Genomic DNA, 117,860 nt, shown 5'->3' with positions numbered 1-117,860 from the left:
TTTCATCCAAAGAATTTTTTGCGCGAAACCACTGATAATTTCTCACATTTCTGGTTGCATCTTGTCGACTACATTTTCAGTGGTTCGACTGGATTCTCTAACGTCCAACGTTTACTTCCCAAGGCAGGCTATAATAATAATATAATAAGTGAATTTTGATATGATAAATTATAAGTTTCAAGTAGCTCAAAATATGCGGTGATTTTTCACTTTTTTTGTTTTTTTTTTTTGCTGGTGGTGTTGAGTTGAGTGTGGTTTTCCATACGAGTTACGAAAGAATGTCGCGCTTTCGTTTTGTGGAGAAAATGCAATACACCGTCAGGGAAAAAATTATTAAAAATCAACGAGGCTTTTGAGCCACCTCAAGTTTGCTCTTAAAAAAAAACATAAATAATTGGCGTGTACATTTCTGTTAGGTGTTTGACCGAGCTCATCCTCCTATTTGTACTTTATTGCACATTTAATAAAACTGCGTATCCAAATTTTTTTCCAAAAACTATGAAAAAACAGGTTAAACGTTTGTTGAATATTATTTGAATTTTTATAATTTTTGTACAAAATTTCAGATGTAGATTTACATGTTTTTTGTAGTAGAATGAACTATAATTCCATGAAAAAACTATTTAATTTACTAAGAAATAAAAAAATTATCAAAACTTGCCAACAAGTCCCCTTGCTATAGTTACAAAACGCACTGTATAAGTATATGTTTGTGTGCTGTTACTAAAACAAAAATCTAAATTAACAATAAAAATTAAAACCATGCGTTTTGGTTATATTGATTTTATTTAAAAAAACGTAACGTCGAAAACAACGAAGACTCAAACAAAGCATTTGAATTGCCAATTTCACGCGCCAACGGTCAATCGATTAATAGATCAAGAGTGATAGTGCGATTGGCAACGCTACTCACGTTGCCACTTAATGAGGTGAATTAACTCATTTAGCCCATATGAATGTAAACATACAAAATGACCAGACTGTTATACAAAAGTAGTATTACGTAAACGTGGCTGAAATTTTGTTAAAATTGGCATTTCACGCCAATCTGCAAACCATCGCACATATACACACACACACACACATACAGTTTTTGCACAAAAGTTTGAATTTGTAATTGACTTCATGAAGCAGAAAAACGACGCAATGCGGGGGATTAAGCAACTAATTAAATTACAGTTATCGAATGCGCGATATGTAAATTAAATGGCGAGTGAAAAGCCAACATGCGGAGCGGAGATATAAAGAGAATGCATAAGAAATTTCCAATATATCTATTTATGAATACTTCATATAAAGCAACAACTTCAGTTAATTATGTTATTATGTTGTTAATTATTAAAACAGTCAACGGCATCAACAATTTTTGTTTCTATGCCTCAATGCTTCTGGATGCCATTTGTGATCATTAGGCCAGCAATTTACTACAGCGATCTAAGGAAAAGGTGATTTTCAAATGTAAACTTTGCGAGTGTATCTCTTCGGAAAATTATTTTTGCCCTTTGATGGCGTCCGCGGTATCTTTCTAAGGGTTATTTGAGTGGGTGCAACTGGTGAAATTGTAAAGAAGAGCGGAGAGCTTAATACTCCGACCGTCAATAGAAAAATGAGAGAGTTCTACCAAAACATTGGGTGTTATTAGCCGCGGGTCGATTATTTGAGCGATGCCATATTTAATGATCCAAGTAATTTGGACATGGGTTTTAATTTTTCTCGTTCGGGCAAACGTAAAAGACGTCGAGTGCAAAGAGTTAATAGTTTTGAGATTTACTCAATGTTGGAAATTTTGGTATGGACTTTTTTCGGTTCTTCTTAACATTTTTATAAATTATTTTTATATTTTTGCTAAAATATTAAACTAAAATGTTCTTTAAAAATATTTTATTTTTTTTGTTCAAAAATTATTGGGATATTTGTTTTTGTTATTCGTGAAAATTGTTTTAAACACGTTTTATTATTTTGTTAATAATATTTTGAAAAGCGCTTTCTTTCGCAATATTGGAACATTTGCTTTTTTTAATTTTAGAATTTTGTTTGTTTCAAGTAAAATAAAGAAATTCGATTAAAAAATTAAAAACAGAAAATAAAACTTTTAATTAAAAAAATAAAATAGTGTATATTTAAAAATTAAAAAAACAAAACAAAAAAATACAAAAAAAAACAAACAAAAAATAAAACAAAAGCAAAAAATTTAAAATTTTAAATAAAAATTAAAAATGAAAAAAGTTAAAAAAAAAGGTAAGAAGAATCGAAGATAACAAAAACGTAAAAAAGTTAATTAAAAATGATAGTTAAAAAAAAATAAAAATAATATTAATAAAAAAACTAATAAAAATATGAAAAGATAAAAAATAATTAATTAAAAAACAACAACAGAAAATAACAAATTAAATGAATTTAAAAAAATTAAAAATTAAAAAAAAATTTAAATGGAAAAAAACAAAAAATTAAAAAAAAATAAAAAATTAAAAAAAAAAATAACAAACACGCAAAAAACGTTAATTGAAAATAATATTCAAAAAAAAAAAAAAATAATAATATTTATAAAAAAACTAATAAAAATATGAAAAGACAAAAAATAATTAATTATAAAACAACAAAAAAATAGTAAATTAAATTAACTAAAAAAAATTAAAAGTTAAAAAAAAAATAAAAATGAAAACAATAAAAAGGAAAAAAAAATTAAAAATTAAAAAACAAATCTAAAAATTAAAAAAAAAATTAGAAGTAAACAAATTTATTGAAAAACTATAGTTAAAAGAAAACTAATAAAAAAAACTAATAAAAATATGAAAAGAAATAGTCCGGGAGCCAGCGGTCATTTTGACCTAAACCACAAGTATAGTCAAGAATTTAACGGTATAAAAACGCAGTCCAAAATCGAAAAAGTAAAAAGAAATAAAAAAAGTAAAAAGAATAAAGAAAGAACAAAAACAAAATTATAAAATTTTTTTAAAAATTAAAAATTATTATTTTTTTAATTAGAAATGAAAAATAAAAAATAAAAACAAATTTTTAAAAATAAAAATTAATATTGAAATTAAAAAAAATTTATTAAAATAAAATTTAAAAAAGATTAAAAAGCAATTTTAATAAAAGAATCTATAAAAATGTTAAGAGGAATCGAGGTTAATTAAAAAAAAAATTAATTAAAAATTGTAAATTAAAAAAAACATGAAAAAATTAAGAATTAAAAAAAAAATTAAATAAACTAATGAAAAAACAAATTTTTAAAACAAAAATTTAAAAAATGGTAAAAAGGATAAAAAAAATTTAAATTTTTAATTAATAATAATAAAAAAAAATTAAAAAAAAAATGTAAAGACAAAAAATAAAAATATAAATTATAAATGAAAAAGGATTAAAAAACAGTTTTAGAAAAAAAATTTATAAAAATGGTAAGAAAAACGAATAGGCATTTACCAATTCAAGTAATTTTGAGAGGCCGAAAAGAGCGCCACAGTACTAGCTGTAAATACTTACATATGTTTGTACAAATTTATATGTATACCTACTTACCTACGATTGCCGCCAAAGGGATAGTTTTCAAAGAAAAGGCTGACGGTCTCCCAAAACGTGGATTCCCAGTCTGTAGGTATAGAAGAACTTCTGCGATACATCCATTGTAATCCGTTACCGTAAACCGTTTACAAAATAAAATTTAAAAAAATTTACTCTAGTTTTTATAAATTTTATTTATTGTTGTATGTAAGAAAAAGCTTGAGCCGTGAGCAAAAAATCTAAATTAAAGTAATTTTTTAATCGTTTAAAATTTGCACTTATTTCACTGAAATTTCGTGAGCCTGCATAGCTTACTGTATACTGGATACCCGAAAATTTTCTACATTTTTAGAGTAAAATGTTTAAAATTTAAATGTATTTTTGTCGAATTTTTCAAAATTTTGTGTAAATTTTGAAAGTTTCATTTGTACGGTTTTGGTAAAAGCATGACAAACAAAAACAAAAAAACAAAAAATAACCAAAATAGTTCCACAATCTCTATCTAGGGAAATTTATGTAACTCTGAGTTACTTCTGGTTGTTGATAAAACTAAAAACCACACACCAGTGGCAACTTTTCGAGTAAATCCACAGAGGACAGGTAAAAAACTGTTTAAAATTAAGCCGATTTCGGTTATAGAGTCAAAATGGCCTTTTGTAATGTAATATGATTACTCTTAATTGTATTTCTAATAAGGTTTTTTTTTTTTTATTGAAACGTATTTAATAATTAGTCATTTACATTTCATATCATTACCCCTAGTCTTAGAAACTAACAAGTAATATTTTTTTAACGATAAATCTAGAAATTCAAACTATATGTTGTTAACCACTAAGTCCTGAGGGTTTTTCCTTTTTAGACGTCTTGTGTACAGCTCTTCCATCATTTAAAATAGAAGATTTAGCAGCCGTATTGGATGTTTCGCTGCCATGATGGTTATTGCGTCAGACACAGTTGATATTTTAAGGTCCCTGTGTAGGTCGATATTTTTCACATACCAGGGTGCATTAACAATATTTCTTAAAATTTTATTTTGTATGCGTTGAACTACACCCCCAAAGTTGGACGCCATATGGCCAAACCGGCTTTAACATTTAGTTATAAATAAGCAGTTTGTTGCTTATTGAAAGTTAGGAATGTTTTCCAATAAGCCATATCATTTTTTGGTATTCTATATTTACATCTTTTGCTTTTATTTTTATGTGTTCTTTCCATTTCAGCTTTGTGTCAAGTGTCATTCCCATATATTTTGCAGTGTTTGCATATGGTACTAATTTGCCGGAAATTTCTAGAGGTGTATAGTTAACGTTTTTGTTTGTAAAATTTATATGTGTTGATTTGCTTTCATTGAGTTTAATTAATCTCCATTTGTTGGACCACTCAACAATTGCATTTACCGATAATTGCAGTTTAACGGTTGATTCTGTTTCATCTTTACCAGTTGCTAAAATACAGGTATCAACTGCAAATGTAGCTAGTGTGCAGTTTGCTGGTATGGGTTTATCCGCTGTATACAACAAGCACAAAGTTGGACCGGTACTCCGGCACACATTTTTTTCATTGAAGAATATTCTGGAACAATTTTCACTCTGTAGTAACGATTATTAATATATGACTTCATCGTCATCATCTTGGTAAATTATGGTGGAAGCAAGGCCTTTAATTTGTTAATTAATCCTTCGTGCCAAACTTTATCGATCGCCTGTGCGCCATCTAAGAATATGGCTGCGCAGACTTTCTTCTTCTCTAGCGCTTCTTCTATAACATATGCAATCCGGTGAACTTGATCTATGGTTGAGTGCTTTTCACGAAAACCAAACTGATGTGAGGGGATAAGTTCCTTCAAAAATATAATATGTTTTAGTTTTGTCAAAAACAATTTTTCAAAAAGCTTTCCCATTATGGGTAACAATGAAATAGGTCTGTACGAGCTTAATTCAGTAGTATCTTTTCCGGGCTTAGGAATCATTATTATCTCTGATACTTTCCATTGTGAAGGGAAGTACTTTAGTTTTAAACAAGCGTTCATTATACGTAGCAATTTTCTTAATAAATAAGTAATAAAAAAATGTATATAAAAGATTCATAAAATAAAAATTATTGAATTTACAAACAAATTCACCTTTCTATTTGATCAAAGACATAGTATGCAGATTTCTAGCCTAATATCCATTTCTTGAGATAAATTGACCGAACGTAGATAAAAAATACCCAAATGCCCTAGTTTTTGTAATCCTCCGAAAGTTTTAAGTTAATATGGCATCTTTCCGCGCCACCAAACGAAAATTCGAGTTCGAAAAAGCCCAGCAGCCGGTGTGTGAGCTCAATGAAAAAGCTTTTAAACAACACAGAGAACAAGCTGCTCTCTTCACACAACTCTCAACAAATTGCAATAGTTGTCACACAAAAAAATGTAGAGCAAAAATATAAACATTTACATACGTATGTACATAGTTGTTTGGAGCTGATGAGCGATTTTTGCCTTACACTTATCACTTAGTATATTGCAGCCGGGTGGGTATTCCGCGTTCTTCGAATGATAGCGAACTGGCTACAATAAGAAACACGTCATCCATATGCGAGCGAGCAATTGCGGCTGACTAAACAATTCCACTAACTTTGCCATTGCTGGCATTGAGAAATAACCTCGAATGAACAGGCGCGCAGTCATTTCTGGCATAAAAAATAATTCAATGGAATTTGTTGTTAATCACAAATTTTATGGAATATATAGACTAGGCGGGAGATCAATACCTAGCGGAGGTATAGAAGCGTTTAGAAAGTACATACATACATACATACATACATATTCACCTACATTGGTGTATGTAGCAGAGATAACCTGCAGCGTCATTGTTTGGCGCGCATGGTGGGCTTTCGCATACCGGTTCATGTTCCCAGATTATAACCAAACGGGCAATCAAGGGCTTAGTAAAACACTAACAACGGCCTAAAGTGGTCTCTCACACGCATAACTTCAATTGTGTACATATGTACATATGTATGTAGAATGGTAAGGTGCGAGCACATGTTGGCCGCGTGTTGACCGTATTCACATGGTTTGATGCGAACGGAAATCTAATCAAAGCAGGAAAGAATTCAAAGGTAGACTTTCCACTTCTGGCGCTATGCGCTTGCCTATAAATACATACATATGTACATACGTAGTAAACTTTATGCGTATCTGAGCGCAGTCAAGAACTATGAATGGCGTGCGCACGCCAATCGTATGGGGACTTTTATGAGACTACATACATATGTATATCAAAGTTCATTAAAGAGCGAGTGAGGCAGAGGGTGAGAAGTAGAGAGGCAGGCGTGTGGTGATTGTCTCTTGTATTGCTGCTAGTATTTGTCATCATTAGCGCCAGTTGGTGGGGCATTTTGTATTGAGCTAGAAATGGTGAGCACACACTTACATATACATACTTACACATATACACGTGCAAATGGTTGTATATTTGTTTGCACACTAAGATTGGCGTCTGAGGTCTACGCCTGCTGCAAAATGCTTTGGGAATTCCGACTAGTTGTGTTTTGTGTAAAGTTAGGGAATTTACAATAACAATAAGCACGGGAATTTGCTTGTAAAAATATACGAACTTGCGAGGTGAGCAATATTGTTATGATTTTTGTTTGTACTCTTGTTTTTAGCGTGCGCCAAGCCTTCGAGTTGTGTTTTTTTTTTTGGAATTCTGAGCAGCATAAAAATAAGACGAATGAACGATTATAAACATAAAATTAGTTCATAGATGACAACAAATCAATGATCAACAAATTCATATAGAATGAAACGAGTGTACGAGAAAATTTTAAAACTTGGTTTTGGGAAGACATACTCGTACATGGGCTTAAGACTTTATAAAATGTGTACTTTACTGCATTTTGTTTAGTCCTGCCATCTAGATCTGTACCGTTACATTTTTTGTTATCGATATTTTTTTCATTGATTTATGTGGGCTAAAAAAATGTATTGCGTTAAGTGGTTACATGGGTTTCGTCGTGTAAAAAAGGCCTATTTTCAATATTTTTTTTCTATGTAAAAATTATTTATTTAATTCAAACTTTTTTCTGTCTTATAGATACATATTTAAAGATCAATTTCTGAAATTTTCAAAAAAAAAAAAATTAAAACTCCTCCATTGTGACGTCATTTCCGGTGACCCCTCGAAAAAAAGGTGCGTCCGCGTTGTCAGCATAACTCCTGACAGGCTCATAAAAAATGAAAAAACAAAAATAAGTGCTTTAGTTAAGACCATAAACTCGTGCTTGAACGAAGGAAAGAAAAAAAAAGTAAAAATTGGAATTTTGGCAGACATTTTTGCAAAACAATGAAAATTTCGTTCAAATTTGCTTGACATTTTTTTTTTTTTTTTAATAGTTGTAATTGAAAAAAAAAAAACAAAATCCTTCGTTCAAGCATGAGTAAATTGTATTTCGAACACCTGTGTAAAATTTCATCAAGATCGGTTGAGTAGTTCTCGAGAACATTTGACAACCGACTTTGAAAACACAGTTCGTTTTTCTCGGAACTGTTAAAAGTTTTGAATAACAATAAAAATGGCTTGGAGCGCACACATTCCAAAGGCTGTATCTCCGAATTTATTATTATTATAATTTAGGATAATATTCCTGAGATGTTGTAGAAATTAATAAGCAAAAAAAAAAAAAAAAAAATCGATTTTTTGAACCAACGAAACCCATGTAACCCCTTAAGTTTATTCCAGTGCTTCAAACTCTTATAAGACTTATTAATCGCTTGACTTATGTATCGAGTCACGATTGTGTGTGCCACTTTCGATGAAAGCTATTCTCGTGCGTAAAACAATCTCCTATTAGATACGAGGTTCTCACTTTTGGACAGAACAAGACATTTACTGGAGTAATATGTACTTACGCACCAAATGGGCACTTTTCCGGCCTCAGTAAATAAACCCACAAATAAAGGTAATCACTCTTACGCCTCTCTACCCCCCTCTAGTTCCGGTGGCTATTATTATCACAGAATATTTGTTTATTCCTCAATATATACATATTTGCTACCTTACAAGGGCCAATGCTTTCACAATCCTCGAAGCATTTCTTATATGTATGTGCACAAGCATTTTATGGTATGGACTTCAGCTCTTCAGCGGCGCTGTCTTTATCTCTTCAAATGTGACACAAAACAAAACACAGGCAGAAGTCACTATGTTGTTTTTGGGTAAATGAGACTTTGATTAACTCTCCCCCAAAGATATTGCATATATATGTGTGTATGAGTGTACATATGATTAAAATTGTAATTAAGAACTTCCCAGTTTAAGTTGATTCAGATGTTTATATTTGCAATGAATTATATGTAACAAAAAATTTACATATCCACAATGTACGAATGTTTATCGGATTTATAGAATTTGCAGTGAAAAAACTGTAATATTTTCCCGGTAAAACCAATTTAGCCGGTAGAGAATGTAGCGATGCGATTAGGGTAAAGAGTTAGGCAAGTTTAGAAGAATTTTACACATGCGGTGATCAGGGTTGTATACAATTGAAAGAGAGCGGACACAAAGAGAGAAAATATGTGAAACTTTCTCAGCTTAACGAGAGAATTTTTAAATTAAAAATGCATAGTAGCGCCGACAAGTGCTAAACAAAATATTCGAATTTTCGAACAACGTGCAAACGGACGGAGAGAAAGAGAGCTAGCTCTCTTGGCTGGGCACAATGTACAAAACGGAGTAGAGTAGAAAAAAAGTATGGAATCACTGATATTTTTAATTTGTTAAGAAAAAATGAAATAAAATAAAATATTTTGGATTTTAATTTTTTAAACTCGTGCAAGCCTCATAAAATCTGCTAGGTTTGTCATAGATATTTTTTGCGTCTTACTACTACAGATATTGGCTGAAATTCGTAGTAAAAACCGGTTTGCCTATGCGCAACACTTTTCCACACTACTGCACGCTCGCAAGCGTTTACGCTCTGGGAGCAGCATGTCGGAAGCAGCGCGAGCGCCACTCCAATAGAGTGGAGCAATCTCTGTACGCCTGCCGCCCAACTGATGGGGCGCTCTAATACCTTATTTTGTTTGTTTTTTGTTTTGTTGATTTTGAATGCCAAATCGCAGCCGCTGCAGCACTACTTGAACGTTTGCTGTACATATGAACGATTTTAGTTCAGCACGATTAGCCAAAGTGTTAACATTTACGCGCGGTGACAAGTAACTTGACTGGCATGCGGTGTTAATAGAGGAACGCTACATATCTGTAAAAAATATATTTGTGTATAAAATTGTGAAGTGACAACAACAACAAAAAATACGTGAAGTGTTAAATCAGTACTTTTTACCGTTAAAAAATTTAAGCTAAATAAGTGTGAAGCAGAAAATCATTTCGAAAAAATTGTTGTTTTTGAAAAGTGTTTGAATGTGCGCAACTGAAGAGTAAAATAAGAAAAATTTACTAAATTAGTACGTTCGCGTAAATTTTTGCATGCTTATAGCTAATCAAAACTTGTTGACAATCAAGTACACAAATCAATTATAAATAAATAGCAACAAACGAGCGAACCAGCAAGTGGTTATTTAGTAACGAGCAAAAAATAAATAAAAATATAAAGTAAAAATAAAAAGCTAAAAAGTTTAAATTAAAAAAAAAAACACAAATTTTTTTCACAGATGACAACAAATAAATAAATAAAAAGCTAAACGACCAAAACAAAAACAAAATAAGTGAAAATACTTTGTCAACGTGACAAATAATACTTACACATGCGTACATATGTGCATACCTACATACATACATACATACATGTGGATTGACGACGTGTGGGTGTGAAAATTCCGCGAGCTTGAAAATCGTATAGAAAAATATGCAGGAAAACAAAACGTGAAATTTTCTAAAGCACACAAAATAACAAATAACAAAATCATTAAAACAAGTAGAAGACGAAGACGAAGACGAAGAAGAAGAAAAGAACGCGCTGTCAGACCGTTAAATGTCGCGACATTTGTGACACTATAAATAATAATTTGACGTGAAGCGGGGAGAAAAATATAAAATATTTATATGTTGATATATTTTCTACAAACTTCGAACATCCACAACAACATTCGCAACAAAGTGTGAACAGCGCCTTAGTTTGAAAAATTTTCATTTCTATCAAATAAGGAAGGAGCAGCGCAAAACAATAAAAAAAATAGAAGCCAGCAAACTGAAACGTAAAAAATTACTAAACAAAAAGATACTAATAAAAACTCTACGTCAAATGTGCTATCAAATGATTTCCCGTTGAAGCGCATGGAAATTCGTGACATTTATTTGAAAAATGCATTTGAACATTTGACACGTCCAGCCAAATGTAAATGAACAAACGTGCGCGCCCATGTACCCGTAGCAGCTACATAACTGTTCGTCTAGAAGTTAGTGAAAAACCAATTTAGTGATTTGTACTTATTAAGCAGTGGAAAAGCAAAAACAAAAATCAGCTAAACATTCGCAGTCTAGAGCGTCCGAGTGTAAAGTGAATTGGCACTACAACAACAAGCAAGGCAGTCAAAAAGTCGAAACCCAAATAAAGTCGCAAGTCGAGCAGAAAATTTGGGGCAGCGGTGTTGAAGCTACACCGCACAAAGAAAAGCCGTGTTTGCGAGCATTGTGAACATGGAGTTGTATGTCCCGACTACGAATAGCCAAATGACCACCCACCTACGACAATCGACGTGGATAATTTACGATAATTTGACGCTGTACAAACACAATAGAAACTTTGTAAAAGCAAAAGCACACGTGACTCAAGCATCAAGCACAACAACAAGCAGACAAACGGTATAAGAGTAACACTCCAATCCATATAAGATAAAAGATCGAAAGCGAGTGAATAGTTTGAGATACAAAGCAAATTTCCAAACAAAGCAAATACAAATAAGTAAAGAACAAAAAAAAAAAAAAAAACGCGCGCGTTATAAAATCAACAGGCACAGCACACAAGAGCTATTCTACAGCAAAAAAACAAAAAACAAAGCAAGCTGCAGTCATACCCTGTAAAACATTGAAACGTGTTCAACAGCAGGAACAACCAAACATTTCAGGGTACGAGTGTCTACTGCGAGCAAGCGCATGCAACACGTAAGGATACGAAGGTAAAGTGCTGCTCAACAAAATTGCAAGAGAAAGCAACACCAACAAGAAGACAATAAAGAGAAGCCAATCAAACAAAGCAACGTACATATAAAAGCAGGCGCAACAAGAAGTCTTATAAGCAGTTACTTCAAGTAGGGCGGCGTACATCTGGCGTCTGTGTAACTTCATTATAGCTGCTGCTCACACGCGCACATCGAAATCAACCATCAACAACGATTAGGAAGAGCGCCAGTGAGTGAGTGTGAGAGCGTTACTGCATTCAAGGACCTGGCACATTGCAAAGGATATTGAACCTACGCTTGCCAACTGTATATACTGGCGTGTGTGGTGTTTGTATTAGTGCACGCAACACCACGTGTTTCAAGCGCCAAAGTATATAGCAGAACAGACGCTGAAGCAAACCAAGGGCGCAGCGTCGCACATCGATTTATTCGTTGTGCATGCCTGGCGGTGGTTCAATCGCGCAACATTGCCGTTTATGTGCATGAACTTGTATCCTGTCCTGTCCTATTCAAGCTCAATTGTTAACGCGTGTGTGTAGAGTGTAAAAAGCATAGTGTAGCAAGTAAGCTTGTTTTTTGTAGGCAAGCACAGGACTTTTTCAATTTTCATTTGCCAAATAAGCGAGTGAACGTGCGCGCGAAAGGTATCTATTGCGCTTTTCGCTACGAACACAGTGCAGTGCAGTGCAGTGCTGAGGAATTATTTCCTTTTATTTGAAGTTTGCGTGAAATATTTTTTTGTTTGTTTAATTATAATTGATAATTGTCAATCAGAAATGGATTACTTCGATAGCATGTTGGAGCAGATGCAGATGATGGATTATAAGGTGCTCAGCCTGTTGGCTGTACCAATTTTGGCTGTGGTGGTGTTGGCGGTAGTGCTGCTGCGGATAACGAGAAAAAGTGAGTGTGCAGCAAAATGTTATGTGTGTGTTTGTAGGTACATATATTGTATATTGTAGGTATATTGTGTATACATATACTTGTAGTATAATGAAATAGAACGGATTTGAGCAAGGCCCCACTAACGTAAAACTATGAAAAACTAAAGGAAAAGTAGTGATTTTTTATGACTTTAGTAAAATTATAAAAACAAACTTCGGAATCCGAGAAAAAATTAATATCAATTTTTTCATGTGTAACAAGTAACAAAAAAAACAAAAAAAACAATTGACAATTCAAAAAAGTTCTGTTTCGAATTTTTGTTTTGTGCCTTGTAAACATTTTATTTACAATTGTGAAAAACTAAGAAAAGCTTCAACTTTTTTTTTTTTTTTTTAATTTTTAAAAATGCTCGGAAAGGTTTTTCTGCTATTTGTAAAAATTTTATTTACAATTTTCAAAAACTAAAAAAAAATTTCTTGAACTTCTTTTTATAACTTCAGTAAAAACTTCAATTAACATCTTGATCATCTGAACAAAAAATTGTTGCACTTTTTTCTGAACTTCGTCAAAATTTTATTTACACTTTTAAAAGCCTGAACAGAACATTCTTGTGATTTTTCTTATGATTTAAAAGAAAAAGTTTAGCAAATTTTTTTTAAAATACTTGGAAATTTTTTCAGTAGTTCGTGTAAATTTTATGTACAATTTTAAAAGCTTAAAAAAACCTTGAAAGGGCGAGAAAAGAATTTATAAAAATTAATATAAATTTATAAAACTGAGAATATAAGTTTTTTTTCCTAATATAAATTTCTTTTTTTCATGTCTTAAGTAAAATCAAAAAATATTTGAAAATTCAATTGGAATTTTGTTTTTTTGTGCTGTGTAAAAATTTTATTTACAATTTTGAAAAACTAGCAAAACAAGACTTTAATTTTTTCCTATGACTTTAGTGAAAAGTCTACCAAATTTTTAAAAATGCTTTGAAACCTTTTCTGTACAAACAAAAAAAAAGCTTGAACTTCTTTCTATAAAAACTTCAATCAACATCTTGAAAAAAACAACAAAAAAATGTTTGCACTTTTTTCTGTATATCATAAATAAATTTTATTTAAAATTTTAAAAGCCTATTGATTCTTTTTTATGATTGAAAAAAAAAAACAAAATGATTTTGATATGATTTAGAAAATTTTTGAAAAATGCTTGAATATTTTTTCTGTACTTCGTAAAGTTTTTATTTACAATTTTAAAAGTCTAATTAGAACATTTTTGTAATTCTTTTTTATGGCTTACAAGAAAAAGTTTAGCAAAATTTTTGAAAATGATTTGACATTTTCTCTGGGCTTTGTAAAAAATTTATTTACAATTTTAAAAGCTTAAACAATTTTGTAAAAGCGAGAAAAAAATTTATATTAATTTTTTCATGTGTTAAGCAAAAAAAAAAAAAATATTGAAAATTCAAAGAAATATAGCTTCGAATGTTATTTTTTGTGCTGTGTGAAAATTTTATTTACAATTTAAAAAAACTAAAAAAAAAAAAATATTTCATAATTTTTTAAATTTTAATTGTTTTTTTATACTTTAATAAAAATAGTTTAATTTTTTTAAAACTTTAGTAAAAAGTTAAGAACTTTTTGTGTGCTTTGAGAGAATTTTATTTACAATTTAAACAAACTAAAAAAAATATTTCATAATCTTTTAAATTTAAATTTTAATTTTTATTAAAAATACTTTAATTTTTTTAACGACCTTAGCAAAAAAGTTTAGAAATTTTTTCTGTGCTTTGTAGGAACTTTATTTACAATTTTAAATCATCGCAGTTTTTTATGACTTTAGTCAAAATTTTTAAAAATGCTTAGACATTTTTTGTGTTCTTCATATACATTTTTTTTACAGCTTTAAATGTCTAAACAGAACATTCTTGTTTGTTTTTGTGATTTTAAATAAAAAAATGCGTAAAATTTTTAAAAACGCTTGGACAATTTTTCAGTGCTTCATAAAAATTTTAATTCTTTTTTTATATTTTATTTTAAAAGCCTAAACAAAACATTCTTGTGTTTTTTTTAGTTTAACAACATTTTTGAAATGCGAAATTAAAACTGGAAGTTTTTTTGTGCTGTGTAGAAATTCTCTTATAATTTTGAAGAGCCAAACGTTTCTGCAGATTTTTTCTTAAGACTTTAATAAAAATTTGAATTAAAACCTTGAAAGTCTCGACAAAATTGCTTACATTTTTCATTGTGCTGTGTAAAAAGTTTAATGACAATTTTGAAAACCCAAGCAAACGAATTTTTGAAATTTTTTTCCGTGCATAGTAAACAAATGAGGAATAATAATTCAAGCTTGAGTAGCGTACGAGAATTATGACGTAAGAGCGTAAACAAAGAATATTATGTAAATAGAATTATCGTATTTCTCGTTATTTTTATTTGTGACAGACAAGAGTTATAAATAAACTACAAATATTTTGGTGAGAGTTCTTGAAAAGTTATATATGCGAAATAAATATTTTTTTTTTTTTATTTTTTGTTTTTATTTCATTCAAAACAACTTTGCTACTTTGTCTTTGGCAAAATGTTGGCACGCTTCGTATTATTACACTATGTGACAAATATTTTTTTTTTTTATTGTTCATCTGTTGAAATGTCTCCTCACTAGTTCGAATCCGCTAATGAATTAACCTGACCTAGTTTGTGGTACAAATCAAAGGCTGCTTAACTTGATGCTAAATTTAATTTCTCACCAATCAGAGGTCTCTGAAACTTTTTCTAAAAACGAGTTTAAAACCAGTTATTAGTTGGTCACATCAACACAAAGTTTTCAGTGAGGTGCTTTGCTAAGGCGCTAACAGGGTGATTCAAGGGCTATGCAGATCTTTGACAGCGATTCATTGTGATATGAAAATTGCTTGACAGCCTTTAATTTATACTGGTTGCAATTGTAAAACGCTTCTAAAAAAAGTGTAAGACGAGTTAACAAAAAAAACTGTGATAAAGAATGAACACGAAAAAAACTTAGTAAAACTAACTGTAAATACAATACAAAATAGATATTCATATTCCTAGTGTTTCTTGTCATTATTAATGCGGCGAATTAACTTTTTTTTAACTTCTACGCATTCTTCAAAATGTATTCGATTAATTGTGAGCTTGCGGCGAAAATTCTGCGCCAAAGCTAAAACTTTAAATTGCCCGAAAAGAACGGCAACTTATGTAGTAAAAAGTTTAATGAAACCTTGTCGGTGGAACGAAGGCCTGGCGGCGGAAGAAAAAAAGGATTTGTGTCGGAAGCAAAAGCTAAAGAATGGTGCCATTATTTCGAAAAAAGCCGACCTTTCACCTCGAGATGCTGCCAAACAGGCCCATATTACGGAAAGATTCGTCCACGAATTGTGCAAAAGTGAAGGTTTAGGATCATGCAAAAAGCTTTTGCAACCCAATCGAAATGATAGGCCAAATAAGTGCGCAAAAATTATACAATCAAGACATCCATAAATATGGCTGTGTGATTAGTCATAACGCTGAAACATACGTCAAAGCAGGCTTTAATTAGATTCAGGACACTGCGTTTTAAACTGCAACGAAGAGAGAAAGTGTCCCAGGTGTCTTTAAGCTAAAAATGTTCGAGAAGTGCCCTAAAAAATGTTTGGTTTGCCAAGCGATCTGCCAGTGTGCTATGAAAAGCGAAACGTTCATTACCATGGGCACTATAAATCAAGAAATTTTGAAGTGAAACTTCTTTGGCGTCGATGGACGAGCGAGAATGGAGAGCAAAATTTCAAGGCCATGCAACGTTTTGGGCATTTTTGTGCCGCGAGAGAGAAAAAAGATATAACGTAGAGGAAAAGGTGAGAGAGAGAGCTATACCTTATATATCCCTTAGATACACTTTAGGCTATTTTTCCTGAGTTTTTCCTTGTGATTGCTAATTTCTAGTGAGAAATAACACTGCCTACTTTTTAATAAGGAGTGTTTGTAAGAACGTTTGCTGCCATTCATAGAACAACATAAAGACTCAGAGTTCTGCTCTGACCCGATTTAGCATAGTGCTCTTATAGCCGTCTTGCTATGAACTGATATGAAAACGGCGGGATAAATATTGTTCAAAAGGACCACAAGACACCAAACTCATCACAATCTCGCTCCATTGGAAAATATTGGTCAATTGCTAAACAAAAAATTGAAAAAAGAAATTAGAAATGAGCAGCAGTTTAAAATGAATTGGCAGAGAACAGCAGTTGCCGTAACAAAAATCGAAATCCAACGCCTAATGAGAGGAGCCAAATCTAAATTGCGCAATTTTGTTTATAAATAACAAAGAGAAATTATATGAGTTTTTTGTTTAATAAAAAGAAAATCAAATAGAAATTTCTTTGGTCTTATATACATAAATTTTATGTTCTAACGATTTTCGACCGACCAATACTTTTCGTGTTCTTTCTTTATCTGATTTTGTTTATTTTTCCTGACAATTTGTACCGCAGGCTTTGGTAAACTTAGTCATGGGCGATACTCAGTTGAACAAAGAAATGCATTTCGCGCAGAGCGTTGATGTACATTTTCACAAACTAAATAAATCCACCTGCCATTCAAGAAAAAAAAAACTGTGCACCCACAGCGAGTCACCGTTTGCTGTGGCTGGCAGAGTCACCATGGTTGGTTGGTTGGTTTAAGTGGTGATTCTTCCAGAATCCAACTAGCGCTTCCGCACCTTCTTGTTGCCACATTCTCGATCACCGGACCATACTTCTGCGAAAACGATGCCAGTAATGGTGTTACGGTAAACGGTGATCGGTGAATGATGATAACGGCCTAGCCTATGTATAGGGTACTTTGGCTTATATACTTGGAATTCTCGTTAGAATTTGTTTTTATTACTAAAACGTAATTGAAGTGTCTTCTATTCCATGCAAAGTGTCTTTGGATGAAAAAAATGAACAACTTTTGAAAATTTATTTTATTGCCTTAAGAAAAGGTAGACCACTGTGTACTGTAGTTGTCTGAAATATTAACCTTCCTACATACACACATGCAAATATGTCTAAATATAAATAAACTTCAGTAGCAACATAACAAATTTACAAAAATATCAAAATTTATAATTTTTATGATTTCATGCTTTATGCCAGAACAACATTATGACAGCACCAACACTTCAAATAAGTGTTTGTTTTGTAAATAACTGTAATCACGCGTCATATACTTTGATTACATACAGCTTAAATAGCTACTTGCGTCACTTCACACGAGTCGTAGTCTGCCAGCATTAAACATTTTAAGAGTTATTTGCTTGATTATTGCCACTTAATTCGAGTTAAATACAGAGTTTATTATCTAGAAAGAAGGATACGTTTGGCTGACGTCTGTCACATGGTACTTGACATTCTAAAAGGGCGATCAATAGCAATTTAGTATGCAGCCTTTTAATTACTACGCTCATGCGTAGTGCACTGACTAATTTCGCAAGTACTGGCTGGTACGTGCCGGCTTTGATGCGCACTGGGAATATCAATCAACTGTCGCTGCTTGACAGGCAATAGCAGACTTTCCAGTGCATGGATTTATGTGTTCATTATCTCTCCCTCAGAAGGCAACACCTCGCAATAATCTGTAAACATTTCTTTCCGCTTTATCTTATAGGATTATTATTACTGTGAGGGTAATACCTGTTACGGTGCAGGTAGAAAATGTTTTGTGCTGACTCTCAAAATGAGATCAATTAAAAAACGTATGCTATGAGCCGAATAAACACACTGGAGAGGGTAGTATTCCAAAAACCTTTAGCATCACTTTAATCTAAGGCTGCTTGGAACACTTAGGCTTTTGTTTTTAGCACCTCTGAGTGAGTCTTGTTCGATGGTTTGGATGGAAGTGATAGCCGTTCACCAAGTTGTACGCATTTCTCACTTACGAGTAATCCATTTATTCAGCAAGTTTCAACTTAAGATAACATGCAGTGGTTTGTCAGATAAACAGTAAGAGATGCAGGTCTTGTTGCTGTTGTTGCTACTGTTGTTATTGCTGTTGGTATTGTTGTAGCATAAACATTCCCCATATATACTTATAAAAGGTTTTCGAAGGATTCACGAATTCCATCTTTGAGGTGTTGAATCGATCCTGGGCTGTTCGCGTAGATCTCTTTCACCTGGCCCCAATGAAAAAAGTCACAAGGTGTTAAATCAGAAGATCTCGGTGACCAATTGTGATCACCTCATCGAGTGATAACACGGTCCGGAAACTTTTCCCGAAAAAGGTCAATGGTTTCGTTGCTTGTGTGGCACGTAGCGCCGTCTTGTTGAAAATAAGCGTTGTCAAGATCAATACCATTCAATTCCGGCCATACAAAATCGTTAATCATGTCTCGATAGCGCAATCCATTCACCTGTAACACCTGTTATTGGAAAACCCTTTATATGCGTAATAGGGGTCGTTTCGGTAACGTAGAACTGACTGCTGTGGGAGCAGAGTTGTTGGGGTATCCTTGTCAAAAAAAAATGTATAAAAAAGTCAATTAATTTTTCTAGTAACTTCAAACTTGCGTTTTGTTATACTATAATTTAATAAACTATAAAACTGCTGCCACATTTTTTTTTTAATTCTTCTTATATTGGAATTTTCATGGAATTGTTTGTGTAATGTTTCTAATTTTCGTATAAAGTTTGGAATTTAAATTTACATGGATTTTGACAATGAGCCGCACTTTTATAACAAACTAATGAACAGTAAAAAAAATAGTCAAAACTGGTTAAAAAGTTAATGTGCTATCGCTTGTCTCGGACTGCACATTTACATAAAGACATACAAAATAAACAGGCTTGCTCCAAGTTGAGTAGGAAAAGTATTTGAAAATTGTAGCTTTTATTTCCCAAGCACATTTAGTTATGCTCCAACATGTGCCAAAACTCCATTACTCCCTTAACGATAACAAAACAAAACAAAAAAAAAAAAAACAATTAAAACAGATTAGGAGTAAAATGTGAATTGTTTGAGAAATAAATGTGAAAATAGTAAAAAGCTGCTTGACTACTTTAATGAGGTAAATGTGCGCTGAATAAAATGTCTATGGGAACCGAATTGTACTTAGTACAAAATATTGTATGTACCCATATACGAGTATGTGAATCTATGAAAGCAGAAGTAAATAAATGGCTTTACGTAGTTGATTTTGCGAGCGCGTGTGTCAACATAGACAGACTTTTTTAAGCTCAATGAATAATGGGAGTACAATTTTAGAACTTTATTAATACCCTAGCAACTATCACTGTGCAAAGTTTACATGCATACCTCCATATCACTGTGCGGGGGGTTCCCAGTAAAAATCTACTCAATTGATATAGCAGCCAGGAGGCTGGTGAACATAATGCATTGCCTCTTAAGAATGAACTGACTCTTAAGAATGGGCACACAATGACAGTTGTAAATACAATGAGTTTAGCGTGTATACGCAGATTTTATAACCAACTTTGCTTACATTTTTCTTTTTAATTTTTTTTTTTTAATTCAATTATGTAAACAAATTATAAAAAAAAATTAAAGACAAAAAAAAAATATAAAAAATATGTAAAAAAAGAAGAAAAAAAAAAATGGAAAAAAATTGTAAAAAATATAAAAAAAGAAAAAAAAAATATTAAAAAAGAAAAAAAAAAATTAACAAAAATATTAAAAAAATATATAAAAGAAGGAAAAAAAAATTTAAAAAAATATATAAAAAAGGAAAAAAAATATAAAAAGAGAAAAAAAAATTATAAAAAAATATTAAAAAAGAAAAAAAATTAACAAAAATATTAAAAAAAGAAAAAAATATAAAAAAAGAAAAAAAAAATCATAAAAAAATATTAAAAAAGAAAAAAAATTGAAAAAAAAATTTAAAAAAGAAAAAAAAAAATTATTAAATTTTCTTTTGTACCCTTTTTTTCTTTGTTTACCTTTTTTTGAAATTTTTTGGAATATATTTATATTTTATTTTAATTGATTTTTTTTTTATTTTTTTAAATGTTTTTCGTATATATATTTTATTTTTTTTTTTTATTTGTTTTTTATAAGTTTTGTATACAATTAAAAAAGAAATTTTTTTAATATGTATTTTAAATTATATACAAAAATTAAAAATAAAAATTCTATGCGAAAAAAATTTTAAAGAATAAAAAAGTATAAACAAATTAAAACGAATTGAAAAAAAATAAATAAAAAAATTTAAAAAATATATATAAAAAGTTTAAGAAAAATAAGTACAAAATAAATTAAAAATAAAAAATAAAAAAATGTATTGTATAAAAAGTATAAAAAATGAAAAAAAATTTCAAAAGAAAAAACAAAAAAATTAAAAAAAAAAAAAAAAAAAATATTAAAACAAATTAAAAAAGAAATTGAAAAAATTGAAAACAAAAAATGAAAAAAAAAAATATTATTGAACAAATTAAAAAAGAAATTGAAAAAAATTAAAAACAAAAAATGAAAAAAAAAATATTATGGAACAAATTTCACTAGATTCCTACATTTTGCGAAATGCCCAACACGATAAGTTCATTATGACTGCATAATTTTATGTATATGTATGTATGTACGCAGTTGTAGAGATATTTACGAAAGGGAGCTTATTCAACAATTTTGGTTGCAATTCGAAGCATGCACCTTTCATTGCTATCGGAGTACTTCTCCGCGAAGCTAGGAAGGATCGAAATGATTCAAGAACATTTTTTATTCGACTAGGCACAACTTTTCTGGGCATCACAATCGGTCTTTGTGGCTATAAGAACTTCACTCTTTAAGAGCAGCCGAATCTAGTCTAATACAAGGTGGCGCAAAATTAATCACCCTAGCGGAAGATTTGTAATTTTTGCAAATGGCGTCGTATGTTAATCATATTTGACATTTGTAAACTAGACAACTGTAGTATACAAAAGGACAAGCAATAGCGCGCGTAAAGGTTAAAATAAAGATTTCCATCACTCAAAAAAGGTTATTCAAAAACAAAATGGATGATTAATTTTGCGCCATCTGGCTTATCAGTATCCTAAATATTACGCGAATTTCTAATTTAAGAATATCTAAGTGCTTTGTTGATTTTGTTTTTTAATTGTCAAGTATTAAATTGTGAAATTACTTTGATGACCTCAGTGAAATTTTTTGACTTTCAATGAAAGACTAAAAATACATAAAACAATTTCGAATCAAACTATCTATCAATCGAAATTTTTCAAGTAATCTGCGCAATCTACTTTAGGCAAATGATTTCCGTAACTATAATATTCAATGAACAATAGTATGGGTTAGAGGACAAATTCGGAAGGGGAGATGTGGGTGCGGAGGTTAACTAATCGCAAACATGTGCGACTGAAGTACGTCGTAGAACTAATAAGAAAACGTGTGTGGCATTGCTTTGGATTGTTCGCTTTATCTAAAAACGTCCGTACATATGTTTTTTATTCCTTAATTGTTGCTGGCTGAGTGTGCCCACGCTTTTTACCGGCAGGTAGCAAATTGTAAGCAGCACGATTTGCGTATGTGGTGGTGTATGCATGTGTTAGTACTTACTGGTATCAGTTTTTTGTATCTACGCATTTTTATTTCCATGCTACCCACTGTATAATTCGTAGTAAAACATTTTCCACTTATCTGCCATGTTAGCGACGAGTTAACAAGATTGTTTGACTGAAAATTTAAGTAGTTAGTAGCTGCGACATTAAAAAACAAAAAGAAGAAAAATATGACGGTGTAAACGTGTCTGGGCTGTGTTTATGTGTGTTTTTGTATTTGTGAATAAAAAGCTGTGATGAAAAGTTTCGTGTCTATTTGAGTTTGAACTAAAAGATATGGTTGTTCTACCAAGCCAAAAGTGTTATTCCTGGCCGTTTTCATGGCATTTAGAAGCCAAAAAGCAAATCAGTGCTGTTGGAAGCCTCTTTCTTCTGCTTCGTATCTGGGATCGATACCTTGAACGCTAGTCTCACTTCGGAAAAAAGAGGCAGCCAATGATGCCAATGCCATAAAATCATAATATACAGCTTCTGAATGCAATAATTTTTTAGCGGTCCCCTGATGATGCTGATAAAAAAAAATTTGTTCAAAAGTATTTTAATAGGCGTTAATTTCTTTTTTGTTGCAAAAATATGTGCTGACCTTCACTTACATGTCTTGCTTGGATTTAGACATCTTTAGTAGATATTTTCTAATTAATGTCGTGATCCCATCAAACTCGATTCTAATCTCATTTTAATCATTTTTTTTATCTCGGCTGTATCTCCATGGAAACTAAGCATTGAATTTTATTTTTAATTTAAAATAAAAAGGAATACTTCAATTTCCTCTCTAGCACCTTAAATTCGGGTTAAAAAAAAAAAAAAAAATTCTATGTTTGCTTGCTTTTATCTTATTTGGCTCAGCTGACTTTTGGCTACGTTGTCTTTCGACATGGCTTTATTTGTTTGTCTTCTAATTTGTTTGCTAACAAATATTTTTCAAGAAGATGCACTTATGCGCTTTACTTCTTTATTGTTGGTTTTTGCATGTTGGAGCTTTTTAATTTTTTCATTGTTAGCTTTTCATTAGTTACCCAAATAATTTGGGCCAATATTTTTAGCTTGAAAGAATTTTTTCATAAACTCTTTTATTTCGCTTTTAGTATATTATTAATATGAATATGAGTATGAGTGTGAGTATGAGTATGAGTAGGAATATGAGTATGAATAAAATTTTGTATATGTATACAAATATTAATATAAACAGAAATGAAAATGAATATTTATATGAGTATAAGTATAAGTATGAGTATGAGTATGAGTATAAGTGTGAGTATGAGTATGAATATGGATACTAATATTAAGGCAAACAGACATTAAAATGAAAATGGAAGTAAATTCGAATATGAGTGTGAGTATGAGTATGAGTATAATTAGGAATATAGGTATGAGTATGAGTATAAATATGAGTATGAACAAAATTTTGTATATGAATACTAATATTAAGACAGACATTAAAATGAAAGTAAATTTGAATATGAGTGTGAGTATGAGCATGAGTATAAGAAGGAATATAAGTATGAGTATGAGTATGAAGAAAATTTTGTATATGAATACTAATATTAAGACAAACAGACACTAAAATGGAAATGAAAGTAAATTCGAATATGAGTGTGAGCATGAGTACCTATAAGTAGGAATATAAGATGAGTATGAGTATAAGTGTGAGTATGAGTATGAATATGAATACTAATATTAAGACAAACAGACATTAAAATGAAAATGAAAGTAAATTTGAATATGAGTGTGAGTATGAGCATGAGTATAAGAAGGAATATAAGTATGAGTATGAGTATAAATATGAGTATGAGCAAAATTTTGTATATGAATACTAATATTAATATAAACAGAAATGAAAATGAATGTTTATATGAGGATGAGTGTGAGTATGAGTATGAGTATAAGTATAAGTAAGAGTATGAATTTGAATACTAATATTAAGACAAACAGACATAAAAATGAAACTAAATTCGAATATGATTATGAGTATAAGTAGGAATATAAGTATGAGCATGCGTATATATATGAGTATGAAGAAAATTTTGTATATGAATACTAATATTAAGACAAACAGACATGGAAATGAAAATGAATTTGAATATGAGTATGGGTATGAGTACGAATATGAGTAAAGATTATTTATTATTAGGGAGTAGAAATATAATTTTATAAAGAATGATTATAAAAAATAAAATGAACATGAAGAAGCTCATTAAAAGTAGATAACAATTTTTGTTTTCGTCCGTTTAAATGAATCGCAATTGCTTACCACTTATGTCTCTGCAATTCTCAACAGACTTATGAAATCTTTCACTCACAAAAAACTAAATCTCGCGCACTCACCCTTGCGCTGTCTGTTTGTTATGACTTACAACTGCACATATACCTAAACATGCCTTAAGGTTTCCAGCAGCATGTGCCACAGCTGCAACTGCAGCGCCACCACCCTCACTTGCCATACATTTCATATAAAAACTCTAGCGAGCCTCAATCCTCAATTACTAAGCTCCTTAACTCAGGCAGACGCGCAAATTGATCTCTCCTTTATTCTTTTATTATTTTATTTAAATATGCACATGTCTAGGAAAGTTCACATAATTACGCTTGCAACGTATAGAAGTTGTTACAAGCGATAGTTACCTACTTTCATTACGTTTGGCTCACTTCATTTACGTCGTTTCAACTCTCCTCGACAAAGCCTTGATTACAAGCAAATAAATAAAAATAAAATAAAACATACTCAAAGGTATAAATATAATTGACATATGTACTGCTGAAACTACATTCGTATATACATACATATAAGCTGCACATGCAAATATGCGTTGCAACAACAAAAACTAAACGCGACCACTAAACAAATACGTGTAGATATGCAAAATGATGCTACTATGGCAGTGTGGATTTTATTGCACCAAATGTACATACATATTTGAAATGCATATATACACACATACATGCATACATTTGTTAAGCATGTGTGTGTGTGCACAAGTATGTCGGCGAAAGCATGGCATTTCAGCAGGGAGCCGGGAGTCACTTAGTGACTGAAATGCAAGCAAATGAAGTCCGATTAGTAAGTACAAGACAAGGCAGGCAGGCAGGCATTTGCATGCAAAAAAACATGTGTAGACATACATACATATGTACATATATCCATACATAAGTACACATGTTCATAATAAATTTCAGTGCAGGCACGCATGAAGCGACTGAGCACAGTATGTACAATAGTAAAAATTGGCAAACAATGATTAAGGCAATTAAAGTTTTAGTGCAACTGTACTAAGATGATGAAGGAGGAGAGCAATGAAAAAAGCAGAAAAATGTTGAGTATTTGTAAAATTTATTTCAATTTATTTAGTGGTTGCTGCAACTCACCGTGCAAGACTATGTTCACTGCCAATGCCAGTCAAGAGTCAACAGTCAAAAGTAGAAATAGTCCTAAATTTGGGCCTCTTGCTGGGTTTTTTTTTCAAAATTGTACTCATCCTACCACACAAACATTTGCTTGTGTATGCTTTCCATGTGGTTACATGTAAGCGTTAAGTCAGACGCGTGCAATATCGCATGTGGACTTTCTTATATGTACGTATTTCATTTTATTCAGAGCGTAGGTGTACCTATGGGCGTGTGAGTGAAGGTGATTGTAAAAATACTGTCTGGAAGCTCGAAAATCTGAACTGCTTGCCGTAATGCAGTCATTTCCTCTTTACATTTACTGGCTTCCCAATGCGTTATTCAATCGTGCACCTGCTCACGTTGTAGCTACTCGGGCTCACTTCCTTTTATTTAGTATTAATTGCTTCAAGTATTTTTGTTTTTGTATTCGCATTCGCATTTTATATGCCTCCCGCAAAGTTTCCTTTATTTTATTTTGGAAATCGTACACAATGTGCTCACCACATTTCCGTATTCATGCATATGTATGTGAAACACACACACATCCACATATATCATATCTTCTCAGCAACTCTTCACATACAGTCGGCGGCGAGGTTAACTCATGCCCAGCAGGGAAAACCTTGACTAGTGATACAAATTCTGGTTCAGAACTAGTACGATTCCAAAGTAAATCACTTTCCAAAGAAAAAAAAAACGGTAATAAATTGAAATTTAAGCCAAGAGAGGAAATGCGCGAAATTTGTTTTACGTTACCAAAATTACGCTATTGCTTAGCTTGAGATGGGAAAAAATGCTTAATATTAGGGTTTGGCTTTTATATTTTACTAGAGGTATTGCCAGATCAAAATAAGTTTTAATCACATTGGTACCAGTTTTACAAAAAAAAAAAGAAAAAGTTCCCAATAGACATACATTTCAGCCTTCTGACAGCTGCAAGAAATCATACAGAAGAAGTGAACGTGCAACCTGGCAAATTTAATAAAAGATATAACTGTGAATAATGAAAATATATGAATACATGCAACAATCACATTTTAATGAAAAAAATTAACATTTTTCCTTCTGCTGCATTGTGCGCTTTTTTAAATTATTTTTTAAATTATAACTAAAGTTTTTGGTAAATAAATTAATTATATTCTGAAACGTAAATCATATTTTATTTGTTACCAGCTGTACCCGGCGCGCGTTCCTACGCCAACAACTAAAATAAATTTAAGCAAAATAACGTTAAAGACAAATCAGTACACAAATATTCAATTCATTCTAAACCATTTTATTGATTTTATTTATTTCGATGAAATGTGACATTACAAAGTTTAGTTTCAATTCGATGTTTATTGAAGTGCTGTGGGATACACAATATTTCTTGTATTTGCAAATGTATTTGATTGACTTCACTGAATTACAATACTCGACATTAATGTGGGCTTTGAAGGTCTTTGAAAGCAATGGTGAATATGGCACAATCCAACGATTATCTACTTCAATATCAATGTTTCGTACTTTCAGAACGACGGATTTGCCACCATCCTCAACTGATCGTCGACAATATAGTGGATATCTGCCATTGCCAGTGATGGTATCAGAAACCAATTTTCTTGGGTATCGTTTCGTGCATTTTTGGTGACGACGTCGAATAAGTCTGAATCAATGTGCTTATCTGGTATTTCTGCTGAAATGATTAACTGATTAAATGATTAACCAAACCAAAATATGTGTATGTGGCAATCCTCTTTTCTGCCAGTCAATGGAATACATCCAGCAGCATGTCTCTCCAAAAACATGATGAAATTGAAATCCATCAAACATTTAAATTTTTGTTTAAATGCGCGTGCGGTAATGTCATGGCGGTCCGAAGATGATTGTCTATCTATGAACATGTCATATTCGCTTCCTCTGTGTAAAAATACATGGTCACACTAATTTTTATGACAATCGGTTGAACGGGGTCGAAGTTGCTACTCTGCAGCGCCAGCTGGTGGCGAGTGGCATCAATGAGCATATTCTACAAACCTTGTCCGTGGAAAAATACATACATATACCAATTTTTATAATAATCGGTCCAGTAGTTTTTGAGTTCATCAATGATATACACACAAACATTCAATTTTATAGATTTAGAATTTATTAAAAAAAAAGAAGAAAATATATGTGCAACGTGATTACCACGTTTAGCTAGACTTTCCCCGAGTACTTTCCAGGAGCCCATTCACAATGGTATCTTTTGTTTTATTTTACAACACTAGCCGTCTTCGATTCGCCATGCGTTAGCGAATGGCATAAATAAACATTGGCAGCACAGAAAAAGAGCTGTCAAAAATGATGCTCGGAAACACTTATGAGTAGGAGTAAGATCGCGTACATACAAAAAGCAAAAAACATGCGTTGCTTCAACTCATTAGTGCCGATTTACACACAGTGACATCTGGAAGGGAGACACTGGAAATACGCTTGTGATGTTTCATTTGCGGTCATAGGGGCAAAATTGTTTCCGGCTACATTCGTTGCTTTTAACGTTTACTTCTTCAGCATCTTCTGGTTCGGATATATTATACAACCCAATAACAGTTTCTTAAATATTTCATTGAAGAAGGCAAACTGTATTGGTTAAATAATAAATAATTTTTGTTTTTTTACATATATATGTAAATATATAAATGTTTGTAGTTGCGTAAAAAAATAATGAATAAAAAAATCCTTTTTATATAAATCACTAGCAAACCCGGCCCGCTTCGCTGGGCACACTAAAAGAGAATAGATATGGTTTAGAACAGAAAAGATATGGTTTTCATATTATTTATTTCTTTATTCTTTATTCAAGCGCTTTGGCATAAGCAATATTTTTTGTTTTTCTATTTGTTTTTGAGTAAATATAAAATATAAATTGAAAATCAGGAAAAAAGATTGTTTTTAAATTTCAAATCAACGCAAATGAATAACTAAGAAACAATCGTCTTTTTTCCTGATCATCCACGAATTTTTCGTTTCAATTTATATGTTTTATTAAGCATTGGAGCTTTTTTAACCATTATCCATTTCTATTTTTCAAAAAAAAAAAAACGAAACAATTTTTTTTTCCATGAACACATAATTTCATTTGAACATTCGGATTTCACATTAAATTCTCAAATTTCGTAAGAAATTATTAACTGATCCAAAATCCACTCCAAAAAAATTCATAAAAAAAATTCACAAACAATTTTTACACTTTGCACTTACGTCTTCTCCTTATGGCATCCAAATCAGAAAGAAATATTGACACATTGTAACTCACACTGTCAATTTGACAGTTCAGTTCCGCCCCAAGCGTTAAAAAAGTAAACGACATTATGGCTGGTTCAAAAGAACGCTGTACCCGTTACCAGTGTTCCGAATTACAACCAAGCTTTACGAAACCCATTTTCAATACTTACTTAACAATGTGTGTAAGTTTGGTTTAATTCGGTGCAAAGACACGACGGGTCTACGTTTTGGCATATATTTCGAGGCCCCAGTCACGGAGCGGCATGAAAAATACTCTGTACTAAAGCATTCACCAACAGCTTCCATTTGATATCCATATAGTACAAACACATTCTAGGGCCTACGTTTTGGTCTCTATCTCGAGACCCTAGTCACGGAGCGGCACGAAAAATACTCTGAACTAAAGCATTCACCAACAGCTTCCATTTGATACACATATTGTACATACACATCCGAAGGTTACCCGGGTCCACGTTATGACCTATATCTCGAACTCTATCCACCAATAGGTATCAAAACTATACGGAAACCATCATCAATACCTTCTTAACAATGTGTGTAAGTTTGGTTTAATTCGGTGCAAAGACACGGCCGGTTAGCGAACACACACAAAAAGTTGACTTTATTTTATATATAAGATTAACTTGAGTATCTAAAAATAGAAAAAAAAATAGAATTCAACATAAACATTTCCCATAAGTTTTTTAAACCACGCCTACTTCAATAGCAAAAATCATCCTGCATTTCCCCAACTGATGCTTATCATCGTTGATTTCTTCTATTTGATTGTTAATCAAAAAACCTACGCCGAACTCAGAACTTTCTGCCACAAAAGGAGAAAGCGAATGTCGAAAATTGTCAAAAATTGTTTTGCAGCCAACTTCAAGTTTGACAGTACCAATAAGAAGCACAAAGTGTGTTGTCAGTACGGGAGACAAAATCCCCTCGCTCTCCCCGTCCATTCTTCTCCCATGAGCAAAATGTTTCCCTGTGTAAATGGGCACTTGCTTGTGATGTTCGTGCGCTGAAACACCCTTTGTGTTCTCGTTCTTCTCAGTTTTATTGTTGACTCTAGAGCCAAACATTAAACAATTGCAAGTAGCAGAGTTGCCATGTGTGAACATGACGGGAAACAGCAAATGAGAATTCGCAAAGTGGAAGCAACAAAATGTGCTGTGTAAACGCGGTCTAATGCAACTTGCCTAGTATTGAATTGAATGCAGTGAGTTATACCAGTTTTAGTGAGTTATATCAGTTTTAGTGATTTGTATTAGTTTTGTGAGGTATAACCATATCCACTCGTGCCGAATCTTGCTTGACAACTTTGTTATTGCTTTCACATGCCACTTTTTCTTTTGTCAATCGATCAAAGCCCAAACAAAACAAGCAGAGAAATGGCGAATCGAAAGCGGCTACTTTTAAACAGGTCGCATATAATTTAGCGCTTTCAACTCAAACCGGTTATATCAACTCAAGTAGGTTATTTTATGTCGTAACTTTCCATGTGATTCGCTAAATTGATTAGCTTATTTTTATAGATATCTTTTTGTATGTATGCATCATTGCATTTTAACAAAAAAATATATAAATACTAAAGGTATATTCGACCAAGAGCAAATTGGCCTCGAATGGAGTGTTTGTACCGAATGCACCTGCAGCTTGGAAAAGGTCGGAAAAAAGTACAATGATACCTACCTTTTCATACCCGACAGACATTGCCTAGCCTATCTGTTATACTCGTACAAATATAAGGGCGCTTACACCCTTTTTGTGGGTGTTTGGCGGAGCTGCTCCTCCCTTATTTCTAGCGTGCGTCTTGATGTTGCTCTACAAATGAAGGCACCTACAATTTTAAGCCGACTCCGAATGGCAGATATATTTTTTCATGAGGAGCTTTTCATGGTATAAGGAGCGCTCTACACTATCTCTGTTACGAGTATATGTTGTGCAAAACTCAGCAGCTTTTCCTATGTGGAAAAGGGATGGGAATGCAAATTTGCCAAATTCATTACCTAGTGGATTTCCTGCTGGGCCGCTTTCCACACACATTCGGGTAGCTAATAATTTCGCTGTCAAAGGGGCTGGTGCGCACCAACTGCATATGCAGCTCATATGTCAAGTAAAGCCAAACATTTATCATATCATGCCAACCGCTAGCCAAAGAGAAAATAAATGATGCCACAAAAACAAAAAAAGGAAAAAAAAAATAATAATAAAATAAAAAGGAAAATACTCGTATAAAGGAAAAGATATCATAAATGAAAAGCAACGATGAGCTTAAACAACTCCACCGTTTGACCACAAAAATATCCACCATGTAAATATGTATGTATTTATGTACGTTAGATAAGAAACGTTATGTGCACGGAAAAAAATATGGAAACAATGAAAGAAAGCGTTTTCGCTTCACTGCTGTGCACGGTTTGTTTGTTTGTTTGTTTTACGAATCAACTTTTTTCGTATATAAGTAAAGTTTTTTCTCCTCTTTTTATTTTGTTCCATTTACAGTCTACGCTCGTAAGCCAAAACTACTCATATGCAAGAAATTCAGTGTAACTTCTTTTGTTTTCCGTTGCTGTGCTTTCCTTTGCTTCGCTTAACTTGAGAAATTAATATTTTTTGTTTTATTGGCGTTTTGCTTGTTGCTGGCTCATCGGTGGGATCGCATGATTCTGACGACTTTTGGCTACACATGAAACCCCAATATTTAAGCGCCTTGTGCCTTGCTAGCGCTACCTGCTTGATTTGTAGTGCCGCCATAAACGGCACGCTGCTTCTCGACCAACTTTTCTCTGTATATTTCCATGTTCAATGCTATTTTGCTTTTTTGCTGTCCAATAAATTTTTGCTTTAAATTTGCTTCTCTTTTTTGTTGTTTTTAAATACATATGTATATACGTCAATGTGTATTTCCGTTGCTTTATAGTGAAATATTTTTTGTGTTTGTGTTTTTGTTTTTGTTCGAGTGCAAATATCAAAAGTTTACTTATGTATAAAATCTTATCTGCTAGCGGTGTCGTATTGGTTTTTGATTATTCATATTTTTGCGTTGTTGTTGGTAGTGCTTGTTTGTTTTATAATATATTCACACTCAATACTTGGACCTTTCTCAACAAGAAAGAAAGTGTGTGACGTTTGTTTTCTGTTATTCCGTTTTTTTTTTCGTTTTGGTAATCATTTTTTCATAACCTTTCAAGTTTATTTATTCTTTTATTAAATTTTTGTTTGCTCTTTAATTCGGTATTACGTTAAGATCTGTTGATTTTGAGACCCTTCCGTATCAGTTGATTATGTAAAGTTAATCTGATGATCATGACTTGTCTACTTTTATTTTTAAATTTGCATGTCTTTTATAGTTTTGTACTTTTGTTTGCTTTTTTTCGTGTTTCTGTTTTGATTTTTTTGTTTGTTTTATTTCGTATTTTTTTTCTTTTACTTGGTTTTTTTGCTTTGCTATGCGGTGAAAACAGAGGTGACATTAAGTAGGACACTTGGTGAAAGGCTGTGATGATATAACAGTATGAATTATTTATGCCGTGATTTTTAATAAAGAAGATCGGCTATTTTCGTTCATGATCAAACTTTCTAAAAGCCGTTTTACGACTTTAAAGTTGTGAAAAATTTGGATTCTAAAACGCATAGATGAGAAAAAAATATAAGAATAATACGGAAAGCTATGGTAAAAAGCGCCATGTTCTTCTAGATTAATATTTTCATTAGATAATCGCATTTAAAAGGCCTGCACGACTTTTCATGGATCATTCAGAGGCAATAAATCCTGTCCATGTTCAAACGTGCACGCTGCTTCAGTTTGCGCGGTCCTCAAGCCACCGCGCGACCGATCAGCCGATGGCAGCAATGCCACCGTCGAGCGCATCAAGTTACAAAACAGCCAATACCTCGGAAATGCAGTAAAAGTACAAAATTCTATTTTCAGATTATTGAAGGCAAGCGTTTTCCGCACAATTATCCGTAAGTCCGATTGTTTAACAGCGTGAAGAAAACATAAAAAAATGCAACTGATTACAAAAAGCTATTATTTATTTATCTATTTGTCACAATAAAAAGAGTTATTAACACTTGAAAAATAGTACAGACAATACTTGAACGGTATGCAAAATTTCACGCCATTATCTATTGTAGTTTCGGAGTAATTAATTTTTTAATTTAATCTTGCTTAAAACTTTGATTGTTAATAACTATTGTTAAAATTGGAATTTGCGCGAAATATTTATAGAACAGCGTTAACATGACTTTGACTACACAATGAGACATCTTGCCCTAAAATCCGTGACTTAGTGAAATTTTCGAGGATCACTTGACATGGCTTTACTCAGTAGTTTTTATATACAGAATCACTTTAGCAAAAGCAAAATGCATGCGAATGTTGTTGTTGCTCAAGTGCTATCACCTTGAATGCATTTGCGTTTTTTTCGTATAGATTTACGTGCTCGATACTTTGCCAAAGAAATACCTCCAAACATAAGTTATCTCTAATTGGCGACCCTTACCTTACTTAACCGGGAATGCCTAAAAAACGCAATTAAATTTTATTATGTATACATTCTTGTTTTTCATTCGTATTATCAAATGCCTCTGTGTGGTAAGTTGCAAATATCTGCTGTGTTTCTGCCATTAGTGTTGCCTTGTTGCCATCACATAATGCCCAGCATTGTTTTAGCGCATCTTCGTTGTTTCTCTTAGCCAACATTGAATATTTTACATAACCAAATCCTCACCAGTAGTGGCGCAATGCCGGTTTTTGTGGTTTGAACAGCACTTGCAGATGTCTTCACATAGTTTTTGCCAATTTCTCGCACATCATGGCATATGAAATAAATTCGTTCCTCTCTTTCATTTTATACTCGTTCACAATCGTTTGGTTTAAGTATCGTTTTGGCATATAAAAATGGTTACAGACCACATTTTTTCCAGTTGGTTGCTCTTTTGGCAAAATTTCTTTCGTTCAACAACTCTTTTTCAAGTTAATTTTCCCCTTTTGTTTGTTGTTTGAAGTGAAGACGACTCGACTGCATTGACATTTCAAGTCGTACAGCACAGCACAACACAGCACGTCTTTTTGGCTGCATATGGCATACGTGCACGGTTTGAGTTTTTCGAATTTTACGTTATTTACTATTCATTATTGTTGTACTTTTTTTTTTTGATATAGCAACAAGAAAAGAGCCTAAATGAAATGGTAACTTTCACTTCTTCTCAACCAGTTTGTTGCTGCTGCTGCTACAAACACAGCGACAGCTGCAGACTTTTTACAAAAGAAGCTACGAGTTTATGTGGCCCGTATTTCTTGCTCAAGCAGTAAGTTTATTTATTACTTGTGTTGGCGGCTATAAAATTTATTTCCAACCGCTGCTATTTTCCTTTACATATGACTCATTTCGAATTTTTTGTTTTGTTTTCGGTATCATTCAACTTTTGTGAACAGCAAATAAAATTGCAATTTACAGGTAGAAAAAATATATTAATTGCCTCGAAAGCATACGATCGATCGATGAATGACAGCATAAGCGAATAACTGTTGTCTCCAGCAGTGCTGTCATCGTGAATATTCGCCAACTGGTCATGCTTAAATTCGGCAACAGTGACAGCTGTGCTATGCTTTGCTGTTGGCGCGTCATCATTGGCGCACTCATCACTGGCTTTTTTGTCTTATTCGTAAATTTGGGCGACACAGCAAGTTTTGAGTTGCTGATGGAATGGCCTCATTTGTTTTTATTTACCAAGCCATTTATTTATTTGTCCAAATTTGAAACCTACGCCAGCGACGCTTGAATATGAGAAATGACTTAATATGTAATTTGTTGCTAAGAACTGTGTGCGCGAGTGTATAAGGCCAACGGCGTTTCTCGGCCATTAATGGTCACGTTAGAGCAGCTTTTTGTGGAAAACTCAGAAGGTAACTGGCAGAGTTGTACTAAGAGGTAGGCACTGAAAAGCAAAGTAAAGGTGCTGAACCAATGAAGGCTTGCTTTACAGGCTTTGCGTGCTTTGCGATGCTTTGGTTTTCTTTGAAAGCTTCTATGACTAAAACGTGGTTTTGATCCAGAATTATCAGCTACGAAATACAGAAATATGCAGGCTTTGTTGAAACTAATGCAAAGTATAAGTAACTGATTAATAAAGAGTGGTTAAGTGTGAAGGGCCGGTGTTGATTTTGAATAAAATACAATTTTTTTTAGGAAATTTTTGTCATTTCTCTTTATTATGATAATATTGGTATGGCTCAATTACGTGTGGAACAAAATATCGGCCAAATGGCCGTCGCGGCCTTGGCGGCACACCTCCATCCGATGGTCCAAATTATCTCATTTAGCTCTTGAATTGTTGCTGGCGGATCGACGTGCACCTTTTCTCTCAAATAACCCCAAAGAAAGAAGTCCAACGGTGTCGTTGACGTTTAGGTGTGGTTCACATTCAACATCGGCTCTTGCAATTTAACCTCACTTTATAAACTAGACGACTGTGGTTGTCAGCCTTGGAATCCAACACAGAATATCTCTTGCCAACAAGCGCTACTTTTGACTAAACAGGCAATTAAGTAGTAAAGTCCTCTCGCGGCGAACAAAACTAACACTCTATAAGGCATTCATTATGCGCCCGTATGGCGCAGAAACTTGGACGATGACAATATCCGATGAAGCGTCGCTTGGAGTGTTTGAGAGAAAGATGCTGCTCAAGGTTCTTGGACCTTTGCACGATAGCAACGACGAGTAGCCGATGAGTAGGTAGGATGGGCTCTGTGGCCAACTTCTTTGTCCCGGAGCCCGTTCTGCCCCTTCCTTCTGCAGCCAAAACAGCCACGGTTAGCAAACGGGTTGCTTCAACCCACAAGCGCGCTTGGCAAGCTTAGACGAGCTGTAGATGGACAAAACTGATGTTGTCCGTCATGTCCGACCGACTATCGCAGATCCTTCTGTCATAAAGCAGAAAGGATTGTAGGCAGCTGGTTGGACTGATGACGGGCACATGGAAAGGTAGGCATCTCAGATTGTCGCGCCAATCAAGAAGAAAAACCGGATCACCGGCATCTTGCGCTAAAAAATACTTAAAAACCCTAATTAGGGCTTGTTCGCTGGGGCGTTTTTTATAGTGAAACTCGTAGTTTATTTAATACAATTTTAATTTCATAATACTTCTTGCCTTGCACGCTCCAAACATGTTTCTCTTTGCCATCTTATAGGATTCCTTCCAGCGTATTGGCGTTCTGTTGCGTTCAGTCGAAGCATTCAAGTGTCTTTCTCAAGGCATTAAAAAATAGTTTATCATATCGATAGTAATAAAAATGTGTTCGCAAGTAATTTAAAAATACCAACTTATCACCAAATTCTCAAAAGGTGCTTTCAATTCGCCACTTCTCTGCTCGCTTGACAAAAAATTTACATGTGAAAGCATTAACAAAGTTATCGAGTAAGATTCGTCGTAACATCTGAAGCTATGCTAAGAGTTCGATAAAGCGTTGCCCGAAAACTTTGACGTGCCTTTGCCTTCAAACGAGTGAATCAATGCTATTATTTGGTCAACTTTCGTACAATCTATTAAAGGTAATGGCGCTAGACCAACTGCAACATTTTGTATATTAGGAGGTTACGACAAAAGAAAATAGATTAGTGTAAAATAGAATAGTTATCAGTCATTTCATTTTGTGTTGGCATCCTAAGGTACAAGGCAATAGAAGAAAAGAAAGCAAATCAGTTGGTCTACTGCTATCTCCTTTAATAGATTCACCCCATTTCGGTCACTTCCTTGCAACATTATTTCTGCGTCCATTCTTCTTTTTTTGCTATGAACTATCAATTCTCTCATTTCTTACCTTTGTCGACAACCACATTTTCTTTCATCATTTTTGCAAAGTTTACCCCGTTTGCTACACAAACATGGACACCATCAGTATCTGCCGCTTTATAATCATCGCTTTTGCGCGCCAATTCGCCGGAAATTAATAATTTAATACGCGCTTTTTTGTGTTGCTAAGCGTTTCTGCGCAGAAAATCTGCTGTTTTCATGAAATCCGCGAAACCTCTTCTTGAGCTGCCCTTTTGTATTTTTTATTTTTTTTTTTTGAATTTTTTTTTTGTTCAAAGAATCTTCAGTTCCACTTGCGGTCATATGCTTGACGTGACTCACGTATTACCAAATTTCATTCAGTCTTTCAATAATTCCCCTTCGTGAATTCCTTCAACTCTAATGTGATGATGTGCTCACTGTGGCATGCGAATTATGGTAAACTGGTTTCGTTGTCATGCTCCGCTTTATTTATAAGGCTGGTAAGTTATTGACTTGCTTCTGAGGTTTATATTTGCTATGTGGGCGCTGAAATTATACCGTATCGAGCAGTGTTACCGCTGAAAATTGTCAGAAGGTAGAGGAAAAAGGGCTAAGGCGAATAAAAAATATACTGTAGCATTCTTTAAAACACAAAAACCGTTGGAAAAAAATTAATGAGGCAATTTTGTATAGCTTTAACACGAAAATACAGTTGAGGATTTTTAACAAAGCATAGTAAGAATATATAAGTAATATTTTGAATAGAAAAAGGACTAATAGTCTCATAAAGTTGTGGTCAAGAAAGTTGCGTGAATCTACCTGGCACTCAAAAAGAGCCCAATTACGCCAAAAGTAAAAAAAACAAAACGATTGTGAGCTCAAAAAAAAAAAGAAGCAAATTTGTATTATGACACCATTGGGAATGTCCGATTGCATTGCTTTGCTGACAAATGGATCGTGCGCATGCGGAAATATCTTGAAATGCAGTTGTTTTCAAACTGTTGGCGCGCATGCGCAAATATCCTGACATAAGTTGTTTTCAAACTGTTGTTTACTTGGAGTGCCACTGTAATGCTGCATTTGCTAAACAAAGGACGGGAATCCCAACAAACATGAAGTTTAGGAATGATTAGAAAATTCGAAAAAAAAACAAAAATCGAATTCAAATATGTGACCAAGGTAGGGGTTTAGAAGAGGATTAGATAAACTATCGAGTATTATTGCATTCTTTACAAAAAGGAGTCTTAGTAGTCGAGTATGATTTTCACTTAAAGTAATTACTCGTTGCATTTGGCACCTTAATCCCATGTCGATGGGTAGGCGCATATTTCCACTATATAACGCCGATAGAAAATTAGAAAAAATTCATAAGGCATATTCTAAGCTTTAAGTAAACATATCCGTTGTTTTCATGAGAAAAATGTGTACAAAATATTTTCAGCAATGCATTTTTTTATAAAATAGTAAAAACCATGACTTTTAAGGTGTCTGCATATCAATGCCCGCAACTGTATGAAATGTCGATGCATACATACACATACATACATACATACATACATACATACATACATATGTATGTATTTCGAGATCGGAACTAAAAACTAAAAAATAAGCCACTAGCAACTTGACAGGACATAAACATCGAGAAATATTTCAAAACTAATTTCTAAAAATACCTAAACACTACTGAACACGCATACATACATACATACATATATAGTTGTAGCAATGAATGTTTGTTTTTATGTTGCGTATAAATTCATAATCAAATGTTTAATGTTAGTTCGTGGAAATTTTTTAAATGATCTCCATTGATAAACAACAGCCTGGCACATTGGCTGAGCACAACAATGCGTGTGAGTCTATTAAAAATCGTACAATTCCCTTGATTTTCAAATAATCAAATAGTTGGCTCGGCTCGTCTATGTTTGTGATTTTATTGAGTTTAAAAAATTTTTGGTGAAAAACAAATTTATACTTTATAAACAAAATTGTAGATGCTATTCGCCTAAATAACGCAATCGAAACATATGAATCACTTGGTGATTTTTTCCTTTTTTCCAACTCGTCTCTTTAAGAGTTCATCATATAATCGAATACCGAATACCAAACAGTGCCACTCGAAATTTCGCTAACGTCACTTTCTTCGTTAACATTGTCAATCACGTCTAACATGATTTACCAGCTTACGATTTCATTCAGCATAGCGCCCGCCTCCTCACTTCATCTTTTCTTTAATTCAAACATGTTGCTGTAGTCTTCTTCATCAATTTTTAGATGATTAAGATTTTCGAAAAAAAAACAAAAAAAAAAACAAAAATGCGACGTACCAGTTCGTACCTGGCGTCTACGACAAATCGAACAAATTTCTTCAAGTTTTTGTTTCATTGCATTTTTCTCTGATTTTTATGTGTTTATATTTTTTGTTATTATCTATGGCACACACAGGCATACAAACACAAATAGCCGACCGGTTACCATTCGGCTGCTGTGAGTTGAATGAAATGCTTTTATTGCTGTGTTATTTTTTTCTATTGATTTTGAGTTTTGTGTTGGCCGAATTAGAATTTTCGGAGGAACGTAAAAAATTCTTGTCATATTATTGTTTTTAATGTTAAGATTTTTGTTTTGCTGTCGTTTTTTTTCATATTATGCAAATTTATTTATTTTTTTCGTTACGGTTCTTGTTTGTTATTGTCTTCATTGTAGCGACCTTTGTATTTTACTGACGTTTGGTGACGTTATTCGGTTCTCACTATATTTTCAGTTTTTTATTTTTATCTTTTTATTTTTTTTAGAAATTTTTTTTTAAGAACCACTATAGTGTAATAATAGAAGTGTGTCAGGTAGCAAGGGCGTTCCCTTTCAGTACGCAGTTAAACAGTAATTTTTTTTTCGTTCTGCCTCATTTTTTTAGTATATTTTTAAAAATTAAAATAAGAAAAGAGCCGTAAGCCCTGGCAGCTAGTGCTCCTTTTTTATTGTAAAATAATAATTTATTGTTATTTTCCTTATATTAAATAAATAAATAAATAAAATAAGAAAACGTCAACGTTCATTAAACTGGCTGGCACATTTTTTATTATTGCACTATGAGAAACACCTCAATCTGCAAAGAAAAAACACATACAGCCAGCGTCAACAGAAAGTGTAAACCACATTTTTTTTCCTTGTTCACTCCTCTCGGGAGCATAGGGCCTCGATAAAACTTGTCTTGCGTTGGTTTCGTTAATCTATTTGATTTCTGACAGGGTAGGTGATTAACCTGCCGCTGTCAGTCCACCTGTCGTTGCTTGGGATCAACACATTCTTACTGCTTGGACCGCCATCTGTGTGTCACATTTTTCTGGCAAAAGGATCGCACAGATGGTTGGGGACTTCGCTAAAGTGGTGTGTCTGCGCTATTACCGCGACTGCCCGCTTCCTCTTGCTGGCGCCACTGACGCAATGTGTAACTTTGTGTTTTTCTTTATTTTTGCTTGTTTTAGCAGCCACAATGCAAATAATGAGCTGACTATTGTGCCGGAGGAGTAAAGATGGAAAGGATAGGTTTTTTGGGTTTGAGGAATGAGATTTAAAAATTTTTTATTTATTAGAAACAAGGAACGTAGGTGAATTTGGAAAAGTGCGTGGACCGTGCTTTACGTGGAATTCGAACCCACAACCTCTGGGATGGCAGGCTAGTACACTTATGCTAGACTACCGAGGCCGCTTATTTTGTGCTTAACTGGATGAAAAAAACCTTCACTTTTGATAGCTCTAAGAAAATGAATTTTTACCAATCAAGTTGAGTCCGATTTCGGTACTCTTTTGCTAATCTCATACGATTCCTTTACATGTTTGTAATCAAAAGTGCTTCGCTGGTGCTTCTTTGAAGGTTCAAGCTAGGCTAGTTCTACGTACTAACTGCGGTGCTTCATAATTCGTGTAAACAAGTTTTCTATGAATCTACCTCCTATTGTTGTCAGCTGTTTTCAAACGATTACTTAAATTAGTGCACTCTGTTAAACGACTTTCCCTGGAACTGGTGCATTGGTTAGCCCCTAAACCTTTTCTTCTTTTTATTCTTAGAATGGCTTGTGCTTCTGGAATTTTTTAAATATGTACCTGTTACAAAATAAGTATCAAGAGCGAGCAGGTATTTATATGCAAGTAAAATAAGTGTTTTCCCACTGATTCTTATTTTATTGCTTGCAGCTGTGTCTACGCACATCTAAATATGTACATACATACAAAATTTTTCTATATAATAAATTAATTAAAAGAATATCGAATGAATGAAAGGCATTTCTTTGTCAAGTAGAAATAAAATTTCCGTATTTTACGCATTCATGCAACGTCGCTGTCGTGAGGGTCACCTTATGACAAATGTTGGCAAAATGCGTAGAAAATTCGAAATATTATCACTAAAAACAAAATAAGAACCAATATAAATGAATTTGAGATTGGCTATTAAAATATATATATGCAGCATACATACATACGAGTGTACAAAAAAAATATTTTATTTAGCGCCATGTCCTATGAGTGAATTGAGCTCGAGCATTACGCTGCTTGCAAGCAGTGAATCATTTTTATGGGAAGCTGTCGTAATACTCGCATACTCAGAGGTTTGCCATTGCCCGCCTAACAGCCTAACAGCTTCTTCAATTGATTATTGTATCATGTGTATGGTGGACATCGCATCCAGAATCAATAGAAGCGTAGTCACGCACTTATCTGCTTGTCCATGACAGCCTACGAGTGTGACATATTTTTTATTTAAAACAGATGAAAAAAAAAATACTAGAAAAAAATGCTACAGTTGATTTATGTGCAAACGAGCAAAAATTCACAGAAGACCAACCGCAAATGATTTGTGTGGGACAAAATGACTTCTCAAAAAAAAAAAATAGCACACCAAAACAAACGGCGCAAGGAAGTGTATACGTCAAAAATTAAAAGTAAATACATTTTTAAATTTATGTGCGCAACATTTTAATTTAATTGGTATGCGATTCGTGGTTACATTAAAGTCATATTCTCGTAGGATGTGCAAATTGGCATGCATGCAAATGTCACGCGCGGAAATATATAGAAAAGGTTATAAATTTTATTTAATTACCATTAAATACTTTGTTATAAAGTGGCATGATTTTCCAAACAGTTTTAGTGTCGTACATTTTACCTAATAATATTTTGAAAGCAGCTGTTTTTTTTAAATGTCTATGAAACTTTCAACTAAACGCTCGAAGGCTTTGTTATTGTATGGAGAGCTTTCAGCGTTGGCTGCTACGAACTGAAATACATTTTATGCTTCAATGCAGCTGGCCTTAAGCACAAGATGGCGCAAAATTAAGCACCCTATGGGAAGATTTATAATTTCTGCCAGTAGCGTTTTACGTCAATAATATTTGACACTTGTAAACAGACAGGTGGAATATAGAAACAGAGCGCGCAATTGAGCGCGTAAGGCTCCGAATAAAGAATTTCATCACTCAAAGTCATGTGTTTCTTCTTCTACTTCTTCTTTATCTTTTATTATAGGCTTCTTGTTTTCTTCACGCGATATAAATTACATTTCATTATAAATAAAAAAATATAAAAAATTGGCGCGTTCACTTCTGTTAAGTGTTGGGCAGAACTTCTCCTTCTATTTGTGGTGTGCGTTTTGATGTTTTCCCACAAATGGAAGAATCTACATACAGTTTTTAGCTGGCTCCAAACGGCAAATGGTTTTTATGAGGAGCTTTTTCATGGCAGTAAAATACACTCGTAGGTTTGCCATTGCCTGCCGAAGGGTGACCGCTATTAGAAATGCTATTATTTGATGTTCACGCACGGAGATTCGAAAATGCGCACTCCCGAATGGTAGTCACACACCAACTTATTCGGCTACGGTGGCTACCACATTCCGTTACACGAGTAAACTTAAAATCCACTAAACTCGCAGTTCCAATATATTAAAATAAAGGGTGGTTAAGTTTCAAGGGCCGGTGTTGATTTTGAATAAAATACAATTTTTTTTAGGAAATTATTGTAATTTCTCTTTATTATGATAATATTGGTATGGCTCAATTACGTATGGAACAAAATATCGGCCAAGTGGCTGCCGCGGCCATTGTATGTAAGCAATTTTTTAATGAATTAGAAAATCTCAGTATCGTGGAAATCAGGGATTTTCTAAAGTTTTTAAAAAGTACGCACTAGTTTTAAAAGAGATAAGTACAAGTTCCACACGCGGCATCACAATGGGCTACGAGCCTGAATGTGCCTTCCAGTGGGCAACCGCTTCACCCCAATCTAACCTATAAATTTACACTGAGATATTTAATATCTCGCTTGGGCACAATTTTCAAATTTTCAGCAAAAGTTGTCATACATATTGTGGGACTTTCAACGGCACACTTTCATTAAAAAGAAAAACACAATGCGCAATGCACACCAATAAAAAATCGCATATCTACTTTATATTTACTTTCATATTTCGCTCGAACTTTAAACTTTGCGTGTGTGAACATTTTCTTGCTTTCTTTCTCAGCTTTTCATCTAAGCAATTCAATACAATAATAAAAAGTTGCCTGCATATAAAAAAATGGATTGCTTTGCTCTATAAAATTATTGCAAAAGAAAGTAACCCAGAACACGAATTATTGCTAACAAATGTATAAAAGAAAATGAGGTCAAAAGCGAAGTGTCTAAGCAGACAAACACACACACACTCTCAAGAAATTTGCATTAGCTATTAAATGTTTATTGTTTCAATATTTCACTTGGACTTGTGTCTTTGAAGTGCAGTAAATTTTTTAGTATGCAACAATTGAACTGATGCTTGGACGTTAATATGATACATATTTATATACTACATGTGCTCACATATACATGCATACATGTATGTGTGTCTGCACTTATGAGCAACACAACTTTGCTGAAAACTGGCTCAAATAATTAATTGAAAATTGCGCCAATAAAATTTCCTGCATTTTCTTAAATTCAATTCCGAAGCAAAAAAAAAAAAAACCAAAAAATTGTTAATGCTAACGAAAACAAAAAACAAACAATGATCGAGTGCAAAAGCAATGAAAAAGCTTAACTGCACACCACCTCACTTAAAGGCTGGTCGCAAACAAGTGGCCTCATGCATGGAATTTTTAGGTATTTTTTTTCTTTTTCCTTGTTCACTCCTCTTGGGAGCATAGGGCCTCGACAACACTCTTCCATCATACATCCATCCTTAAGGTTTTTGCACTGTCCCATGATATGTCGGCATCTGCTTGTTCGCGCAGCATCGATCTTCTCCAAGGGTTTTTTGGTCGATCGCGACCACTGCTCCTTTGCGGGTTCCAGTCCAGTGGCAATCTCGTGATATTTCGTCGTCAGTAAATTTTTATCGCAAAAATCCCAATTTTTGAGAAAAGTAAAGTTTTAATTTATTTTATTTTATTCAAGTAAAAATTAGTCAATAAACACAAATCGTCTTACCGATTAGTACAGATGTTTTAACAAATACTTTTTTATTCCTTTGTTTGCAATAGTTGAGCTATAAACCTTTGCAACACCTTTTTCTTATGAAACAACTGAGCTTGTTTTTGGCGGAGAATTGAGTTTTTAAAGTGCGAAAAAATAACAGGCAAGAACGATCCGACACCCTAAGCAGTTTGCCTGGAGGATAAATAGAAAGTCTGAAGTATTCATGATATGTCATAAGTTTTGATTAAGGAAATTGATTTTTTTTTTATGCTAAACTGTTTATTAAAACTCGCATCACGAACTATATTTAACACGACTTCAACAGCATTGGTAACACTACGGACCCTTGTGGTCTATGCAGATTACTTGCAGAAAATGTTTCTATTTCTATTAAGGGGTTAGGGGTAGTCAGAGGCCCGAAAAAATGATGATTTTTAATAATTTTTTTTTTTGCTAGTCAATTGTTTTATTTTACAAAAATAAAAACATAGTTTCAAAACATTATATTTCGACATGACTTTACCAAATTTTCACAAAAAAAAAAAAGAAAAAATTAATAATTGTAAAATATATCGCTGTTTGTGTGGAGCCCGTTTCTCCAGAAGTCCCTTGCGGTGATCACCACATGTCCTTGGTGATTCAGCTAAAATCAATCGGGCAAGAGAAATTAGTTTTATTCATAGATAATCTTGTGCCTGATCGAAGCTTTGTTTTTTCTTCCAAAATTAACAATATGGCGGCCTTAGGAAATATTCGAGAAATAAACGAAAACCCTTCGATCAGGCACGAGCTTTTTATGTTTTTTAAAAGCAGTATATATTTTATTGAAATCTACCAAGCGGTTTTTAAGTTACAGTGCTCACCAGTTAAAAAAACATAGTTTTGAGAAAAATGCATTTAAAGTTTTGCTATCGATTTATGGAGCGCCCGAGCGGCTTTAAAATTATTTTATATAGGCAATTGCTTCTTTATTATATGAATACTACTTACACTCAGGTATTTGTTTGTATGTTTGTAGCACAAACTCTTTCAGGTGAAGTTTGGCTTTTGTTCAGGAGCTGCGAATACAACTGCTGTGAATTCTATTCATACATGTGTCTGCGCATACTTACATACATACAATTAGAAATATATTGTTTTTATTTTCTTTACCCGTAATAGCAATGGGAAGCTGCTTAGTATTATAAGTATGCATACATATTTATGGAAAATGTGTGGGAAAAGTAAAAGCGAAAGAAAAAAAATGCGGTGAAAGTGTGTCTGCCTCTTGTGGGAAAAACTTATTTGAACTTCGAATAATTTATGCACACAAACGAACATACATGCACATTCACATTGTGTTCTTTATCATTACACACTGGGTTATTCCAATTTCCATTAAATGTGAAGCGCTACAAGTAGTTAGTCATAGCCTTAGCTATGAAGATTTTCCTATTGCATGGTAAAATTATATGGCACGTCTTAGCTAAGTACCAAGGAAAAATCGTCTTAGTATTAAGAGAGATACAACAAAATTATGCTCCAGCTTGATAACGCTTGGACTCAGATTGAAAAAGGCGTGAAAACATACTTAGGAACACTAAAATTTCTGGTTTTATTTTACCCGCCGTTCTCGCCAGACTTTGCTCCATTCGACTATCATTAGTCTCGTGCCCATTGGCTCATGCTCTCCCATTTTCACATCTATGACATAGTAAACGCGTGGATTTTTGTATTTTGCTCACCTTCTGACCCCATTTCTTTGCACTCATTTTTTTTTTCTATGACAATGCTTTCATCCATCCCACTCATAGCAAATTACCCTAATCACTTTTCATTTATGTCAGCTGCCTATCTACTATGCAAACATACGTACTGTCATATTCTGTTTGTATATAGTCAGCCCACTTTTTTTTAAAGATTCTCCACTCACTACGCGACACTCAACTATTCACCGCATTTTTGTTTCATTAGTTTTGACATTTGGCATAATTTTCTTTCGGCAAGCTTACGCGACGAACATACAAAAATACCTACTTAAATGAATATTATTTTAAAGTAAATTTAGTTTAAAAATAGTTGTACTCGTATTCAAAACAAATAAATAGTGTTTGAAGGAAACATTGACTCACCTATCATGCGGCTTTTTCCGCCCATTCGCCCAGCGCAGTGCACTGGCACTTAAGTTGCGGGAAAACGCCCGTGATACTGCGCCTACTGCTGCTTCTCGCTGTGCTAATAGCTTCATTAATAACGACAGCCAACTTATCGCTGATTTTACATATCGCTAGCCATACAATGATGCTGTTGTCGTGTTTGTGCGCTACCAAATTTTAAAATTTTTCAATTAAATCACACTTCCACACACCAAATTATTACACTAATTTTGGGGCACCCATCACATGTCGCTGCTTGCTGCAGTTCAGCTTGAATGCTGCTTTTGTTTTATGCTAATTTTTATTTCAATTATTTATTCTTTATTGTTATTTATCTAAGGTTGTTGTTGCTCTCTTCTGCCTAAATTGCTTTCGGGCATATTTTGTTGGACGTTGAGGATTTGCTTTGAAATTAGATTTGAAAATGGAAAGTGAAAAGTCAAAAGTGTTGAAACAAATGCAGAAAATTATAAATATTTGCGGTGTTTATTTATGAATTTGACTGCTTCTAAAAATAAATGCATAACTTGGCCACTTTTTCTTTCAAGTTGGGAATTCATTTAGTATTTAAGTTTGTTTAGTTTGCCGTTGATACCCATAAGCCTTTTTGATTTATGCACATAGTTTATATTATATGTTTGTAAATAGAAAAAACAAAAATCATAAATATTTTGAAAAATTCTTGTATGTGAGTACGAATGTGAGAAAAGTGTGTGTGTAGGAGATTTGGCAAAGATCGAATGGGTTATTGCGTGTGTGGCGAGGCACAAAGCGGCACGTGAGTGTGTCATAAGCGTTTGACGTTAAGGGGCAAACAAAAACCAAAAACAAAAAATGAATTATTTGCAAATGTACGTAGATTTGCGCCCAATATAGAGATACATTTAAAATTTTGCATTGTTAATTATAAAAGTTGTGGGAGAATAGCTGGGTTTTACTGAATTTTGTTTTTTTATATGGGAACAAAATTTTTATAAAATATTTTTTATTCTACATTTTGGCACGTATTTTATATATTAAAAATGATTCAAAAATATGAGAATGAATTCATCACAGCACATATTATACATAATTGAAAATTGTCTGTGTTATAAGAAAAAAATGTCCCTTTAATTTACGACTTTGTCATTAAAACGAAAACGGATTCAATTATTCAGTGATCTTCAAAGTATGTTGCATAAGAACAAACCTACAACCATACATGCAACATTTTTGATGAAATATGAGGTGGCGCAAAATTAATCACCCTATCGTAAGATTTATAATTTTTGTAAATTTCGTCGAACATCTGCCATATTTCACAATTGTGACCCAAACAGCTGCAGTATACAAAGAGACCAACAATTGAATGCATAATAGTCACAATATACATAGATTTCCATGACTCAAAATCATTGTTTTATTTTTGATAGGCCGAGCTTGGAATTCCTTTAAATTTTTGTTATCTTATAGTCCCTGTTAAGTTAGGTTAGGTTAGGTGAAGTGGCTGCCCTTATTCAGAAAAAATGGGTGATTAATTTTGCGCCACCTTGTACACACACTCCAATGTTTCTCCAAATCGTCCAAACTTTTTTGATAAGCCAAGCTTGGAATTTCTTTCAACTTTTTTTTATCTTATAGTCCCTGTTAGGTTAGATTACGTGAAGTGGCTGCCCTTCGACGGAACTATCCCATCCTTACTCTACTTGATCTTCTGTAAGCCATTGTGTGGCCTTTAAAAAGGATGGCTGTACTAGCTATTTTGAATCTCGCAACATCCGCAATGTTGTCCAGAAAAGCGAGACCGAGCAGTTTCAACCGTCTTCTACCCAGAGCTATGCACCCGCATAGGGAAACAGGAAACAGATGTTAACAAATTCAATAATGCATAACACATTTTAGAGTCCTTTGTTAACCAGAAGCTGTTAGAAAATCTTGTATAAAATATTTTTCTTTTAATAGTAGAAATGTGCAAGATAAAACATGAATGCACAGACAGGCAACAGAAATTTAAACCTTTCTCCATTTGTATATTAGCATATTTGGGGCAGGTAGCAGCTGCACTAATTACCTCATTATTTGTAAATACCAAGCATTTCTTTGGGATTTTCCCGTGTCGTTAGTCTGTTTTTCCAATACTTTCAATTCTTTGTTGTTTTCGCGTTATCACACGCCTACCTGCTCAAATGCGTCCACATGAATAATGTCACAAGTAGCATTCCGCCCGATGCCAAGTGCATTACTACCACTCCAACTACAAAGGGCACTTATAATTGTTTTTGACTACGGCTTTGAGCTACTGCTTCGTCTTCGGTTTCGCTGCCACTCTGTTTCCAGGCAAAGCCAGCTTGTATTGGGCACCTTTAACGGGGGCATCTCCTCCAGACAACGAGTTTTTCTATAATTTTTTGAAAAACTGAGAGTACTTATTATATTGTATTAAAATAAATTACATATGTATTTATATTCATGCTTAAATGAATATACAAAATTTATTTGTAATAAAAAAAAAATAGCGGCGCTACATCTGCTCAAACGTGGCTCCTTTAATTTACGCCTGGAATGTACAGCCGCTCATCACTTCACTGACTTTATAGAAACTTTTTAGACTTTCTATTCACCTTAGAGCATTGAAAAGATATTCTTTAGATTTTACAAAAAATTATGAAGCCAAAAACAAAAAAAAAAAAAACAAGGACCAAGGACCAAAAAGTTTGAACAATAATCTTAAATAAGTACATTTGTACGTATTTATGTGTATTGCAGTTTTTTCGTAGTTTATGTTTCCCGTTCTGCTTTCTGTTGAAATATTTATATTAATTAAAATTTAGTGCACTACCTCCATTTCTAATATACGTACATACATACATATATGCATAAAAATATATGCATATGTACGTGCATATACATATATGAATTCTCAACCCTTTGTTTTTTCTGTTACTTGTTTTTTTTCTAGAAATACTCCATATCTGAAAAATGCCACCAGCTCCACATCCGTTCAGTTTTGTCTGCTGCAGGCATTCATAAATCACGTAAATTGCATAGTAAACTTCTAAAATGCTAGTTCCTATTGCATCGCAATACATACATACATACATACATATGCACTCACATAATTGCGTAGTATTGCAAGTGAACGATAATTGAAAATTTCCAATGCAAATAGTTTCTCATTGTCTATCGGAATAGTTTGTAATTGCAAATAAATGTCGAAATTTGCATAAACAAGTCCGCTGGCGAAGTTTTAATGAATATTTATGGTGGCAGTTATGCATAAATGAATTTGCATGTATGTATGTATGCGAGGAGGCTCATGTGCAGTGGGATGTACATACATATGCACATGTGTAGGCTTTCTTATTTTGGACACACCGGACAACGAAAAAGTAACAGTAATACTGCATACATATGTATGTATGTATGCTCACATCATATGAGTCATGTGGTTGTATTTCTATCTAATTATGTATGTACATATGTATCCCTCTCCATTTCAAACAAGTCAATAGTGACCAGGCTTGAAACCCAGGATGGACGTACGTCACACATCAAATTATAGGGAAAGTAATTCTCTAATAGCGGTCGCCTCTGAGTATGCAAGAGCTAGGTTGGGTTAGGCTATACTGGCTGGCCGAAGCCACGAAGAGACCATTATAGTCCATAGCGATACCAGATCAGAGTCATATTTAGCGAAAATATGCATCACTCAAGATGCGCGTACTGTTCGCGAATTTTAGGAGTCGCTCGAGTTCCAGCTCAGGGATAGATTCCAGCCTTTCAAAGCTGTAAGCATGCAAGAGCTAAGCCTCTTAAGTATTAGGTTCTCGCTGTTTTTTGATAAAAATACAACTTTATTCTGAAAAAATGGTTACAAGTGAATCATTGAGAGTATTACCCATCGCTGGTTACTACTTTTTCCCATCTTTCTGGTAGATCTCTTATACCGTCGCGGCAAAACTGTTTATCTCTTGAGGCTATCCACGGATCAAGCCATTTTTGATGTCTTAATATGAAACCAGGTAGGTTTTAACGGGTTTGGCAACGTGAGGCCGATCGTTTTCAAGTATTTCCAAGCGCTTTAAATTTTACTTGCCTGTGCCGTGCGCTTGCCGTGTCAGTGGCGTGATATGTGAATTCACTCCTAAACGTCTGTAGCGTGGCCGTCATCCTGTAAAAAGCGTATCACTGCATTCATGCTATCTCACTCGCACTCACTATCGCACTCTCGCGATCACTTTGAATGCACTTTAAATGACAAAAGCGGCAGTAAATTCGCCGTCGCTACATGAGAAACGATTCTAGAATACAAAAACGAAAACAAAGAAATAATATACAAAAAAATATTAATTACTTCATTTTTGTGTTCATTTCAAGTGGGTTCATTTGAAGTATAAAGGATATTTCTCCTTCGCGTTCAATTTTAATGGTTATGCAATTCCTACTAAATGGAATGACAAAAGTGAAAGTAAAATTCGCCCTTGCTATGGGTTACCTTACGTGGGTTACCTGTTTTAGTTATCAACAAGGTTATACAAAAAAACAAAAGATATGTCTGACAGGTTTTCCCAGATTTTCCTCGAATTTCAACCTTGAAAGAAAAAGTGGTTTTGGTTGGCGGTTGTTATTATACGCGCACGCACTTGTGCGAAAGGGTGTTCTAATTTTACGAAACATGTTAAAGGTGACAGGTGTAGATATATTTATATAAAAATATTCAGTGTAATGAGGCGGGTAGATATAGCCACGCCTGTCCGTCCGTCTGTCCGTATGCACGATAAGTCCAGCAAATTTTAATATAATATATTACAACGAAATTTGAGACACATATCACTCTTCGCCCCGGATAGTTTGGTATTGAAGGTAGTCGAAATCCATCAATAATGACGCCCACCTGCCATATAACGGTAATTTGCAAAAAGCGAGAAACCTGAATAATGAAAATATATACACGACGAACATAAAATTTTGAAAAAATATTGGCTGTGCCACGCCCTTTTTCGGGCACATGTGTGCATCTTGATTACTGTTCATTAAAACTCGCTCCAGTTTGAATGCACTTGTTGTTGCTCGCCACGTTCTTTGGTCCGACATAAAAAATATTGAGATCGTAACAAGTCCACGCCCACTTTTTATATGTTAAGACTAAACTTCTGTTCGCTCGTCTGCTGTTACAAGCAAAAACACTTTCCCATTCAAAACATTCTTTTGTCATTTCTTATGGCATTTGACCTTTTTTAATCACTTCAGTAAGTGCAACTCTTTTGTTTGAGGAGCATAGGTAAACGTCGCACGAAGCGCGGCTAGCAAGGAATAACCTTGCGAATAAAAACAGCAATTATTCTAAATCTCGCGCTTCTACCTGGAATTAATAGTACCTATATAAAAGGGCATACGCGGGATAAAACTTCATTCTACATTTGTACTCCGAGAAGTATAAGCTGATTTTAAAACGCGCCTTAAAATTTTGAAAAAAATTCTTCAATTTTGAACTCAGATTCACATTCGTCTCTTAAAGTTTTGAAATAGTTTTAAATTGTGATCTACATTCACGTTTTGAAAAGTTAAAAGATTTTAAACAGTTTTCTGAAAGTTGAAATTGTGACCAAAAACAAAAAAAAAAAAAAACACAAAAATGTATTTTCAATATTTCGCTCCTTGTGTTGCTACTTATGGAATTGTTGGTGAGTAAATGAAGTAATACTATTTAATTTTTATTAACAAGAAAACAAGTGAACTACGCATTGAAATACTTAAAAATGAAATATAATTTAATGAGTGCTCAATTATTAATTAATTAAATGAGTTTTTAAAAAAGTTTCCCTCAGAATTGTCTCTGATGATAGAAGAGTTTAAAATTAAAAAATCTACATAAAAATGTTTAAAAATTCGACTTTTATTTATTCGACCATTATTTTGATACTGTCAATAAAATTTTTTAACATTTTGAGTTGATTTTTTTTTTTTTTGAAAATTGATTTATTTTACAAAAAATTCGAGTATTTATTAATGAAATTAGTTTTTCAAAACATTTTACCTAAGAAACGCCTCAGATAATGGTAGATTTTAAGATTAGAAAATCTGCATAAAAATTTTGAAAAATTCGACTTCCAAAAATGCCACTATTTTGGTACTAACAATACAAATTTTAAACATTTTAAGCAAACTCATCTAGGTGAGTTGATTTTTTTTGAAAATTAGTTTTAAACTTTAATATCTTTTACAAAAAATTCGAGTTTTCCAAACATCCAGTATTTATTAATCAAATTAGCTTTTGAAAACATTTTTCCTATCACAGAAGAGTTTAAAATTAAAAAATCTGCAGAAAAATGTTTAAAAAATTCAACCAAAAAAGTCAGTATATACTTCGAATTTGTTAATAAAATTTTTAACATTTTTATACAAACATTTTAAACAAACTCATCTATAACTTGAAGTGATTTTTTATACAAAAAATTTTTAAAAACTAATTTCATTTAGAAAAAAACCAAGTATTTATATTTAAATAAAACTAGTTTTTAAAAACATTTTCTCTAAGAAACGCCTCAGATGATGGGAGATTTAAAGATTAGAAAATCTGCATAAAAATGTTGGAAAAATCTAGTTCCAAAAACGCAATTATTTTGGTACTATCAATAAAATTTTAAATATTTTAAACAAACTCATCTATTAGCGAAGTAGATTTTTTTTGAAAATTATTTTTAAACTTTAACTTCTTTTACAAAAAATTCGAGTTTTCCAAACATCGAGTATTTATTAATAAAATAAGTTTTTAAAAACATTTTTTCTTATGACAGTAGAGTTTAAAATTAAAAAATCTGCATACAAATGTTTAAAAATTCTACCAAAAATGTCATTACCTCGGATTTGTTAATAAAATTTTTAACATTTTTATGCAAACGTTTTAAACTAACTCATCTATAACTTGAACAAAAATTTTTTAAAAACTAATTTCCTTTAATTTACTAATTTCATTTAGAAAAAAATAGAATTTTCTAAAAATCAAGTAATTATGTATAAATAAAACTAGTTTTTAAAAACATTTTCTCTAAGAAACGTCTCAGATGATGGAAGATTTTAAGATTAGAAAATCTGCATAAAAATGTTGAAAAATTCAACTTCCAAAAAATGTCATTATTTTAATACCACTAATAAAATGTTTAAACATCTATTAGCTGCAGTGATTTTTTGGAATATATTTCTAAAAATTCTACTTCTAAAAACGCCATTTAACAAACTCTATTAGTTATGTTGATTTATTTGAAAATTAGTTTTAAAAACTAGCTTCATTTGGGAAAAATTCGAATTTTGAAAGAATCTTCAAATCAGTCCAGCTCTCAATATTTTTTGGCAATAATTTCCAGTACGTCTTAAAATATAGTAAGTTTCATAATTCCAGTGCAAAACTGTAACTTTTTGGCTTCGGCTTATATACTTACATATGTAGGTATGTATGTATGGAAGAATTTTTTTATACTTTTGTCGTAATCTAAATACAAAAGTCATATGCTTGGTTGTATTTACAATTTAGGTGCGCAATTGATAAGGCTCTCAATAAAACGAAAATTCATTGCGCAGTGCACGGAATTGAATTGAATAAATTGCGGCAGAATTACGGTGCAGACGGCAAACGCCATAAGCACATCAAGATTTTGATTAGTTTTGAATACTTTTTTTGGCTGCTTTCTTATTATATTTTTTTGTTTTATAGAAGTATAGCTCATTGTCTAACAAAAAGCATATAAGTTCAATTTTCCAATTTAATGAAAAGAAAAATTTCACAAAATTCCACAAACTTTACATCACAATTTCTCGGTTTTTAATTAGAATACAAGAATTTTTAGAAAAAATGCAAGTTAAAAGTTGCTAAGAGATGCGCGTTAGTTTTTTCTAATTATAAGAATTTTACTGACGTTGTTATGTACATACTTTTTTTGCATATAAATAAACGAAAATCGCCTTATGGATGGACGCGTAAATACAATTAATTTTTGAAGTAAAAAGTTTACCGCTTATACATTTTTTGTTAAATTGTAAAAAAATGTACGTGTAGAAAGAAACATTGTGCATCTGCAAAGAAGTTTCGTTTTCAATAATTTCTTTCTCAATAGAAATTATTTGCTGTATTCCACTTGAATCAAAAATCTTACACGGCTCACCCTTGTACGAGTGCACCCGCGCTATTTGGGATAATCTTAAAATCAATATTATGCGCTTAGTATGCCAGCGTTGTCGGGAAATCGACAAAAGCAAGGTAATCAACAAAACAAAATCATATCGCATACAAATTGCGTAGTCTTCATACAGTTAGTGAAGAAAGTTTTGGCGCTGTGTGTTTTGCTTCACAACATTTTTCATGGCAAATTTTTGAGTTAGTTTTATATAACAAAATAAATAGTTCATACAACAACCATATGTATTCCAGCTTCAAACTTTAGACAGCATTAAAAAGTGCATTAAATTTATAGCTTGTGGATTTTTTTACTCAGAATTTTAAAAGTTTTTTCTTACATGCGGTTTTAGAGCTCATTGAATTCCGGAATTAAAAAAAAAGCAATTAAAAGATTTTAACATTTGGTAAAACTGATACAAATTTCATGAATTCTTTTTTGATTTTCGAAAAAAAGTAAAACAAATGATTTTTTTTGTTTTTGTGTTTTTTTATTCCTTGATAATATATATATACTGTTATAGGTATGACACTTTAAAAAATACCTAAACAACTACTATACCACAAACACCTCTATGCACATATTATCCTCGCTTCTAACATTAATTAATAGCGAAAATTGCTAAAGAAATAAAAATCAAATCAAAACTTTTTTAACTCACTGTATATGCTGTATGAATGATTAACTTTTCGACGTCGTTCGATTTTGCTACGTGCTTTTTCCTATATTTAATTTGAGATATGTAACTTCCGTAAGTGAATATTCGACATGCACTTCAAGTAAACATGTTTTGGTTTTATTTTTCCAAAACGTATTTTTTTTTTATCTAGTACAACTCTAAAAATATATAGCGTATATATTTGCATAAAAGTGTAGTTATAAATGAGCAGTAGGCTCCTACTATGGTTTATGAGGATTCCAGCAAATATTGGCAAAATACACACACATACGTCATGGTCAACGCGGTGGTTTATTGTTGGTGTGCTTAGGGAGGAAATAATAGGGGTAAAAAGAAACATGACACCGCTTAATTATTTATCTTATCACAGAAGCCGATAAGGCAAGGAAGGAAGGCATGACATGAGTGCGTGTGTCATTATTTTATTATTTTTTTGTTTTTTGTCTCAATACATTTGCGACTACTATGCAACTTTAGTCATCTGCCTATTTCTGGGCGCCTAGCGTACGCACTGAAAAACTTATCGATTAAAATTTATGTTATTTGGAAATTAATGTAGACTAACGCTTTGACTTGTTGTAATTTGGGAGGGGCAGATAAGCTGTTGCCTCTCTCTCTCTCTCTCATATATGTGGGTAATGCATGTAGAAAGTTAAGGGTACTCGTAGGCATACTTTTATTTCAGTAGAATCTGTTCTATAGTTGGCAACGCATGAATTGATCAAATATCAGTGTACATGAAATATTCACATACACAGTGGACTCTCACCTAACGGCCAACTCTCTTAAGTGGGCACCTTCCATAAGCGGACATTTGTCCGCCTATGATTTGTGGTATATTCCTATATACAGTATTCAGAATATACCACAAATCATAGACGGACAAATTTGTCTGTCAATTAGGTGTTCGCTTAAGCGAGATTACACTTTACAAGTACATACACAATTACACATACACCTCAGTAACAGGAAGAAGATTGCAGTAGATTGAGTGAAAAGTATGCGTGGGTGACTGTTTAGCTTAGGGAGAGTGAGAATTGGTTGCAGAGAAGAAAAGTGAGAAGTTCATATAAAAGGTGTATATTAGATGGAGTCAGTCTCCATTAAAATAAGAAAAATTTGTAGCAATTATGACTCTTATTTATTAAGGACGTATTTTCTTCATAGCTTGTTTTATATGTGACCTAATTTCAAAATTCTATTTTTCTAATAAATCATTGTTGCACTACAAGGAAAAAATGCATTAATTATCAAAATGTTTAATTTTATGGAACTTAAAATCAAATTTAGAGAAGTAGAATTGACGTAGTTGAGAAGATATTTTGGCGATATTCCTTACATATATGTCGTCCCCTTAGTATTAAAATAGCCTATAAATTTTCTGATGTTTTGAGAAAATGAATTTCAAACTTTTTGTTGAAAGTAGCTTTCACTCAAATCTCGTTATGTCTGTAAATATTTATTATTTTTTGACTGACGTTTTGACCCACTTTGTGGAACTAGAATTTGAAAAAATTTTGACCACATATAAAATCGACGATGGAGAATCCAAAAATTCAATAAAAAAAATAGTAGCCTATGAGCACATAGGCTATTGTTATACTAAGGGGACGATATAGTACTATAAACTGACCTCCTAGTATGAGATGAGATTTGTAGAATTGTAGATATGGAGTAGTCTAATGCACCAAAAGCTCATATTTCAGAAAGAAATCATTCATAGTGCAGTGAATTACAATAGTTTTTAGGTGTAGAATTTCTCTAAAATTAAATTCATGTTACGAATTATCTCTTAAGATCCTATGTTTTTTTCGAATTCGCACTATTGCCCACAAATTCCGATACATGTAAATTAATTGCATATTTAATTACTAATTTATTATTAAATGGCATTTCTTTATAAATCAAAGTAGCCCGAAAAGTAACAATTTTGAATAATGAATCAGTTTTTTGCTTACTTATATAAAAATAAAAAAAAAAGTTAAACGTTAGAAATTAAAAAAATAGCAAAAGATAGCAAAAAAAAAAAATGGGAATTTCAATGTAGTTAAATAAAAAAATTCTTAGCGCCAGCTTTTGATTGTAGACGAATCTAATAACTGCAATAGCGCAAATAGCAGCAGCAAAAAACGCTAAAGGAATGTGTAGTGTAAATATCATATGAATGTGTGAATAATTAAATTAAAATTAAATTAAGTGAAGCGAAGAGAAATAGCTGGAGATTAAATATAAATATAAATAAAATTAAATCAACTGGTTTTTATATGTGTATGTATATATATGTGTATATGTATATGTATATATATATATGTTTATATATATAAATATGTAAATGTGTATGCATGTATGTATGTATGTATTATGGAATTTATTAAATTACATAAACAATTTTATCTCGTAAATAATATTTAGACAGCTTTGGCTTTCGGTTTTGTATTTAGATTAAGCGTGGAATAAAATATTTGTATTTAAATATAAAAAATGTATGACCGCCAGTAGAAATATCGCAATTCTAAAGCATTTAAAGTGTTGGCTCGCCTATTAAAAAGTGGTTGAGTTTTTTAGCGAAGTCTATTTTCCTATAAAAGTGACCAACAATTTATCAAGTTTCAATAATTAAAATTTTTTGCATGAAGGCACTTAGTAGCATAACGGTGCAGGTAGAGTTCCCAAATAAATTTATATATAAAATTAATGTAAATAAATTTAATTAAATTTATATGTTCTAGCAGCCAGTATGCTAATTAAGTAGGGGCTTATTGTATATACCCCTATGATAATGATAATAATAATAATAATAATAAATTTATATAATTAAATTAATTAAATATTTTCTGAAATATTAAAGTATTTATGTATGCGGATCTGTTTTTTTTTTTTTTTTTGACTAAATTGATATATTGGAAAATAACTTAAGGGGATAGATACCTGTAAACGGCCATATCGTCCCCTTAGTAATAAAATAGCCTATACATTTTTTGATGTTTTGAGAAAATTAATTTCAAACTTTTTGTCGAAAGTAGCTCTCACTCAAATCTCGCTATGTCTGTAAATATTTATTATTTTTTGACTGACGTTTTGACCCACTTTGTGGAACTAGAATTTGACAAAATTTTGACCACATATAAAATCGACGGTGGAGAATCCAAAAATTCAATAAAAAAATAATAGCCTATGAGCACATAGGCTATTGTTATACTAAGGGGACGATATTATCCCTGATTTGCTTTAAAATTATTTAAAATCCAGAAGTCAATACATTATTTTCAAAATTGGCATGCAGTTTATTTATACATTAAAATTATATAAAAATTTCTTTTTTTATTTTAATCATTTAAAATGTCGGATGCGCACTCAATTCTTCCAGGATGGTCGCAGCGAGGCCTCTCAATCGACGGGCAATGTAGCATCGGCGTCAGTCAAAATAAAAATAAAATCAAATAAAATAAAGAAAGAAATGAAATAAAATCAAAAAATTCAAATAAAATAAAATTAAAGAAAGCAAAAACAAATAAAATCTAATAAAATCAAGTAAAATAAAAAAAACTGAAATAAAATCAAAAAATTCAAATAAAACCAAATAAAATCAACTAAAATCAAATAAAATCAAGTAAAATCCCATAAAATCAAATTAAATCAAGCAAAATCAAATAAAATCTAATAAAATCAAATAAAATCAAACAAAATCAAAGTAAATCAATTGAAATAAAAAAATAAAAAAATTAAATCAAGTAAAATCCAATAAAATCAAATAGAATCAACTAAAATCAAATAAATCCACGTAAAATCAAATAAAATCAAACTAAACCAAGTAAAATCAAATAAAATCAAGCAAAATCATAGAAAATCAAATGAAATAAAAAAATAAAAAAATAAAATCAAGTAAAATCCAATAAAATCAAATAAAATCAAGTAAAATCAACTAAAATCAAATTAAATCAAATAAAATCAAGTAAAATCAAAAAAAATCAAGCAGAATCAAATAAAATCAGAGAAAATCAAACAAAATAAAAAAAAGTAAAATAAAATCAAATAAGGCCAAACAAAATCAGCTAAAATCAAATAAAATCAAATAAATCCACGTAAAATCAATTAAAATCAAACAAAATCAAGTAAAATCAAATAAAATCAAATAAATTCAAACAAAATAAAATAAAATCAAAGAAAATTCAATAAAATAAAATCAAATACAATCAAGTAAAATCAACTAAAATCACGTAAAATGACCTGAATACAAAAAAATAAATATTTTTTGGTTTATTAATGTCATAATTTCTATATGAATTAAACAAAAATGGGAAAAAAATCGCGGAATAAGATGCTTCAAAAAAACAACAAAAAATGAATTTTGGGGCGAATTTTTCCTACTATTTTTGCTACGAAAAAATTATTTTTTTGAAAAATTTTCGAAATTGTAAATTCACACAGAATGTTATATCATAAAAAAGATGTGTGCAAAATTTCATGGAGATCGGTCAATAACTTTTCGAGTTTTCGTGTACGCCAATTCGAAAAAATATAGTTTTGAGAAAAACGCGTCTAAAATTTTAATACAACGTAGCTATGCCTCTCCCAGCGCTCGAACGCAAAGAATAGAGTCGTCACGGTTGACGATCTATAATATAAGAAATACTTAAATTTACGTTCTAAAAATTTGTTGACATATTTTTAAAGGATTATATTAAAAAAAAAAATTTCGAATTTGTGCAGGTATCTGTCCCCTTAAAAAGATTTTCACTAACTTTCGTGATTTTCTAATCAAGTTGGCAACTTTTTCAGTTCATACAAATAATTGTAATTATGGTATGAATTCTTTTGTGGAAAATCATATTTTGGCCAGCCAGTATGAAGGGCTATAAAAAGCTAGCTTCAAAATATGAAACCATTCCCTATAAAATGGATAATTGGTTAATAAACTAAATTATGAGAATAAAATTTTGCAAATAGTGCTTAGTTGTTAGTTATTAGTTCACTGAAATAGTAGCTTATTTTGGAAAAAATTGGTTGAGTTCAAAAAAAACAATCCTTCTAGGTGTAATATATATTTACATACTACTACATGCATAATATATGTGTATATATGTATGTATGTATGTATGGGCATGTAAATAAGGCATATAAAAAGCATTTTTTATTTGAAACAAGAGTTTTCCAGCAGTCTGCTGTTATTAACCTGAATACAATGCAAACTTGTTTTGCCGCCAGCCAACTATTTGATACCGTAACACAAACCGTTAGCTATGCATTATTAGCATTCTTGTTCAACAATAATAACATCAATTTATTTTTGTTGTTATTTCTTTTGTTTTTTTTTTTGTGTTTTTACCGGTCTAGTTTTATGCTACTTTGCATATTTTGTTATTATTCGCCGAATTCTAAAGCTCACCAATAGAATCAACAGACAATGGCGCGATACGGCGCAAAGAACAATACGCGTAGTAAAAATGTTTATGCAAACAATGTTTGCTTTTTAAAAAGTTTCACAACAGCAACAACAAAAAAACTTACAAAAAAAAGTTGTGCTACTTTTTTGCGCTTTTACTTCTAGTTTTCTAGTTAAGACTGCATAATTTGTTCTTGTTAACTCTTAAACACAGTTTTCCTAATTTATTTCTCTCTCTTTTTCGTTTTCACTTTTGCAGTACCCAATGCGCAACATGTACCTGTTTATGGCGTCCACCCACCGACCCATAGATATTATCAGCCACACCAACACCTCAATAACGGCATGCAGTGCCATTATAAAGGCAACGTGTCGGATTCGTCGAGGGCTCGTAATAATCCGAATAACCAACGCCGAGTACCGGCACAGCAGCAGCAGCAGCAGCAGCCACAACCACAATACAATGCGAAACCTAGGAAGGCTCGTTTTAACAGTAAACGGCCAGACAATAATGGTGCGTCCACACAGAAACGTACAACCGATTTTGCAGCCGATGATTATTTCGCTCATCAAAGGGTATATACCTACAATCGACAGTATATGTCTTCACGCGCCGAAGGTGAGTCTACAAATATTTTTTTCACATTATTTCTAATTGGTTTGGATAATTTGACGAGTGATAGAGTACATAGAAATGAGTTCGAGTGGGAAAGTGAGAGTCAATAGTGGGGCTAGTGTGAGTGAGAAAGATGGAAGGTGTTATTTTAGAGTATAGAATTCTGCAGGGTTATTGAAGGATCGGGCAACCAATGCAATGAAGAATAATCGCTACATTTCGGTGTTACACTTTAAAATCTGGGGAAAAATGGGGGAGGGTCTTATTGACTATTGAGTCATGCGATATTCCATATATGTACATATGTACATATGAACGAGTATATGCCACAATATGTAGTATAAGCAAGCTTTATTAAGTATGTTGAGCGTTGTTTTTTCGGGCGCCTAGCATTAAAGTTTACATGGCATTCCCAAACAAAAGCAGCAACACTACGTCAAGAGGAAAAAAAGTGCGTGTAGCTTAGTACACATAACAGAAGTGAAACTTTCAAAGCAGACAAAGAAAGAGGGAGAGACCCGAGAGAGAATGAGAGTGAGAGAGAGAGAGAAAGAATATATATCTAAATAAATTCACAACATTTGCAGAGAATACAAATAGACAAAATTTACAAAATACGGATAAATTAGCAACCGCAAGGAAAAACTCAGGAAAAAAAGGCTAAAGTGTTTCTAAGATATATATATATATATGAGGTACAGCTCTCTCTCTCCTTTTTCTCTACGTTATATCTTTTTTCCCCTTTCGCGGAACGAAAAAGCCCAAAACGTTCCATGGCCTTGAAATTTTACTTTCCATTCTCGCTCGTCCATTGACGCCTAAAAAGTTTCACTTCAAAAATTCTTGAAGAATTATTATAGGTTTGCTCAAGTATTTTCGGACTAAAATCAATGAAGTGTAAAAGTTTATCTGATTAGCTTTTGTAAAAACTGAAATGCCCTTCAATTCCATTTCAGTCCCTTCAATTCCATTTCAGTCACTTCAATTCCATTTCAGCCCCTTCAATTCCATTTGATTATCTTCAATTCCATTTCAGTCCCTTCAATTTCATTCCAGTCCCGTCAATTCCATTTCAGCCCCTTCAATTCCATTTCAGTCCCTTCAACTCCATTTCAGTCCTTTCAATTGCATTTCAGTCCCTTCAATGGCATTTTTCAGTCCCTTCAATGGTATTTCAGTCCCTTCAATTTCATTTCATTCTCTTCAATTCCATTTCAGTCCCTTCAATTTCATTCCAGCCCCTTTAATTCCATTTCATTCTCTTCAATTCCATTTCAGACCCTTCAATTCCATTTCAGTCCCTTCAATCGCATTTTAGTACCTTCAATTTCATTCCAGTCCCTTCAATTCTATTTCCTTCCCTTCAATTTCATTCCAGTCTCTTCATTTCCATTTCATTTCACCTAATTTCCTATCACTTCAGATTTGACGTAATTGCCAGTTTTTGCGTAATAGCTGACATTCACAGCTAAAAATTGTTCAAATAAGAAATGAACACATTTAACTGCACGTCAATATTGACTATCAAAATCCAGATGGAAACAAAATTTAAATAAAATAAACTATTTGTGTCACACTTTACTTATCACATGCTAAAAATTCTCTATGAGTGTTCATGTACGTATATATATATGTATATATAGATAATGTTTTGAAAATTAAATGGGACAATTGCACACAAAGACAAAGACGACACAATGATGAAATATCAGATCGCAATTACAACAAGTTTTTTCAGTGAAATCGCAGTGGGCACCAAAGCAAGCAAAGAAGCAAATTAGGAAATGGAAAGATTTAGTAGCAATAAAAGCAAAGTTTCAGCCTTAAAAGAAATAAAAAAAGCGCTGAGTTTTTACGCTTCTAAAGACAAGACAAAATTTATTAAATATAAAAAACTAAGCCCGTCATAAAACAAAACAAAAATTTTCCTTGAAATGTCAAAAAACCAAGAAATCAATCAAGGCTTCGTAATATAATTCGTATGAAGAAATCGTAAAATAACTAAATTTGCAGCTGTTTACTCACTCTGGTCATCGTAAAATTCTTATCACAAAAATATTTTGAAAATACAAAAAAACTCGTAAAAACGTTTCAAGGCATTGCTAGCAAATATTATTTTTAAAATTGCAGCGTAAAATGACAAACGAAAATGATACCGCAAAACAAAAAAAAAAATGTATAAACAATTTCCTAGTAAACAAATACCAAAAGTGGCCTGACGAATTGGCGTAATGATTGACTGAAAATAGTCATAATATTTGCATATACATAAATAATATTTGCAAATGAGCATAGAAAATCGTATTGCGATAGGTAGAAATTATTAAAACAAAAATATTTCTAATCTAAAGAATTAATATGCATGTAATTTGGAGGTCATTCAGTAGAATATTGGCATATATGTATGTATATATGTATGTGTATATCAAAATTGATTTGCAAATTTTGTAATTGTACAAAAAAATTAATTTAAAATACGAAAAAAAAAAAAAAAATTAACTTAAAAGTTTTTTGTTGATAAAATCTTCCTATCATTTACCAAAAATATACAGATATCAAAAAATTTAATTCAAAATATGAAAAAAAAACAAAAAATTTTTAAAAAATTTTTTGTTCGAAAAATATTTTATATGAAAAAATTTAACCAATTATTAATTTCGATAAGACAATAGAACATCAATTAAAAAAAAAAGTAATAGATTCATCGCAGTGACTTGACGCAATGAGTCAGGAACTTAAATCACCTCTTTTGGTTAACAAAATCTGCGTTCATGTATTTTGTTTTTTACAATTCTTAACTAAATTGACTAGCTTTTGCGCGGCCAACAAGAAATATAAAAACACGTATTAGTCACCACTGACTAATGTGACTATTATATGATATTAGTTGGTATACTGGGTGATAAACGTTTTTTGCCACTTGGGAAAATATGCGACGAGGCAAAAGATAAAAATAAAATTAAAAATAAAAACAAAAATATCAACGTCATGCAAAAGTGCAAGTTGAAGTTAGCACTATGACTCAGCTAGTTGATATGGAAGCGGCACAAAATTAATCACCCAATCGGAAAATTTATAATTGTTGCAAATGGCGTCTTAGTGAATCATTTTTGAGCACCTAGAGTTCAAAATAAAGATTTTCATCACTCAAAACCATTTTTTTATTTAATAAGAAATCGAAAAAAATCGGTTGATTAATTTTGCGCCACCTTGCAATATACATAGGTATGCTAGAGTATTGGCATAAGAGTGAACTAAACTGCAAATAGATTAAAGTGAAAAAAGTGACAGCTTCCTTAAATTAAGAATTAGTCCAGCAGAGCACATAAGCAAATTAGAGTAAAAAAGATAATTTAAATGCAGGCTCTTTGATATCCAACAAAAACTGCTAGCATTTTTTACCTTTTACTCAGAATATACAAATTGAGCCAAAGCGAACTATTTATGCACAGCACGCAATATAAGTCAGACACTCGTTCAAGCATTACTTTTCCTAGAATTTCCATGCCTCCAACAACCAAAACAACCAACAACTAAAAAACCAAAAATACATTGTTTTCATACAAACGTCATGAAATTTTCAGCAACTTTGGAGACCAGAAAATAAAAATCTTTTTACCAAAAGAAGAAAAAACAAAAACAAACAACAATAAAATAAAAAGCATACACAGATTCACGCCCAGCATGCAATTAGACATCGGTTTGAATAGGTTTAATGCGAATAGACAAGCGTGGCTTCATAAATGACTGCCAAATGATGCGCAAAACCGGCGGACAACCCACCCATTCCGGTTTGAAGCATTTAAAATTTCATGCATGTATGTATGTATTTCTGCATATGTATGCATGTGCAAATGTTAAGGCATAGATTATTTTCTAATTAAGTTATGCACGAAATGCAGATAACGTATAAGCATATGAAATTCCAAATTCTCGTATTGAGAGCAGCAAAAAAGTGTTTAAGTGTCTGCAACAAAGTAGTTAAAAAGTATTTCGGAAACATTGAACTCAGTAAGGTAATTTTGTTAGGCGTGTTTCAAAGCTGGCTAACTTTATAGGTAAGCTACGAGTAGTGCTATACGGATTGGGCGTGAAGTGCTAAGCATTTTTTGTTTTTTACTTTATAGTCTCAAAACGAGAAGAAAAAAAAAATATATATATATTACTATTTACATACTTGCTGCAACAACGTCAATGACATTTTGTTGTATATATTTAAGTATGCAAAAATCACCAGCAGCTCCTCTTTTATGCTTGGTGAAATATCCATTAGCGGAAAATGTGTCGTTACCTGCATTTAGGGAGGCAGCGTAAACTGAGAACTTTGAAGCCATTTTTATCAAATATGTGACTTATTGAATTATGATGTTCTTCAAGCAAACGAAATGAAAACTTTTTTTAGAAAAATTATTTATTTATTTTTTTAAACTGTATTGTATTCCACATATTCTTCACTTACCTTTTTTTGAACTTAATCGTTTTTTTTAGAATGATTTTTTTTGCAAAAAAACATTTTTTATAAATATATACAAATGTTTCACTTAACGATTTAAATATCTCTTAAATTTTTTTTTGTTTTTTTAATTACTATTTTTTTTTTTTTTATTTAGTTATTAGTTTTTTTCTTAAATTTTTTTTTTTAATTATTAAATTTTTGTTTTAATTTAATTTGATTTTTTAATACATTTATTTTTATTTAATTTTTTTTTTAATTATTAACTATAAATGTTTCACTTAACGATTTAAATATCTCTTACAATTTTTATTTGTTTTTTTAATAACACAACCTTTTTTTAAGAGTTTTAAACTTTTTTTTTAATTATTAATGTTTTTATTAAATTTTTTTTCTTAACACTTTTTTTAATTATTAATTTTTTGTTTTAATGTAATTTTTTTTAATTATTAATTATAAATGTTTCACTTAACAATTTAAATATCTCTTAAAATTTTTTTTGTTTTTTTAATTACTAATTATTTTTAAGAATTGTTATAATTTTTTTTTAAGAAAAAAGTATAATTTTTTTAATTATTAGTTTTTTTTTAATTACTAATTTTTTTTAAGAATTTTTTTAATTCTTGTTTAATTATTAGCGTTTTTAAGAAAAAATTATAATTTTTTTTAATTATGAGTTTTTTTTTAATTATTAATTATAAATGTTTCTCTTAACGATTTAAATATCTCTTGCAATTTTTATTTGTTTTTTTTTATTAAAATTTTTTTTTTAAGAATTTTTAATTTTTTTTATAATTAATTTTTTTCTTAAATTTTTTTTTAAATAAATAATTTTTTGTTTTAATTTAATTTTTTTTATTTGATTTAATTTTTTTATATTAATTTAATTTTTTTTAAATTATAAATGTTTCACTCAACGATTTAAATATCTCTTAAACATTTTTTTGTTTTTTTTTAATTACTAATTTTTTTTAAGAATTTTTTTTAATTCTTGTTTAATTATTAGCTTTTTTAAGAAAAAATTATAATTTTTTTTAATTATTAATTTTTTTTTCATAAAAATTATAAATATATTTTTTATTCACTAAGTTAGTCAAAAACAATTTTGGTGATTAATTTTTGTATAAAAAAAAGTATAACAAAAAAATTTATTTATCACGCTACCTGCTTATGAATTGCATCAACTGACAGTCGATACATACAACTTTACTAGTTGACTCAAACACTTGGCGCAGCCGAATGCCAGCCATTTTAAAATTTCATATTTTATAAATACAAATTTAGTATTTTGAATTGCTAAGAAATTTTTTAAATACCATTAAAATCGAATCTGCGTGGTAGCTTCCAAAAACAGATTTGATCCAAATCTATGCACATACAATTTTCTTGTTTAAAAACTTAGTATACATTTCAAGCTGATTATAACTCAATTTAATCAATTTCAAATCAATTAAGCTCACCTCAAACAAGCTACTCCAGTTGATGATGCCCACTTATTTGCTTCCACGCAAGTTTTCAACGTACGCTGAACTCGCTCTAAAATCTCACTTAGAAATTCATTGCGAACCATAAAAAGTGAAACGATTAAAAAAAAATTATAAAACACTAGAAAAAAGGGGTTGGACAACTGACAAGTAACACCACCGAAGCGAGTCAAAACTACATTTTAATTATGAGCAACAATTCAATTAATAAATAAAACAAGTTGAGAGTAGAAAAATGAAATCAGGCTTAAGTAGTAAAGATGAAATGAATTCGCATGGAGCGTTTGAAGAAATGAGTGTGAAGTTTGAAGCGGCAGCAGTTACTTCCTTGTCTTGGCTAAGGCTATGCACACATTTTATTAACATAATTAAGCAATAAAATTATAAATGGGCAAACTGATAGATAAACATAAGTACATGGCAACCATAAAAGCAATTAAAAGGTAGTTTGCATGCAAACACGTGCACAGCGTACCAGCAAGTACAGCTCAAACTGGATAAGTTGAATTTTTGAGACTCTTTTGTTTTGTAAGTGTTTAGTTGATTGATTAGTCAACATAAACATATATTGGGTGTTTTTTAAGAATTTGAGAACTGAAAATAATTCATATTTTTTTGATTTCATAATTTTATTTTAATCTGGTAAATAATTTCATGCTCTAATTTTCGACTATTTTTCCAATAAATCTAAATGAGTCCAATCAGTAAAAATGCTACGCAACGATGGCCATTTGGCTTTAATTGTTGCACGAGCTGTATTTTATAGGCCCCTAAGCTAAGATCCACGTACTCGAAAGATAAAGGCGAAAAAGTTGAGAATGACAACGAAGCGACATTTCGGCGTCTTCTTCAACCTACTTCGCTCAATGAACTACGCAAACAGAGTTTGTTTTTTTATAATCAAAGCAAATTTGTACAATTTGGAAGCGTTTTTCGGGCGTTAAACGTTTCATATGATGACTTGCCACAGCTTACTGAAGAGAAATGCCAGTTTGCTATTTGCAGCTGTCAAACTATAGTCCTCATGCACCTTAAAACAAAAACACCCGATACATTCAAATCTGATAGACATTTGTAATTAGCTTTTGTAGTTTCGACTTTCTTTTTTTGGCTACCAAAATGGATGTTATCGACTCTCAGCTATTAATCGAGTTTGACACTCCTTCAAGCATTGCATTGCGACAACTCGAACTCATTGCAGTGTGAGATGAAAATGTTTATGCCAGCCTGAAAAAGTATGTATGTGTGTATATATTAATATATTGCGTAATATATGAATATATAAATGTGTGCGTAGTATTTGTTGTCATGTTATAAATAAATTTTTTATTTCTTTGATGCCCTTCATATTCTCACATAATCTTATGAAATTTTATAAAAAAAATTTTATAATTTTTTATGGAAAAAAAGTTGAAAAATATTTCCATTAGAAATTCGTAAGCACTTGCTCATCAAAAACGCATACATACGTAAACACACACATTTGTGTGGAAATTTTTGTTTCTGAATTCTTGTGAGTTTTTCGGTTTATTCAAGACATTTTCACCCCTACCGGCTGCAATCGTTAATCGGCACACTGTTAATTGATTGTCTGTGTTTTTAAATTAAACATAAAGAAATAAACTGAGCAACGTAGTAGGCGTCTGAAAAACTAGCGCAACAACAAAATATATTCATTTAACCACTTATGATATTTTGGGTACATAAATCTTTTCACAAGTTTTGTAAATGAGTTGCTGTGATGGAAATTTTCGCATAAAAACAAAAAAATTAAAAATAAGCAGTTCAAAAAAAAAAAAAATTAATAAAAAGAGCAGTTCAATTTTTTTCTTGTTTTTCTTTTTTTGTTGAAGAAAAATCTTGCTGTTTGTTTTTGTCATAGCATAAAAATTGAAAAAGTTATTTGAGTGAAAAAAGCAGTTTTCTAAACATAAAAATTACAAAAGAAAATTGAATTTGGAAAAATTGTAGCTATTGAATATCAGATTTTGATTAACAAAAAAAACAAAAACAAAGCAGCTAAGCGCTCATTATCTACCTGCATTTATAAATAGTTATTTTTTCTAACGTCCTATGACCACATATACATACGAGTATATACATATGTATGTACGTAAATATCTAAAGGGGGTTAGATGCAAATATATGTAGGATGTAGCACAAAATCTGTTCATCCGGTCGCCGTACGCACGCACTCAAGCAGATCAATTTGCTTTGACTTTACTTTGCTCTATTCAACATACTTTGCATGCTTGTGTACATTTGTTGCATGGGCTTTAAGCAGAGATTTCCTGCAATTTTCCTATTTATTGCCGCACACGATCGCCCATGCAGAAAGCGTTCAAGTAATACAAATTAAAACAGCAATAAATGCGTATTTATAGCTACACAAATAGTTGCATGTATTGTACATAAATGATGACTTCAACCACCCTGCAGAGCAACGATTTGGTATGTAGAAAGATAATTAAACGCGTAGGTACATATCCATTGATTATTGTTTATGGGAATTGGACTTTCTTTTGACTTCTTATGTGTCGCTGTCGTAGTCAGCGATGCGTTGCTGAACATCTTTAAAAATAGTTGAAAATTAGGTGCTCAAAAAGGAATCTACTTTGTTACTAGTTTATATGACTACAGTTCGTAACTAGTTACTTCAACTTCCATTCAGTTGAATTCAGTTTATAACAAATTACTTGAAACTTCTTCAGCTCCTGCAGGGTGCCCACAAACTTGCCACACACGTACGCGCACACATAGTTGTGAGCTGTGGATGTGGTTGTGCTTTTGCCGGCCGGCCGGTAGCGCTTCTCGTGTTTGCGTTTGGAAAATCCAGCCAGTGGGTTATCACAATATTTGCAATCTATACTGTACAAGTAGAAAAAGCATAGCAAACAGCAGTTGACTAATGTACACAAATAGTGGTGTATGTACACATACTCGTGCATACGTAAGTGTATTTGTACGTCATGCCTCTCCACTTAATCAACGTACCTCCCTCGTACCTCTGCTTTGACAACAATTTCTGTAGTTTCGCAATGGTTTTCCTCTCAGACGGCTGCCGCATCAGTTGCTAGGCTGCCATTGGGGTCGCGTGGGCCCTAACCCTCATCGGCTTCAATGCGATTAATCGTAAATTATGCATATGTATGTTTGTATGTATGTACAACTGTGGCAGAAAAGTGCAGCAGCAGCAGCATCGCCACAACATGTGCTAGTGAGGTCGGCCGACGAACGGAAACCACCGGCAAACTGACTAGCGTTTTTCGTCATAATTCGCCGTTGTAATTTGCTATTTTTTTGCTATTGGGCTTTATTTATTTTTTTTTAATTTTTTTAGGTTTTTTGTTTAATTTGATTACGGCATATCGTGCTTTTATGCACATGTAAATGAGGTAAATGTACATGTATGTATGTATTTATCTATTGAGTAAGTTTTTAATTTTCATTTATGTAATTAAAAATTAAAAAAAATGTGGTTTCCAGTAATATTTACTTGAATTGCGAAGAGTAAAATAGCAATTGAGTAGTAAAGTCCTCTCTCGACGAACAAAACTAATACTCTACAAGGCTCTCATCATGTGCGTCCTAACGTATGGCGCAGAAGCGTGGACGATGACAACATCCGATGAAGCGACGCTTGGAATGTTTGAAAGAAGGATGCTGCGGCAGATTTTTTTTACCTTCGCACGTTAGCAATGACGAGTAGCAATCGATAGATCAGGCGATGCAACAATAAGCTTTACGACGACATAGACATAGCGCAGCGAATAAAGATCCAGCGGCTACGCTGACTGGGTCATGTCGTCCGAATGGATACAAATGCCCCGGCTGTGAAAGTATTCGATGCGGTACCAGCAGGTGGTAGCAGAGGAAGAGGAAGTCCTCCTTTGCGTTGGAAAGATCAGGTGGAGAAGAACTTGACTTCACTTGGTGTGTCCAATTGGCGCTGGTTAGCACGAGAAAGAAACGACTGGCGCGCTTTGTTAAACTCGGCCAAAATCGCGTAAGCGGTTATCGCGCCAATTAAGAAGAAGAGAAGAAATTAACAGCCTTTTATGCCCAAATAGATTGCAATTTTATTGTATTTAATGTATTTTATTGTAGCAGGCACGAATCGATTTATGCATTGCGTTTTATGCTTGCTCAGAGCCTTTGCTTGAGCCTCACTAATTATCGCTAAAGCATTTTCAGTAAACTATTTCAAATGCTTGGAGATTCGATTATGCAGCAATTGAAGTATACTCATTTATCCGGTTACTCACGCAAAATAAGCACGTGCGGCGCTGAGTGTAACTAATAATCTTAATTTCTAACTGAACGAAGACTTTATTTTTTTTTTTTTCCAATTTTTTTTATATAATTTCTAAATTGTCTATGTTATTCGTTTTTATTGGTTACACTTTGGTTTTCATATGCAATAATTGATTGCATATCAAGTAACAGCAAATATTTATGGATTATAGTTTTTCAATTGATCGCCTAAATTAATTGTCTAATAAAAGCTCCTCAAAGCGCTCGCATGAATTGTTAAATGGCTTCCATCCATTATGAAATAAGCACTAAAAACATGAATGCGCTTTGCGCTGACTCATAAATAATAAAAAATAAACAAAAAAAAAAAATCTAATAAAACAAAAAATCTTATTTGTTCTTGAATGTTTATGCTTAGTTTGAAGTGGCTTTGCTGATTAATCAGAATAAATCGTAAACTAATTGCGGCAATTTGAACAGCAAAATACGCATCATTTATTAATTGCAATTGGCATTTTTTTTATATTTAAGTTGAGTCAATGCACATGCAAATGAGGTGCAATGTAGATGAGAAATCATTTTTCAGAATTTAGGCAAGAAAATAAATGTATAAATTGTTCAATGATTTCATAAAAATATGACAAAGTTTTCCTCATTCACTAATTTTGCAATATTTCTTGCTCATACATCCAATGGTTTCTTTTATGTTGGTAATTAATTAAATTTAAGTACATCTGCACTCGACAAGCGCCATCCTGTCTTCTGCAAAAGATCTCCTCAACACATACACTTATGTACATATGTATGTGTGTGTATTCAAGCCAATGTTCACCAGCCAAATTATGGCCTTTGGGCTGCATGCGCCTATTCAAATTCAATTTTGGCAGTCCAAGTAGTAAGAAGTGGAATATTTGGTATCAGAAAAGCACTATTTCTTGAGGCCCTATGTTTCATCTAGGAACTATGGGGAAATATACATGTATACTAGTTCTATGCAACCCATCTACTAGCTGTAGAATAATGAGGTGCAAAAAATATTTAAAAAATTATAATTAATATGTATAAAAAAGTAGTAAAAAAATGTTAAAACTGGCAATCAATGACAACGTATAAAACAAAAAAAAAAAAAACAAGAAAATCAAACCGATAAAATTGTGAAAAAGCGTTAAGTTACATTATATCAATGTTAGTTTAGTTGTGTGTGTAAGCAATTGGTTTCGTTTGTAATAACCAAAAAGTTAACTAATCTGCGCTAGTCTTCTAGCACATAGTATTATACATTTTAGTAGTAACCAAGTAATTCAAATATCTATAAAACTCTGAACTTCTTTGGAGCTAATAACATTTATTCTAGAGCACACAATGCACTTTTCGATATTGGTCCAAAATAAACTAGTGCATGACTGTTCCTAAATGAACTAGTTTCCAATTGGTCCAAAAAGGCACAACGCACTACACGGCTTAAACTCATACTTCCATGCATAAATACAAGCACAAGCCCATTATTAAACCTCTATCGCACATAGATGCCATGAATTTCACAGCACTCCAGTTTGTATAGTACGTACACCACAAGTGCTACGTAATACAGCAAAACTTAACAATAACAAACTGCAAAAAAATGTGAAATTTTTACGCTTTTAATAGATAATTATGTCAAGTAATGTCAAGAAAGCAAAAATCAGCAAAATAAATTATTAAGCGCTGCCACACGCCTGACTTGCTCTGAAATGCGCGCAATTAACAGCTGATTATATATTCAAATGGCCATAAAGAAATATTAATACAAGATTAGTGACACATGTACGTACATACTTAACTATGTTTATATATTTGTTTTATATTTGCGTTTTTATTTTGTTTTTTTTTTTTTGTCTGTTTATTTTCTCCCATATGTACAGGCAAACTCAAAGGCGTAGTAGCGTATTTTTCCAAAATTAAACTCCTCTCATCATTTACATAAGCTGCTGCGTGGCTCCTTTCAGACTTTGGGTTTGTCTCAAAGTGATACTTGACGGCGCATGCCTTTTTTTACTTCAAAAAAATAAAATATATATTTTTTTCTAGTTTTTTAAACATTTTATTATTACGTTGCATTGCGTTTTTGTTAGTTAAAGCTGCTAAACGCATTACAAAACATAGGATTGCTTAAGTGCTAGCAATTAGTGCGCGACATACGAGCACATGCATGCATATGTATGTATGTACGCTTATTTAGGTATGACTAATGCTGCATTTACTGCTCAACATTTTTTTCTGTCCGCTTCTGTACTTCATTTTGGTATCATCACTTGTATAAGTCAGTGTTAGTCAAGTCAGTTCGCTCTAAATATGAGTGTACATATTAAGCTGCTACGTAGAGTTTTTTTTTTTTTGTAGATATAGCAAATTTTTTATGAAGCATGCATGTGGTGGAATTCCCAGTGTACCGGGTTTACACTTGACTCCAATGTTCGCTGTTTGAATTTGTGTGCTTGCACACTTGTGTTATTTGACACACTTTGTCGAAAGCCCAAAGGTAAAAAAGAAATATATTTCTTTTTATATACCATATATTCTTTTATTTTATACTTTTTTCATCACGACCATATGTGCTTTTGTTCCCATTTTGTCGCTTCAGCTCTTTGTGTGCTGCCTCAATAAAGAGAAGGAAATAGCGAAAAACCAAGGCCATAATATTGAGGAAATATACTTTTCGTCATAATTCAAACACATCTGGTTAAAAAGACATTCAATTGGACTTTATAACAGTAAATCCGCAAACTCACTAACACTAAATAGTGGCTCGCTAGTGGTTTGTTGATGCGAGTGTACTGATGTTGTGTATACGCCATGTGTGCAGAGGAGTGATATATTGGATATAGACAGAGAACATAGTACTTCATTTCTGACTTAACAAAAGTTAATCACCCTGTTGGAAGATTTTTTGTATTTGCAAATTGCGTTTTTTGTCAATCGTATTTGACAATTGTGAACTGTAGTATGTGAGCAGACTAGCATTGGAGCTTAAAGACCAACGATTTCCAGAAAGACTTCCTTCCATCACTCAAAATCTTTTTTTGTTTTATTTAGTAAAAAAGTTATTACAAATTAAAAATGGATGATTAATTTTGCGCCACCTTGTAAATGTAGGTTCTCTGTTGATATTGGCGCTTGCACCTTCAGAACTAGCAGCTCTCATGCCACGACAGACAATGTTGAAAAATTTAAAAAGTTCGATAAAATGAGACTTGACGGGCGTTGCAATCTGGCAGATCTAGTAACCTGTTTCATTATATTCTCGATATCAGCTTCTGAATCCTGCTTATCAGAGAAGCCAGCAGGCTTCTTAATGAAAACCAAAAGATTGTTGCTAGCCACATTTCTACAAATTTAACGTTTAGCTTGGTAGTTTTTTCAACAATGCATAATCTAGATCGTGCCCGTGACGGTCATTCACATTAAGCGTGTTGGTGGAAAGTCTTATCGTGCTCCAATTATGGTGCGCATTGTGTACCAGTAGAGAGACGTATCCGGCACAAGCAGCAATACGAGCCTCGCTGTTTGGCTGTACGATTGATGATTTTTGGCTTAACTGCAGTTGATTGTGGACATAAGTCACAAACATTTTTGCTAGCATACATTTCGACTTAATTGTATTCAATATTTATAAGGGGTTGCCTTCATTTCTTATTTGTGCAGATTTTCATTTTTCTCATTTTTTTTTTTTCAAATTATATGTGCACTAAATTTAACTTGAAAAGCTCTTCAAATGGAATCGGAACGTTTGAATCACTTCAGTTGGTTTTCTAGCTCTCACTTCTATCTTACTTTTTTCTTTCACATTTAGCTGCCGCTTTGCTCCAGTTTTACCGTATTAATTGTCTAATAGACGTGCATACATACCTTCTTATGTCTACACATGTCATAATGTTAGTGGCGCTGCAATTAGCCATTAGCGCGCTCATTAAAGCGAAAAAAGCCGTTCAACCGACCGCCAAGCTTAGTGTAATAACACTTTGTAATTCAGATTGCAATTAATTTCCGTTTTGCAAGTTTAGCGAGGCTTTTTAGCAATGCATTACAAATGCAAAGAAAAGCAAAAGCAACACTTCATTGTGGCTGTGCATAAAATAAATGTGTAGATATGTATGTATGTATTTTATGCATTTAACAGCTGCGTTAGTTCCTCTGTTGCTTCCAAAGTGCAAATGTAATTACTTAGTAATTTAGTAGTCACCGTTATGCAGCACCGTTATTGCACAAAGCTTTTGACTTCTCAAGCCGCTTAAATTGCTATTTAATTTCAATTACAGTTAGTACGAAAAGTGGTAATATACATTTATTAAGTCTGACTTTTAACATCTTACTTTTTCACTTTGATAAATTTCAACATTATAAAAGCTTTTGAAATATTTTTTTTCATCATTTAAGCATTGCTTTTGTTGGTTTTGAGGGCAGTTATTTGCTAAGAAGAAGTGAAAAATGAAAAATTAAAAAAAAAAAAAATTCAACCAAAAATATTGTTGGCTTAGAGTGTGAGAAAATGTTATAAAATTCCGTACAAAATTATTAGCCTTTGCTTGTGTATTTCATGCATGTATTTACTGCCATTGGGGGGAGGAGTTGGGCCAAACACATAACAGAAGTGTGCGCGCCAATATTTAATATTTAATTTTTTCTTTTGCCTTTTAATGCTAACCCCTAATTGTCTCCAATAGTAATTTCCTTGCTATAAAGTAGCATATTTGTTCCATTACTTTCGAAATCATTTTTGTGAAGCAATCAATAAATTGCTTGCTAAGTGCTATTAAGTGGCAATTCTTCCATTATCTACAAAAACAAAAACAAAAAAACTACGCAAAGACATGTTTGTATGTAGTATATAAATTGTGCTTTGAAGTGTCATTCAACCACTTCAAATAATCGTCCATAACCCACGCAACAATAGAGCCAGAAAAAAGCTTCTGAGGCGTGTGTGGAATAGACATATGTGCATAGATGAACACATGCTACCCTTTGTATGCGGGTAAATAGAAAATTGCTGATCATCAATACAAATGAATTTATCTTTGCGCTAAGCAACTAAAATTCAATAAAATCCCCCTTGACAACTAAAATCGATGTAAAATTAATTGCAGATAACTCTATGTGTATCCTAGTGTGGTGTATGCGGACTTAACTCATTCATCATGCTAATTTGACTTGTGCACCGATAACAATTGTCTAATTTACTCGCTTAACCGGAAACTCAGTTACTAAGCAACTGAAAGCCTACAAAGTGCTTTGAGTAGTGAATAGTTGACTTGAAATCGGTAGTTAACCAATTGTTTAATTGTGCGACTGATGACTGGGTGATTGAGTATGGGAATAGTTAAATGATTAAACCATTTTCTGAGTATTTTTGAGTTGACCTAGCTAATGATCTGCATAACCAGATAGCTAAGAAAATAGCTAAAGCACTTATTAGAGTGACTTATTCAATAATACTAACTTTTGAAATTTCACTAAACGACTTAGCTCATACTCAACGACTTAACTTATACTAAAGGACTTAACTCATATTTAACAACTTAACTCATACTAAACAACTTAAGTCAACAAAACTACTTCACCTTTCAAGTCATACTAAATTACTTAATTTACATTTATTCTCAATTTACATATAAAATAACTCATTAAAAAAAACTATACTCATTTCACTCACTAACTAAACGACTTAGCTCATACTCAATGACTTAACTCATATTAAATGGTTTAACTCATACTCAACGACTTAACTTATACTCAATGGTATACCTCATACTAAACGGCTTACCTCATACTCAGCGACTTTACTTATACTGAACGACTTAACTCACACTAAACGACTTAAGTCATACTAAGCGACTTTACTTATACTAACCGACTTAACTCATATTAAAAATCTTAACTCACACTAAACGACTTAAGTCATACTAAACGACTTAACTCATACTCAATGACTTAACTCCCACTAAACGACTTAACTTATACTAACTTAATATACTAAATGACTTCAAAAATAGTCAGCGCTTCAACTCAGTAACTGATTTTTCAACAAACTGAATAATCGAAAATTTGACTTCCTCATTGCCCAGCTACGTGCCTAAGCGACTAAAAGCCGGTGCTAGCATGTTTGCCACCATTCTCAGTCTATCTTTTTTTGTTTATCATTTTTAACTTTTGGCGGTAAATTTTATTTAATTTTTTTCCATAAAACTACTAGCTATGATTTTGTTTTATTTTCAACAACACAAACCAGCTTATTTCAGATCAATCACTGACATTTTTTACACCATCAAACACTTGAATCGTAGCAATTGACAAGAATAAAAACCACAACAATAGTTAGCAAAATGCTCTCAACAGAAACGTGTTCGGTTAAGAGAAGACAAATACTATAAGAAATAGCCAAGTAAGTCGCGGTAGTGGCAATTGAAATAGGAACAAAAAATTGAACCTTGAAAATGCCGGCTTTTTTTTATGATGTGGCATAAATTAAGGCGAACTCAAACGACTCACGAGCTCTCATATGTGCAAACATACAAATGTGCATACTTACTCGGGGATTTATGTGAAAATATAGCAAAGTCTCCATACAGTAAATGTATGTAGATATAGCAGCAATCAAGCCATACTCGCCAGTACTTCACACGCTAAGGGGCCGAGTTGAATCTCGCGTGCTACCTGTTTGTATGATATGTTCACTTACTCACTTACTACACGAGTATGTATGTATGTATGTATGCCCAAATGTTTGTCGTAGATAATTTAGATGCCGTGTATTTCTAAGCACCATCGGACAGCTGGCAGTTCTGTCTGGTGTTTGTGTTTTGTGGCGTTATTTTTGTTTTTTTTTGCTTTGCTTTGCGTTTTGAATTTTTTGCTTTCTACTTCCATGCTATGCTTTGTGCCTGCTAAATTGCTATTAATTAGAGTGAAGCATACTTGTGATCCAGTTGCAATTGATTTTGCATGTCTCACACACTGACAGGTTCTTTGCCAACATTTATTCGCACATTAGCACATGAAAATGATGCATGAAAAAAGGTGAAAAACTAAATAGTATCTATGCATGCATGTATGTATGTATGGATGTGTGTATATATGTAGGTATGCATGCAGTTATTGCCGGTTAATTGTGGCATTGCATTGAATTAGTTCGGTTTTTTTTGTTTTTGCTCATTTTGCTGTGCTAATTTATTGAGCTACAATAGTGGCTGATTTGATCTTTTGTTTTTGAGAGCGAGTGCAATAAGTAAATACATGCCTAAGTTGGTATATTTGTATGTATGCACTAATAAATAATCGAGTATGTCCGAGTGTGTGTAACATAAATTTCGGAAATGGTGTTTCTGTGTCAGTGCTGATTTAGATTTTTGTGCCGAGTATTCGGAGTTCAAGCAGCATTGCAAAATGCGCATATAAAATCACACAAATATCTACATTTATTTATTTACTTTACTCATACTGCCAACCAATCATCTGGGTGTTGCTCATACGCACTGGCGTCGAATTCGGAACACATGTTTCGCATATCACAGATTTTCCTATTCATATGCAGATAAGCCGAATGTTAATAGGGTGAAAAAGTATGCTTGATTATTAATACGCATTTAATTAATAAATTTTACAAAGCTATAAAAATAAAGAAATGACTTCACACGAATGAATTAGATAAGATAGCGCGTGTTAAACGCTCACACGTCACCGCATTGTCCATCAGCGCTCATTAATTCATTACCTTGAATACGATCACCGACTTATCGCCGAATCGCATGACGCTGCTATGTGAAATACGTATTTAGGTAATGAGCAGCGAGAGTAGCTGAAGCTAATTCCAGGCCATGCGCGCAAAAATAATAATAATAAATAAAAAAAAAATCCAAGCTACGCGTGCTTGCCGAGGTACGCATGCACTAAGCGCCCTTCTTGCTAGAAAATATTCGCAAGTAGGTAAATCATTTCCATAACTGTTTTGTTCTCTTCACTTAGTGATTTAGTAACCACAACCACGCATGGTAGGTTATCGCCTTCTAGTTAACTTCTCACAATAAGCAAGATCATTAGAGATTAAAAATAGTCGCTGGTGATTACTTTATCTGCAATGTTTCTACGCAGAAAAAACCAGTAGCCTTTGTGTTCTTTTTTTTCAATATTTGGCGCACAGCGCGTGCTTTGAGCATCGCCCGAGCGATGACTATCAGTTGTGAGTTGTAAAATATCGACTGTGAACGCGTTATTAGCAGCAGCAAGTTACCCAGCAGGAAAAAAACAAAAGCAAATAAGGCTTAGAAAATGAAATTGCAATAGTTAAAGTTTTTTGTTTTTTGAATATCTTTATTGCGTGTGTATGAATCTATGCTGTAGTAGAAGAATATGCGTTTAGTTATTTTTTGGTCAATGACTTCCTTACTTTCCTGTGAGTTCTGAGCTCTCAGCTGATAAACTCTCGGCATGCTGCGCAATTTTTGTATTTTCAACAACTCACTCTCCTAAATGAAGTGAAATATTTTTATTTTGGAGTATGCAACTTATACATAAAAAATACGTCTGTAGTTGCTTATTGGTCACCACTGACAAAACTTGAATTTATTGCGCAGCTTTAACTTCGTTTAATGACTTAAAATTTTCATTACATTTACCCTAAGCACTACTAATTCGTGTCCCTCCAATTTCTTTTCGTATACACCGCTTACAAAACTACAAACACACTATTAATTTTTTGATAAAAATATAGTTCGTACTGCAACAAAAACAATATAACGTAGCACATAATATTTTGAAAATTTTTCAAAATTCCCTCAAAATTTTCAACCTCAAAATTTGTTTGTAATTTTTTTTAATTTTAAACACACCATAAGTTATATTGTAACAGAAGCAATATAATGAAAGGTGTCAAGTTTAGCACAAAATTTTTTTTAAATTTTTCAAAATTTCCTCAAAACTTTCAACATTTAAATTTTTTTTTTTAAATTTTTAAATTTTAACCACACTTGTTTGACATTTTTTAGATACAGCCTATTGCATTTTAGTATAGCAAAGTGCAAGTTTCAAGTGACCACAAACTATCGTTGATTTTTGGCAATTTTTTTTGTTGAAGGTGTTAGGCTTTTTCTTCTATATAAAAAAATTCGCACATGCACTTTGACTTCAAAGAGTGACTTTAAAGCTTAAATGAGTGCAATAGATTTCAGTAGAATAGAAAAAAATATAAAAAATAGTAGAATAAAGAATATACTATAAAATAGTAGTATAATAAAAATTGATTGAATACAATTGCTTTTACAGACTTCCTATAATAGTACAGACTTCCTGTAACCTAGTGATTTATAGTAATTAAGTAATCAAAGGGCTGTGATTTATAAAAAGTGACTTTAACTCTCAACATTTCCTACTGCACCAGCTTGTCCCACCCTTTTGCACGTGCGTTTTATAGATGCCATTTGCGCTAGCCTTCATACTTTGTATACGTACTTTGAACTACTGCGAGAACTTGTTAAACTTGCACGTGTCTTATAACTTTTGATTTCATTACACTGAATCAATTGCTTCTAAACAAAAAAATTCAAATATTATAGGCATATACTTTTTTGCTGGTCATTAGCTTATATTTATTTGTCTAACATATTTGATAATCACTACGCCTTTGGTAGACGATCGCTGCGTATGTGCTTTGAAATATAATTTATGGTGGTAATTACATGTGCATATATTAATATGTATGTGTACACTAGTGTATGTGGGCATGTACACGTGTGAGGAATAATAACCAGCGAAGGGCAAGTTTTCTTGTTTTTTTTTTTTTGGCAAGTCCAAAGCGTTCTGCTGAAAGGTACTGCGAAGTCGAGAAATTGCTCTGAATGCTAGGAAAAGGTATTGTTCAGGGTTGGTAGTGGCTCCCAACGAATAATTTTTTAGTGGTGGTTCAAATAAGTATTTCATTATCACTAAATGAACAGGTTTTCAGTGTTTTAACTATCTGCATATTACATTAATTATTTAGTGGAACCCTATTGCTGGTAGTCTATTCATAAAAAAATATTGGAACAATTCTATTTCTAAGTTGCAGATACTTTGAGGCTAATTATTTTATTGGTTTAGGTACAACAATGTTGAGTAGCACGTAACTGCCACTCTTTTGATTCCTTGTTAAAATCGGATTGTACAAAAAATATTTTCTTTAAAAGTGGTCGCCCCTCTGCTGGCAATCGTAAGCCATTGTCTGCAGATGTGACAAAAAAGATTTTCATAAAAAATATCTATCGTGCGAGAACGTCATATTAGGCTACTTTGAAGCTCATCGTTGCATGAAAGTGAGGTGTGGTTGTTGACACACTTCATCAACCTGAAATGGCAATTACGCGTCTAAAGTCGGCAACGTAACTACACCTCTCCCAGCGCTCGAACGCAAAGAATAGAGTCGTCACGGTTGACGATCTATAATATCATATAAGAAATACTTAAATTTACGTTCTAAATTTTATTACACATATTCTTAAAGGATTATATTAACATTTTATGAAAAAAAAAAAAAAAAGATTTCGAAATTTTACAGGCATCTGTCCCCTTAACTGAAATGGCAAGTAAGCGCTGCCATGCCTCTTTTTCAAAATTTTCTTACTTTCTCTGATAATGTGACGGTATACAAAATTTATTCAAGCTTTTCCTACTAATTACTGAAATACAATATTTTTTGCATTTTCGGAAAATTACCGTTATGTTGAAAGTAAAGTTGGTAGTAGCACCTGACTTAGCTAATTTTCAGTGCCAATCTATTTTGAGCTAAGCGCAATATGTATGGATCCCAAGCTGTGTTAAAAATTTTCATTATTCACCCCACAGCGTCAAACGAACAGCCAGACAAAGATTGATTTATTTAGATTTAAAAATTTAAAATCTATCTATTTTGCATGCAAAAACTTCTCTAAATTGTCAACACAATTTGTTGGCTTGCAAATTCTCAAATTCCTTGCAAGTCATGCAGAGCGAGCCGGAGACGGACGCAAAACACAAACTTCCTCGACATCAACATCAACATTAAAACATCCACAGTCACAGCAATGGCTACGGCAACGACAACAAAAATGCTTAGTATGTCAACACAAAATGACAAAATGTCAAAATCATTTTACAGACAAGACAAGTTGACAGCTTAAGCAATTTTAGCTTCACATTGCTGCTGGTGATGCATGTTGTTGTTATTGCACACACACGTTCTTCAATATATAGGAAACCCTGCAGGAAAGAAAAATTACACAATTCTTCGAATAATTTCGGTTACAAGTTCACACGAAAGTAGCAATTCGCAAGCAGAGTATTTTGCCACAGGGCACTTGCATGAGTAGCGTGGCTGCCGCAGTGATGCTCTGCACTAATAAATGATAAACTGCTGCCACTATTTTTTTTGTTAATCTCATTTTGTAAGCTTCACACAGACGTTTGTAAAAATGTGATAAGAAAGTGGCGGAAAAGTTTTGTGCAAATGATTAAAAAATTTTAAAAACAAAAAATTCAAAATAAACAAATAAAAATTGCGATAGCATCGAAATTTAGCACAGCACGTTGTTAACTATTGGCAAATGTGTACATGTACATATAAATATATTATGCTTAAGTACGTATGCATGTATGTAGCTGCGCTTAACAACAATAGCTGTGCGTGCTTATCAATATATCGGCACGTGTGGCACACAAAATTATTATATATTAGAGGAAAAGCAAAAATCAGGCCAAATTAGTTTATGTAGATAATCAGGACAAACAAAAACATATCACTCCGTAATAAGTTCAATGCCAATATTAATCAAAAAATATACCCAGATAAACCTTTAACCGGTATTTAGTAATGACCAGAATTGTGTTCTTTTAATCAGCTGTTTTAAATCACAGTCGGCGTGCACAGAGCGCAATCACTCTTAGGTGCACAGCAATTAATTGGAGATAAGAAATCTGATGAAATTCATGATTAGTAACCATTGTATACAAGATGGCACAAAATTAATCACCCTATCGGAAGATTTGTAATCTTTGCAAATGCCGTCGTACGTCAATCATATTTGACACTTGTGAATTCGATAGCTGCGTAAAGGTTAAGGCAAGGATTTCCATCACTCGAAATCATTTTTTTTTATCATATTTAAAGGGTTTTCCAATAACAGGTGTTACAGGTGAATGGATTGCACTGTCGAGAGAAGATTAACGATTTTTTATGGCCGGAATTGGATGGTATTGATCTCGACAACGTTTGTTTTTAACAAAAAGGCGCTACGTGCCACACATCAACGAAACCATTGATCTTTTACGGGAAAAGCTTCCGGATCGTGTTATCTCTCGAAGAGGTGATCACAATTTACCACCGAGATCTTGTGATTTAATACCTTGTGACTTTTTTCTGTGGAACCAATTGAAAGAGAAGATCTACGCGAGCAGCCCAGGGTCGATTCAAGACCTCAAAGATGGAATTCGTGAGGCTGTCGAGAACATACGGCAGCCATTTTGCAGTTCGGTTATGGAAAATTTCATGAAAAAGATATTCTCTTGTAAGCGTGGTCATGGTGGTAATTTGCCTGATGTTATTTTCCACTATTAACGGCATACCTTCCTCTTTATAATGAAATAACATTCCGGATTATTTGTAATAAAAAATATCATTTTTCTTTGAATATCAAAATAACACCTCTTATTGGAAAACCCTTTAGTAAAAAGTTATTCAGGCATAAAATTGATTTGAATAACAAAGTTTTAATTTTAGAGATTTCCATAAATCGAAATAATGTTTTTTATTTGTTAAAAAAGTTATTCAAACATAAAATTGATTTGAATGATTAATTGTGCGCCACCTTGTATACTCATTTATATATTTTTTTCTCGTTTTAACGCCGCTTTTTATTTCTAAAACAGTCTGCCGAACTTTATGAAACCAAACTGGTACTTAAATCGTTAATCAAATTTGTTTACCGCTTTTACTTCAATTTTTGTAGTCTAATTTAATGGTAGGGGGACCAAAAAAAAATTAAAAAAAATTTAGTGCGAATTTGTTTTTTCTAATAAAAACGTAATTAAGTTTATCAACCGATATAACTTTTGTAACTTTGTTTGGCGGTACAATTCTTATTTAACGGTATTTGGCCAAAAAAAGAAACAAAAATAAAATAAAAATTTTATGCGAATTTTTGGTTTCTAATAAAAATGTAATTAAGTTTATCAAACGATATAACTTTTGTAACTTTTTTTGTAGTACAATTCTAATTTAACGGTAGTTGGAAAGAAAAAATAAAAAACTTTACAGCGAACTTTTTTTCCAAATAAAAAAGTAATTAAGACTACCAAAAGTTGAAACTTTTCCATAAAAGAATTTTTTTTTAACATAAAGAAAACTTTATATCTGTTGATATTTGTACTTTAGTTTGCATTATTCATCTAAGGTGATTTCAATCAAATGACTATCGCGACAAATTTCACAATAGCAAATCCTATTAAAGCAACTTTTCCAAGTAACCGTTGACCTTAAGTGCCAGACGCTCTTTGAATCACCCATATGACGTCGATTAAAAGAAAAACAGCTAACAAAATAGGTTCAGGGATTCAAATCATAGCTGCATTGCCAAGCTAACCAATAGCATCTTTACCGAACTTAGTGCTACGAAACTAGTTAAAGACTTGGAAGATAGTTATGGACTTGCTTGACTTTGGGAAAATATAAAAATTAGTTTTGAATTTAATTTTAGGGTAGTTCTTAACACTATGTCAATACTGGACTGACTGCCAACATATTTGACAGTCGAATTTATATTTATACCTGATCTTACTGTTTTAGGTACACGACTTGTATATTAGTTTCTTTGTTTGCTGCTTAGGAAAAACATGTTTATCTTTTGTTTTTTTTTTAAATATGTTTGGATTTGTTCAGTCCTGCATGATTAAACTTAGAATTAACTTAACTATTTTTATTTATTATTTGTGAATGAAATCATTCCTTAACTAATTCCGATCGTTGGTTGGACCTTTCGAGTTGGTTAAAAACGAAGAAACTTGAAGTCCATATTCTCCATTTAAACCCATAAATATTGGTTCTGTAGCACTCGCTGTTGATCGAATTTACATTTATAAAAAAGAAATTTCATTTTCGAAAAAATATTTAGTGCACACAAAACAGTTTCCTCGCTGCTTTTGTATGGGCTTTTCTTCGAGAGCTCACTTCGGTTTTTGCCATTTCCAGTTGCGAGCAATTTTTTGGCTATCACATTTGGTTTTATTTCAGCTAAGACATCTATTCAGTAAAAACACTGCCTAGGTCGCAAAACAAGAACGGCTTGGCATTAAATTTGCAATATTTCCGAAGCTTGAAGCGACTCATTTAGTTTCTTACTGTCAGCATGAAAAAAGCTAATGATTAGAAGTTATATCCATATTTGGCTCACCCTGCTTAAGCGCCAGGTATACGCACTTAGACTTATTAAAAACGAGTATTTGAAAATATTATTGAAAATATTTATTAGACGGGAAAAATGGTTTAATGCACTCAATATTGTTTCTCATTGGAGTTCATAGTGCATTTGAACATGAATATTAACAAAACATAATCCAAGACAAAAAATATATTTTGTAAATTTTTTTTTAATTTTTTAGTTATTTTGTTTTAATATAAACGTATGCACATGCGGCATAGTAAATTGAAAACTTCGAAACCCTTTCTCTGTACATTTTGGTTTCTTGAGTTATGACACTATTGAAGTAAATGCGCGATATGTATATGTAAATATGTGTGTATGCATATGTGTATACATGTATGTATATGTATATACATACATACATATATATGTATGCATACGTATCACACACGTTTGTTGCTGCATTTGTACGCTTGTCTAGCTGTCAGCCAGACGATTGCGTTGCAATGTGGTTTTCCTCGGCGACGCCTTAAATGGTCTCCGACTGTCAAGTGCGTCGATTGTTCGGCTGCTACTGCTGTTGCTATTGCTGCAATGCCTGTCTGCTGTGCTTTATTGTGATCAATTATGCACTGGTGCTAGCTGCTTGGTGTACGGCTGTCGGCAACATCTCCACCTTCCTTTCACGCTGCAACTCACCTCACCTCGGTTAAGTTTTCGTGCCGCCAACTTTTTGGCTACTTTTAATTTTAGCAACTTTTTCAACCGGCTTATGAGTCAATCGGTACTGTGTCGACAACATTGAAACGAAAACACAGCAAACAAAACAAATATACGCACACACATACACATATGTACTTGTGTTCATGCAAACAATTACATACTTTTTCATGCAGTCAAACACAAAGTTAAGCATAGCCGCTGCCGCAATGCAATCAATGCACATACACACATACATATATTGCTCGGTTGCTACAACAACAACAATTCTTCGTTTTGTTTATAAACTATTGCAATTGCATGACTGTCAATAGCCTCGTTGGCAACAAAGGCAATAACAACGCCAGCTATAAATAATTGCATGATGACAGCACATACACACACTCACATATACATGCATACATACATACATATATGGTATTTAAATACTTCATACTGAGTAAGCATGCAATACTCGAATTTATTTGAACCCGCTAAGTATGCATTCACACACACACACACACATGCATGCACATACAATTTAATAAGTAGTAGTTTTTCTTGTGGGTATTTGCTTTTGTATGTTTATTTGTATGTAAGTAGGAGTAACTTTTGTATGCACAAGACAATAGCCATCGTCGCACTGCCCACTTCTTGGTGATGATGTAATTAAATATAAATTAACATAAATACACAAGTATGTGAGTGTGTGTATGTGCAGCGCGTGCTGCACTTTGACGTTGCTGCCGTTGCTGTTGTTATTGTACTTTTGTTTACTTTTGCAATTAAAATTTTTACCTCAGCAAAGTGCGAAATGCAATTACAGCTGGTATTTTCAGTGAACTTTGACTTATGAGCAGAAAATTTTTATAAAAAGTCTCTTAAAGAGGGTATTTCAATTTTTTTAAAAGTTTACTTTATTTTATTATATTGGCTAATGCAATTTTTGGTCTCTCATAAACTAATCGCCCTCAAGGAGATTACGAAAATGTTGCCTAGTGAGGTTTCTTTAACTCTTCGTTAGGCACCCGGGTCTAGCCAAACTTTTCTATAGCTTCCTAAAAATTGATTTTTTATCTATTGATGGATATAACCTCATAAAGATGTACGACGTAGGGTTAAATGAACGTATGCAGGCAACAAATTCTCTGTCTTTTAGAAAACTGTCTTGAAACTACGGCATCTACATGAGTAAATATGTCAAACATTACTAGACGAGCACGAAAACCAAAACTGTCATTCCAAAATTGGCAGCAAAACAATTTTAAATACTTCTAAATGCTGCCAGTGGCTACAAATATCCGAGTTGTTACAAGCTTTTTCACCGGTAGTTGCAAGATAATGAAAGACTTGGTAAAATTGGCAGGCTAGGCCTAAGCCTCGTTTGCTAGGAAAACTGTATCTCAAAGCACGCAAACTAATTTGCAGCAAACCAAACAGTCTTGTGAGGTTCCTCATTAATTCGTACATTAGTGACTAGTGATTAGTGAGACCTGCCATGAAGTAGATGTGCATTATTACAGTAAATAATTTTTGATTGCGGCGATTAGGTGGCAAGGCGCATTTATTAATTAATTTTTTATTTTATGTTATGTTACAATGTTTTGTACGTTTTTGAGTACGTTCACGGTAAAGTATTGGAAGCAATCAGCTGATTTGCCAACACCACCTTTAACAGATTCGCCTTGTTAGGTGGCTTGCTCTCGTATCCAGGAGTAGCTTACTTTTTATTCAGACTAAAATTTAAAAAAAATGTTTTCCAGAACCGGCTAACCGGCGCCAGTTGGACACACCAAGTCAAGTCCTTCTCCACCTGATCTTTCCAACGCAAAGGAGGCTTTTCTCTTCCTCTACTACCACCAGCTCGTACAGCATCGAATACTTTCAGAGCCGGAGCTTTTGTATCCTTTCGGGCGACATGACCCAGCCAACGTAGCCTCTGTTGCCTTAGTTGCCTACTTAGTCCAAAGTAGCACTTGTTGGCAAGAGAGATTCTGCGTTGGATTTCAAGGCTTACATTGTTATCGGTGTTAATGCTATAAATAAACGATACGCGAGTGCGCCGACTGTTTGTTTGAAGACAGGAGGTACTTTGTTTTGCCCCCGTTCATCACCAGACCCATTCGCTTTGCCTCTTTATCCAGTTTGGAGAAGGCAGAACTAACAGCGTGGTAGTTAAGGCCCCCCAAGTAATTTTCAGACATTTATTGTTTCGTGTAGTTGTTGTTTTTTTTTCTTGCTGAAAAATGTTTCAAAAGTAAACCATATATGCAGTATCAGAATATACATACATACATACATACAAAATGTCTTTGCCATAAATACTTCAATGCAATAAAAAAATGCGTCACGCATTTACTTTGGCTAAAAATTTTCCACTAACCCCGAATCTCATTTACGACTGAGCACGCCCCGCCGCATGCTACGCAACATTAATAGCAAGTAACTACATACAAATATTTGTAATTATGAAATAAAATATTATTATTTAGCGCTAACCCAAGTATAAATTGCTAATATGTCGCTTCACGTCTTGTTTTCTGCTTGAAGAGTATCGTCGCTGGCGATCAGCATAGAAATACCTACCATCAACACAAATGAAACTCGCCGCCTAAAGACACACATAAATGGCTAATTGCAGTGGCTAAAAGTACTGGTTGATTGCTAAAAATAATTTAAAAAAAATTTCAAATTGAGTTATAATGTTTTGCTTCATAACTTTTAAGCAATTTTTGCTTTTGACTTATTCTATTTATTGTTACTCGACAAGCAACTACTGCAAATTTACGTGACAATCAAGTGGGGTTTAGTTGTCATAAAAGCAAAAATTAAATTAAAATTAAAAAAATACAAAAACCAAGAACCAGCAAAGCACAATTATATTGTAGGTATTGCTTTTTAGTTACTGCCTAGTATTGTTTTATTTTTCATTTATTTGAAATATTTATTTTTATTGTCATGCATAAAAATATTCTTCTGCCACTATTTGCGCGTGCGCTAAAAATAAATGCTAATAGAATATAGATTCATAAATATGTACTTACTTAGTTGTGTACTAGCCACGATTAACAATTCACAAAAAGCAAGACAAAGCACCAAAAATCAATTAAAACTAAGGTCAGTTTTGAATGTCTAGATTTGAAAAAAAAGAAATAAATAAATAAATGCAAAGTTATAAACATTAAAGTATGTTTATCATAAATGAGTAATTACGCACGTACATACAAACACATATACATACATATGTACACTTATATTTCTAGCGGTCTTAAATTGTTGATTTTATTAATATAGCATGGCCGACTGTTTGAGCTGATGATAGATAGACATGCAGAATGAGTTATGGACCGATATTTACTTAAAAAGACGTATAATTTTAAAAACACTTCAAGTTCGAATAAAATGGGGACAATTAGTTGAATTAAAAATTAGCTAAATTAATAAATTAAAATTACTTAAATCAATTGTCACATCCCACCCAACAGTTATGCAGTAGGTCAAAAGGCCTGCCGCAACGAAAACTTTTACGACTTCCAGCTGAAGTTTGGTAGTTGTTAAGTTGCATTGAGGGAACATCGAGTACGACAAAAATAAAATGTCGTCGTCTCTTCATAATCAATGGGAATAAAAAGCAATCAATATTAGTTTGGGGAAGAAGAACAACAGAATGGAACAAACAAAAAAACACAGTAAAAGATTTGTTTGTGTGAGATGTCACCTCGGGAACGAGTATAAACTTTAAATTATTTAATCGATACTTTACGAGATTTTGGACTTCTACCGAGATAATAGATTTCTTACATGCTTTATTGGTTGTTGTGCCACAAATAGTGGGGCCCACAATTTTATGTTACATGATGGTTTTCGTGAGGAGCCTCTTCATGCCAAAAATACTCTCGTGTGTGTGCCATTGTCTGCTGAAAGGCGACCGCTTTTAGAAAAAACTTTTTTTATTAGTTGGTGTTTCGTGCCTGAGGTTTCGCATTAGGGCACTATCGAATGTTAGTCACGATTAATATTAAATTTCCAAATTTTCTCGTTTTGAGGACTTGAGTAGAGCTGATATTTATGAAAGTGCAATTTTTTTGTTTTGAATTTTTGTTTGATTTTGTAATTTTTTTGCATTTTTGGTTTTTGTCATTAAAAAATTTTTTTTTTATAATTAATATTTTTTTAATATTTTGGTTTTTGTAATTTTTTAAAATTTGTTTTGGTTTTTGTGTTATTCTTTTGTATTTTTTTTTTTTTGTTAGTTAGTTTTTATAGCAAAACTGGGGATAATTTTGTCCTGTCCTATTGCAATAAGTATGGAATTAAAAGATTTTTTCGTAAGAATTTTTATGGAGGAACACCACTGTGAACGCGTGAAAATTAAGTAATTTTCATGAATTTTTTTTATAAGTAGGGATGATTATTTGAGGATCGGACAAATTATAATTTATTTAACGTATATTCAACTATACTGACACAAATTTTTATTAAAAAATATTAAAAATTAAAATAAAAAATAAATAATTGGCGCGTACGCTTCCGTTAGGTGTTTGGCCGAGCTCCTCCTCCTATTTGTGGTGTGCGTCTTGATGTTGTTCCACAAATGGAGGGACCTACAGTTTCAAGCCGACTCCGAACGGCAGATATTTTTATGAGGAGCTTTTTCATGGCAGAAATACACTCGGAGGTTTGCCATTGCCTGCCGAGGGGCGACCGCTATTAGAAAAATGTTTTTATTAATTTTGCCTTCACCGAGATTCGAACTAACGACCTCTCGGTGAATTCCGAATGGTAATCACGCACCAACCCATTCGGCTACGGCGGCCGCCAATATTAAAAATTACAATCGTTATTAATATTAATGCAATGACGTCATAAAAAACTGATGCACCCTGGTGGCCACGATACAGCGGTGAAAAATGTTCTCAAAGCAAAAACCCAACAAAGTTCTTAATCTATACATCAATGGCTATCGTCGTACGTGGCGGTTTTTTTTTATAAATTTTTTTTTTTTTTTTTGAGAAAATGGTGCAGGTTTGAAAAATGAGTTTTTGTGTTTTTACCCTTTTTTTTGTTTTCGAAAGGCTTGAAAAAATATTAATTTTTGGAGTTCTTAAAAACGGCTATGTACGATTGTAGCCAAGCATGTACAAAAATAAAAATAAAATTAAAATCGGTTCATAAGTCTTCGAGAATTCGAGGCCACCGTGTTCAAAGAAGTCGTTTTGTGAAAACCGCGTTTACTACCTGCTCTTATTGTATTGGCTATAACTTCGTCAATTTTCATGATTTTAAGTTAAATTTTTTTTACATGTTATACATAAAGCGATTTTTTTGAAAAATCACAGTAGTAGTGTTCCCCTTTAAAGGTAGAAATTCTCATTCAAACAATTATTTGTTCATCCTCTTTAAACAAATTCGGTTGATTTTAGATTTTCAATACATTTTTTCCTCTAAATGAGGATTGCTGATGTCCATGTAATGGACAATGGAAGCATTGTTTTCCGATTTTTTTCCGGATGATTAGGTGCTTCTAAAGAAATTGTCCTAAAATCGGCTGTTGGTTACTCTGGCCGTGCTCTTGAACTAGACGATTTTTTTGTATGTATATAAAGTTAAGCGTGTCACCGCAGAAATGAAAACATCGATCACAAACTAGTTACAGTGCGGTGTTCATATTTGTATGTATCGTCTCAAATGACGTAATTGTCTAGGTAATCGATGATTAAATGTTAGCGCTTCCTCGAAATGCTAAGCACGTTGCGCAATGATATAGAGTTTAATTTTAATTTTGTGATTTCTGCTGACAAAGGTGCTTCTCTCATTTTTTCATTCATTTTTGTTTTCTGAATCTTTCCATGTTGTGTCCTCCCCCGCGCTCCCCTCTTTGCTACTTTTATGGTACTCTTGTTTCATTATTTATTATTACATTAGTTTGCTTCGCCTTTAAGTTAAGTTTTAAGCAAAATTTTCAACACACGTACACGCAGAGTCTTCACGAGCAAACAAAATTTATGATAAACAGCAACACTTTCATAAGCAAATGAACAAATCACAAAGGTGCATAAGTGTATAGTGAAGTAGCACAAAGGGAAAACAATGCCGCATATATAGATATGTAAATAGCCAACTTAACTTTTCGGCCATTAATTAATCGCGACCATGTTTGTTCAACGCGTCCTTGGCAAGTGTCAAGCGCAGCAGCAAATGGATAAGCCAAAGCTGGATGAGTTGAAGTTATGGCGCTGGTGCTGCGTCTTGCGTACATACTAATAAACTGATGTACTCCTATATAGTTTACTCATATCTACCCGTGTATTGTATTATATTTACTTATGCATATGCGCACTAAGAACACTCCCAACCGGCACATGAGCGTCAAATTGGCCTGTGAATGGCGTAGTGTTAACAAACTGCAGAGTTTAAACAGCGCTACGCCCATAAAATTATAATAGAAGTGATATCAAATTAACTCAGTGATTTGCTGTATTATGCGCACCAATGGCACTTTAGTGGTTTTTTTATGTACACACATTCATATCCACTATTTCATTTCAAGTAAATCAGCTTAATGTGTGTGTGTGGTTCATTTCATTGATTGAAATCTGATAAGAAAAGTGCGAAAAAGTACGTGAATCTAAATCTCTTAATGGTTTGAGGCTTTGACTTAAATCTTATCATCATTGCGTTAGCATTTTGTTTCCTGTGAAGATAAGCTTGGTAAATGATCACGAAAATGCACGAAATGATAGCTGAAAATTGGCGCAGCAGTAGTGAGCTCTTACCTCAGTTGCTTCTTGAAGTAGTTTAGTTTAGATAAGAAAGGTCAGGATTTTGCCACACGCTGAATAGGCTTCTTGTCTAGATTTCGTTGTCAAATAGCTGAAGTGAAATGCGCTGGAAAGTCCACACAATTAGCCTTCATAGAGCTTCATTAATTTGTTTCTAAATTAAAACGAAGCAAGTATACAAAATGTAATATAAGGAATCTGCTACGGGTTTGATTTACACAAACCCCAAAAGTATTGAAACCCCAAAAGTGGTCAAAGCTTTTCTAATCGACCACAGCTGTTATGAGATTATTTTTTTATATAAATTTTCACACAATTTGCGACACAATTTCTGTATGTATGTATAAAATTAGCGCTTACACCCTGTTTGGGTATTGAGCCGAACTCCTCCTATTTGCAGCGGGCGTCTTGATGTTGCTCCACAAATGCGAAGACCTACAGGTTTAAGCCAACTGAGAGCGACAGATATTTTTTATGAGGAGCTGTTTTAATTTCTATAAATGCACACACATTTTAACTTAAGTTTGATACTCGCAATTACCAAAAAACAAAAACATTAAAAAAAAAAATGAAAAATTAAAAAATTAAAAACAAATAAAAATTAAAAAACTATTAAAAACTAAAAACAAAGAAAAATTAAAATTAAAATTTCTTTTCTTAATTCCAAAAAAATTAAAAAAAAGCATAAAAGCACGTCAACTGTATTTGTGCACTTGAAGTTGAAATAGTTGCACACACTCGCGCACACCTAAACCATAAGCAGCGAAACAGGCACTTTTTTACTTTTGGAATGCTTCGCATTTTATGTTTGTTGCTCACGTACGCGTGTGTTCGCCTTTGGCTTTACAAACTTCTTCCTTGTTAGCGTGGGAATGCACGTGGTTAAATTTAAAAAATTTAAAACCGTCAATGCAAAAAAAAACAAAAAAAAATATTTACAATAATACATATATTCACGTATATATGCACATATATATGCATGTGTATGTACGTACATATGTGTGTCTATTCAATACTGAATATGAAACATTTGTGGCAAATAAAATTATGGAAAAATTCAAAAAACAAAAGAAAATAGTTTTACTTCCTTTAAATTTCTTAAATTTAACTTTTCATGCGTCATATGTGTATGTATGTGTATGTGTATGCATTCATTTTTATATCTAATATAAACACTTTTATATCCATACACATGATATACCAATAAATGTGGAGGAAAGGCGTTGAAATTTAAGAAATTTAAGGAAGTAAAATTTATTTAAATTTCATCAGGTGCACTCATAAATATTTATTTATATAGATATATGTAAATGCATACATGTACACACTCATGTGCGAATGCAACAAAAGCACGCTCTAATGAATTTTATTTCACACCTACATGTAAATAGTATGTAAATATGCATGTATGTATGTATGTATGTCTCTGTTGATTGTGTGCTCGAAATTCTCATTTGTTTTTACCCCACTTGTTGAGGTTGCGTATACGCCCTGCCTGTAACGCCGCGCTACACTCAATTCACACATACGAGTATAAGTGTACAATTTTAAATGAGGAAATAAAAATTTCTTCACACATCCGTGCTTTTGCTGATTATATGTGTGGAAAGCATACATTTTAGGAAGCAATAAAAAAAAGCAAAAACAAAAACACTTCATTACAAGTGATGGGTACGTTTCAAAGTTAACAAAAGAAATTGAAATTTTCAAATGTAGACAAGCAATTGCGTATGCACGGAATGATTAAGTAGGCACGGGCGTGAATGCTAGTAGTTGAGGGTGCAAATGTAGGTGGAAGTAAGGAACTATTCGCAATCAAGTGTGTTGTATGTGATGTTTAGTAGCAATTTAATGTGTCGATTTTCCCAACAACAATTAGATAACAGAAAATATAATATTATTTAGTTCTTAAAAAAAAAAAATTAGAATAAAAATTGACAAAAAATTTGCTGAAAAAACTTTTAATTATTATTTACCAAAACTTTCTAAAATTAAAAAAAAAAATTTGGAACAACTTTTTCAATTTTACGAAGCGGTTTTGATATTATGTAATGTAATATATTATTACACATATTTCAGCGCTTGCGCTCCCCAATTGCATGAGTAACTTTTAAAATTAAAAAAAAAAAAGCAATGGTAACCCTATTCTTGAAAATAAAAAAATAGAATATTTGCGCATATAACGGAGCATAATTGTATTTGAAAAACACAAGATCAGCATAAATGAGAAATTACTTTTATATGTGGCAACCCTACACAAGAAGTGTACATAGATTAAAACTTGTTTGCTTTAACGTTTGCCAATCAAGGTTTTGCTTTATATGTATTTTTTATATTATTTGTATATGGCCACCCTGCACTTAAAATTAGAAAAAATAGAAATAGAAAAAATCTTGTTATAATTCCCATGAGCGTGTTAGCTCTTCAAACAAAACAGCGACTTAACCTAACTGTTGCCAGAAAACAGTTCGTTTGGCAACTGTTAAATTAAAAAAGAAAAGTGTGGCAACCCTATTCGTAGAATTTACAATACTAAAACAGTATACAACCCAAAGAGAAAGCTGGAGCGTATCAAAATATATTAGCGCATGTATCAAAATTAATTTTGCATGAATGGCGCACACTTCTTGTGTGAACACATATGTGGCAACCCTATTAGAAATCATTTTATAGATTAAAACTTTCGGCTTGATAAGCTTAGTTTAGCTAATTGATCGGTCAATCGAAGTTTGCTCTTAAGATTTAAATTTTTAAATACACTTGGCAACCCTGATCTTAAAATTGAAATCAATTGAAATGTGTTCAACACCATTTCTATGGGCGCAATAATTTATTGATCACCATTAACATTTTTCAAGCAAAACCGCCACCAGATCTGGCTTTGGCAGGAAATCGAAATGCTCTTTCTATATTTAGCAAATTTTTATCTTAAATGCAATCGAAATAATTAACATTGACAGCAGCTTACACCCAAAATCGTTAAGTGACTTCATATGGAATTGACACAATTGTATGTATGTATGTATGTGTGTGCGCACTCGAACATCTATGGGCTGGGCTTTTGGCAAAACAACGTAAAACGACTCAGCACTTTTACTCGTAGTTACATTTAAGTTATTTTCAGCCGTAGCTGAAGATGTTTTAATTACTAAATTTTGAACAAAAACAACAAACAAAACAAATCAGCTTGTTCTAAATGTAAAAACTGCGCAAATCAAAGAAGTTGTTTTGTTAAAAGTAAACAGCTATGGCTATATAGACCTACCTACATACACACACATGAATAGCTTGCAAAATTGTATTGAACAAAGAAAAAGCATCAAAATATTTTGTTTATTTTTATAGTAAATTTATGCAAATAAACATTTGCCAAGTTAAATTGGCTGATTGCCTGTTTACTTGGTGAACAAATTTAAATCACACACAAAAATAATATTTACGGCGGCAACAACTGCAGCTGTCATATTTTGTATGTACGTCGGCGGACAAATTTTTACCACTGCTCGGCTTAAGTATTTTCGTTTTTGTCAGCGCTTTATGATTTATTCTAGCGCAAAGCGTTGATCAAAAAGGGGCAGGGAGGGGCGTGGGTAAAGGGGAGCACGTGTTAGAGATTAGTGTGCGGATTTTTCGGTAGTCAGTAATCAGCCAAAGCGCTAATGCTTGTAAAACCAGATACACCTCCAGCGTGATGAGCTTACCAAACCATTTACACGCGCCTACCTACAAGGTCGTGCGCGATATGCTTTTCGTTTTACTAATTGATTTTAGTTTTTATGGTCTTAGGGCGGCAAATTCTTCCACTACCTTCCAAGCCTTTTGTACGTCGTCTCTTCACAAACTTCAACTAATTAAATATTCTTTTCTCAATTTCTTTACAGACAACATTTTGGCGGCACGCCACAACCCAGCACATCGTAGCAGCACCTCAAGCTGCGGTGTTGCAGCCAGCGATGATCTTGTTTCAAGTTCGAGTAATGAGGACTTAAGCACCGTCTACTCGGTTATCTCGCAGCCGGACAAAAAGGCTGGTAAAGAGACGGGGCGCAGAAGTCGCCAGCAGCATCACCGCAAGCGTCACAGCGAGCAAAACCTAGTCCGCATCATTCCTATAAATGGTAACGAGGATATCAAGGAAAACCGGCGTCCCGGACAGCAGCAAGCACAATGTCAAAACCAGCAGCAGCAACAACAGCAGCAGCAACAGCCATCGAAGACGGCTAACTTAAATCTGCGAAAAACAGCTGCACTGAAAGCGGCAAACACACACACGGCGTGCAGCAACACTGGTGGTAGCACCAATGCGAAGTCTAGCAAAGCTGCATCAACGTCGTCGGAAACGTCATCGGTTTCGAGTTCACCCACCAATTCGGCGAACTGTTCGCCCACTGCCTCGCCCACCGCAAGTAAGCGTAACGTGGAAAATTTGCGCAGAGTTGCACGCGCATTCGTGCCGCGAGTGCAGCAGCACACCAAACTGAATATGTCGGAGGGACAGTTTGTGCAACATTTGCAGCGCTACGTCATAGATCCCAATTTGTTACGCATCTATGGCTACCCAGTCGAGAGCGCAATCCACGAAGGGTGTATTGAAGTACAAAAGTGCTTCCCCCGTCCGTCAGCAGCGCACCCATCTCATACGACGTCCGTAGTTAATATCGTCGATGGATTGGAAATAAGCCGTCCTACTAGCAGCAGCAGCAGCAGCGACTCTACAACCACTGCCACCACCAGCAACATCGAAACACAATCGACGGTCGGCGACAATTCGTCGGATTCCGGCCAAGGATCTGCCAATTCTACTCCGCCCTCCTTGGATTCGGATTCGAGTGAAGCAGGGGAGGACGAACCAGCGTCTACCACCGTTTGCTTCACACCAAACGGGCAATTTCAAATTTTCTCCCAATACGACCAGTCATTGGAGAAGCAATGCGTACGCTGTATGCGCACATTTCACGTAACCGAATCGGGTGAATACCTCACTCACGAGAGCTGCACGTTCCACTGGGGTAAACTCCATTTCAACTATGTCGGCAATGGCTACGCCTCACAGTACACCTGTTGTGGGGGCACCAAGGAGACGGAAGGTTGTTCACACAACTACCTGCATGTGTGGACCGGCGCTGTGGTGGGCATTAATGGCCCCTACAAGAATTTTGTGCAAACACGCCTGCGCAGCAGCTATAAAAGTATTACGCCCAAAGTGTATGCTCTAGACACAGAGATGTCGTTTACGGGGCGCGGACTTGAAGTGACCAAGGTGACGATGGTTGGTTATGATGGCCAATTAGTATACGAGCATTTCGTGCGGCCCGATAATCCTGTGGTGGACTACAATACGCGTTTTTCGGGAATCACCGAAAAAGACATCTCGCGTAAAGACGTAAAGACGCTGGAAGAGGTGCAGAAAGATCTGCTCGAATTCATCGATGCCGAAACCATCGTAATAGGCCACGCTCTGGATAATGATTTGCGTGTGCTGCGAATAGTGCATAAAAATATCATTGATACGTCGATCACATTCCCGCACCCAAGCGGCTTCCCGTACCGTCGCGCGCTAAAGAACCTGACGAAGTCATATCTTCATCGCGATATCCAATGCAGTGATGCCGGGCACAATAGTTTCGAGGACTCAATGGCGTGTCTAGAGCTTATGATGTGGAAAGTGCGTAAAGACACTTTGCGGCCGACAGCGTATTGAGCAACAGGCGGGTCGCTGAGCGAGACCAACACTATGTGTGAGCCTCAGTGTGTATTGGGTGTTGTAACTGGTGGTGTGGTGTGGCGTGGCGTGAGTGAATGAGTGATGATGAGTGTGGCTGTGAGCGCGTGAAGAGCTCGCTGTGTGCTCTATTGTTTTTACAATACACATACGACACATTATTGTATCTATGTGTGAGTGTGTATGGTAATTTTCTACAAGTACTGCTTAATTTTTTACTAATTAGCTACAACATATACATATACATATACATATGTATGCACATATGTATATATTTATATATTACGACAAGTTTAAAGTTAAGAAAACTTGCTTGTTTGGCAGCTGGCCCGCATTTGCCGCCTGAGCGTGGGAAAATTATTGCACTTTCCAGCTCAGCGTGCGTTTGCATGACGCGCGGTGTGGCGCAGTGCGGGTGCCTCCAAAAACTAATGTGAAACCGTACCAGAAGAAAGTAGCAAAAGCCGTTGTAGCGTCAGAAAGCAATCTCGGATTATTGAAAAGCTGCTGACATTCAAACAAAAATGGAGCGGAATTTTTTTTTAGAAAATACTATGAACTGATTAATTGCTGTGATTTTTTGCACTAGCGCACGCTGTTCTCATTTTTTTTTTTCAAATTTTCACCCTCGCAAATTCAAACGAAACAGGAGGGAACCCAAAAAAAAAACTAAACTAAACGAATATGAAATTTTTATTGCCACGATATAACAAAGAAAGTAATTTCACTTGCAAGTTTTTGACAGATATAGTAATTTTTGAAGTTTCATATAGTATATTACCAGCAGCGTTGCCACATTATTAATATCTTAAAAATAAATGATGGTATTGCGAGTTGGGAATTTCTTAATAGCAATTACATAAATTTCATTGTGTAGTACAGGATATGTATGTATATGTATGTATCACCAATACATGCACACAATTTAAATGTACTGCCCGTTACAAGGAAATAAACGCATATATGTATGTACATATGTATGTACTTACGCTTAAGGATAATCCGAAATCGGAACATCTATATGTATGTTATGTTAACATAGTTGTGATTATGATTTTATTTAATAAACAATTCTATTCAACCAACGCATAAAGCTGTAATTTTTCTCAGCTTCCTATTTTCATATTTAGCTTTGCACTTTTTTGGGGAAGAAGAAATCCCTAAAAGTTTTGCGCAAATGGTGCGCAAACTGTTTTATGGGCGATCTTCAGCTCCTGCGCGATGCCACGACTACTAACAAATGCCGCTCAGCTTCGATTATTTCTGTGGTTTTATCAAAATTTTCTTCCTTACAAAAATGCCAGAGCGGAATTGACAAAACCAAAATTGCACGTCATCAGCTGTCACAGTATCGGCACCATAAACAGCATTCACACTTTCAGCGGCCTGCCCTGGCTTGCATTTTCGCATTTTCGCCTTTATGAAAGAAAAACTTTAAATGTACTGAGTTTCAGCTTTGTTGACTTCCACTGTTGACACCCGGTAACTCACAACTGAATGGAACAAAAACAAAATTTTTTAGTTTGAAATGCCACGACCGTAAACTTGAAATTGTCAATTAGTCAATGAAAGCCACTACAGTCAACTACCGAGAAAATAATGGATTTTTTTTTCTCCAAAACTCCATATAATTGACTTTTTCACTCTTTATTTGCTGCTTGGCCGAGCTCCTGCTGCAATTTGTGGCGTGCGTCTTCCAGAAAATGCAAGAACCTACAATTATGCCGCTTCCTGCCATTCGGAAGATGAAGATGGTTTTATGAGGAGCGTTTTCATGGCAGAAATACGCTTGGATGTTTGCTTTTGCTTGCCATGGAGCGGTCGCTAATACAAAACAAATGTCTTCTATTGCTTGGTGTTTCGTGTTCGTGCACTTCCGAGTGGCATTCACACACCAACCCATTCGGCTAGTTTTAGTTTATAGTAATTTAAACACCGAATGTGAAAAAGTGGGCTCCCATGAACAAAAAAATAAATGTTTTACAAGTTTTTCGTCTAGAGCTGCATTTGAGTAGTACGATAAATTTTGCAACAAATTTGTGCTTGCAGTTAACTTCTCAGTGTTAAATCGAAGATGAAGTTGAAATATTCCAACATATCTGAAATATAAGGAAGCGTATTTCACAAGGTTTTCCTGTATCAAGTCGCAGGAACAAAGCGAAGTGTGGAAAATTAAAAAACAAAAAAACCGGCTTTCTTGCATTGCTCTCCTGTACGAGTATTTTTGCAGCTTGACAATGCGCAACTCATTTTTTTCTGTTTTTTTTTTTTTAATAAAATTGAGTTTGAATTGAATTGAAGACAAATGAAGAAGAGAACAATTTAATTACAATCATCTTTTCAAACATTTTGCTATATTTCGTTGAAGATGTCAGGGGGCCAGCAAAAGCCAAATGGCTAACGTGGCTGTTAATGTCTTTAAGTGAAACTACCTTCTTCTTTGTATCCTGCTTGTTCCTAAACAACACAAAATAAAAAAAGTAGACAAAAGCGAAATAAAACAAATTTATGTCAAAGTAAACGTTTTTGGAAGAAAAGTAAATTTGTTAAACAAAAAACAAAAAAAAAACAGTTTAATTTAGAAAAACAAAATTGTGTAAAATTTTTGTAAAATTTCACTCCAGTTTTGCCAATTTACATTTGTTGTGAATAGAAATTTCATTTGCATATACGCACATACATATTTACTATTTACCGCATACAAACGTACAAGTAATCGATCTGCAACAGCATTCATTGAAGGAAACATACGAATATTATTTTATGTATTTGCATCTCATAGCATCTTTTTTTACTTAGATAGACTAGACACATACATACATACAAGTACACATGTGCAAGCTACCAATAACAAATGTAGCTTAAATTTTACATTGTTAATATTGATTTTTAACATTGTTTAAATACAAACGATTTTTTTTCGTTTTTTTATTTTTTTTTTTGTAAGCTTTCATAAACTTTATCTTATTATTTATTTATGAAATTATCATTCACCAACTACGATTAGAAACAAATTAAAAAAAAAAACTAAACGACAACAAAAAAACAAAAATCAAAAATCAAAAACTAAACAAGATGGCACAAGAAATGCCCAAAAAACTAAAAATATACCTAAAAGCACAAAAAAAATTAATTTTTAAAAATTTGTTTGTAAGGTGGCCAACCCAGTTGTTGACCTCCCACCATTTCATGCAAGTCTAATATTTAGTATCTTTGTAATTCTAGTTATAAGTTTACCACGATAAAATAAAGAAAAAGATATCATTTTGTAAAAACCAAACAAGAAAATGCTGTATTTTTTTAGCATTATTGCGATAAATAAATATTTTATAAAAATGTTTACATTTTTACTCAAAGGCGAACTACAACTGGCTTTTAAATTTGGCAACAGCAGCTCATTTAACGATGCTGTTTAGTTAAAAAAAAAAACGAATTGTAAAGTGAAATATTTTGTAAATCCGCTGTTGCGCTGTCTGTACATAGTTGTCATGCGAAGTAAGGAGAATGAGAAACCAAAAGCAAAAACAACCACACAAATCACTGCAAAACAAAACCCATTGTAAAAATTGATGTTCCTAATTTAAAAAAATGTACATACAAAAATATATACAAAACAAAATTAGTTGTAAACTTTTTTAAGAAAACGAAAACGCAAGCGAGATCAAAAGAAGAGCAGCTGAGTAATTGGTTTTCTTTAATTTCTTTTTCCAACCGACTTCGCGCGCATTTGTGTAGCACCCATTTTAGAACCGTTTTTTTGTAAAACAAAAGTTTGCAGGAAAAAGCAAAAAATATCAGAAAACAGCAACAAAATATACAACAAATCGATTTATTAGCAAAATTAGCCTTAAAAAAATGTATACATATATATATGTACAAACATATGTATGTATATAAATACAAAACTAAATAAAAAAAATAACTTAACGAACATGAAATGTCTATCAACACTTTTGTTGAGACGTTTTAAAATAAATGTTGATTTATTGTTTACGATAATTTGAAACAAAAACAAAACTTTGTTTTTATTCAAGTATACCGAACTTTGTTCGGAGGCATAAGCAACGGTTGAGTGTAAGTATGGATAAATAGAGAGCGATGCGTAATATTAGGTGGAATTATGTAATTACGAGGGCGTGGTGAAAAGTTTCCAGTCCTATTTGTCAGCTCTGGCTCTAGCAGGCCTAAGTTTCAAATAATTCTTTTTTTTGCAAGCTGGGTCTTTTTCACGAAGTTTTCCTTCAGCTGGTCTGAAAGGTTAAAATAATATTCAGAATTTATTGTTTTACCAATTTGCATGTAACCTACAAGCAAATTCCTTTCGCAACGAAAAAACTGATTATTATTATAATAGTACATAGATGAGATAGCAAAAAGTGCTGTTAGACGAACTTTTGAAGAAGAGAGCGACACACTAAAACCGCTCAATACAGAATACAACGAAATGGACGAGTACATAAAAAGGGAATGAAAGCTAGGTGGACTAATTTGACCACATGCAAAACAGCAAAAGTTAATATATGTGTAGACAAAAAACTGACTCAATTCGTACTTACGCTCTCGTGGAAAGACTGCAGAACTATCATAGGTATGCTGACAGGTCATAATCTATTGGCTGCACATGCGCACAAGAAAGGAATTGCCAACACGGACAAATGCAGGAAATGCAGAGAGGGGGTTAAGGAAACTTTGGAACACCTTCTGTGCGTTTGCCTGGCTTTTTCCTGCATGATGTCCACTTTCAGTCCAATCGGAACCTTCTCCACGCATATTCCGTCAAGGGAAGAGAGGACGGAGGGCTACACTTGGGGCCAGGGCCTGGCGAACTTGTTCACGGATGGATCGAAGTTGGAAGGAAAGGTTGGCGGAGAAGTCTTTTGAGAGGAGCTCCCCATCAGACTCGAATTCAGGTTACCGGACTACTGTAGCGTGTTCCAGGCAGAGGTAGCCACAATCAAGGAGGCAGCTGACTGGCCGTTCACATGTGTACTAACAGTCAAGAAAGTAAATATTTACTCCGACAGCCAAGCGCCAATAAGGGCCCTCGGGTCTATGACGGTGCATTCGGAACTGGTCAAGGAATGCTTGACCTCACTTTCGACTGCGTCCGAATTCTTTGACATCAGCCTCATCTGGGTTCCTGGTCACAGCGACATTGCGAGAAACTGTGGGGCGGATGAGCTGGCCAGACAAGGGGCATGTGAGTTGATTTCCCCGCGGAGGGAGAGAATTGGGATCCCCCTGACTACCTGGGGTCTGCTCCTAGAAAGATGGGCATCGCGCCAACACAGCGAGCGCTGGACAAGTACACAAACGTGTAAGGTCGCGAAATCCTTCTGGCCGCGTGTGGACCGGAGGCGCTCGGGCGAGCTTCTGAGGCTGACAGGACCACCTCTCCCCACCCTCTCCCTGCATCCCATCGGTCTTTCTCTTTCCCCTCACCTCTTTCATTATGGTATCACAAAGGACGAATCTTTCTTCGTCCAAGTGTGCTCATTCCTTGGGCAACCATACCAACCTAACCTAACCTAACCACTTTCAGTATTCATAGGTACCAAGAGGTCTATGCGTGACTTCATGTCAACCAGGCTATCCTAGCCCAACATTGCGCCCCCAGGAGGCGCGCTAGCAAATAATATTGTAACAATACATACAGGTACGGGGAATGCTGCTGGAGTGGCAGTCTGTGGCCGAATATCAATCCCAGTCTTTCCGGTTACGTAAAACCAATTACCGTGGGAACTTTGTATTTGGAGTAGAATTTCAATGTAGGTACATACATAATTACTCTTAGTTTTTTTAGCACAAAAATTTATATTTTCCGTAAAAAACGAGTGAATAATAAACACAAAAAAACACTACAAAGGCAAAACATTTGATGTCATAAAACGTTTATTGAAATAGTGTAATTAAGCTCCTTATAAAAAAAAAACACGAAAAAAAATCAAAGAAATGCATTTTTTGGGCTGTACCCAATCGAGTACAATGGGATAATATGTATATACATTGCCTGTATATGAAAATATGGAGTATTAAATAAAAAGACACTTTCAAAGACTTCCTTGGTTATTAGTTCGGTTAACAGTATGGAAGTTTTTGAAACATTCTCTCTCTACGCAAAGGGCTACATTGCATAACTCGCAAATCCATCGAAGTCTTTGGTGACACTCCCTGCACCTCAGCTGATTCGATATCCTTTTGGGAAAATGGTTATATGAGGAACCAGCTATTGATGCCGTTGTCGATCGTTTTGAAGATATGTCCCGGATATTATAATTGCGTAAATAAAATCGCACAATTTCACGTTGGTATTGCAACAAGTCGCATTGACTCTTACTTGCCATTTTATAAAGCTTCCATGCGTTTACTACGCACGAGCTTATCATTGTGGAGAAAAGAGGCCACCACCATTTCTTTCCTCTAAACTTTATATTGTAAGTATTCAAAGCTTCGTCGTGGAGGTCAACTCCTCCCATTCCTGAGTTGTATTCCGCTATCAACTTCGGCTGCTGGGCATTCACCTTGCGCCTCTCTTGTCTTGACCATCGTTTGACGGTATGTAAAGGTGCAATTCTATCAAAGTTTGTTCCCACTGTCACAACGCTATTGTCATTCCACGTCACAAAAAGTATTCCTGAGTCAGAAAACCTACAAAATTTGATACAAAACAACTATTCAAATAAATCATTATGATAAACTTACATAAAATCAAACGGGGAGACCGTTGCTTCTTTTGTAGTTCTTTGTTCGTTTTCAGAGGACATTTTTTGGTCCGCCGTTCACGAACAGTCCCAGTAGCCTTAAATCCTTGTTCTTTCAAAATTCTAAGAAGGTCATATGACGTAAGGAAGAATCGAAAAATACGATTCCAAGGTTGGAATATCATCACGCAATATATTATCCTCTTCAATGTCCTCCTCATCTGTGTCACAGTGGGTATTTGGCGGTATAATAGCGAAGTCGAAGTGACTACGGTCGCTTGATTCAATATAGTCGGTGGCCGCAGAAAGGTTATGAAACCTCTTTCCGTAAAATTTTTTTACATCCATTACCAAATCTACATGAATTATGCACACAAAATATATATGAATGTTCCCACTGTACCCATGCGAGTACACTAGAATTTAAACCTACCGAAATGCACTTTTCCACAACTTTTTTCGTTTTTTTGGTATAAAGTATACAAATTATATGTATTATGAATATTACAACACTGAACTTTTTCCGTGATAACTTAGATTTTGTCAAACAGAGAGCTTATTGCAAACTAAACCATGAAAAGAAGAAAAATAGCAAAGGTGCACGCAAAGACAAGTGAATAACGGATAACGGGACTCAAAAAAAAGAAGGAGAAACATGTGTATTCCTTTTCGACATTGCTCTGTATTATAAAGTGGCGAGTACATTTAAAAATTTGTAAGCGTTGGCTTTTGACGTCGTTTCGAAAAAGATGATTTTTCTGTACTCAAGCGAGTACAATGGGATCGAATGGGTTAAAATCACGCCAGCGCACGTACAATAATATTTATGATGGTCATAAACGCAATTCTCACTGTTCTAGTCTACTTGCCATGTCACACCTAAATATTGATAAATTCAATTGCGAAGCTCGTCGAAAGCGCATGATCATTACGTTTATCGCATCAAGCAATTAGCACAGTTCGCTAAAGATAAATATAAACACCAAAATAAATTGTTAAAAAAATAATCACCAATACCTGCAAAATAGAGGAAATATTTCGCAAATATTTAGCCAAATAAAGTAAATAAGCAAATGGCAACAACAATAATTTGCATTATTTGCATATGCCCTACACTGATTTTAGCTAAAAGTTTTTCGTACAAAATTTCGCTTTTTTTCTATTGGTCTGCATTGTCATTCATGCATAGACTGCTTGGCGGATTTTACATAAGGCGTTTTACATTCTTACAAATTAAAATTAAGGCAAGAATTGAAACTAATCGATCATTAATAACTCACAAATTTCGTGAATTCGCTCTTTTAACAAGAACTTTGTTTTTCACGCAAAATCACCCGTAGAGATGAAACTCATTTTGCCGCCTCTGGGGAGAGGAAAACTCTCGAGTAAAATCTGCAAAATTATTACATCCACTACAATGTACTCTTTAGTGTAGTTTTTGGGTTGTTGAAATAATTCGCCCGTCTTTCTTCAAAGCTGAGATTGAAAAAGCTTTTACTGTCAATGGGCATGGCTGTAGACAACTGATTGAAGATTTCTTGCAGTCTGAGCTTGAAGAAAGAAGAGCATAGAAGAGCTTTATTTTTAACGGGATGGCGCCACAAGTCACACAACACGGGAAATCCTTGCATTATTGCGACCTAAGTTTCTGGGCCGATTAATTTCACGTATTGGTGACATAAACTGGCCACCTGGATCACGCGCTGCAACTCCAATATACTACTTTTGTGCGGTTTTTTGAAAATTAAAGTCTATGTGAGCAAGCCAACAACGCATCTAGAGCTGAAACACAACATTCGGATTGCCATTGCTGAACTCAATGCGGTAATGCCTGAGCGAGTCCTTGAAAATTTTAATTTTCGTATGGCGGCCTGTACACGCGCTCGTTGTGTAAATTCATATAATGTAATTTTTCACATGTAGTTGATAAGAGCCGCATTTTGCATAAAAATAGTGAACTTTAAAGAATCTAAATTTTCTCATTTTTGACGTGACAACGTCTAATAATTCGATGGAGCCGGCTGCACCAAAAAACATGACTCATGCGGCATTACCTTGCTCTGAGGCGTTCCATTAAAGGCTTGAAATGCAAGCGAGAGCGCGGAACGAGCGGCAAAGAGGCACATTCGGCCTCCGCGTTCGGCAAAGTTCGACAGCTGTTTCTCTCCTACTTAAGTGAGCAGTGCGCCTGAACAGCTGCTATACAATAACACTAGACTAATTCAAAGCGCCTCGATTTCACCCAATAAGGAATCAGTGCCCATTTTTTCGATATTTTGATACTAAAAAACTTCACACTGATTCATCTAAAATAATAATCTATACATTAACACGTTTTCGTTAAGTATGAAGTGCAGTGAAAAGTGAATGTGGTGGCAATTGTTTATAGCAACGATAATTGCGGCGATAAAGGTAATAATGATTCTTTCGATATTAAATTTATGTTTCGTGATATATTGCCAAATATTCGTGCATTCATCATTTAAATAAATAACATCGGTCCGCTGGTGCAGCGATTGTAGGTTATACTATAATTGGCAAAATTATACAACAATAAGTTAACATAACTATTTCACGATGAGTAAAAAATCAATGGCTTTACTATTCGATTGATATAATTATCGAGCGTAGATATGATTTCAAAAAATTAAAACATAAATGTTAAATCTTCCACATATCATAACAACATGTCTGAAATGACAGGTTGGACCAGCCAGCCGTCAAAGGGAACAATATATAACACATTGAGTAGGGCTTTTTAAAAGCTAGAGTTACAAAAATTTTAATGTTTCTAAATTTAAAATTTTAAATTCAAATTTATGAACAATAATTTAATCATAGTTTATTCTTATAATAAATTATTCAAAATTATATATTAACTTTTTTACAACAAATTACAATTAAATTTGCAAGAATAATTAAATAACTAATTGAACAACAACTTTTATTCAGTTCACTTGCTGAAAGAAATAATGTCAATACAAAATGTATTATTATAATATATTATAATAAAATAAAAATTAAATTTTAGCATTCGAGTAGAAATTGAAACAATAAATTTTATTCAAGTACTTTGTAAATTTAAAATGATTTTCTGAACGAAGAATTTTATGAATATTTTTTCTAAATTGTTTCGAACGACGATTCATTTACCTCCTTCTCTATATCCATACAAAATATCTATCAAACAAATAAATATAAAATTAAAATTTTCTTTTGAAAAATGCAACCATTCCGTCAGTATTTTCTTATGGCGTTGTCACGTTCAACTATCGTCAGTAAACCGACTTTATAGACAACCGATTTCTTTTAAACAACATCAAGGCGCGTAAATAAGTGACATAAGCAGATATGGCAAACTATATATTAACTTCTTTTCTGAACTTTGTTGTGATTTTCGTACAATTTTATTTATTTTTCATTACAACGGAAAATGCGTGCGGCAACATTAAAATTAATTTTATTTAGCAGATACGGACAATCTATGGAGCCCGCCCAAATATCGACGACAAAACACATCGACAACAGAACAAGCCCAAACTCTAAGGACATTCGATTTATTAATAAGCAACGATACCGATAAGAGTAGGATCGACGAATTTCATCGAGCGCAAAACGCACAAAAGCTCTCTGAACAGACTCTAATCTATTTAAATAGACTGCATGAAACGGTCTCCAAACGAATACCACGTATTCTAACCTGGGCCGAACTAAGGACGAGTACAACTGTTTGAGGGTATAGGGTTCAGAAAACGAAGAACTATTTCGCAATGTTAGAACGATTTAGAAATAATAAAGTTTATGTGGGTGGGGAAGTTGAGCTCGGAGTCAAAATAAACACCCAGGTCTTTTAATTCACTAATTGACTTTAGCGGCGAACTTTCGCATACGAAGTACATATAGTGACATTTACTAATATTTAAGTACAAACGATTACGCACACACCAACCATATAAGTTATTCAACTCACATTGGAGAATGGATGCATCTTCTGGACATTTAATTTCATAATAGATTTTTAGATCATCCGCGTATAGAAGAAAATTACACAATGAAAATCAGGAAGAAATATCGTTAATGAAGAGGATAAATAGTAGCGGACCTAGGACACTACCTTGGGGAACACCAGGCAAGAAAATGAAAACAAATGGCAACATCAAATCACCAGGGATGCAGCTATCACGAAGCCAATGTGTTAGAAGGCCAAGAGATGACCACTTAAACATGCGGAAAAGACAAAAAAAATAAAGATGAATGAAAAACAGCAATGGAATAAATTGAAAAATAAATAAATTTAAGTAAGTGCAAATAAAAATAAATAGATAAAAATAAAAACAAATTAAAAACATTCCCTTTGATTTTGATGCCGCGCTGAAAGCTAAACTAGGAAGTGCGCTGTCGTCGTCTATTTATGTACCTGCCGTTTAAACATAAGAGAGATACCTTTTTTTTTTTGCTTTTGTTTTTGTTCTTAGCGTAAAGTGAATCTATGCACGGAGTGGCTACTCTGTTTGGCATTGCTGAGATAATAAAAAAGACCTTCAAACTTATTTTTATAGCCATCTAAATTAAGTCGAATTGAAATTGATTGCTGCAACTGCTGGTAAGCACGTGAATGTTTGCTTGTATGTATCCAAATAGCTTTTGTGAGTATGAGCAAATACTTTAGTCGCCGTACACAATTATCACTTAACTAAAATGCAGACAACTTATGCGCTATCAACCGTCAACTGGTCATGGATCACATGGTAAGTAGTGTAAGTCTGAAAAAGGCAGATGGTTTATTGCCTTCAAAGCCAAAAAGTAATCAATTTTGCTCGATGTTAGCTGAATTCTACTTTTTACTTGATTTCAATAAATAAAATTCGCCAAAGAAACAAATAATAGCCAAAGTAGGTATTATAGTGGGTTTACGATAGAGACATTAAATGCATAAGAGGCTTCACTTTTTGTAGGGTGTAGACGAAGAGCTTTAAATAAAATTCGATACTATTGGCTCGGAAAATTTTCACGAAGAGGCCTAATATAACGATGAACGAAATTTATTACAGGCCTCTCCTTTTCGCTAAGCGGTAGCAAGTGGCGTTAGCAGAGAGATAGCGAGCAGAGAAGTGGCTAATAGAAGAGGCCTTAAAAAATGTTGCGCATTCGTTGTATGACGAAAAGGCGAAACCCCGCCAGAGAAAAATTATCAAAAAACAGCCAGCATTTTGAGTACATCGATTTTGCTCTTTATTATAGGGTATGGGAATAAGTTTCCGTCCTTTCTAAACCAAAGTTAAGAATTATTTAAATAATTAAATAATACCTGATATTATGTGAAGTATGTGTCATTGAAAGATACAACTTTACTTCATCTTTCAGGCAGCATACGGATTCTGCCGACGACGGATTTTGCTGACGAAAAAATCGAATTCTTTTGACTTGAGCCATTCATGGAGCCAGTTTGCGATGCTCTCGTACGAAGTGAACCGCTCTCCAATAAGGACCGACTGCACTGATTGGAACAAATGGTGCAATGTCTGGGGAATACGGCGGGTGGGGCAAGATTTCCCAATTCAGTTCCTCTAAATATTTCTGGACGGAGTTGGGAACGGCCTTGGCCTGGAGTTGTCATGCAGCAAAATCAGTTTGTCATGTCTACCGTCCCACCGTCCCATTCCTGCCCCTTTTCTTTTCTCAAATGCATTAGGTAATGATCGCTAGTGATGGTTTTCGATGGTTTAAGAAGTTCATAATAGATGACACCCTTCTGATCCCACCAGCTGCACAACATAACCTCTGAAGCATGCTTTTTTTCGCTGTCGATGGACCTGGTTCCCCTGGCAGGCTACAACATTTTCGAGGCTTAGGGTTATCATAATTATCATCACCAGTGACTATGCGAAAGCCTATTCTTTTCTGCCGTTCAAGAAGCATCTCACACGTCACCAAAGGTCTCTCGATATCCCTCTCCGATATCCTTCAATGGATGTTGGCACCCAATTACCTGCTTTCTGGAGCATTCCCATCGCGTGCTAACGTTTCCCGACGGTTGATCTGTCAACATCCAACATATCAGCAAGCGTTCGACATGCGACTTCATCCAATAATTGTTGTAATTGAGTAACTTCGAATTTCTTCGGTGCCCCTCCGCGATCTTTATGGCTCACGTCAAAATTGCCTCTTTGGAAGCGTCGAAACCACTCTTTACAAGTTATATTTGGTGAAGCGTGATTACCGTAAATACTGATGAATGTACGAAACATTTAAACTGCTCTTTTCTCTAAAAGGAAATAATGAAGTATAACTTCTCGCAAATGATGTTTTTTCGGGACGAATGTAGACATTTGTGACATCAGATAAAAAAGGATATTTACGCTTCCCACGAATGTCAACTACTGCGATCGAGACCTCACATATACACCTTCAAATCACCAGTATATTACTAGAGTGAACACAAAAATAGTATCCGCAGCGACACCTCTTTTACGAGTGCGGAAACTTATTCCCGTACCCAATACACTAGAATTAAACGGGCTATACGATTGCGTACCCTTTTTTTTCAAACTCAAATTCTAATTGAAAGACTTAAAATTTTGATTAAAATATGTCGAAACACTATATCTTATTGTTGTATTTGCTGTAGAATTAACTATATTTTATGAACACTTCGTGAAAACTAAAAAGGCAAGAGAAAATAAATTAAACTAAAAAGGTAAAAAAAAAAAAACAAATAAAAATGTATTTAATAAAACTTCGCGTATCTTTTATTTTGGTGTATGCACTATATTTTGCATAATCTTACTATACTATACGGCGATTCGGAGGTGAAATTATCTTAAAAATTCTACAAAAAAGTGCTTTCATTATTTTGTACCTGATGAAGCCAGTTATGTGTAAGCGGTCCAAAGTCGAGGTAAAAATTATGTAAAAACTTCGACACATTCTTAAGGATGAATACGAAAAAGTTGAAAACTCGGCGCAGGCGGTCAAAAACAAGTAAGCACTTTATGAACACAAAGAAGTTTTGAATGGCTCAAAATAGTTCAAAAAGGTAGGCCAATAGTCTAAACTGTTGATAAAATGAAGAAAATTGTCGAGCACGGCTTTAATTTGAGCACTTATGTCATTGGCCAGAAATTGAAGTTTAGTCAGAAAACTATAAGGAAGCGCAAAATTAATCATCCACTTTTATTTTTATAACTTTTTCAATAAATAAAAAAATATGACTTTGAGTGATGGAAATTGTAATGCAATGAACCATTTACAAAAATTATAAATCTTTAGATTTTTTGTTTTTTTCCTTGTTCACTCCACTCGGGAGCATAGGGCTTCGACAAGACTCAGTCTTCCGTTGGTTTCTTTGATCTATTTTTGCTTTCTGGCAGGGTAGTGGATTAACCTGTCGCTACCAGTCCTAAGCAGTGGGAGTCCCAACCTGCCGTTGCTTGGGAACAACGCCTTCTTACTGCTTGGAGCGCCATCTGTGTTTCACATTGCCCACTTTCTCTTGCTGGCGCCACTGATGCAATGTGTAACAGTGTCTTTTTCTTTTTTTTTCTTGTTTTAGCAGCCACAATGCAACTTTTGTGCGGATTGGAAGGAAAACGTTTTTGGGGTTGAGCAATGATTTTTGTTTTTTTTTAGGAACAGGAAAAGTAGGTAAGTTTGGAAAAGTGCGAGGACCGTGTTTTACATGGGATTCGAACCCACAACCTCTGTGATTGCAGGCGAGTGCCCTTACGCTAGACTACCGAGGCCGCTAAAAAAAAATCTTCCGATAGGGTGATTAATTTTGCTACCAAATGCAGAAGAACAATTAAATATGATAATTCAAGAAAATTGTCAAACACAACCGTAATGTGGTGGGCTAGGGGCCAGAAATTGAAGTTTAGTCAGAAAACCATAAGGAAGCAAAAAATTAATCAACCCATTTTGTTCTTGAAACACTTTTTCTCTAAATAAAAAAAAATGATTTTGAGTGATGGAAATTGTAAAATTTTAAATTTACGAAAATTATAAATCTTTCGATAGGGTGATTGAGTTTACTACCATTTGCAGAAGAATAATTAAATTTAACTAGGTTAATCTCATCGTCAAAATGAACAGAAACAACTTTGAAAACATTTTACTTCGCTAAATATTATAAATATTTTTGAACCGAAAAGGTTTTTTCTACGGAGAAATACAGTCGAAGGTTTGGCTTTACCTGCGAAGCACCAACTTCGATTCGAAACCATTTGTTAGGCATTACTATGGATATCGAACCCACGCCTGTGTGACACGCCCAAGCAAACGATTTCCAGTTGGGTTAGAAGCAACGAACAGCCATGCATACATACATACACCCATATGCAATTTGTCTATTTTAAAGTACGTATAACAACTGCTTTTATTAGCACTACCCACTCGCGGTCGATTAACATACATATTCGTGCATGTGAATATATATGAATACTAATACACATACACCTTCGTTATGTGCATTGTTTGACGGCACTAATGTCGGCAGTGAAAGTAGAAAGTGTTTAACAGTGTTCCGCTGCTGCCGTAATATAAAAGAAGAAGCGGAAGCACCGGCACAACGACGTCAATCATTGAAAAACAAAAAAAAAAAAAATACATACGAATGAATATAAATAAACCAAATAGTAGTTAAAATAAAATGAAAATGGAAATGTAAGACTGAAATTTACATTCAAATTAGCAGATTTAAAATCATAATACTTGATTATACTCATATTAAATATGAGACAATTTGTGCTTCATGGAGATTTCACCCTCTTCTTGATTGGTTAAAATGCATTGGTACTCGTTTACGACTAGGCACACAAAAGTAACTGGTGTTATTTATAAGTATACAGTTTCTTTTTTACGTAAAAATAAAAAAAATTAATAGCCAATATTTTCACTTTATTAGCTAGCAATTTTTATGGCTTGTTTATGAAAACCAGCCGGCCGGTGCTATTTTTCACCACTTTTTCTCAAACTTACCGGCCTTATTTCACTGCTATCGAGCCGAACGCTTGCTTTCAAATTCTCAGCCAGAGCTGATTTGATGTGCAAATAAGTCAAATCATGTGAAAAAGACGACCAATTGGCAGGCCCATATTTTGAGATGATTCTGTCACCAAATTTATTTATTAATATTAATATTGCAGGCTTTATAGCCATGCCGGCATTTACTGCCATCTTTCGTGTTGCTATTTTTTGCAGAGTTTTCGAATATCTGCATTTGTGAGGTAATCGAAAAGAAGAAGAGGTTCGGTGCCAGCTTCTTTGGCTCTTTTTATCCGCAATCTCATTTCCTCACTCAGTCAGGTGGCCATTGTACTACACCCAGATAGATTTCAGTAGAAAGAATAGAGATAGGAAAGATAAAAAGTGAGCGGAAAGACAGATAAATTAGTTTGAGGTTACTGTTCCACAAATCTCTTGGATTCATTGATGAATCTTAAGAGATCCGGAAGAGAAAGAGTGTGAACTTTATCCATACTCAGTATATCGCGACCCAATATCTTAAGTCTGATTCTGGAAAACGTCGGATAGATATAGAGAAAATGCTATTCAGTGTCGTCATCCTCAAGGCAGGATAGGCATATCGGGATGTCTACGTCCCGCATGGCAGCCATATGCTGACAACAAGCGTTGTGCCCTGTGATTACACCCACCAGTACTCGCAGGTCATTTCTGCTGAGTTTTAGGAGAAAGGTCGCTATTTTCTTGTGTGGTTCTTTCACAAAGCACTTGGCTCCTCTGCACGTGTTTAAACAATACCAACGTCCTCTATGGGTAGACCTCGTGAAGTGAACAATCCGTAGTTGAATCGATGCGGAATAGACACCTAGAAAGGGTTCAGTGTTTAGTGGCATACTTGCAGAGCCTTCATTAGCCAATTTATCAGCTAAGTCCATCCCTCTAATACACCAATGTCCAGACACCCAAATAAGACTAATTTTGTTGTGTTTTGCAACACTGCTCAGTTTTGTCTTACATTCACCGACTAATTTCAAAAAGCAGCGTGGTTAGCAAGGGCTTTCACTTCAACTTGACTGTCACTACAAACTCCAATCAAATTTCGTTTTAAAATCGGTAAAATGTTTACCGAAACACTTGATTTGATGAAAAAAGTTTATGGCGATGATTGTCTATCTCGTGCCAGAGTTCATGATGGTTGTGATCACCGAAAATTCCATCGAAATTCTTCGTAAATTTAACAAAAATGATTGGAAATCATTGTTGAAATTCATTCAATCGGAGTTGAATATCTCCAAAACATCGATTTATTGCATTTTAACTGATCATTTGGGCTTATGAAAGGTCTGTGCATGTTTCATTCCACACAAGTCAACTGAGAACCGTTGCTCAGAATTCAACATACGAAAGACCTCATTAAAGAGGCGAGAAAAGACGACAACTTCCTTTGCAACATTGTAACTGGTGATGAAACGTGGTGTTTCCAACATGAACCTGAAACTAAGCATCAAAGTGCCGAATGGAACGACCCAGACGAACCACCACCGAAAAAATCGCGTTTGGAGAAGTCAAAAATCAAGTCGATGCTCATTTGTTTTTACCATTCCAAGAGAATTGTCCAGAAAGAGTTTGGGGCCAAACCCTCAATGCAATTTTCTATCTTGCCGTTTTGAAGTGTTTGTTGCATCGCATTCGTCGAATTCACCCTGAATACCGCGAAGAAGGAAGCTGGCGCTTATTGCATGGTAATGCACCATCTGATCCATCCATTGCTGTAACTGATTTTGTGACTAGAAATCGCATTTTAACCATCAATTACTACCATATTCGCCTGATATAGCTCCCTGTGACTTCTACCTATTCGGAAAATTGCGTCCGTAACGAAAAGGAAAACGTTTTGCGCCCATAGAGGCCATCCAAAAGGCTGGTACCGACATCCTGAAGGACATTCCGGACGATGACCTGAAACACTCTTTCGAAAAGCATTTAGATCGCACAAAACAGTATAGAGGGGACTATTTTGAATAAAAAAATTTGAAGTTATCAGAACAAAGCTCCGGTCGTTTCTATTTTAGCTCAATTTTGTTTATTTTAGACTTCACCTTGTATTCATATGCAAATTAATTTAGAGTTAGCTTACAAGCCCAATACTAAATTGCCATTTTATTACTGCATTGGGACTAACTGCATTAATGCTTGCCTGGTGTATTCACTGTATGGCGGTAGGCAGAAGATTCAGGAAGGTTTCGACAGATTCTGTGAGTGTTAACGGTACGACGCCCGTGTTTATCGTCCACACCTCCCTTCTACATTGGTAGTCTTTCTATTTCTTTTAGGAATTTCCACTCATATGAGAATTCAGCTTTTCAACCGCTCTCTTTATCTCCATACTGAAATGCTGAATGAATATACTAAAAATTAAAACAAAGAGTAATGCATTTAAGCGACGCACCTTCACAATCAAAGCACCGCTTCATAGCGGGAAATACATTTTGTTTCAGAGGCACCTGCTTACAGCTACATATAAATTTAAACATTTTTCAAATCACCACTTCAGTTGAAGTATTTCGAAATCCTCCATTAACGTTTCTTAGTCAATGGCAAAATGATATCTAACGGTGCCAATAGCAGCATTCGGTTGATAAAAAACTTGTATTTTTGTTTAGAAATCATTAAATTTGTAATTGAAAGTATTTTTTAACACTTTTGGTTTTTTATGAGCAAACAGACGACGGCTTCGCCCATCGCAAATGATTAAATCTTAATAACAGCCAATTAACGGATTTTTGTATATTCACTATTTTGCAAAATTATATGGTCTTTATGAATTGACGCTTATCTTAACATGGGCAACAACTATCTAAGAATGACTACACGTACAATTACGAAAATACGAAAACTTTAGTTTTGCACAGATTCACATATACATATGAATTGTATATATATACATGAATATGCCTTTAGAAACATGCATAGCAAATAAGTTTAAGTTGTTTGGAGATTTCTCTAAACAGTAATTTTGGACTAGAGTATAGACTCGAATGAAAAATTTGTATGATAATACTTAGTATTATTTAATATATAATATTTAAAAATATATTAAAACAAAAAAAAAATTAAATGGACACAACTACAACAGAGCGAATAATATCCACCGTCGAAATGCAAAGGATGCGAGCTACACAAGGCGCGATTTTAAACGAAACGGGGAGATACGAGAGATGTGCGAAATTACTGACGTATGTAGTAAAATGTAGACACTAGAAAAGAGGACAATAGCACCAGCATGTAAAGAAATTGGGAGGCGGTTGGTTGGCCAAGATTGTGATGAAAGGCCAACCAAAAACACCACGGCCTCCAGGAAGACCACCAAAGCGTTGGCACGGGTGTTGGACGTCTGGATCGCGTTACGAATGTTGCAATTATATTTTTATTTTAAAACAAAATAAACAAGACTCAGGTAAAAGAGCTTTGTTCTGATAACTTCGAGATTATTTATTCAAAATAGTCCCATCTGGCCTCGATACACTGTTTTGGGCGATCT

General features: G+C 33.5%; 1 protein-coding gene across 3 annotated transcripts; it reads left to right on the top strand.

Moving 5' to 3' along the window:
- The first annotated feature begins 8,868 nt into the window (after positions 1 to 8,868).
- Positions 8,869 to 99,200, top strand: LOC128857915 (putative exonuclease GOR). Of its 3 annotated transcripts, XM_054093756.1 has the most exons (4): positions 8,869 to 9,749; positions 10,160 to 12,529; positions 60,514 to 60,873; positions 96,817 to 99,200. In XM_054093756.1, exons 2-4 carry the CDS (start codon positions 12,403 to 12,405, stop codon positions 98,634 to 98,636), a joined length of 2,307 nt encoding a protein of 768 aa, XP_053949731.1. In that variant the 5' UTR covers positions 8,869 to 9,749; positions 10,160 to 12,402; the 3' UTR covers positions 98,637 to 99,200. The 3 variants fall into 3 exon arrangements, with proteins under 3 accessions (XP_053949731.1, XP_053949730.1, XP_053949732.1); XM_054093755.1 differs by having other exon boundaries at positions 8,869 to 12,529; XM_054093757.1 differs by lacking the exons at positions 8,869 to 9,749; positions 10,160 to 12,529 and adding an exon at positions 51,420 to 51,705.
- Positions 99,201 to 117,860: the final 18,660 nt, after the last annotated feature.

Source organism: Anastrepha ludens, chromosome 3, assembly GCF_028408465.1.
Source record: "Anastrepha ludens isolate Willacy chromosome 3, idAnaLude1.1, whole genome shotgun sequence".
NCBI classification, from domain to species: Eukaryota; Metazoa; Arthropoda; class Insecta; order Diptera; family Tephritidae; genus Anastrepha; species Anastrepha ludens.
This window is presented reverse-complemented; position numbering and strand designations above follow the sequence as displayed.

Bases quoted from the DNA above. Each gene is read 5' to 3' on its own strand.
- LOC128857915 (XM_054093756.1), top strand. From the start codon at position 12,403: ATGGATTACTTCGATAGCATGTTGGAGCAGATGCAGATGATGGATTAT. The intron at 12,530-60,513 runs GTGAGTGTGCAG...TCACTTTTGCAG, and splicing joins GCTGCGGATAACGAGAAAAA to TACCCAATGCGCAACATGTA. The intron at 60,874-96,816 runs GTGAGTCTACAA...ATTTCTTTACAG, and splicing joins TATGTCTTCACGCGCCGAAG to ACAACATTTTGGCGGCACGC.